This window comes from Lingula anatina, chromosome 2, assembly GCF_051362555.1.
Source record: "Lingula anatina isolate TDL-2025a chromosome 2, LinAna3.0, whole genome shotgun sequence".
In the NCBI taxonomy this organism is placed as follows: Eukaryota; Metazoa; Brachiopoda; class Lingulata; order Lingulida; family Lingulidae; genus Lingula; species Lingula anatina.
The window spans coordinates 17,646,043-17,789,241 of NC_141768.1; the positions used below are offsets into that span (position 1 = coordinate 17,646,043).

Genomic DNA, 143,199 nt, shown 5'->3' on the forward strand with positions numbered 1-143,199 from the left:
TGCAGTCGGATTTATTTCTGTTGGACAATGCGAAGGGTAATTTGTCTACAACTCCATACATACATTTCATTTCTTTTTTTAACCTCTCACTCTTAGGCTATCTTTTATCTTCAATGTAGAAATACCGAGAGATTGCCGAGCTACCGTTATTATTTTATGACTGTAACCTAGCAAGCGTTCTTAGCTTTCGTTATTTTTAAAAGAAATAGGTCTATATAAGCCAGGACTCAATGGATACTGAGTCCTAGATATAAGTAATACATAGTGTTTAATTTACATGACACATACTATATTTTTCCTAAACAAGCCGTCTCTTTTACCTTTTAAAGTAGTAGGACTTAGTTTCTCCATAGAACACTCCTTTAATTTCATGTCGTTATTCTTATCACTAAAGAAATAAAAATTAAAGCTCTGTAGTTATGATATTACGATATTTTTCTCATTCTGTAAATGAGTAGGCCGAGTTTCATAGTCGACGTTGGGACGCTTCTTCAATTTCTAAATTTCCATCGATGCTGACTGTCTGTGAAATTCATTTCAGACACCAAAATACACAGTTTACATTTAAAAAAAAAAACACTCTCATAAATTTTCCGGAAAATGTTGTTTGTCTAAATCTAAACCTGCGGTAAATCTCATCCGTGGTTCATTCCAGTTAACAGTCTATTCAGTCGTGTATTGTTGTTGCATACAGATTGTGGAAAGTCAACAAGCGCCTCTAACACAGTGTGATCAGACAAAGTAGCAGGTAATTATAAAGTGCGAGTCGGCGATCGAGCTTTACGCGAAACAGAGGAGACAACATTGGCGAGCTATATCTGTCTTAAAACTTGCGATCGGAAAATTTTAGGGCACAACGTGTGCAATTCAGCGTATTCATTTGTTCGAGCTACTGTTTTCTGTTCAACCCGTGGAATATTTTTCTTTTTTTGATCTGTGTGTTTGTGCCATTAGTGCATTAAAAAGTCGAAAACTGTTTGAACTATCAATGCAAACGCTCATTGCGCTTAACTGATTATGTTTTATTTTGCAGTATAGGTCCCAAATGTGCCCTCAAGACCATGTACATACCACCAGCATACATGGGGAGAAAGGGGGGGAGGCAAAGATTAAAGCAGACAAAATTAATGAGTTGGTTAACGAACGCTGAGTTGGTTAACTTCCCCGACTTTGAGGCAATCTTTTTTTTTTCGATTGGAAAAAATGCATTGGGCATTGGCTTGGTATATTCGTAATTGGGAAAAGTTAATCCTGGTAAAACGCTGTTCAAAAATCTGTTCAAAAATGTAATGTTCAAACTGTTCAATTGACATCCTGCGCCCGCCCCGCCACCCCTCCCCTCCCTACCCCGTCCCAACCAAAGAGGGTCAAATAAATGAAGGAAGATAAATAAGTGAAAAAAAATAATAGTTAATTTCGTCTACCGATCATGTTTGCAGACAGCTGCCGCTTTTAAAAAAATGTGTCTGGCAGTTTTCACTTGAATAAATCCTGTGACGCTTTGATATACTAGTACCAACATGCTGGTAAGTCCTTTTGTTACCCTCTGCCAGGGTCACAGATTGATTTTCATTTGATATTCACAGATATTTCTCTGGCTAATTCTATGGACTTTTCTATTCAGCGAGAAATTTTATATCAGGGGAGGATCCAGGATTATTTGAGAGGGGGGGGGGGGGGGGGGGGAGCTCCAGTTTTTTTAAGAATGACAGGCCTGGGATGTGAAGTCGACCCTAATTTGCTACCTTGGTGTGGGGTACGGTGTTTTGGAGGGCAAAAGGTGCCATTTGGTGCAGTTTAGGACTATGATTCAGCTCTTCAAAATTCTAATATCTAATATCAAGAAGGGAATAAAGGTGTGATTTTTCCCCAGGATTAGAAGGGGGTTGGAACATAAGCCCCTGACACCCCACCCCACCCCCCAATCCGCCACTGTAGAATAGTTATTGACGTCACAATCATGACTCCTGGACTGGGTTCCCATACCTAGATTGATCTAACAGGATCGATCCATCTCCATGGGGTTTCTTGCTAAATTGCTTCCAGCTTAAGCGGCTTAAGTGTCTGGCACGCCTACTGAAGCTGCTAAACGATAGTTGATTACCCCCTAACAGCTTCAGTAGGCGTGCCAGACATCTAGGCCGCTTTAGTTAATTGCAATTTAGTGAGAATAATACTTGTAGAGATAATAGCTTGAAAAATATGAAAGATTCCAACTTTTATTACTAAGAATTTTACCAAGTTTTATTACTAAAATAATAAGGTGTTACACTTCATGGCTCGAGATGACACCTACTACTGGCCTGACATGACATGTCTCTAGACTTTAGATCGCTTAGTAATTAATAAAAGACCTATTAAACTTAAACACTTTAATTAATTATAGGGCTTGAGCCTGCTTAAAATGTATTTTTCAACATAAATGGTGTTCATACCTCCACATAGTCAATCTGATTTGCGTATTCTTTAAATTATGCACTTCTCGGTGATTTATTTAGAAGGTGTAAGCAGGTCACGTGATTTATCATGGCCGCGCCCTTTAAATTTGCTGCTGGTTTGTTTATCCCTTGAAAAAGTAATATGTAAGGGCCATTTGCTTCTGTTTTTGGAGTGTTCACATGATGAACATGGAGGAAAGAGACTCGGGACACGAAAGTTGTGTTTCCAGTTCTTCCGACGATTCTATGTCAGATGGAGATTATGTGGTAAGAGCTTTGGATAGGTTCCACACGTACATTTTGCTAGAGACTTTAAAAAATAATTATACACAGATATATAGCTTCATATCTGAGAATGAATATAGATTTTCAGATTTTCATCGGAAAAAAAATGGAAAAGAAAAAGACTTGTTTCATAAATTAATTATGGTCATATATTTTTCAGGTTCAGCAGCCAGCAGCAGTCTCACCTGCCCTTTCTGAAGAACAGCCTAAGTTTGACTTTACCAGTTGGAGTCCAGATGCACCAGCAGGTTTGTGAGGAACTCCAACAACATATGAAAACTCAAAACCTAATCTAAAACACTGTTACATCCAAACATCACACCAAAATACTTACCACACTAGACTGAATTTTGTTTCATTATTTGGTCCATAACTTTTTTCATTTGTAATCTTGCCTTAATTGTTAGTTCATTTGCCATGTTTTCATGTTCCAATGGTTATCCTAAGGTCTCCAGTGGTTGAGTTTACTCCCCATGGGTGCAGACTATGGCTCACAAAAAGAACATGTTGGTAGGATCAGGGTATCTGCCACACACAGGAAAGCAAGAATGAAGCGATTTGCTTCAGGGCAGACAGTTGCAAAAAATAAATTAGGTAAGGACATGTCTGAAAATGCTCTTTGTGTTATTGGTGTTTTATCTAAATATTTTGCAGTTAATTGCACAGGAATTTAATGACTACACATATTATTTCTCTATAAAAGCTTAACAATATTATAAGTTTCTTGTTTGATGTAACAATTTTTTCTCTCATTTACTAAGACGTAAATATGTACAGATAATAAATGATAAGTATACAAGTAACTAGGCTGACCTGTATTTTTTTTTTAGATGAGAGAAGGCTTCGAAATGCAGTGAATGATAATGATTATTATGCAGGTAAGAAATGTACTCTGTTCTAGTAAGCCTAAATATTTGTATGTTGCACTCTGATTTTTAAGTGTTTATAAATTTTGTATAAGGCTTGCTCACCTGTACATATATTTGGTCACTGATTAAATTTGAATCCATGGGTTTGTGATTTAAATGTGCATTAATAAGAAATCATGCCTAGTTTTCTCTTTGTAATATGAGCAAACACAAACACTTTTATATTATTGTAGCATTTGCATTGTAGAAGTTTGAATATCTTGATATCTTATGTGCATACTTTGATGTTTGAAGTGCTCTTTACTGTTCCAGCATTTCAGCTTCTTGATGGTGGTGTGGACCCGTGCAATTCCGATGAAAAGAAAAGAAGTCCTCTGCACTTTGCTGCCTGCAAAGGAAATGAACGTATTGGTAAAGACTAAAATGCATTGTCTATTTAAGAAGAAACAGACAGGATTTGATAAGATTAAAGTTGCTGAAAATAGACGTTTCATTTTTTATTCATTGTCCAATTAAAAAAAATTGGGCAAATACAGCTAAAGAATTTACAAGTTCTGAAACTGGTTGATTCTAAAGTTGCCATGGTTTTTGCCTGCCTGTCTGAACCTGAGTTAAACATTTTTCATATGATAGCGTCAACTTTGAAATAGTATTAGTATATGTCACTATTCGTAAATGTTCAAGAAATTCATCTCTTTTTGTATTTTAAGCAAGTTTGTTGTTAGATTATGGTGCTGATCCAAACCAAAGAGATGTACTTGGGAATACTGCTCTGCATTTAGGTAAGGAAGGTCTGCCAGCTGTATCCACACCTCAATATAATATAAAAATACATCATGATAATGTTAGATGGATTTGAGGTCAATGCTGTTACTCATATATCTAATTTGAGAGAAAGAATTGAGCTCTACACTGATAAGCAATATTGTCAACATGTCCCATGTGATCTTTCATGTGAATGGACCTTTCCATTTTTATGATATGTCAGTCTCATTGTCATTAAAATTGTATTTTAGCTGCATGCACAAACAACATCAAGATGGTGACTGTCCTGCTTTCTGCAGGTATGTGGCATTGATATTAAAACAGCAAGCTTGAATTTGACCATTTTCTTAATATACCAGTATAACTGTAACATATATGTACTGTTTTGTAACCTCCGTATGGTTCTGTCTAGTGATTTGTGTAGAAGGCTCAGTTACCATATATTTCAATCTATTCCTTATTAACTGGAGCAGGGATGAGATTTTTTCTATCTGCAGATTTCTGACTTTTTGGGAACCAAAAATATCATTGGTCTAGGCGACTCCTAGATCCCATGCCATGTTTTCCAACCTTTTCACTAAATGGCAGTCTCATCCCTGCTCAAGGGAACTGGTTTTAAACTATTAGTTGAATAGTCATAGTCGTGTCAGGAGTTGGCAGCAGATTAGAGCAGTTATGCTCCTCTTGTCCTGTTTATTACAGAACAGTATGTACATGCGTACATTCTTTCCTTTTAAGGCACTGATGTAGCAGCATTAGATAACTCAGGTAGGACTCCTCTTCACTTAGCTGTATCCAGACTGAGTCTTCTGCAGAGGACCACTTCTTACAGCAGCGAGCAACTCAAGTGTGAGGTCTTTGAGGTAAGGGCTTTTGTCAGTTGGAAGTTATTTAATTAAAAAACTACTTGATCTAATGAAAACGCAGATAAAAAGTTTTGTTTTATCTTATTTAAGTTGTAAATTTGAGGTGTTTGGCACCTAATAGTGTTAAGACTTGACACGATTTTTTTTAAAGTAGGAGTATTTAGTTTTATTTACATTGATTAATTTCTTTCACTGCATATGGAAAATAACTATTTTGTAGGTGATGAATATGATGAAGACCTACTTGAGTCTGAAAGGAAGTGATACACAACGAGTTCAAGAACTTGATGACTTGTGCAGTAGATTAGAACGGACTTCTACCAAAGAGGAAGTAGATGAAGTGAACAGTTTGCTAACAAATTTAACCAACTTAAGCATCCAAAAACAGGAGCAGCCTGGTTGACAGATGACAAGTGACATCTATCATGTTGTCATTTATGTATCAAGCAGGTGGTGTTTGAACGGTCGCCCCAATAGGACTCGAGCTACAAGCTTGACCTCTGATGTGTCACACATTTGTCTCTAGAGACCAATGGTACAGGTGACACATTGAGATTCAAAAGCAGGAACCTGGTTGGACAAGAGAGGAACAGGACAAAGATGTGCTTTATGGGCAAATCAAGGATTCCAATTTTCCCCCATTATAAATATGAAGGAAATGGAAATCTATCTTGATTAATTCTGGCATCTTTTGTCATATTATGTCCTCAATGTAGGTAATATGCAGTAAGAACAAAAAGACGGACCCCAATTCCCATTATATCTGCCCAAGAAACTGTGGTCTGATAGTCCCCATAAATGGAATCAGGCATTGATGCATAATGATGGTTCCAATAAGTTACATTGAGCCGTTTATAGTATGCCTATGTTTTCACCTTATTTAATATCTGTCACGCTTTAAAGGGACTGGTGTGTTAAAGTCATAATAACTCTTCGTTTTGGCCAAAAGTTGGATTTTCCTGGAAAAAATGGCAATTTTCCCGTACTTACCAATGGCCAATGACCCCATTCCTGCATTCAAAGTTAATCCAGGGTTTTTTTCCTAAACGTACGGTATTTTGTTAAAATCTCTTAAGAGATTTTAACTGACGGAGCTCTCTCTGACATTACAAAGTCACTGGTGACCTACTTAAAACCACGGGAAAAGCAGACAACAACAACACTATATAAGATTCATGAGATATGTTCGTCTTTTTGTTAAAAATGCATTTATATCCACAATATGTGCCATTCTGGGCTTTTCGTTATCCGACGCACTGTACAAAAACTCACAACTTATGTCTGAGGGTTTCCCGCCATGTTATTTTGGTCTCGAATGAACGCGAGAATCCGCGTGACACCATTACGTCATTAGCAACGAATGCACTTGTTGACCGGAAAAAAGGGATCGAAAGCCCTATTGACAAGCACAGATTTCAGTTTTCCTACAATAACGGCCGTTTTAGTGGTAAAATACAATAGAATATATTTCCATGCGTTGTTTACTATGTATTTCATGCGGATTTTTGAATCTCAAAGGAAGAGTTATTATTGCTTTGAGTATATTGGTTGATAGTATATGCATGGTTGAATTCAGAGAGCATTTAAAATGGGATTTTTAACTTGTTTGGAGAGTTACAGAATTAATTCTACAACATCAGTGACTTTGAATGCAATTTTGGTACTGGTATTACTTAGAAATGCTTTTGCAGACTAGGTTAATAAAGAAATTAGTGCTGTACTCTTGCCAGTGGTGATAAAATGGGTTGTGTAAGTACAGGAAAGACTATTAAATTTGAATTAAAACATTTGACTGAATATTTACCAGTTAACAGTTGCGACATTAACCACTGGGCCTACGCCATGGCTAGTACAAATTTGTTTGGACCAGTAGAATTTTCAGAATGTGTGAATTTAGTGATCTGACATGACCATTAGATGTTTTTATAACTTTTAAAAAGAGCTTTCAATTTGGTTTAATTTTTCCTGAGATCCTCAATTAAAAAAACATTTGACAAAATCAAGGTCTTTTTTATTACTAATATTAATGCAAAATATCTAGCCTTATTGAAATTTTAATTTGGGCCAGTGAATCTGGATTTTGATCATTAGATTATAGGAAAGGTGTTGGATTGCCCAGTTAGCTGAAAATTGTATGGCACAGACTGAGTTAAGACATAAACTTCAGTACATGCCATTTCAACATACAAAAATACACTTTTATGTACACGGTAATAACCCTACATGTTTAAATCTCCTAGCCTAGCTACATGTATATCTGTCCATGAAGCCAGAATGGGAACCAGAGCAAGGGGGTAAATGAAGACAATAGATATTTTTATCATGTCTGTCAACCTTATTGTAGTAATATCTAGTGATCAAAATTCTGTTTTGTTTTTGAATTTGTATGAATCTCTTTGATAATCAAAAGGAGGACAATGTAGAAAATGGTCCTAATCTTTCTCTTTTTTCAAAGGTATACTACAGTGCTGTTAGAGTATCTGGATAATGAATGTTGTTATCCTTCAAATTTGCTTAATCACTGATAAGGCAGAAATTTGTGTTTCCTTACAACACACTTTATTTGATTATCATTTGAAGTTTATTTTTGAAGAGGTGGTTTATGCGATTCTTAATATCCAGGTATTTGGTCTAAACAGACATACTCTGTGTTAAAATATTCCCACTTTTCAGAATTACTTCTCACAGTGCTCATGCTGGAGGTTGTAACCTTTTTAGTTACAATGCAGGTACATCATTGCTGTACGTTTGTCAGATTAAGTTGGTTTGTTAAGGAGACTTGTAGCAACTCTTCATACATGATGTGCAACAGGCTGAGAGTGAACATAAAATAATATTTCAAAAAGATAAAAAGCAATGAAATATGGGACAAAAATCAATTAATATATATTTTGTGCATTTTTACCTGACCTGCATTGCACATTTTGGGGCTTGGCCATTACTTTGACAGCGCTGCTTTATGGTACTTGTGGTTATGACTTATTCTGTTCAATGGGGAAATTTATCAATTTTTCAGATACCTAATTTTTTGGAATTATCAGAGTTTTTTTGTATCATTTATGGTCACCGTGCTTTTGCTGTATAGAATGAAACTTAATTTAGTTTTAAGGTAGCCTGTTTTGTTGCTACCTTTTAACAGGAATGTTTTATTATTTTAAGAATTAAAATTTTGACTTAAAAATAAAGTATCATTTGATGAAAATCACAACTTTTCACATTTTTGAACGGATTGAGGCATAACTGTAATCTTTAATTTATTTTTGCAAAAATAAATGCTTTTTCTGTAACTAGAATCACTACTTTTATTGATTTATTGTTCAACTTAAATCATGAGTCCTTAGGCTAGCTTACAACAATAAATCTTTGCCATGAGAGTTGAAGGTGAGTTGTCTTCAACATAAATGGGCAACTCCTCACCAACTCACATCATAAGCAAACATATGACTGCAGCAACAACTGAACTAGAAACTTGATAAGTCTGTGCACTTTGGTCCTGCAGAATATAGGTCAAAGAGTTTACAAGTTGCACAGTTGCAAGTTTGCTGCCCTGCAGGTGACATAATTTTGGCTATACTGACTGTCTGAATTTGAAGGTGGGTCAATGGAACACGAAGTATTTTTGAGAGATAACAGCTAATCAATTGATAAAGCTAACAATGAACTCTTGATGCTTTGGAAGATGTATGCAAAATCCTGTGTGACCAATTACAAAATGTGACTAGTACTTGTGGCATATATATATATATATGTGGTACGTGGAGTGAGCATTGAACCATGCCAATTGTCAAGTGAATTAAAAGAAAAGAAGAGCCTGATAACTTTTATCATGACACTGTCAATCCTTCTGTAGCCAACTTGTAACACTGTTTTGTATATTAACGTGTAAATTTCACAGCCCATGCACATGGCAGCCCAATTTAAATTTATGGTTGTGCTCATTTATGAACTTGTGAACCACATCACATGCAGCCCAGTAGCCAACTTAATTCATTTCAAGGGGGTTGGAGGTCTTTTTCTAAAAATGACCTTTAAACCTCCTTAATTACTAGTAATCCATTTTAAGAAATGGCATAGGACCTACTTTGTAGATAAAATTTTGACTTAGAGCTGACCTTTGTCAACCAAAAGAATGCCCTTGATGAACCTTAATTGGAACTCCCCCTGCCTATATGCCTATACTAGTACACAAAAATCATGCAGTTCATTAATTACAGAGCAAATTTGTGGGGAGTCTCAGACCATTTGTTTGTTTCCCCTTGAACAAATATATATATGTGTGTGTGTGTTCAGTATTGAGGTTATCATTTTAGCAGGATTGATCTATCTCAGTGTCTATCACGCCCCCTCATAACTTAAAATGCTTGGATAAAGTCTGGAAAATTTTGTGGTTGAAGATTTTGTTCATGTTGGTTTGCAAGGATGCTTACCAGCTAGACTGTTAAGTTGATTACATCTAAGATCTAACAAACGGTATATTAGATCTTAGATAACATTGACTGCACTTTAACGAGAATCCCCAATGACTTGGTTAATTCATCCTTCTAGAAGGATAACTTCTATTCTGAACATTATAGCCTAACAGTCTATGGGCAAAATTGATGTCAAGAGGAACTCTAAGAACTTGAATATAATGTAGAGAAGAAAATCACCAAAACAATTGATTTTGCTAGGAGCCAAATGTTTAAATAAACAATATCATGTGATTAATAAGATGAATACATGTCTGAATTAAAAAAGGGCATCTTTCCACAGTTAATTGTCATATTTCAGATTTCACTGAAATTTTGTGTCTTTTTTGAATGTCTAGGACTTGGACAAATAGGTCATCAATCGAAACATGTGGATTGCCTCTCTCCCTGAGATCCGTGGTGAATTAATTCAACGCGTCCAAGAGATTCTAGGACATGGTGACAAAAATGAAGCCACTCTGGTGGTGTTAGGAATTTCTACAACAGCTGTGGTGGCACTGACAGCATATTACCTCATAACCAGACCAAAATCACTGGTACCTGCTTGGGCAGACCTCAGTGTTCAGTCAGTAGCTTTAGAGGTAAAGTCTTTATAACCAATTATGTTTTCCTTAGAAAATAAGACACCCGTGTACTTATAACTTTTTTCTATGAATTCCTTTAATTTTTGAAAATCAATATTAACCCTTGGTTGCCATATAAACTTATTAGATTGAAATTGTATAGACATTATAGATGGAGTGTTATCTTAATCAGTGTAAATGTGAGTCCAGACAGGGAGAGCTCGTTCCCCCAAACTAACCAAAATTTACTTACAACACATGTAACTAGGGAGGAAAAAAACAAAAATGGTCTGCATCTTCATTTTTAACACCTGCAACTTGCTTTGCTGATCACCATGTAAAATAAGGGGGCCAAATGCTTTGTAATGTCATAATATAATGTTAATGTTAGTAATGTTAAATATTATGGTCAAATTTGATTGGTGCATTCAGGAAAGGGAAAAGGCATATAGCCTAGATGAGTTAATGTAATTATTAACTCCCAGGCTAACCCACTTACTGTAGTTGATGTTATCATATTTAAGTAATTGATAAAGTACAAGTGTTTATGAATGAGTGCTTTATCTTACCTAAACCACGAAAAAGCAGAAAACAAAAGGCAGTACCATGCTCTGTTCCATGTAATTGTCACATTATTTGTTGTTTTGTTAGGCTACAGGGATAAAAAAATGGCTTGGCCAAATGTTCTCTACTTGAGCCGTGGTTCAAGTCAGATAAATTCCATCAATTTATTGTTCATTTCATGCTTTATTTTGTTTATCTAATACTTGGTTACTTATTGCAGTTTTAGTAAAATGAAGGATTGTATTCAGCTGCATGTATTTCATTTTATCTAATTTATCACTGTGAATTGCACTCAGGTTGGCTCTATCAAGTCATTCATTGGCACTGTCAACTGCCCTTGTTGTCATCGTTGTTGTTGTGACCTATACTGCCTCAGGAATTTAAGTCAAATGATTTAACACGTGACCCATTTTATTTTTGGGGTGCGTATTCTTCATGGACAAAATTAAATGAATGTATAACGTTTTGTCAAACAGGTTTATTTTCTGAGTTATGGAAAAGTTTGGCTCTGTTGAAACCAAAGAGGTATGTTTTTAGGATTAACTGATTTGTAGTGATTACTGTAGGGTTATTGTTTATTTTTTTTAGAAATGATAGTATGTTTAAGGCATTTGAGAACTCTTTTGTATGAATTAAGTGTTGCAATCTTTTTTTATCTGTTTAGTCATGAAAAAGAGCTGTTAATGGTGAGGCTTTTGGTGTAATTTTTGTAAATTAATAAAATTACTATTTAAGCAGTATTTGTAATAAAGATAATTTTGATGGGGTCTTTGGTTGAAAACTAAATATTTATCTACTAAAAGGAATATCAGTTAATTCATAATTTACTGTGGTAACTGTTGTTAGGATAACGAATTCCACTTAGTCAAGTGATTTGCATCCTTATTTTTCCACAAAGGTCAATCTTGGACAAATAATCCTCCAAAGCTCAGCTAAGATTATTAAATGGATTAATTCATGAAATATCTGCAAACTGCATGCAATTGTTAATTTCCTTTTCCATATAGGATGGTGTCAGGGGCTCCCCACTAGCAGAAAATGGGAAGTATATATATTATTTCTTTGAAGATGCAAAAACTCTTCACGAAGGATTTAAAAGAGGGATGAGAGTATCAGGTAAGTAAACAAAGTCACAGTAAACATTTGCACACGTACAACTAGATCAAATGTAATATGTGTCATATACATTGATATATGGTCCCATACCTGTCAGTCAAGGTGCTTCTGGTATTTTATACCTTAGGGGAGGGGAAGATTTAAAGAGATACTGGCTTTGGAACTGCATGTGTTGGTATGCTTAAATGTGTATTTGTTTATGGATTTCATTGTATGGATGAGTGAATGGATACCTGTGCATATGACTGGATGGGCATCAGTAGCCAGGGGGGTTCGGGGGGTTCTAAAGAACCCCCCTTTTGCTGGGAAAAGGTCCCTTCTGGTTAAAATTTTATCTAGGTAAATGAAAGTTTCATGGCAAAAGGTCCACTTTTTCAGAAAAAGAACCCCCCTTTTGAAATTGCTGGTTACGGGCCTGGGCATCCACATGTTTATGATTGTTAGTTTGTTAAAGGCATGGTATATCTGTGTATATCTCTAGTCTGTTTGTATTCCAGAGGATGGACCTTGTCTTGGCACCAGGACTGGCCCTAACAAGACTTATGAGTGGATGAGTTATGGTGAAGTATACGAGAGAGCAAAGAACTTTGGATGTGGACTGATCACCAAGGGGATGAAACCATGCACAGATAGCTTTCTAGGAATATTCTCACATAATATGCCTGAAGTGAGTTTCAGATCTCATAAAGAATAATTGAATAATCTACCGAACGGGTAGATAAGCAGATTTACAGTTTGTGGGTCCTACTGCAGTACTAGTGGCTGCTAATTTTATGTTGGGATTCTTTATTTGTGGCTCAAGTTGTTAATTTGGACATTTGTGCTCACATATTATATATATCTAGTCTTGAGTTTGCAAATGCCTAATCCATTTATGAGTTTGATCAAAACAAAACACTTCTGTGTTGGTACATATATCACTTACTAGAAATTTTATCCAATCAGTGTATTCCGGTGTACACAATCACTGATAACAATAAACACTTCAAAACAAGTAGGACCCATTGCAGATAATGCACCATTTGAAGTTATTACAATGATGTTAGAGATATGTGGATGTATTGTCTGATAAGAGAAAATTATCATCCTCTATCTCTATGTATTTCTTCATATTAAATACCAATGTTAACATATTAAATTTAAGATAAGATACCATGTGGTCTTGTTTTATTTTGCTTCTGGATTTTTCTTGTTAATCTCCTTGCCAATATATCATTATACTACCAGCTAATGTAGCTGGATTGGGTACCACATAACCACTCTGATGCATGCACCATCATTTGTATTCGTATATTATATTATATTACATTATATTATATTGGTTAGTCAGATTTGGGGTCTTCAGTAAAAAAAACTTTCAGCCTTTAAATCATTCTTTTCTGTCATTCTAAAAGTTTACACAAAAATAAATGAAAATAAATTAACTTGTCAGGAAATATCTGTTGGCAGTAAGTGCTCATGTAGAAAGAGGCCTCAACCTCTGATAGTCTCAGAGAAAGTAATCATATATTAATAGAATTTATACGATGAGTATTTCCATTAGTTTGGTGTTGTAAGCAATGTTTTTTTTTATTTTGGATTACAGTGGGTGATAGCAGAGCAGGCATGTAACATGTTCTCAATGGTGGTTGTCCCACTGTATGATACACTTGGACCAGAAGCATGCACATTTATAATCAATCAAAGTAAGGCTCTGTCAAATATTTTATACCAACATTTTTGTATCCTAAATACAATGTACAGATATAAATTCCCAGCTATGCAAAACCCCTGTCCATTTTAGTGTAAGCATGCATCTGCTAGTCCCTTTCTAATACCTTCTTGTTATTATCCATAATCAGTGTAGGGTTGATGTTACTTCTGTGACATACATATATGTACTCTGTCACAAATATTAAGTGTTGAAAATCCATAATCAAATTTTGTTTAACCAGTTTGTTGGCCCTCCAAAACTTCTTGTTTTTGGCAAGGAATGATTGCCTTTTTGATGCTGTTTACTAAATTTGAAACAGGGATAAAGTTTTGAACAATGTTAAGTTACGGTTTGAGAAACAGGCCACCATTACAAGTTGGCAATATCTGTTAGTGGCCAGAGTGTGTACCTGTATTTTGGTTTGTTTGTTCTAGCTCAGATGCCCACAGTTGTGTGTGACAACTCTGAGAGAACCAAAGCACTTCTGGATCAGATTGGAAACACGCCTTCTCTGAAGTGTATTGTCTGTGTCAACTTCAGTGACATTTCACAGGAAATTAAGGACAGTGCTGCTAAAAGCAATATAGAATTGGTTTCATTTACAAGTGTGGAGGTATTGTATTTCATTTTCTCCTTCAGATAATTAAAAGGTTAGTTTTGTGTGAGATGCATACATTAAAAATTCCATTGGTAAAATGAAAAAAAATCCTAGTGTGCAGGTAAAGTATCTTACTTTTTTCCTCAAATGATTTGAAGATTACTTTTGCCTAGGACTTTCTATTTTCGCAAACTTTAATGGGATAAAAAACTGAGCATACTAAAGATAAAAATTAAGATATAAGGACTGACAGAAAAAAGAAATACAAATGCTGTGAGGGTTTCAGTGTATAATAACTCCTGTTTTTAAATCAAATAACTCCTGTTTTTAAATCAAATTCTTAATCTATTTTTAAACTTGACCCTTCCTTTATTTTACAGACCCTAGGTTCTAACAATAAACAAGAAGAAGTGGTAAGATGTATTTTATTTGTATATTTCATTTGTAAGTTAAGTTTTCTGGCTTTCTGCCTTTTGTTTTATGCTTTTAAAACTTATGCATTTATGTAAATTACATTATCTTTTAATTGGAAAAGACCAAGGGTGAGCCTTTAATGTAAAACTGTTTGTAAAATGAAATGTCTTAAAATGTTTTGTAGTGAAAAATTCAGTTACTGCAAAGATTTAAGAGAAATTCAATGTTTTCATTTTAGCCCCCCAGGCCAGCAGACCTTGCCACAATCTGTTATACCAGTGGAACCACAGGTAAATATTGAACTCACAGATCAGGGGGAACTGTGAGTGAAATGAATACTTATGTTTCTTTGTTAGAATCTTAATTGCTTTTGCAAATTATATTGTGGGTATTCTTTGTGTCTGTGAATTGGTGATGCAGGTGTATCTGTAGATTTTGTATTACTGGCAATATAAATTTTCATGTTATGACATCCATAGCAGTCAGTGTTACAAATTCAGTTATACTTTTTCCAGGCAACCCAAAGGGGGTCATGCTTAGTCATGAGAACTTGATGTCCAATGTTGCAGCTGTGCTGAAAACGGTAAGTTATCTTACATTACATCATCTCCAATGTCCTCACAAATAACATATTTTCCGTTGTTATGGAACTGTATATAGAATGTGAAATGGTTAAAATTATTTGAGAGACAACTTGATTCCTAGCTCTCTAATTTGTAGTTACAATGTTTTGATATTCCCTTTGCTCACCTAACACACTGCCACACTTTCAAGTTTTGAGAACTACCTATATACTGTGAATTGAATAAATGTGTATTGTCCATTCCAGGTTGACATAAATGGTGGCCCCAGTGATATTCACATATCTTACCTTCCACTAGCACACATGTTTGAGAGGGGTGTGCAGGTTTGTGGATATTATTTTAAAGAAAAATTTATATATCCAGAACAATTTATTACTTTGCAATTATAGATTTATTCACAACATTTAAGCTTTCAACAGGGTTCAGATATGATTGTGTTAAATAGAGATCATAATGTAGTGTCATAATGGTGCATGGCTCTACAAAAGCACCTTTGAGAGCTTTCTTTGTATGTATAATATTGGTAGTATCTTATTGTTTATTTTTCTTGTTTGAAGATGAGGGAATTCTGCATCATAGATTAAGTAATTCTTAAATAAATCAAAATTTGTGTTGATTTCCACCCCAGGCACTGGCCTTCCAACTGGGTGCAAGGGTTGGTTTCTTCCAAGGAGACGTGAAGCAACTCATGGATGACATGCAGGAACTAAAACCCACATTCTTTCCTGTAGTACCAAGGTTACTCAATAGATTGTATGACAGGGTTAGTAGAAATCTGGGCACAGTTGTCCATTTAATTAAAGCATAGGGCCTGGATAATTAAGTGAAATGAAAAACCAACTTAAGGCAGTGCTGGATATTATGCCATTGAATGTGGTTTCACCAAGAACAAAACAGCTGTGCTCTCTATCTTGGTATAATTGTGTACTAGGTTTTAAGAATGCTCTTCTGTAGAAGTGAAGGTGAATATCATGTTTCAACATTTATTGTGAGGCCTCATCACATCATAACCTAGACAATGAATAGATACATTGACATCATATCAAACAATCATATTGTTAAAAACTGGACTTAAAATGCCTAAAGCAAGATATTCAGTATACTTAAAATGATTTTCTATTCCCAACCTAAGTTGTTTCTGATATGACATGCATAATATTATAAAGTCAGTTTGATTGTTTTTTAGTGTGAAATACCACATTAAGACGGAGGACTTTTTTTTTAGGTGATGGCAGGAGCCAGCACTAGTAGAATCAAGCGGACACTTTTGAACTTAGCAATAAGAAGCAAAACTGCAGAACTGAAAAGGTAAGCAGAGTGTTTGGTCCAAACTGCAAAGAAATAAAAACATTAGTTTTGGTAGCAATGTGATACTGAAACCAACTGACTGTCAATGGATATTTATTTAGTACTTAGATATACTGACTTGTATCATGTTTGACTTATACCGAGTCAGTATATACTTCTCCTTATACTTCTCCATATTTTGTCATTTTAGGGGAATTATTAGGAAGAACAGCTGGTGGGATATACTTGTGTTCAGAAAGATTCAGAATCTGATGGGAGGACAAGTCAGGGTAGTCATCACTGGCTCAGCACCTCTGGCAGACAATGTGCTGGCCTTTTCTAGATGTGCATTTGGATGCCCAGTAAGTGTGGTGTTTTGAATGCAGATGTACAGAAGAAATATGAAAACAATATTATTATTATCTATGTATTTATTTTTTTGCATTAAAATGATTCTAATTACATTGTAGCCCCTCTATAGATGAGTATTATATTGTACTGAACTTGTCCATGAACATGATATTATTTTTTAAAAATGAGCAAATTAACTAACTGCTCTCTAAAGGACATACCTGTAATTTGTGGATGAAAAAGATTGAGAGTATCCGTTGTAATGTTTTTTTATCATGTACTAGGATGAAGAAACATTATAATCCTTAAGGTCAATGATGTTATTTTATTCTAGGTAATGGAAGGCTATGGTCAGACAGTCTGATGATTCATAGTATGCATTTCTTTGTTGTCATTTTTTTGGGGCAGAGAAACATTAGAACACAAAAGGTTTAACAATGTAATTTCATTCTAGGTAATTGAAGGCTATGGCCAGACAGAGTCTTCTGCTGGGATGTCCTGCACACTACCTGGAGATTTTGTAGGAGGTATGATAATTTAAGACTGATGGGCATAATAAAATATCTTTGGTGTTAATTTATACAATTTAGGTGTATTGATTTTAAAACTTCCTATAAGTATCATTTAATTGAAATAGGAAATATGAAACAGGGTTCATCTCTATATGAAATCTGCTCTATGTTTTTATATTATTTAGTTTTAGGATTACAAGTATTAAGTGCTTGCAACTTAAAGATTACAAAAGCACTGCTCTGAATCACAAAAACTGAACCTGGTGCATCATTTCACGATTATTATTATTATTATTATTATTATTATTATTATTATTATTATTATAGTTGTTGTTTTATCATTTTAATCCAGCATATTAAAAATTTAGAATTCACTATTAGTTTTTCACTCTTATTGCCCTTGTCTCCAGGCCAGGTGGGTCCTCCTATACCATGTAACCATATCAAGCTTGTAGATGTTCCAGAAATGGAGTATTATGCCAGAGATGGAAAGGGAGAGGCAAGTAGCTTAAACAGTCAATTTAAACATGATAGTTATATATTGTAAGGTATCATTCATTCTAATTTTTGAAAAAGAAATTTATAAGAAATTGACTATGTAGATCATGACTGTGATGTGAAATCATGACAGTGGGTATAATAATGTGGGATTTGTGTGTTTGGGTTTTTTCTTACTGAAAGGAAAAACATATTTGTTGCATTTTTAATGACTATTATAAAATTAATCTTTTAAGATTTTATCACCCATATTTCTATATGTCACAGGTGTGCTGCCGGGGTGCAAATGTGATGATGGGATATTTCAAAGACCCAGAGAAAACCAAAGAAGCTATAGATGAAGATGGCTGGCTACATACAGGGGACATTGGGGAATGGACACAGGTCAGAGATGTAAAAAGTCTATTGCCTGGTATACCTATCAGGAAAAACAAGAAAAAGTATCATCCCAACCTTTATCCTGTGTCTAGAGTGGACCTTCACCGTTAGTCCTATATCATTTTGCAGGGATAAATATGTCTTTTATTGGTGGTTTATTGACAAATCTTACTTTGTATACAGTTCAGAAACTGGTGAAATATTCATCTTGTGCTGAGTCCATTTGTCAGGTTGCTATATGCTGGTGCTGAGAAGTTGTCCAGGTAAAATTACAAATTGCCAAAAAACTTGTCTCTCTTGATTTTAGAATTGGTCATTAAAGATCATAGACAGAAAAAAGCACATCTTTAAGCTGGCTCAGGGAGAATACATTGCACCAGAGAAGATTGAGAATATTTATGTCCGCAGCCCTCTGGTGGCTCAAATGTTTGTTGATGGAAACAGTCTTCAGGTCTGTTATACCTTGGACATAATAATGAATTGTAATTTTGTCCATGTTATACTTGTTAATTCATAGAAACATTTTAAAGCACTGACAGAACCTTTCAGATTTAATCATTTTAATATTTGAATTAATGCAGGTTGTCTATACATAAGTCAGCTTCAGCTGGCTTGTTAAACATTTATTTGAACAAAATTTCATGTATACTGACTACTGGCTCTCTCAGAATCCACAACAGTGAATATTTAAGACTGTAATGATTGGTCTTGTGATTTACATTTCAGTCTTGTTTGGTTGGGATAGCTGTCCCAGATGTGGAAGTATTAGAAACTTGGACCAAGGAGCAGGGTATCCCAGGGAGCACAATGACTGAATGGTGCAGTAATAAGGTGAATAAAAAGTTCTAACTCTCATGCTCAAATAAAGGGTAAATATACCAGTATTTGAAGGAATCTTTTAAAATTTTCACAATTAGGTTTGCAATTATGAGAAAATATTTGAATACAACCTTGATTTTTCTACAGACCTTGAAAGAAGCCATTTTGAAAGACATTCAGCAATGTGGAAAAGACTCGGGACTGAAATCATTTGAACAGGTAAAAGTGACCAATTTATACCATTTTTAGCATTATTGGAGTGTTAACAAATTTTTTGTCTTGATTAATTTTTTTATGTTCAAAAATAATGTCTAACATGTTGAAATTGAAGATTGTATTTACAGAAACCTGTGAAACTAAATTGTATCAAAATTGTTTCATTTAACTTTTTCTGTCACAGGTCAAGGATATCTACTTGTTCCCTGAGCTGTTTTCACTAGAGAATGGAATGTTGACCCCAACCTTCAAAGCCAAGCGTGCATTCCTTCGCAAGCACTTTGCTCAACAGATAGCAGATATGTACAAAAACCTAAGTTAAATCTAGTCATTTAAGATTGTTTTTTGCACAATGGATAAATTCATTAATCAATTTAATCAAGCACATTGATAAAGTTGATGTATTTAACTGAAAATACATTTGACTTTGTGTTTTCCATATGCAAACAAGTTATTTTTATAAACATACAGAAACGTCAAGGGGAACTAGTAAACTGACCAAGTAGCTTTTCTGCACTGGTAAAGATGTCTCAAATATTTATACACTCATATGGTTAAAAATCAGTTGATTTGGTTTTTAAAGAAAATTACATATTCTCTAATCACTTTAGTTTTACTTAAACCATGTTGTGTTCTTAAAAGTCACTCTTCTTAAGACAAAAATTGTAATATACCTCAGATAGGCAAAAATGATATTATAATGGGTTAAATCTGCACTGGGGGTATAAGTATTTGATATTAGGAGGGTGTATGCAATCATCATAGCAACAGGTATATACTCAAACAAAAGAGTTTTCTGCCATCTATTGAAAAATAATCTTGACTGTACTATCCACATGAGGCATTGTTAGGTTATAAAACTATAACTCAATAAAAGGGGTAAATAATCTGGTCTGATGTGTCATCTATGTAGGCCTATACACAACACTGCATTTTCTGTGCCTTTGAAGCATGTTTTGTCTGAAACATTCACTCAATATTTGTGTTAATTGTGTAGGACACAAATTTTATCATTTGTGTGTCCAGAAATAGGATCTGGCAAATTGGGTCTATCAGTGAAACGGGTTTTGGTAATGTAGGGAAGGTGAATGAATTTTATTTTTGATATTTTTCACAATTTTACTGTTATTAAGGACATTCCATGAGTGTTAGACCTTTAAATAGCAAAGAGAATTATTTCCAGGAAATTTGTATTTTTCCCCTCCTCAACAAGGTGTACCATATCCAGACCATTGACAAAATAATGATCTATAAACCAAACTATGAATTCTAAGTTTCTGATTTCGAGTGACTCTCATAACTGGTGAATTTCACTCATAACAGTAAAAATAGAAATGTAGAATTCAAAAGCAGTTTCATAGATCATAATTTTGTCAGTGGTTTGGATATGGTGTACATTGTTGAAGAGGGGAAAATATTGAAATTTCCAGGAAAATTAATTCCTTGGTCTTGGAGAGGATAAATCTTGGAAGTTGGGTAGTAAGCTGATGTGGTGGAGTTTTCCTGAAAAATAACTTTTTTTGCTATCGAAGGGTCTAATGTGCATTGTATGTCTTCAATTGTAGCCTAGTTTTCCAGTGATGCAAAGAATTAATTATAAAAATAAAATGTCTAAATCATGGTTCACTTTTCCAGAATACAGTTGTCAATGCAGTTTAAGTCCTGGTGTAAACTTGGTGGTTGGGATTGCAGTGTATAACTTGAAAGTTAAATTTGATCATGGCTTTGGATGTTTTACCACTTTTGACTGTTGAATAAAGAATGTTTATTTAAGATGAAAATATTGTTCAACACTTATTTATCCAATGCACTTACTGTACATAGCAGGCATGATTTGAGTGCTGACAATAGAAATATTGACATCTTTTTGTTATTTACTTTTTATGATGAAATTGTGCCACATCTATGTTCAAGAACAAGGCAGCAAAGCTGCCAAATGTACAGACAAAAAGCTGAAAATAACAATGCACAAAATAGGCTACTGTCAATTCTGATACAAAAGTACATTATGCTTAACTGCAAATTCAACATCAAAATTTAATTATGCTCAACAGGTAACACCAATGTAAATAAAATATGAAACAAGCATAAGGCTTCAGGCCCATGAGAGTTCACACTTTGAAAGTGCCAGAATGAGAAAAATGAAAATTTTACACAAAATTGCATAAATTCAATTATAAATGATAACCCAATTGAGCTGGCTTTCTAATTTGAACTGCATGCCAATCCTAAAAATCAAACTTGTAAGTTAAAAATAATAATAATAAGTAACACAGTTTCTCTTCATAATGTTTATTGTAGCAGTGCATTTTTGTCAATTTTGATGTAACATTACATAATAAATTACAGAATAATTATCACCAATTTTTGATTATTGACTATAAATAGCATGGACATGTAGAAAATTTGGTTACCATTCGGCTTTATGTCCATGGGAGCTCTGAGTCCCACAATGAATGGCAACACGATAAATATTAATATTTCACTAAAATGTATTACTACAATAAAAAGAAGCAAATTAGACTGCTTTTCCAACTCGGCTGCAATTTAGTCCTGTGTTTCTTTTTTGAAAGTTTGACAATCATAAGTAACATGGTTTACCCATAATGGTCATCATGGCAGCAGCACCCAAAATTGTGTTTTCTTCTATTTCGATGCAATATTACATAATGCTTAACAGCATAAAGACCATCAGTTTTTTATAATAAAATACACGTATCATGGATTTTCAGAAAATGTGACTAGCATGGGTCTTCAAGCCCGTGGAGGTTCTAAGTCATACCTTGAAAATGCCAATATGTGAAAAATTAAATTTTCACAAAAAACTGTTTAACTGCCAGAAAAATTTACCAAATAGACTGCATTGCCCACTGAAGCTTTATTTAAGTCCCATGTTTCTTTCCCTAAGTTTGAGAACAGTAAGTGACATGGGAGCAGTGTCCAAAATAGGGGTTTCTTCAAATTTTGATGCAACGTTACATAATGTTTAACAGCATAATGACCATCAATTTTTAAAAATAAAATATTAGTATCATGGATATTCAGAAAATGTGACTAGCAAAGGTCTTCAGGACGATGGAACTTCAAAGTCACATCTTGAAAATGCCAAAAAGTAAACAAGATAGCACTGTTCTGAAATGTTTTTTTTCCATTTTTAACAATTTTTTAACATGAAACAAAATTAACAGTTTACTGCCATTTTTATATGATCAACTAAGAAAATTGATGAGATGGGGAAAATATCAATACAACAGTGTTAAATGTCCAATTTCCTCCATTCTGAGATTCTGAACATCGTGAATGATTGAATCTGACAAACTGCAATGATATGAGTTTATTTCCATATTTGAAACTCTATTACACAATAATCGATAGCAAGTTTACCATCATTTTTACACAATCAACTAACAATGTTGTACAGATGCAGGAAATGTGAAACAAACACCTTTATGTATCTTATTAGTTAAATAATGAGACTGTTAACATGCCTAAGAATTGAATCTGAGGAAATGTGAAAAAACAGCATAACTTCTAAAATAATGGCCCGATAATGCTGATTTTCGAACTTGACCTGCGTTTTAGTGAGATTGATTACTCCTGTGAGTTTCATGACAACAGGCCTATCGGTTTTCCTTGAAATGTGTTAACAGTGTTGCATATATGTTAAAAAGTGAAAAAACAGCATAACTTCTACAATAATGGCCTAAACATGCTGATTTTCGAACTTGACCTGCGTTTTATGAATATTTATCAGCTCTGTAAATATAAAGCCAAATAGTAAAACTGTCTTCCACTTATCGTGTTAACGATGAAAGTGCACGGCGACGGCGACGGCGACATCGACGGCGACAGGGACGGCGACGGCGACGACAGACGCAGGTGATGGCAATATGTACAGACACATCTGTGTCTGTACATAAAAAAAGATGACTCATTATACTTCTGCATTAATCTTAGAAAGCCGAATTCTAAGACAATCAAAGATTCATATCCCAAGAATTGATGAAACACTAGATCTCTTCCATGCAGTTTTGTGGTTCGGTCAGTGTGCAAGATCTGAAATCTGCAAATTGGCAAGTAGAAATATAGGAATTTGACTAACCAAAAACAGCATCTACGGTTGGTCCATGAGTTTTTTTATGAATGTTTGCACATGCCGTATGGACATTGCAATGCTCCTTCCCAGCGGGCAAATCAACATTGAATCAATGTTGAATCAACGTTGATGGTCAACGTTGAAACTATGTTGATATGACGTTGACTATGAAAGTTGACTCAACGTTGAACCATCAAGGTTGAATCAACCTTGAGGTCTCAATATTGAATCAACGTTGACAGTCAATGTTGAAACTATGTTGATATGAGGTTGACTATGAAAGTTGACTCAACGTTGAACCATCAAGGTTGAATCAACCTTGAGGTATCAATGTTGAATCAACGTTGACGATCAACGTTGAAACTATGTTGATATGACGTTGACTATGAAAGTTGACTCAACGTTGAACCATCAAGGTTGAATCAACCTTGAGGTCTCAATGTTGAATCAACATTGATGATCAACGTTGAAACTATGTTGATATGACGTTGACTATGAAAGTTGACTCAACGTTGAACCATCAAGGTTGAATCAACCTTGAGGTCTCAATGTTGAATCAACGTTGACGGTCAACGTTGAAACTATGTTGATATGACGTTGACTATGAAAGTTGAATCAACGTTGAACCATCAAGGTTGAATCAACCTTGAGGTATCAATGTTGAATCAACGTTGACAGTCAACATTGAAACTATGTTGATATGACGTTGACTATGAAAGTTGAATCAATGTTGCACCATCAAGGTTGAATCACCCTTGAACCATCAAGGTTGAATCAACGTTGAACCATCAAGGTTGAAACAACCTTGAGGTATCAATGCTGAATCAACATTGATACCTCAATGTTGAATCAATGTTGAAATAAAGTTGAATTTGAAAATTGAATTAACGTTGATATATCAATTAGGCTATCAGGATATTTGATTGAAATTTGCCTGATGGCTGAGTTGTTCTCCAAGATATCAAGCATTTCTTGAAATAAAAAGACTCAGATCTGAAAAGGGGGGGAAATTGGGAAAATTACCTACAAAAAAAGGTAATTTGGGAAGAAAAGGGGGTGGGGTCCAGACCCCGGGACCGGCCCCTGTATCCACCTATGGGTCGTCAGATTCTTTTTAAACTTTCCAGTTTGATGCTCAGTGTTACGGACCAAAACAGCCCGAACATAAAAAAACACAAACAACAACTAACTTAACTATGAATATAATATATTACAAACAATGAACATACACTACATAAACTAACTACATGTAATACTATCATGTTGCATAAACTTTAACATTTGTCAAATACAGTTAAATTGTAACAGATTCGTAGACAGTCAAGTTTTGAAGACGCAATGTCACAGTTTTACGAGTCCTTTTCTGTTAAACGTTCCTCCTGATAATGTGGGGTTTTGAAGACGCAATGTCACCGTTTTCCATGTCCTTATCTGTTGAACGATCCTCCTGATAGTGTGGGGTTTTGAAGACGCAATGTCACCGTTTTCCATGTCCTTATCTGTTGAACGATCCTCCTGATAGTGTGGCCTCACAAAGTACTGTTAATAAAGTACAGTTTTTGTACTGTAAAAGTGTTACACACTGTCCACACTCACGTGTTGCATCAGTTCATGTTATCCGGAGTCTCGCACTTAATAACAGTCCCGCACTTCATTTACATTATACAAGTATGCAGGCACATACGGTAATTACTCATAAAAATTAAACAACAAATTAGCTTTACTAAAATAATTATAACGTCACATCAGGTAGTTAAGATTATTTTAAGAATACAAAAACAAAGGGTCACCAGTCTAATTTTTTTCTCACAGCTAACTTCAATTTCCAGAAAAACAGGCATTTTTGGCTTTTTCAAGCTTTTTCTTCAACCTTGAGTAAAATTTTGTCAATTTGCCATAAAGTAAGGCTGGTGACCCTATGTTTTTTCTTTTTCTTAAAGACCTGTGGAAAGTTAAAAAAAAAAAAACTGACGACCGCTTTTTTCACAAAATTAATTTTAATGAAAAAGGGGTAAAACAAGTGTTTTATGAGGGGTAATTACCCCTATGCATACCTCTCTAGTGAGATAATCATTTAAAACTATTATCAAGGTTATGATTAAGGTAATAAAGTTAAGGTTGGCCCAATGTTGAGATCCAGTTGATATGTCAACATTGACAAAGGGTTTACAAACACAGGTTGATTCAATGTTGAAATCCTGTTGATCTATCAACATTGAAAACTGATTGACAAAGAAAGGTAAAATCAATGTTGAGACCCTGTTGATCTATCAACATTGACAATTGGTTGACAAGAAAAGGTTGATTCAATGTTGAAATCCTGTTGATCTATCAACATTGAAAATTGATTGACAAAGAAAGGTTAAATCAATGTTGAGACCCTGTTGATCTATCAACATTGACAATTGGATGACAAGAAAAGGTTGATTCAATGTTGAGATCTTGTTGATCTATCAATATTGATGGATCAACATCATCTCAACCTATCCTCAATGTTGAATCAACGTTGAGTGCCCGCTGGGTTAACACTTCAAAGGCTGCTTGAAAGTGTAGTGGATTGTTTAATTTATTGAGATGATGTCATTGTTTTCACCAGAAAAATGTTACCGAATTGAAAGATGTGCTGGCACGATTGGGAGTCAAGCCTTATAAATGCTGTCTATTTTAGCATTAGGTTCAATATCATGGCCACATTGTTTCCAAAACAGGCATTCAGACAGATGCATCAAAGATTGAAGTTGTGAATTCATGGCCATGACAAACATTTGTGCAAGATGCTCTCTCTTTCATAGGATTTGTCAGATAATGCTGCTTTCATTGAAAATTTCAATAGAATAGCTCGCCCATTGCATGAATTTGAAAAATCAAGTCAAAAAAGTCTAGAAAGTCTCAACAGAATTTTAATTGGTTGCCTGACCACTAAAAACTAATAGATGCTAAACCACTCATCTTAGCATTTGCAGATTTCTCTAAAACGTTTGCATTGCCAGTTGATGTCAGCAGAATTGGTCTGGGACCAGTACTACAACAGAAGCAGGAGGGTCAAGATAGGGCAATTGCATATGCATGCAGATCGAGGGCTTCAACAAGCAGAAAATAATTATTCAATTCACAAATTAGGATTTTTAGCTTATAAATGGGCAGTTACAGAGAATTAAATCCTGATTACTTATATGGAAATTCTTTTACAATTACAACAATCTTTTACAACAACCCATTAACACATATATATTGACATCTTCAAAGTTGGATTCAGTAGGTCAACATTGGGTTGCAGAGCTGTCAAATTATAATTTCAATATTGTTTATGTTTCAGGCAACTCCAATGTTGAATCAGATTCTCTATATCGCATTAGGTGACAGCAGAAAATTGCATCTGATAGTTGCAATGCTATTTACCTCCGCCAAGGAGGTTATGTTTTCACCCCTGTTTGTTTGTTTGTTTGTTTGTCTGTTTGTCTGTTTGTCTGTCATCAACAAAACTCAAAAAGTTATGGACCAATTTTTCAGGAACTGTCAGAAGTGGGCCAAGGAACAGATGATTAGTTTTTGGTGGTGATCCAGATTAATGATCAATCAATAGTCAATAATTTCTGGTTTGGTCCTAGCTTTGTAACATAATTTCTGATTATGAAGAACAACATGACACAGGGTATATTTCAAAATAACAGATGTGGAGGTGATTTTATACTCTATCTTTTATATGAAGAGACAGTGTATACAATTGAAAACTGAGACATTATCAATATCCAGTAAGTCATACTTAAATTATGGAATAAACACAAAGCAATACAACCAAGTTAATTTTGAAATTCTTCCTCAGTAGGCCCTGTAACTCACTATAGTTTCCTTATGGAACATGCTACTTTCATGTACTGCTTGAGAGACTCTTGGGCATAATGACGAAAGGACGTGAAATGCGGCATCTTCCTTTGAAGCTATGTGCATTCAGGTAAACATTCGCCCATTGTCTCAGATAAGCTGTTTTGATAGCTCCACAGGAGCCTGAACAGCTTAATTATTATCAAGGAAGGGCGCGCTATGCCTCAGTGAATTTATTTTGTTCTATTGCATGGATAACGCAATTTCTCGTGGTCCCTCGTGGTTGCTATGATACAGCATTGCTGCCATCTTGCAGTTTTGAGCACATAGGCTTGCGTCAACATGTGGAAATTTGTTTCGGGTTTTCATGATCTTTTTCCTGTTACCTCATTAAAACGGGTTCTGGCGTTTGTCTTTACTTGTTAGCATTTCAAAGATTGTATTGATCTATGTTGAACTGATATACTGTATACCTGGTTTTAAAGCAATATATCGGCCGATTCATGTGTGGTGTCATTTTCCAATGAGAGCTGATATTGAGAGTAAAGAAATTATCAATTAGCATCCACAAATTCGAGCAGACAATAGCCGGTAAAATGATCATATATATATACGTACAGTTCACAGTAGTGTTGATGTCAACTTTGATAAAAGGATATTGAAAGCATCCCGCGCGCATTTTTGTGTGTCACGAATGCATTTGTTCTGCCATATTGCAACGAGAACCGATATTGAGGGTAAAAAAATACTAATTAGCATCCCCAAATTTGAGAAGACATTAGCTGGTAAAATGAATTTGTATATATAGTTCACAAAAGTGTTGATGTCAACTTTGATAAAGGAATAGTGAAAGGCATTATGGGTGCGTTTTTGTGTGTCACAAATGCATGTGTAGTGCCATATTGCAACGAGAGTAAGAAAATTAATTATCATCCCAAAAATCGCGCATATTTTAGCAAATTTCGACTATAGATATATTTTCCTATCGGATCATAGCTAAAAACAAGTATGCTTCAATGCAATTATACAATTTTGAATGCTCATTTTACGGCAACAAACAAGATTGCCTTTACCACATAGGGCATTTTGAATTCCTCCATGAACAAACATATCAAATTCTCATATAGCTTCCAAATTGATAGAACAAATTGTACTTATACTTTAAGTCTATAAGTTTATTGTCTCATCCACCCGAATGTTTGCCTCACATTACTCTTTGTATTATGCAATTGTTGGTGACATGTTTTGTCAGGCTAAATATACTCTCTCCAGTAATACTGTCCTACATTCCAGGCTGATGTCTCTTCCAACCTGTTTGATGTTAAAGCTGAGATGAATGGTCAAATTTAAATGCTTCACTGCTCATGTGTAATAAACCTGCCCTTCAGAGGTATCAAAATTTAGGTCAACTGAGGGCTGTGGCTTGTGGGACAGCAGTTGTGTTGGTCTTGTGTAGGTTTCATTCCATCACTGCAGTATTTAGGAAGTGGTTTCTTGGTAAAATGGGAGCACAACAATCTCAAAGTTCAGAGCAGAAGTATAGAGTACATGTAGATGGAGAGGAGGGCACTGAGTTCTCTCCCACTAATCAGTCTGTCCAGCTTGAGGTAAGACCTGTTCTGTAATATACAATATATACATGCATATTGTGACCACATAGTAGCCTGACACCTGAAAGATTCACTGTGAGTGTAAATGCCAGTCTCTTTTTTATCTATATGTCACTCTCCTTATACCAAATTATTGAATTCTGACCATTATACATACCCCTCATCCAGTAGCATTAAACTGTACAGTACTTACCATAAATAACTTTGCATGGACAAATTTCCACAATGTAAGTTTTAAGGTCAGAATTTAGAATTTAATTATTGATAAGTATGACATTTTAGCTAAAAAGATCAACATTTCATATCTGACAGTACATCTGTTTCCCTTAATAATTTATTCAGCTTCTTGATTCAGGATGGAATCCGTGGTTCTTATTTGGCAGAGCCTGGGAAATACACAGAATACTTGTATGAAGATGCGAAGACCCTAAATGAGGGCTTTTTGAGGGGAATGAAAGTGTCAGGTAATCCATTTTTTTCATGTTTGGCTTATTGAAACTATATATACTTTCAGGAACTTTACACTGAATTTATATACTATAGCTCTAATTTTTCTTCACTTTTTACCATTGGTGACTTGTGTTGACTTAATGTCTCAAAGTAAGGTAAATAATTTGAATTTTCAAACACCATATACTTATTCTTATCTTGGTCTTCCAAGATTTATCATTTTTAATCATGCATAGAAATAACATTTGATTTTATAAAAGTCTTACTGTTGTGCTTTTGCAAACTTTGTATGCATCACTAATAAAACATTGCTTTTTGGAATTAACTAATTTTGTTCAAAACTTTATAAGCAATCTGTTTTACTGCCTTTGAAGGTACTAGTAACATTTTGAAATGACTCAATTTCCTATTTGTGCAACCACAACATTCTTATGCTAATTGAAATGTATTCTGATTTTCAATTAGAGGGATAATAACTATTCACTGAACTTTCCTGGAGTAAACAACAATTTTCCCATACTTACCAATGGTTAATGAATCCATTTTTACATTCAAAGTTAGTCCCTGTTTTTTTTTTTGTTTTTTTTTAAGTTTGTTTTTTTGTTATAATCTCTTAAGAGACTATAACAGAGTATATAGCCATCAATGGAGGTCACATGGTCTAAAGACAAGCTCAGATATCAGAATAATAGCTGTAACTGCTGTTTTTTTGGTACAACAGAATATATTATACCGGTATTTCTGTGAGTTGTTCACAATTTTTTTTATTGTGAAATATATATCTTGTACTAAGAGTTATTATTCCTTTAAAGGAATAACAACTCTTCATATTAGGTCTATATTTCACTATAAATACATCTAATTATCTAATTATTCAGATAATCTTTCTTTCTCTCTTTCATGTGTTGAATTTAGATTTACAATTGCCTTTAGTTAGTAATTTGGTCTGGATAAAGGAAATCAAAGGTGATCATGAAAGTCCCTTTGAAAAATTGCTCCTGTCATTAAAAACTTTTGTCTTTTATAACCTTAAAACTAGCACTGTGGCATTCTGATCTTTATAATATTTAATTATCCTTGCAGTGCACTTTGATATCTGTATGAAGGTCAATGACAATGCATACATACATATTTAAAGATGCTTATCAAGAAATAGGCCTTGTCATTCTTTGGTCAAATTTTTGCCATGTAACCCGACCCAGTGCTGCCATATAGTTTTAAATAGCTTAACTTTACCACTACCACCACCACATGTTATTTCCCTGATATTTGCATGGGTATTTTCTACTTATCTTGCCTTACATACTGGAGGGAGAATATGTAGGTCAAACTTAGACTGGAAATTGGAAGAAGGCCCAATTTAAATCCTTTTCTGAGAGATTTATTATTATTATTATTATTATTATTATTATTATTATTAATTTGTGTTGTGTGAGAAAGTAGCACTATTTAATTTTAGGTGTTACAGCTAGGCATTTTCCCCCACTTCATGTGCAAAGCTAACAGGATGCTATCATGCAGGCACTCCAAAAGGGACGCTTCAAGGGATTGTTATGACCACAACCTTTTATATATATTTTTCCCAATCTGTTTATTTTCTAGAGAATGGACCTTGTCTTGGCACCAGAACTGGCCCCAACAAGACTTATGAGTGGATGAGCTATGGTGAAGTATATGAGAGAGCAAAGAACTTTGGGTGTGGACTGATCACCAAGGGAATGAAACCATGCACAGAAAGCTTTCTAGGAATATACTCACAGAACATTCCAGAGGTAGACAACTTTTGTGTTACAGAGCAAGAAACATTGCAATTACATTAATTAATGTCAAACTAAAGTTTACTGAATGGTATTATATAACTCTTGCTTATTTAGAGCTTGAATGTTTTCATCGTTGACATGCCCCACTGTTGATGATGGACACGGTTTTTAAACAGCACACTGGAAAATTACATTACTTCAATTAATGCTTAAGAAATTTGATTGGCTAGCTTATGAAGATGTCCCCAGCAAAACAACCAAAAACATGACAATAGCCAGGGACATATCTTGGAACATTGGCTCATTGATATCTCAACATTTTAGTCTTCATTAAAGGACAAGAGCTGGTCTTATTGCCGTAAGTGTCAGCAATGCATCAAGTTTGAATTGTCTGTAATTCAATATTATTGTTGATGTTCCAGTGGGTGATTGCAGAGCAGGCATGTAACATGTTCTCAATGGTGACTGTTCCACTGTACGATACACTTGGAATGGAGGCATGCATTTTTATCATTAACCAAAGTAAGAAATTGTCATAGTTTAACATTAATTTTTCATTGGGATTCAACAAAATAAGAAATGTAAATAAAGACTGGTCCTTAAATCATCTGGACCAATCTGACCTTTATGAGGTCTATGGAAACTGATGAAGCTTACTTTAAGGTTATATAACATGTCAGCCAAAACCAGGCTAAAATGAATTCATATAAAACTACTGATATTATCATATTATATTGTGGACATTATTTGCCTACAGAAAAAGTATAGTAATTAACAATTTTCTGATGATGTCATATTTGGGGATGATTTAGGGGTGAAAGTGTTCTTTTTTGGGGGATGCTCTCTACTGCATGTACCTATTTCAGTAAAAATACCAACATCTACATGTAACAGGAGCTGTGCATTAGTACTATCAGATGGCTATTCCAATTTTCTGATAATGACTCAATTTTATTGAATCTTTGTAAACAAGACTGAATAACATCCACTTTAAACATGTTGTCAAAAATGTATGACACTTGATTGTTTCTCAGACCTTTATCAACAACAACACCAATTTTGGCTTTTTATGTACAGACACAGATGTGTCTGTACATATAGCCATCATCTGCGTCTGTCGTCGCCGTCGCCGTCGTCGCCGTCGCAGTGCACTTTTACCGATAACACGATAAGTGGAAAACTGTTTTTTCTTTTGGCTTGAAACTTACAGAACTGATGAATATTCATAATACGCAGGTCAAGTTCGAAAATCAGCATGATCGGGTCACTAATAGGGAATTTATGCTGTTTTTTTCACTTTTTTCAGCATATATGCAGCACCGATAACACGATAAGTGGAAAACCGTTTTACCTTTTGGCTTGAAACTTACAGAACTGATGAATATTCATAATACGCAGGTCAAGTTCGAAAATCAGCATGATCGGGTCACTAATAGGGAATTTATGCTGTTTTTTCACTTTTTTCAGCATATATGCAGCACCGATAACACGATAAGTGGAAAACCATTTTACCTTTTGGCTTGAAACTTACAGAACTGGTGAATATTCATAATACGCAGGTCAAGTTCGAAAATCAGCATGATCGGGTCATTTTTAGTGAATTTAGGCTATTTTTTCTCTTTTTTCAGCATATGTGCAGCACCAATAACACCATAAATGGAAAACCATTTTACCTTTTGGCTTGAAACTTACAGAACTGATGAATATTCATAATACGCAGGTCAAGTTCAAAAATCAGCATGATCGGGCCATTTTTAGGGAAGTTATGCTGTTTTTTCACTTCTTTCAACATATATGCAACGCTAATAACACAATATAAGTAAAACAGATAGGCCAATTGTCATTATACTCACAGGAGTAGTCAAACTAACTCAAACGCAGGTTGAGTTCCAAAATCAGCATAATCTGGCCATTCTTTTAGAAGTAACAGTTATGCTATTTTTTCGCATTTCCTCAGATTCAATTGTTAGGCATGTTAACAGTCTCATTATTGAACTAATAAGATACGTAAAAGTGTTTGTTTGACATTTCCTGCATCTTAATAACATTGTTAGTTGATTATGTAAAAATGATGGTAAACTTGTTATTGTGTATTATGTTATAAAGTGTCAAAAATGGAAATAAACAAATATCATTGCAGTTTGTCAGATTCAATCATCTACTATATTCATTATCTCAGAATGGAGGAAATTGGACATTTAACACTGTTCTATTGATATTTTCCCCATCTCATCAATTTTCTTAGTTGATCATATACAAATGGTAGAAAACTGTTTATTTTGTTTTATGTTAAAAAAGTGTTTTAAAAATGGAAGTAAACCCATTGCAGAACAGTGCTGTCTTGTTTCAGCATATATGCAGCACCGATAACACGATAAGTGGAAAACCATTTTACCTTTTCCCTTGAAACTTACAAAACTGATGAATATTCATAATACGCAGGTCAAGTTCGAAAATCAGCATGATCGGGTAATTTTTAGGGAAGTTATGCTGTTTTTCACTTTTTCCACCATATATGCAACACTGATAACATGATAAGTGAAAAATCATTTTACCTTTTGGCTTGAAACTTGCAGAACTAATGAATATTCATATTACGCAGGTCAAGTTCGAAAATCAGCATGATCGGGTCATTTTTAGGGTAGTTATGCTGTTTTTCACTTTTTTCAACATATATGCAGCACCGATAACATGATAAGTGGAAAACCATTTTACCTTTTGGTTTCAAACTTACAGAACTAATGAATATTCATAATATGCAGGTCAAGTTTGAAAATCAGTATGATTGGGTCATTTTTAGGGAAGTTATGCTGTTTTTCACTTTTTTCAGCATATATGCAACACTGATAACATGATAAGTGGAAAACCATTTTACCTTTTGGTTTGAAACTTGCAGAACTAATGAATATTCATAATACGCAGGTCAAGTTTGAAAATCAGCATGATCGGGTCATTTTTAGGGAAGTAATGCTGTTTTTTCACTTTTTTCAGCATGTATGCAACACCTTTGTGCTATATGATGGTACTGTATGGATGGCAGTCTATAAAATTGTCCCTTGGGTGATCACTAATTAAATTAAGGTCTATACAGTCACTTGCCTACTCATTAATTTTCAATTGGCCATTAAATGAGATTACATAAAAGACTCCTTGAGATTTCCCTGTAAAGTCCCATAGGTTTAGCTCTCTTAACTGTGTCACAAAATTAGGATTTGGTGATAATTGTGCAGATAAATGGTGTTTAACATTGCAAATAAATTTACAACAAAAAGAATGTGTTATGCCAACATGCTATAGATGAATAACAGTGCTTTATTTTTCTCAAACTTGGTGGGGTTATTAATATCAAGTTAATACAGCTAGATTAAAAGTTTGAATAGCAGCTTTATTGGAATTTTTTTTTACGTTTTATTTAAAAAATTTTTTAAATTATTTTTCAAACACTAGCATCTTCAAGATGTGATTTTTTACTCCCATCCACCAGAAGTGCTGTGCATTTTCTGTATTTTTGTATATAATTGTTATTTCTTCAGATTTAATTCTTAGGCATGTTAACAGTCTCATTATGGAACTAATAAGATATGTAAAAGTGTTGTTTTGACATTTTATGCTTCTTAACAATATTGTTTGTTGATTATATAAAAATGACAGTAAACCTGTTATAATATTGTGCATTGTGTAATAAAGTATCATAAATGGAAAGGAACTCATCATTGCAGTTTGTCAGATTTAATCATTCACTATGTTCAGCATCTGCAAATGGAGCAAATTGGACATTGAAAATTGTTCTATTGATATTTTTCCTATGTCAACAATTTTCCTAGTTGAACATTTAAAAATGACAGTTTATTGATCATTTTGTTTTAAAAAAGGTGTTGAAAATGGAAAGAAAATCATTTCAGTACAGTTATCTCTTGTTTACATTTTGGCATTTTGAAAGTGTGACTCTGAACTTCCATGGCCTTGAAGACCTTCCCAAATCACATTTTCTGAATATTCATGATACTTTTATTTTTTTATAAAAAATTATATGGTCATTATGCTGTTAAGTATTATGTTTTATTGCATGAAAGTTGAAGAAAACCCTATTTTGGACACTGCTGCCAGGAAAGCGATTAAGGGAAAACCATGGTACTTACGATACTGAAACTTACTGAAAAGTTTCATAAGACAGAAGTGCAGCTTGTGTTTGAAAACCAGTGTGATTGTTTTCTGTTTTGGAGGCAATGCAGGTTTATAGAGTGCTATACTGGCATTTTCAAGTTGTGACTTATCACTCCCATCTGCCAGGAGCCCTGTACTCTTACTTTGTAACATTTTCTGTATTTTGTTAAGTTACAAGAATGATTCTTAGGATTGACATACAGCCAAAAAAAAAAAATAAAAATAAATAAATAAATAAATAAATAATAATAATAATAATAATAATAATTGTTATATATATATAGATATATATAGATATATATATATATTTTTTTTTTTTTTGAGTTTAAGCAATTTTTTTTTTTGTGTGTGTGTGTAATTTTCACTGTACCTCATTCTGGCATTTCCAAAGTTTAACTCTTATCAGCCTGACACCTTAGGGACTATTTCCAGGCCCTATCACGCTAACTGTGGATTGATCTATCTCCATGGGAATTCTCGCTAAATTGCAATCAATGTAAGTGGCTTAGTTGTCTGTCACGCCTACTGAAACTGGCATGCCAGAATCCTAAGACTCTCAAACTGAAAGCAATTTAGTGAGAAACCCCTTGGAGTTGGATTGATCCTGTAAGATTGATCTAGGTATGGGAACTTAGTCTAATGCTTGATACACATTTTACTTTCATCCTAATCCAATGTTATGCAGAATAAGAATTTGATGTTGGCTATGCAGTTACAGTAAGCATAATACATTAGTTCATCAGAATTGACAGTATCCTATTTCCTGCGTTTTTATTTTCTGGTTTTTGTCTGTACATTTGACAGCTTTGCTGCCTTGTTTTATAAAGTTTTCCTCTGAAACGAACGCTATCTACACCCAATTAAGATACTTGAGTTATAGTCCAAAAATGCTTCCATGTACTTTTACAGGTGTCCTTGGCACCTAAACTAACACAGTCATACCTGTTATCATCATGTTGATCAGCATTTATGCCTTGGTATATGTTGATGTGACAGATTGATAAAGAAGAACATATAAGAAAAATAATCAAATTAGGTGATATAAAATTACATTTTAGATTTTAGGCTATATGATCTTAACTGTAATTGTTCTAGAATAACGGGTCCGGAGTTATTTGACACCACAGGTTGCATACTGTACCATGTGAATATCTAAATCAGTGCTATTTGTTCATGCACAATGTGATGTCTCTTTAATTTTTGTCTCATTTTAATTCCAGCTGAGATGACTACTGTTGTATGTGATAAAGTGGAGAAAGTGACCTCTCTGCTGGAACATGCTGAACAAATACCAACATTACGCCACATTGTCTATGTTTCTGATGTGACAGAAGATTTGACAGCACAAGCAGCTAAATACAGCATAGAGCTGATTGCTTTTAAAGAACTAGAGGTATAATTTATTTTATGAATAATCAGATTTCTATGTAAAATCTGTCTTGAGTCAATGATGCATAATCCTCAATAAATTCTGTTTTGAGTAAGTGTATTGTTCTGTTATTTTATTATGAATAGATACTGAATTTTTTCAATTCACTCTTAATTTTTGCTAATTGACATGATTTGTGTGTTTTTTCAGGTTCTTGGGCTAAATAATTTACAAGATCCTGTGGTAAGAATAATAGCATCTTAACTTAGATCGCATTCACAACGAGTTGAGCCAGGCTTTACAAATCATGGAACTAAATATGGCGGACGTACATGAAAGAAAAACCGCCTAATCTTTTAATAGTCTCTCCTGCTTTCACACGCCTCCCCACACGTCGTCCCTGCGGGGTACAGTCATTAAATCTCGGCTCCGTTTGCCATGCGGAAGCTACCTGAGAAATATTAAGTGCGCATGCTCATTGGTCTTGGGTCAGCTGATCAGCTGGGTAGGCCTTTCTCCATGAATATCTCTGGTGACATTATCTCCATAGATAGCAGATTCATTGCTGCTCTACGGGCCAATTAATTTCTTTTTCGTCTCTGTTTTGAAAGATAATAGAACAGAAGAGCTTTTTTCCTTCGATCGCCTCCAGCCGCCATGCTTTCTTCACCTCGAGTTTAATTGATGAGCATGCGCACTTAATATTTCTCAGGTAGCTTCCGCATGGTGAACGGAGCCGAGATTTAATGACTGTACCCCGCAGGGATGATGTATGGGGAGGCATGTGAGAGGCGGAGAGACTATTAAAAGATAAGGCGGTTTTTCTTTCATGTATGTCCGCCATATTTAGTTCCAGGATTTGTAAAGCCTGGCTCAACTTGTTGTGAATGCGATCTTATTAATGCTGCAGTTGACTACAGTTGAAAGTTGTTTTGAGAGAGTCAATAATTAATTCAGTAAAAGAAGCAACTTCCTAAAAATACACAATCATTATGTTAAATATATATACTGAAACAAAATAGAAATGCATAAAGAAAAAAAAAGGTTTATTCTTATGTAATTTTCTATAATGTATGATCAACAAAAACAGCATATATTCCTTAACAACTAAGCTTTAAAATTGTGGGCTTTACAGTCAATTTGAAATCAATAATCCCAGAGCAATGGCATCAATAGCACAGAGGGGGGTCAATGGTCTGAGTTTACAAAGGTCAGTAAACCAAGTGTGCCCTACCGGGTGGAAATGCCCAAACTGGGTGTATACTCACTGGGAATGACCAAATGAACCTGAACCAGTTGATTCAAACAAAGTAAACCAATCCAATCACAAAAAAATAATAAGACATAAATTTGAGCACATTTCTTGAAAGTTGGTATATTTTCATTCAAAATTTGGATTCATGCATTTATATTTTGGTTCAGTATACATTTAATAACAAAATAGATATAAACTGCATATTTGCATTTATGATTTTGTAGCCTCCAAGCCCATCTGATCTAGCAACAATCTGTTTCACAAGTGGCACAACAGGTTTGATATATTTTGCATTGCATGAACATATGGCAAGTGTGTGCATGTGAGTGTGTGCAATTATGATCTTTGGCAGAGATGTTTTCGAAAATTTTTAGTATGAAATTCTCTTTCCCTCTTTTACTTTCTCTAATATTTTCACTGCAATAAATACTTTATATTTATTTCTAAGATCTCATGTTTTCAGGAACCCCCAAAGGCGTCATGTTGAGTCATGGAAATATTATTGCAAATGTTGCAGCTGTGTGTAAGGCGGTGAGTTTAATTGGTGTAAATATATTGTAAATATAACTGACCAGCACATTCTTTAAAAAAAGTCCACCCTCCCCCATCTCAGCTAAATGTCTGAATATAAAAAAATACTGTTTTTCACTTTTCTCCATTTTTCTAGCTCCATTTCAATTAAAACTTGCATGTTTTGCCTTTTTTCTTTTGAAGTCAAGTTTGAATATGTATTAATGTATTCATATTTATTATATAGGCTGAGTTGGTTGCCAGTCCAGCAGATAGTCATATTTCTTATCTTCCTCTGGCCCACATGTTTGAAAGAAACATGCAGGTAAATTATATTACCTTTGTTGAAGTATAGTTTAATTCCCTATGTTAATAAAGGACCGGAAAATTTGTTAAGCAAAGAGAAATAACCTTGATGTAGAATCAAGTTGTTTAAAATAGATCAGTATCAGAACTTAATTAAAACTGGTCTCCCTTCTAGGCTCTATCTTTTCAATCAGGAGTGCGGGTAGGTTTTTACCAGGGTGATGTGAAGTTGCTTATGGATGACATGCAAGCTCTCCAACCCACATTATTTCCAGTTGTTCCTCGTTTGCTGAACAGGCTGTATGACAAGGTATATCTTACTAGTAATTTTTACCTTTACACAAAAAACAAAACAAAAAAATTTATGAGTAATATTGGATTTTGCTATCAAAAAAAAGGTAAATTTTGTGTCTATGAATCTTATTTAGTGAGCAGAAAAGCAGCCTTAAGGATATTGTCACCCTTCACCCAAAACTCCTTATTTACTGCCTTACATACATTCTTTTGGGTAATAAATAAATCTTCAGTCTTTGGTGACTAAACATTTACACATATGTAATCTTACAGGCGACATCATAATTGTGATTTGGGGGTAAAAACTGAAAAATCGGTTCCTCAAATTTTTCTTTTACCTCAGCACCCATGACCACCATTTTAATGCTGATTTAACATAGATGAAATTGTCTGTAAAGCTCAGCAATGACTTTACTTTCTACAGCGATTGAGGTCATTCTATGTTAACCAAGAACTGCTGGCAAAATTATAGCGGGCACTGATTGAGAGTGTACTAACACAATCTTTCACCATCTGGTACGGTAGTGCTACAGCAGAGGACAAGAATCGCTTCAATCGTGTAGTAAAAACTGCCAGGCACATTGTAGGTAGGGACTTGCCATCAATTGAATGTTTGTATACGAGATGGGTGCTCAAGGAATTGAAGTCAATCATGGGTAACCCTGGTCACCCAGGGAATAGCCTACTTATGCAAAAGTTATCGAGCCGACTACGGTCATTAAAAGCAACCTCCACGCACACTAAAATAGTTTTTATCCATTAGCAGTACATATTTTTAATGAACAAAATGTATTTTAATTATTCCCATTGTATTACATTTTATCAACAGATCATACCAATTTTCATTTTATACTTGTATAAATATGACAATAAATTATTATTATTATTATTATTATTATTTAATGAAACCATTTAGTGTGCCAAAACCCTCCCAGCAATTTTTCTTGAAAGTCTTAGTTCAGATTTTATTGATAAGCAAAATAATACCTTTGTTTAATGAAAATCTGTAATTAGAGGGGTATAACTCCATAACAAAAACATTTATACCAAAATGACAGCATGGGATTGTAGCCTATACACTACTGGTCAACTCTCAATTTTCGTAATTAAATCTCGGAATGAAGTTATGTCCCACACCTATTGCTATCTCACCTTAAAATAGAATAGTGTTAAATTGACGTTTAAAGCTTTGAATTGCCTATGCTTTTACATTGCAATGAAAAAATGTAAATGCTGATATTTTATATTTTTGAGGGGTTTTTTTCATTGTTTTAAATCAGCATAAAGATAGATGCATTATTGAATAATTAGATGTAGAAAAAAACTCATTTTCGGTACCTGGATGAAAATAAAGGGTAACAATATCCTTAAGTATCTAAGAATCTGCATCAATTGCGAAATTATATTAAGATATCTCAAATCAAACCATACTTTGCCTAGTGGGCCCATCCTTAAACATTGAGGTTTTGCCTGAAATCAAAGTTGGCCTTGGATTTTTTCTCAAGAAATAGATGAAGGATTATGTTTTCAAAGATCAAAATTTCAACTTTCACAATTAGATTTTCTGTGATAAGACATTAAGGGTGGATTGTTGTACTTTAGGTCTAGTTATAGTAGAGTGACTTCTCGATCCTTTATCAGATTTTAGCTGGAGCATCAGAAAGCTGGATTAAACAATACTTGGTGTCTAAGGCTTTGGAAAGTAAGAGCGCAGAAGTAAAAAGGTAAATATCAGGTACCAAAACAATCGCACCAGGTAACAACATCTCAACCCACCAAGGTAGAAAAATTTGTTTCGTATCTCTGTAAGTTGAAAGTTGCACCAATTACATGTAATATATTAGTGCATTCAGAATAAGTTGATCCCCAGATTAACAGAACTCCGACTAAATAGATTATATATGGCCCAGTCACTTAAAAGCCATGCTGCTAATTCCCTGATGGTCTCCCCGCCTCCACACGTGCCATATTAAATGGATTGAATATTGGCTCCAAGGTTGAATTGCTAGGTCCCTGCAAGGATGGCAGGTGTAGAGACGGGGAGACCATCAGGAAATGAGGGGCACTGCTTTTAAGTGGAGCCGGACATATTTAGTTGGTGGATCAGTTAATTCACGGATCATTTGTTTTAAATGCACTGTATGATTGACTAGGATCATTTACCTGCTACTGGTTCAAATAAAAACTGTGATGGCTGATGGCAAGGAACAAACAGACACCACCATATAATCAACTGTCACTGTTCTTTGTCTTTGTTATCATGATTGTTATCAATGAAAAATAATTGGAACATATATTTTCATAATCTGGTTTATATTTAGTACTACCTGTATGACATTTTTCGTCCTCAGTTTATATACTTATCAAATCCTTATCTATTTTTTCACATTTCAGGGGCATTATTAGAAAGGATAGCATATGGGATACACTAGTTTTCAGAAAGGTTCAAGATTTGCTGGGTGGTAATGTCCGTTTTGTAGTAACTGGGTCAGCTCCGCTTGCACAGAATGTTATCAACTTTGCTCGATGTGCTTTTGGATGTCCAGTGAGTTCAGCTTGAGTTCATTGTGTAACTTCCTTGGAGTTAGCCGTTATCACTGTAATATTTTAATTATATATCGCAGTTGATTTTTTGTGCCTGTTGACTTCTCTCCTAGCAAACTTGAGAAATAAACATGTCATTTGGATTGGTTTTATTATATTATGGAAAGTGATAATTTTTACTTGAACCATACTGAGTACCCTTAAAACTGAAAACCATTTCCACGGCAATGAATATATTGTATTCTGCTTTGTATTGCCTCTATTTTAATGTTTCCTGTCAGTTATATGAGGCTTATGGTCAGACTGAAGCTACAGCTGGAGTTACAGTGACTATTCCAAGAGCTCCAGTTTTAGGCAAGTACATTTATTCCTTCTTTCTTATTATAATTGTTATGGAATTCTACTTGTACTCTCTCATATGGAAATCTGAGTAAATTGGAGATGTGTGAGAGTGAGACAGATGGCAGCTTACAAAAGATTGCTGAAATCAGTTGGGTAAGTGGTATTATAAAGTTCTTTGTAAAAAATTCTGGTTTGTTTGTGGTTTTTACAGATAAGGACAGTTGTATAATAAGGGCTATATGCCATTTTTCTGAAGATATAGGTATTGATCATCAATAATGTAAATTATGAGATGTAAATTAAAACTGTTATTGTATTTCTGAAAATACAGCACATAAAGTTTTCAATTGAAAACTGCAGAAAGTTGTAATGTTGAGCATTATGGTCAGCATCTGGTCATCTATCTCCAGGTATTAATGTGGGGCCACCAATTCCCTGTAACATTGTCAAGTTGATAGATGTGCCAGATATGGGATACTTTTCCAAAGATGGAAAAGGAGAGGTACTTGTAGACTTAATAACAGTATACATTTATTAAGCTTGCTGAAATAGTTTTTTATGTACAGACACAGATGTATCTGTACATATAGCCATCATCTTTATCTGTATGACAAAAGATAAAGATGATGGCTATATGTACAGATACATCCGTGTAAGTTGTTTTGTGTGTGTGTGTGTGTGTGTGTGTGTGTTGTCTTCAGATTCAATTCTTAGGCATGTTAACAGTCTCAATATTGAATATTTAGCTTTGTTAAGTGTTCATTTAACATTATCTGCATCTAAGCAATTATGTTAGTTAATTATTTATAATAAAATGATAGTAAATCTGTTACTGCATATTGTATTATATTGTCTGAGATGTTTAAAAGGATTTGTTAAACTGATAAAGATTTTAGTATTGTTTTCAGACAATTTCCATGGTATTCAAGTTTATTTGCCACATATTAAGGATTACCTGTTGACGATAAATACTTTAAATATAAGACTCCTCCTTATGATTCTGTATTTGTGCACAATCTGTTAGACATTAACATTCCTACTTAAGAAGGGTAATTACACTGTCAAACCAAATTTTTTAGATTAAGTATGTGTGTTTTCTCTTAATTGATCATTAAACTATTTTCATATTGTACAAAATCCCTTCATATTTCAGGTATGTGTGAAGGGATCTAACCTGATGATGGGATATTTCAAGGAGCCAGAAAAGACCAAAGAAGCTATTGATGAAGATGGCTGGTTACATACAGGGGACATTGGGGAATGGACACTAGTAGGATGTTTTTTATGTGTCATATATTTATCACATTAGAGTATTATGGAAAATGCAAATGTTACATTTAACTTTTCTGTATAAAGAGCTGTGTACTTTACCATATATGTTCACATATATGTAGTATTTCTCAGTTATTATATAAGCATTGATTGAATACATTCAATGACTTGTTTTTAGAATAACACATTTAATGTAAATTTAATTTTTGATTGACATATTTTCTTTCTAGAATGGAGCTTTAAGGATCATAGACAGAAAGAAACACATCTTTAAGCTGGCTCAGGGAGAATACATTGCACCAGAGAAGATTGAGAATATTTATGTCCGCAGCCCTCTGGTGGCACAAATGTTTGTTGATGGAAACAGTCTTCAGGTGAGTATTTAGAGGTTTTACTCTGCCCTCTTCAGTGACTGTGTACAGATGTGAAATATAAAACCATATGAATTTACTTTGCAAGATTCAAGTTGAATGATTAGCCTTCCAGACTGTTGAATATATGCTCTGCTGTAAAATGTATTTTGTAAAAGTAATCAATATTTTTCCAGTCCTGTATAGTTGGCATAGCTGTTCCAGATCCAGAGGTCTTGCCTGCTTGGATCAAGAAACAAAATATCACAGGGTCCACAATGGAGGAATGGTGCAAGAATGATGTGAGCATTTATTGAAAAAGTTAATATTGATAAAGTCTGTTGCACATGGGTGCTTAATTTTGGCTTACTAAAATATTCTTATGTGGCAATTGCTTTAAGGAGAAAGCCATTGTGTGCAGATGATTGATTTTTGTCTTTTTAAGCACTTCATGGGTTATGTATGATATTTTTGCAGTGCATAGAGAAAGCTTTCCCATGTGTGCTAAGAGAAAACTTTTTCCAAGAAGAGCATAAATAACAATATGAAATGCATAGTCAGCAGCACTTCAAAGGGTAAAAATCATTTATGAGTCACACCACACTTCAGAGCTTTCTCCTTCATGAAAGTGCAATTCAACTGACTTTTTGGTGTGCAGCAGGCTTAAGTTTGTAAGCTCATGCATGAAGTCCATTGTGTAGAAAAGAATATATGGATGTATGGGTGCTCTTCTCTCTATGCCCCATCCTCCTTTAAGGACAGTTAAATATTATTGGCTGTCAAGTATTCCATATGAAACTAATGTTATCTATCCTACACAGCTAGTACCAGTATTATTATTCCCTGTAAAGAGATTATTTATTAGCATTCAAATGTAACACTTTTTAAAATAAAAATGCAATTTGACATTATATGATTACTGACATAATTGTTTTTAAGGTCCTGAAAGATGCCATTTTGAATGACATTTTGGAATGTGGAAAGAAGGCAGGTCTTCACTCCTTTGAACAGGTATTTATTTCCTCCCACAATTTTTATCTGCTCATAATATTGAACTGGGGCATTTTATCAAATTTCTTTTGCTCCATTTTGATATACTACACTACACATAATTGGCAAGGAATTCATGTTTTAATGTCAATATTAAGTTAACGGTAATGTCCTTTAAGTTAACGGTAACTGTTCATGAAATAGAACTTTTATTACTTGAAGTTTATCAAAACTAATTTGATTCCTTACAATTATGACAAATGACCATCACTTTGATGTACAGACATCAAAATGCCGGATTATATTGTTAAACATTGGTTGAGGGGGTTAAGTAAAATAACTAGTGCAATTATTTTCTCAGAATGACAGAAGTTCGTGTATTTGTTCATTTTGCTGAAGACTTTGTTGATTTATGATTTGAATTTTTTTTCAGGTGAAGGATATCTTCCTTTATCCTGAGTTGTTTTCAGTGGAGAATGATCTGCTAACACCCACATTCAAAGCCAAGAGGCCACTACTCCGCAAACATTTTGCTAAACAAATTGAAGAAATGTATGAAAAATTGTCTTAAGGTGTAATTGACATACAATTTAATTTTTGCTTTTCAAATGGGAATCATATGCGGTAGCCCAAACTCTCCTGACTTGGCATAAAATCAAGAGGGATTGCTTGGATATAGTCTCAGATACCGATATAGTCTTGTATGCAAATACACAGCACTGAAAGTCTCACTTATGGCTGTCTCTGATGATCCCCATTCTAACATACCTCTTCCATCCCTATTGCTCTTCAAAAACTTTGTACCATGGCCTGGAGTTTTAGATACTTAGATGAACTTGATAACTACATTGATTCAGAAGGGAAATTTCATCTACTTGGGCCTCACACCTGTTCATAAACTAAATGCACAAGAGCAGAAAGACTGCCCTCTTGTTTGCAGTGTGTTTTCAACTAGTCATCTATGTTTGCAAAGATCAACACTTGTGGTTAATTCATGTGGCCCAATTTCTGAAGATTTCAGTAAAAATCTATGCATTTTTGACTGACTGGTTGTTAGATTCATTTTTCAAATTCCTTGTAAACTAGCAGATATATGCAGTATACATGTAATGGTAACCTTTTGTGCGTTATCTTATATACTTTTGGATTGTGTACTTTATTACATAACAAGATAGATTATAGATTCATTTTTATGCCAAAGCATTATTTTATGTACAACATTATTAAGTTTTGATATAGTAATATTAGATCTATGTTTCTTAGAATTTATATGTAAAGTTTCAGAAACATTCCTTAAATCTGACTTGTCAGAACTTTTGATAGCCTTTTTTTGGTTATTGATAACACAACATTATATAGGGAAAGATGGTTATTTATTTAGTGCAGGGGTGTTTTAATGTACCATTAACAATTGCCATAGTAGTTGCGTTTTCATGAAATATTGTACCATGGTCAAATAAACGTTCATAATTATGCATATTAATGTAAAGCAGGTAATGCAATTAAATTTATCAAGATGTGGGAGATGCAGTTTCCTTTAACAAATTTACCTTATAATTAATGAAAATAATCATATGTAATTTGGAAGTAAAAGTTAGATAATGCATGTTCTATAAAAGAGTGCTTTAAGTAATTGAAACATTATAATAATATCTACTGAGTACATAAAAATATTGGTATCTAAGATATGAGATCGATACTTTAGGGCTACTTGAACTTGCTGGTTTATTCATTAAAATGTATGGGTGCTTAAAGGACAAAGTCGATCTTTGCATATCTAAGAGGGTCCCATTGGGTATTTTCATTACCCATGAAAGCTACTTTCTTTAGCATGATTTGTGAAACGCCCCATTCCCATGACTCTTGCATGCAGCTTTTTACTCTCCAACCTTTGTGAAACAAAGTCATTATACCCAGTGATCCATGATTTTCAGGATTTTTGAAACACATTATCAGTGAAATATGAATTAAGTATTATTTACTGTGATTTATGAATTGATGATCTTATTTCCTGGGAATTGTAATTTCTACTCCCCCCAAAGGGACCCTCGTCTAACAGTCCAGCTTGGTTTTGGAACATAATTTCTGACTGTGCCTTAGAGTATTCAAGTGTTAATAAAATACATCCAGTTAAAACTTTTCTGTACTGTACTACATAGTATTTAATTTTTCTTCCCTTTGCACCTCAAAGTTTAAAACTAACCTCTACCAGAGAGGCAGATATTATAGGCAGATTTTCCAGAAGTCACCCTGTAACTTTTGGCCAGATGGAAGCAATTAAATCTGCATGGGCAGATGGCATTATACCGTTCTGTAGGGAGCTACTACAGGATATTCCTCAGTTAACTTCAATCTGAAGTAACAAGCTATTCAGAAGGGGCTATTTTTATCTGTCATAAAAGAGCAAGTGATTAAAATTGGGGCAATTAACTGTTTTGATTGCTGTCAAGGGGACTTGGCTTGGGCCTGTTGTGGCAGTGCCTGAGCAGTTATGCAAACATTTAACAACCATGTAATCATCCTTGGGATTTCATTACAGGGTGACAGAGAACCAAATGACCATCTATTTATCTAAAGACATATATCTGTGACTATCTTGTGAAAAATCTATCTGTTGCCCTGGTAGAGGCTAGTTTAAAACCATACATATATGTAGTTTATATTTGATATTTTGAATAAAAGATAATATATCATTTTCTTTTATCATTACTTGTGTTTTCATAAAGAGTGTAAATTCTATCAACATTTTTGTGAATTCTATCAAATGTTGAAGTTATTATATAGTATACAAAATGCCATGCCTAGTCCACCACTAACACTTTTATTATGAGAGGACACTGGAACCCCTCCCCCCTCCCTCTATGCTCAGCATTCCTCCACCATTTGCAGATATTAAGTCGAGGAGACATTAATGGTTTCTACAATCCAATGTTCATTGAAACTCTGGGTGGCCATTGATTGCTTTCCATTTAGCTGCCTAAAACATCTGGTTGACCCTATTCTTTTAAAGCCCCCTATTTTAGACATGATTTGAAGTAAATGTGAAGGTGTTACAATTTTACTTGATTAATTTTATGCTAAGCCTACTAGAATGTGCCATATTTATAAGCAATAGCAAATAGACTTCTTATGCCATCTCTAGGGAATAAGGTTAAAATGTTAATTCATCTCATACCCGAGGTGTGCAAACCCCCTTGATATCTCTAAGTGCGAAAAAAAAGAAAGAAAGAAAGAAAAAGAAAATACATCATTGGCATTGAGAAGTATAGGGACTATTCAAAATCAATTTTTGCCCTAAATCAGCATCTGAATTTTTTAATGAAGACAATTTTAATTCTGTAAAATTAATGCTAGGAATCAAATTATTTTATCTACAAACAATTTGACTCTGTGTAACATAAATTATATATGTTATTTCCTTATGCAACATTTATTGGTGAAAGTATTCTGTTGAAATAAAATAATTGAGGTAATATTCTTTTTCATTATTAATGAAAAAGAATATAACCTCAATTATTTTAAAAATGAAACAATTAAGCTGATTGTAACATATGTAACGTTACGTTTTATGAACATATTTTGTGCATTAACGGTGATTAACTTATTTATTGTTACGTGTTATTATCATAAGTAGACCTATGATTATTATTAATCTGTTTATTATATTTTAAGGGTGGTAGGGTGTGACTGTTTTAAAATTACCAACTCTACTGCTCACTGTGAGCGCACCACAGAAAAAAACGCAATCAAGAAGTGACGACAGGATGTGCCACTGCATTGCGTCGTCTCAACCAGCGGCAGAGTCGCCATCTTGGAATTTGTGCCCCTCGCGTGGTCATTTGTCTGTTTTAATTTCGTATTTTATATCTATTTTACTTCGTATATAACCACATACAAACGATGGGAAGAAAGAAGAAGAAGCAGACGAAGCCATGGTGTTGGTATCCTTTTATGAAAAGTCACAATTAACTTGATAAAGGTTGAAAGTTTGTACGGGCATTGTCTTGGTTGCGACGAGGCACATTGTTTTCATTTATGATAACACAAATATATTGAAAGTGTGGGAAATGCAGCCAACAGAACGGTTGCTTTTTGTCACGGTGAGTACTTTTGGGTCAGAGTTTTGTATAATTTACCACCGATCGACGTCATAAATATTCACTTCCGCACAGTCTCAAAAGTAGTTACATCCACGCTCGGCTGTCACCTTGATTGGATAGTAAACGATTGTCGTAAAATCGCTAAATGATATTAAAACCGGGTGCATAAACTTGAAAACCACCTACAACAACCTTGGACTACCACATTAATCCAATACAATGCAAACATAAACTATAACAAGTGGTTAAAGCCTTCAAACCGAATGTCGTAAAGTCCCCATATACCTCCATAGAGACAATAAAATAGAAGAAGCTTGTGAAACAAGAAAAATCCAGTTCCAACATAATAATCGAAATAAAATACTGCCGGGCATCGGAGCGGCCTAAAACTTGGCACGCTTACCGCTAATACTGCAGGCTACATCATCCCGTCGCTCGTTTGTAAATTCCGTGCATGGCATACGCACAATCAAACCGTAAAAAACAAATTCTCGGGGTGTCGTTGGCTAGGTCCACTCAATAATCCAATTCAGGATATGACGTAACCGCAGAGGTCGCATTGTCCAATGGCATGGCTTCTTTTTCGTAATGGTAGGTTAGAGTGGACCTGGCCAACGACACCCTGAGAATTTGTTTTTTACGGTTTGATTGTGCGTATGCCATGCACGGAATTTACAAACGAGCGACGGGATGATGTAGCCTGCAGTATTAGCGGTAAGCGTGCCAAGTTTTAGGCCGCTCCGATGCCCGGCAGTATTTTATTTCGATTATTATGTTGGAACTGGATTTTTCTTGTTTCACAAGCTTCTTCTATTTTATTGTCTCTATGGAGGTATATGGGGACTTTACGACATTCGGTTTGAAGGCTTTAACCACTTGTTATAGTTTATGTTTGCATTGTATTGGATTAATGTGGTAGTCCAAGGTTGTTGTAGGTGGTTTTCAAGTTTATGCACCCGGTTTTAATATCATTTAGCGATTTTACGACAATCGTTTACTATCCAATCAAGGTGACAGCCGAGCGTGGTTACATCCTGTTGTTGCGACAGTACGACGAGTGAAGCTTATTATACGTTTAAAACCTCCCCCGTCTCTTTATATTTTCTGAAGAGATCATTTGATAATGCCCATACCAGCAAAATAGTTTACTTGTTAATCATTGTAATATTTATCAGATAACTCTTACTCGCTGCCTCATCCTCAATTGGACTACTGCCAACAACTGGACACCGAAAATAATAAGACAAGTGACTTCACATTAAAAAGAAATAATTAACTTGAAGACTTAGATGTGGACACTGATGACAATATTTACGGGATGTATACAGTTGTTTTTTTATCGATAATACAACAAATTGCAGTCAATCTGTTCAACCATCAGTAACTTTCTGTTATTTACAAATGTACCTGGCCCCCATTTCACAAAGAATCCATAGTTGACTAGCTCAAGCTGAGTAACCTAGCTAGGTTGACTGCGCTGCAGTCGACTAGTCACTGGAGTGTAGTGTATAGAATATTGCAGTACATGTTTATGATCCTTAATACCCACCTCAGGTATTGTAATAGGGAGTTTGATGATGAGAAAATCCTGATACAGCACCAAAAAGCAAAGCACTTCAAATGTCATATATGTCACAAAAAGCTATATACAGGCCCTGGGCTATCTATACACTGTATGCAGGTAGGAACCTTTTCTTTTTTAAAACAAGTCGTGCTGTTTTAGTTTCAGCCAAGCAAATATATTTCATGAAATCATTGACAGTATGTCAAATTGGAGAAAAATAGTCACAGCTGTTTCAACCCATAGGATTCTTAACCAAAGTAGAACATCTGAACATGTTTTTGAGAAGTTGCATACTATCTTGAACCATGTATCTTGTCCTAAAGCTGTTCATGCAAAGAAATTAAAATGTTCACCTCTGCAGTTATTTAATATTCAGCATTTCTCCTTTTTCCCTTCTAGGTACATAAGGAAAAAGTAGACAAGGTTCCTAATGCCCTACCTCATCGAAGCAATATAGACATAGAGATATATGGTATGGAAGGTATACCTCCACAAGACTTAGAGGAACATGAGAAGCAGAGAGCTGGGAAATCAGGTATCATCTCTAAAGATCTAATTTGCAAGATTAGTTCATGAAAATATATAGTCATCTTAAATGTTTCAAATTGACCAAAGTAAAAATTAAGTAGAAAGTTATTTTGACCAAATTAAGAAATGTAAAGATATGTTAACTTGACTGTTTGATACTGCCTGAAGTTATTTTATCGCCTTTCAGACGAACCTCCAAGTAAGAGAGCACGTTCTGATGATGAAGATTCACAAGATGCCACCAGTAATAATCAAATGAACCCTAATGGACCTATGCCCCCTATGATGCCAGGTATGCCAGGCCCTGGCATGCCCCCCATGGGACCTATGGGAGGGCCAATGGGACCAGGGATGCCGCCCATGGGACCAATGGGCCCTGGGTTTATGCCAGGTTTTATGGGTCCTATGGGAGGACCTGGTATGCCTCCAATGCCTCCCATGGGTCCTATGGGGCCCATGATGGGTGGACCTCGAGGACCTATGCCTCCGATGCATGGCATGCCTCCACAACAGAGACCCCAGCAACCTCCCCCAACTTCTACATCAACCTTACAGAGTTTGCCTTCCAAGCCATTGTTTCCTGCTGCTGCAGCAGTTACACAGGTAAATCAAAGGGTAACCATAGTATCCAAATTCCAAGTGTCAGTTCAAATGTAGGCAATCTTAAACTGGAAACTATCAGCCAGTGTGTTTTATGAATTAGTGTTTGACATATTGTGTGCATTTCTGTAATCTGCATGTCTGATGACACAATGACACAAATTGGAATGGTTTCGGTTCTAAAGAAGTCCTTGTCTAAGTGGTGTAGATAGTCTCTCTCACATTGATAACACTGATTTAAATGGGTTCATTTTGTTGGTTGATAATATTTAGTTACCTGAAATCTTCTAAATTTTAAAATTCGGGTATCTGCACAATACTCCCCATTATATATGTTTACATGCAATTAATTTTGACTATGATGCTAAATACTTAAGGTGTTAAGTAGCTGACTGAACTGACACTATTACTGTCTCTCCTTGACAGGGGTAAGTGATTGAAATGGACTAATCAAAGACATCCTGTAATATTGGGTTATATGTAATAATGCAAAACTTTCAACTTCACTCATCTGCGCAACTGCATTAAATGAATAAAAGAATGTCAGATTCCATTTCTTGATAGCAGTCAGAGAGCTGATTATGATCATGCATTAAATGGCTACATATGACAAAATTTCAGTCACAGCCTAGACCGTCAGCACCTGTTGGCCCCGATTTCAAGCCTAAGATGTCAAACATGCCGACCTCCTCTCAGCAGTCTGGACCTGTGAAGCCCACGTTTCCAGCTTACTCCAGCTCTGCCACCCTGTCAGCACCCCCCACGGCACCCAGTGCCACAATCAGTGCAGCACCCACTGTCAAGAAACCAGAGTCGAGTTCAGGCATGACAACAAAGTTGGTCCACCCTGAGGAGGATATATCTCTGGTGAGGTGTAATATATATATATATATATATGTTTATTGAAACAAGCATTGCAGCAAGTGCATGTGTAAAAAGGATATTGAAGGACACCTCCTTATTGAGATTGGTGTTGTGTTATTTTGTATGTGCTGCAGAACTGCCATTAGTACATACCTGTCTGATAGTGCTGAGTGTTTGAATTGATTCACCTTTAGGCCAATAAAATCTCTCGGGCTACATAAAATAGAAGTTTTTTTAAGTTGGCCAACTTTTGCAAGATCATGGTGTCAGCAAAATGAAGTTACTGGTTTTGTTTTACATCAGTGGATAAGTGTACTTCAGTATAGTCCTTGCTAAAAAAGTTACATTAAAAAATTCACATAAATGTAAATGTGATAAGGGCATATCAGTACAGTTATCTTTTCTAAAGAAGCTACATTAAAAATACACATAAATGTAAATGTGAAGATTCATTACTGGAACTTCTTGTGTATTTTAGGAAGAAAAACGAGCTAGCTTACCAAGGTATCAGAATCGTCAAATGGCGCCTCAAACTACAATATCAGCACCACCCATGATGAACATGCCACGGATGCCACAAGGTAGAGCAAAGTGAAATGCAGTTTGAAGTATCCCAAGATATAACAGTGAACTGTTATACTGTGTATATGGACTGTTGTCATATTCCCTTATATGCCACAGAAAACAGATAAAGTGATCACATATCTTTTTTCTCCAAAAATGAGAAGACTAGAGAGCAATTAAGTTCAAATTATGTTATCCCATTTACATACAGAACAAGCAACATCAAAAAGCCATTGACATGAAAGGTAATCTTTATCATATTGTGGGATAGATAAATAGAATGAGGGTAGACAGTTATTTTTACCCAAATCTTTTTGTTCCAGGTGGTCAGATGCAGCCTCCTATGTCCCAGATGAACAACGGTGGGTCTAGACCTCCAGGTCCCCCAGGGCCTATGGGGTATGGCATGATGCGTCCCCCAATGATGGGAGCACAAGGGAGATATTGACAGCATGGAGCTAAGTGGGATACTGGGGAACTTTGAGTTACCTGTACTAGCATGTTCTACATCCACTGCTTTAGTGTTATTTCTTGTCTCCAATATGCTATTATCATTATGATTTTAAAAGTTTGTAACTGTGCTGTGTTTTTTGTACACACATGCCTGCTGCAACCTGAGCTACGGCGGTAAGTAGCTGGCTGGACTGACACTACTGTCTCTGCCTGACAGGGGTAAGTGATTGAAATGGACTAAGAAAAGACATTGTGTAATATTGGATTATATGTGATAACCGAAACCTTTCATCTTCACTCATCTGTGCAGCAGTAACGTCAGCAAAAGGTTTGTTAAAAGTTGGTTGATCTTGTATACTTTGAATGTAGAGAAAGAATATTATGTCAAAAAATACTTCACTAAAAGACATGCATCTGGAGTCACTTAATGTGACTGTATCAAATAAGTGATTAAAGTTGTATTACTTTCCTTTGTAACACCAAAATGAAATCTTGTATATATTGTAATTATGAGAAAGTTATCTGAAATTATATGAAATCTGTGCGCAGTTGTTCAAACATTGTCATTTTTGAGCTTATTTTCCAAAGCAAAACTTAATAAAGGGAATGTAATCTGGTTACTATATTTTAACATAAGTTATATCTTAATAAAATTTGTAGAAAGAGGGTTTTTGTTTTTGTCCAGTTATAAGGTTTGTATGATAACGCATGTTCTTAGTAATATACATAAACATGTAGTTTGAAATAGCAATCAATCTTGCTTACAATTAACATGGTGAAAAACTGCCAGTTCCATAACAAGGTACTGTGCCATGGATATCTTTGCTGTGAGATTCGTACTTATGTGTCACAACAAGTATCAGGAGGTGCTTGTTGTTGGGCTTAGGCCCCCAACTATGTTGGCGACATTTTAGTGCAAAATGACTATTTAAATAGTGATGTTGATATGCTCCACAATTATTGCTGGGCAGCAGCAGAAACTGGAGGCAAGTTTTTTTAATCTAAATCGACAAAAACATAAAAGTTCTCATAAAGGCAATCAGCAAATCTAACGTTTAATCCTTTGAAAACACAGGAGAAGCAGAGACGAGAGGCAAGTTTTGAAGTCACAACAGAAATGTTGTTGGGCCACAAGGTCCCCAACCTTTTTGGTTGGTGATGGATTTTTATCCCTTTTGATGTCCTGGAATCAAGCACCGTTACGATATTTAGTCACAACAGATTTAATTCTGTTGTTGGGCATCAGCCCCCAACACATGTTGGTGACAAAAAGAGAAAGAATTATGGCGCTTCACACACATTTTTGCTTGCTTATTTCAAAATTCACTAAGACAGTAAGTTTTCTGTGCTAATCCTAATTCACACAAGAAACATAAATAGACATGAGCTTGCAGTCAGTGCAAGCTTCTAGAACTGCTAGTAACACACTTCTCTCTCCTTTGTTGTACAGTGTTGAAGATGAGAGGGAGAGGTGAGCATCTGCTGCTGTGACACATGGGACACTGTGACAGGCAAGTGCCTTAGTCCGTCACAGCAAGACAGTCTTGCTGTTGGGCTAACAATGGCCCCCAACATATGTTGGTGACATCGTTTTAATTTGTAAATTAGTACATATTTATTCCACGTTTTCCTACTGTGTGTGCAAACAGCTTCTTTTAACAGATAGGTTTAATTCCATAATGAAATTACTGAGTTAGGTCACTCAAGGAAGGGAGGTGATGGGGTACAGGGTACATTTTTAGTCTTCTGGCTTCTCCAGAAACTTGTCAATTTTTCTTTAAAAAACTTTTCAATATGAAGTGGATTGTTTGATGACCTCTGATAAGCTTGGACCAATTTCGTGACTGATGTCACTCTAAGAGTTTTTTTGGGAAGGGCAAGGCAAATGCTCCAATTTGGGATTACTGGAATTCTTTCCATTCCTGTTTTCTTGAAAACCCCTTCAACAGGTTCAAGCACTAGGGCATTTATTTTCTCACCTCAAAATTCCATTTTTAAATATGCCTTTCTTTGGGAAAGAAATTGCAAACAAGAACAACTGCTTGGCAGTTGTATTTTTCATGCAGTTTTATTTCAGTTGCACCAGCAAAGGATCATTTCAGTCAGTACGTGGAGATAAGAAGTTAATATGAAGGTGGAGTATTTTGAATTATTCTGAAAGGAACATTGAATGCTAAACTGCTTCACACACTTTTACCGTCCATATCATACTTCTCAGTTGTTGTGTAATGATGATTGCTAATTCTGTTGTGAATCAAATCAATTTTTAAAAAATACTTACTTGATATGTTAAATGTTTTGAGAGAACTGGAAGCATTTGCATGTAATCGTAATAAAGTTGATTTTGATAACCAATATCAGTTATAACTAAAAGTTGAGTTGGTTGCTGTAATTTTTTTGAGTCATTAAAAATATTGTTAAAAGTTTTTAAAAATTCTCAGTAAGAAACAAAATAGAAGAGGTACGCGTTGAGTGGTTTTTATTCTAGTCAAGAGTAGAATGTCTATTTCTAATTACTCGGTATATTTTTTCACATACAGTAGCTAGAAAGTAGAATGACATTGCAGTATTTAGGAAAGTGTCAGACAGCTCTTTCTATGTTTAAGATTAATTGTTTTAGAAATATGTCAATTGTAAAAATGGAGGATGTTTAATAATGATAGATGATGAGATGGCACTTGGGTTTTGTATCTGGATGTAGTCAGTGTAGTGGAGACTACAAAAAAGTTGTCTGAAAATAAACTATAAAGACATTTTTTTAGACAAGGCATTGCCCTGCACTGATTGGTCATATCTGGTTGTTGTCAGATATTTAGGCATTATCAGATGTCAAAGGACAGTTACCCGAACGCATGCAAGTCATTACTAAAGACGGACAAGAAATATTGAATCAGTTTGACTGTGGCCATGATAAACTATGAACTGTTAATTGGAGGAACATCTGAATTGATTAATTTTCAAAAAGAAGAGATGTCATTCCAAGGAATGTAATCTTTATTTGATTTACTCACATTTATAGAAAGGTTTATTTTAAAGAACAATGAAGAGTAATAAAGTCTATTCAAATTATATATTTTAAAAATTTTATTGTGTTATCTTCTGACATATGAAAGATGTGTAATAAGTTAAATCAAAAAATTTTCTTGCAAGATCTTTTACAGAACTTGTACCTACTTATGCTTATGTTGGTCACCCATAAAGTGGGCAAGCATTATATTATATAATTTGACATATTCAAGTATAATAAAAGTGTAAATATTGCTGACAAAATAAATAGTCCAAATAAAAAATTTAATTAGACATCCCTGCTGCTAATTTTCAGAAGAAAAGTCATAATACAATTTTCCTCAGCCAAGTAGTTCACTAGTTTAAATCAAATTGTTAGCATTGTAAAAAATATTCCTCAAGATCAATATGTGATATGTTATTATCGACAAAGTAACATGAATGCTGTGAAGCTGAACTGCAGGCGGAAGCGATATGAGTAAAGAAGCACATTAAGCTGGTATTTATGTCAAACTATTGCCACTAAACTCAATTAAATACCTCCAGAGTGTTTCAAATAATATAGGTGAAAGAAATTCCACAAATTTTTAGTTACATTCTTTTTCGAAAACGGATATTAATTTCTGTCCTTTAGGGACTGGAGGAAAAATTTACCACAATTTGAAGACCATGCAGGTTAAAAGCCTTTTTTCTACTGCCCAAGAGATTTTGTTTTTGGCATGTGGATTTTACTTATGCAAAGAATCTGGTACTGATATCTCTATGTTGGAGTGCAGATTCTCTCGTTTATGTATCTTTAAGAAATTATCTCCATTATTTCTTTGCCATTTTTGCTTTATGCAAATCACTAAAATGTCCAGACTGGAGAGAGGTCTCCTTAACAGCATATTTTGCTTCCTCCATTATCATCTGGCATTTCTCACTGACATCTTAAAAAGGAATGTGGAAAATATTGTTTTATGATGTCACCATGTCCAACATCATCAGTGCCGCCTCCCCTGCATCTGCAGGTACCTGAAGAATTAAAAGAAAGAAAAGGGTCATCTTGGGTTTTTGGACACTTAATCTTATAAAATCTGTAGAAAAAGAAACCTTTTCCATTATTAAGCTAGCAAAAATTGATGCCTTACATCCGTCTCTTCAGCACTTGCCATGTGAGCCAAACAACTTAATGACAATAAGGGAAATCCTAAAATGCGCTTTACAATTAACATTACTACAAGCCTGTGTAAATATCTTGCACATTAGACAAGAATTTGAGATGAGTGTGACCTTTCAATGAATGTTATATTGATGCCATCTCCAGAAAATGGAAACCTTAAATTTACCATGTGTCCAGCATCAAGAATCCAATAGAAACCCAGATTCTTGTACTGCTTGACAAATGCAATGGGATTTTTCTTCAAGGGATCCAGCAGAGGTTTCCTTTTAGCTGTATTGAACTGATGTAAGTATGGCCAGGTAAGTTTTTGAACCCATGCCTCAGTGCCTAAATAAAGAAATTAATTTCAAAGCTTATTCCTGAACTTGGTACTTATCAAGTATTGAAAAAGATGAAGCAAGACATTTTTATTAGTTGCCTTAAAATTACTGGGGGTTTTCTTTGGAGATGCCCTGTTTTCATCACAGCGACTTTACATCCTTTGCTGGTAAAACCTTGTCTTCCTGTGGAAATGTGTGTAATGTTCATTTAGCTTCAGCCATGCAAAAGAAAAAACCTAAAAGTTGAATTTGTAGCATATTTGATTACCACATCATAACTGAGAGAAAGTGGACTTTGTTACTCGTATTCTTAATGCACCAAAGGCATGTTTCTTTTAATTTCTGTACTTTCATTATCTAAATCAAACTGCCTGGCACACCTGCCCTTACAAGCATGCAATATTTACCCAAAGTGTCAACTATTAGGTCCAACTGCCCAGTATAAATGTTTACTGAAAGATTTGACATTCTAAGAAGCTCATCAACTGGAATATAAAGAAAATAAAAGTTCACTTTCTATGCTAGAAATTTGTACAAAACTATATTTTGTGTCAATATAAGAATTATAAATCTGGTCTCTTAAAAAAACTTGGTAAAATATCCAAATTCCCTTTGTAGGTTAAAGCCTGTAGCCAGCATTATTAAGGGGAGGATACCTTTTTTAAGTGGACCTTTTATGTCCTTGCTTGACCCAACTTGAGGAATCTCACAGAATAAGATTTTGACTCAGAGTGGACCTTTCCAGCCAAAAGGGACGTTCTTTCAAATACATCTTCCTGCCTTTTTACAGACCAGAAGTTTTGATAACAATGTACAAAAAATTAGTCAATTTTCAGCAGCACACAAATATTCAAAATCAAACCTGATGCTCACCAACATTTACTACAGGTTTCATGAAGTCCTCTTTTAGGTGCTCAAACACCTTATCAGACTGACCTGAGAAGGAACATAAATAGAAAACTTTTGAATATCCTGAACAACATATTTTTTAATTCATGTTTATAGAGACAGTTTAGTAGAATTATTAAATTTATTTTTTCTTCAAAACCTTTTTTTTTTAAATCAACATAAAAAAGTACACCCAAAACTGCAACATCACAATAAAAAATACACAGAATTTACATATTTCATAATAAATGGAACATTTTCCCCAATTCTAATTGTGATTCAGTATAATTCAGCTCAATTTTACTAACCTCCCCAAGTAACATTACGTGGGATGATCCCCAATTTTTTTCTAATTGGTCCATTCATCAACTGATCCAGGGAATCACTGCTTAAATGTGCCAAGTTTCTATGGACAAGCCTTTCTAAAAGAAGGAAGTAAAACATCTGTAGATTTTTTCTAGTTAAAATTAAGAAGGGGATAAAATATGGAATATCAAAGGTTGCAAAATTAATTTTTTAGATGTGTACAATCATGATAAAGATATCTTATTACTCGTAGGATGGCTACAGACCTGTATAATTGTTTTCATCCACTAGAGCATAGAGTATCTGTTCTATCAGATCTCTTCTAAAATCCTATCGGCTCAGGTAGACCATAATTTTATATTTACCAAATATAGATTGCTCTTTGTACTTCTTGTAACTGTGTTTGGTATCTTCCTGGCTGTTCCACTGTAGGATGTTGTAGAAGTTCACTCCACCAGTAAGACTTTCCAATATTTCTTGTGTCTTCCCCCATTCATCAGTCGCTAACCCATACTTCCCATTGTCGTAAGCTTTTCTGGCCACCACAACACTACCATTAATAAGCTGTAGTCCATGTTCATCAATAAGAGACTGAAAGTGCAAAAACGCATTAAGATCATAACATAGATTGTGTTAATCTCTTGCACCAGACAAATTTTTAATTAATCTTCAAAAAATGAAAAAGGACAAGAATAATTTGCAGTCTCCTGGTAATATTTTACCTTTCACTGGTAACACCACTTCTAAAAGTTTATAGTTCTAAAAATACTCTTCCTATTTTACATAAGCATCTGTACTACCTTACCGTAGCCTTCAAGTAAGGTCCCCATGTAAATGTGGAGTCCCAGGGTGAGATCCAGGAGTCACCCAGAGCAAAACCCTTGAAATTGCAATCAATTTGCCTGGCTATAATGGCCTGAAATGATAATATGAGAACAAAGAATAAAAAAGTAAAGAAACCAATAAAACAAACTGTTCTCAAAAAATGGCCTTTCTGTAGTAACAGAACAGTTTTAGTATCCTTTAAAAATGTCAACATGGACTCTTACGCAGTAGTTTATGTTGTGCCAACTTTAAAATCTACTATTCTCAAATTCTATAATATGTAAAGCATTCCAAACTACCTTCTGCAGAGCCAAACTAAAGCCAGCTGTCATTTTGCCTCCATAGGATTCACAAAAGATAAAGAAGGGTATGGTCTAAAAATAAACAAACACCTGAAAATTAAACATAAGCATGGTTTCGACATTATCTTCCATTCCCTTTTCTGTAGTGTATGTGGTTTATTATTCATTTCATACTGTAGTATAAATATTCCTCTTGTTGGACATCTAGCTATAGTATAAACCTCTTTACATATCAAACTGAGCAGCTAGTGAAGCGCAATGGTGTCTATACTGTTACAGTTGCAACAGGCCAAAGTCTCTAAACTATGACAACCACAAATCTTGTGCGTAACACTGGTTTTCAGGCCAGGCTTCACATGTGCATGTAGATACCAGGTAATGATAGCTACCCTGAAGTCTGGTAATTCCTTCAAAAAGGCCATAAGCACTGTAAGTAGATCTGCAGCAATCATGTCATTGTTGGTAGTGTATGCCGAGTCATCAGTGACATAACTGAAGCCAGCTCCCACAGGATTGTCTATAAATAACAGGCTCACCTTGGACAGCTGCAAGCCAAATTAAAGTTACGTGACAGTGATACGGTTAACCAAAGATTTGAAATACAATTAAGTATATAATTTATATTAAACATACACAAACAAAGTTAATATCCTGAAGTTTATATTTGTTCTGTACTTTATTGTCTCATCCATTTCACTGTTTATTATAGATATTTCTTTGTGTGTGTGTGTGTGTGTGTGTGTGTGTTTGTGAGTGAAAGAGAGAGAAAGGGAGAGAGATTGAGTGTATATTTAATTTTAAATCATACCTTTTCAAATTGTACTTTAGTGAACTTTTGCAATAAAAAAGTGAAGATCCTATATCAAAATTTTAAAAATGAAAACAATTTTTACGTATCCTATAAAATGAGGAAATTTTTGAAATTCAAATTCTGTAAATTCAAAACATTAACTGAACATTACATATTAGAAGACTAAATGTAAATACTCACAAACATTCTAGCATAATTTTAACATTATGTGTGAAATTCCATGTCTGAATTTACAAATTGAAATACATCTGAAATTTACCCAAGTTGTACGCCTGGGATTTTGATTGACATCTAAAGGCCCTATTTCTCCAAAATTGCCAAAACCTGTTGAAGAACCTCCAGGTCCACCCTTGAAAATATGAAAAAAAAAATCAGGTCAATTGAATGCCCAAGCATGCCAAATCACGTCATTAATTATTCAATTGATTGACAATCCTGTTTACTACAAAACTATATTAAATATTTTTCAAAATAATGGATAATATACCCGTGTTCTACGTGTACGTGTATGAAGCCATGGAAGAAATTACTATCATAAACCGAGGCCAGCAAATAAGTTAAAATTTATCTCTGTAAATAAAAATGTTAACTGAACATTTTGTATTAGAATACTACAATCCCAACAGAATAATGTTGGATTGTAATACATTCAGGGAACTAATTATATAATGAAGCAGTGCCTGTACTCTGAAGTGCAAGAATTAAAAGTGTCAGATGATATGTGGAGGAGAATGAATCAAATCTAAACTTGACAAAGAATGTTTATGATATAAGCCACATCATTAAAAATGCTTATAAAATAAACCCTATATAACAAAGAAATTTTTTAAGTGAGTAACCTATATAATAAACATTTTTTGTCGTTTTTACTCCTTCAATGTCATATACATGTAGCATCCACCCTTCACTATGCATGTACTTCACTATGGGAGACTACTTCACAGGCCCGTAGTCAGGGGGGTTCTGGGGGGTTCAAAAGAACCCCCCTTTTTGGCCAGGAAACAGTACCCTCTGGGTAAAATTTTATCTAGGTATGTGAAGGTTTCAAGGTAAAAAGTTCACTTTTTCAGAAAAAGAGCCCCCCTTTTAAAATTCCTGGCTATGGACCTGCTTCATTAGTTTCCTGAATGTATTGTTTTCCAAAGTTTTGTTGGGAACTTCGGAATATAATATTCCTCTCAAAGAGAGCATGGATATTCTTGGCAACTAATTTGCAGGTCTCAGTGTATGACAGTGATTGTTTCCCCAGCTTCATACTTGTAAATCAGAGATATATCATACATCTTTTTTAAAAATAATTTTAATATATCTAGTTGTTTGAGGTTTGGATAATACTGATCGATTCTTCCTCAGTTATTTACATGTACATCATCTATAGTCTCCTTGTACTAATTTTTGCTTTATCCAATCAGTGGCCAGTTGGAAAAGAAAGAAAATTTTCATTTTCTGCATTAGCTAAATTCAATTTTATCTGAAACATAGGTTATATAAGTATATGTGACATGAGCTAAGATCGATATATTTCATTTAACATTACCTGTAGCCACAATACCAGAGGCTTGGACTGGTAGTTGGTGCTTGCTGTTGTGTAGTAAAGCCACCAAAACATGTGAGCATTCTGTCGCACTTGGACATAATTCCATCGTTGTTTAGCTTCCTGGTATGTGTGTTTCAGCTGTTTGTCTACATAAAAATTGAAATTGAAAAAAAAAAGATCATTCATTCAAGGAAATTCAAATGCATTTAAAGCTATAACAGTATAGCAGTTCCTTTTGCTTCCCAAGCATAGAGGAGAAGGTGCATACGACCTTTCTGGTGTATTCTGAGGCAACATACGATCCCAGCATGATTGCACATCTTGTCACGAGATCAGTCAGTACCAAAGTGCAGATGAATAGGTAAAAATATAATTGAAAAGAATGTCTTTTTCAAAATGCTTTAGGTTTTCCATAACTTTGATGGTCACAAAATAACGCTTTATGCTTTTTTCAGCACTCATGACATAACTCACAGCTCTGGGTTCCATGAATGACTCCTAGCACGATAAACAAGGAAATCAAATGGCTTCTGCTACCCGCCATGTTGGGATTATCACAATGTACGCTGACGCTAAACTTGAACATGCCTGTACAATAAACACTATCTCACCGTTGTAATTTATGCATCCAAATGTAAAAAAGACAAAATTTTGAGGTTAGTCACTACAACACTTATACAAAAACGCTCGCCCACAAAAAGACCACGTAAACATAATCTTCATTTCATGATTTTATCATAAACGTCTACATGAAGACGTTACCCTTCCAGGAAGTGACCCTGCAGAATGGGGTCGAGTACATCATAAAATTCTTGGTGGAGGGAAGTGCTGGGCGATGAGTAGATTCAGCAGAGACAGAAGTCGATCAGAAAAATACAGTGGTGCTGCATCCGATGTTAGCGAAAGGGTGATCCTCAAAGGAAAAGTACACGTTTTGAATATTGAGAAACATAGCAAGCAGGTGAGTCTAAACTTAGTTCACTTCAGCGTCAGCTTATTACTATATTGCTTTTCCAGCTGTATGTCTGCGTCTAGTAGTCAGGGAGAAGTAAAAGTGGTATAAAGTGTTCAGCAATAGTACTGTCTAACCCTTCGTTTACCTATTGCTCCCCTTAAAGCCTGATTTTTAAAGTAAATTCATATATGTGTGTGCCTTTCATTTTTGTTTAGATAAACAGATTTTGGAGGGAAGGCGGGGGGGAGGGGGGGGACAAAAGCTGGCCAGTGCTGTCTGTTGTTTGATCAGTTTGACAAGATCTTTTTTCAATGGGGGATATTCTTTAAACAGTTTTTAATTCACTTTGATTTTATATAAATAAATGATGAATTGTTTCGTGGTTCAGCACAATTGCTTTTAACAGAGCTATTATAATCAAGTTCAATAAAACAGGTCTTTGATTTTTATCTCTGTGGTCATTATATAGAACTAGGATCATATGAAAAGTAGAATTATTTATTTATTTATCTTCTAGTATTTATTAGTATTTATATGTTTTTGGCGATAAATAACCCTTGGTAATGTTTGTGTTAGCTTGTAAAATTGCATGCATTTTTCAATGATTAGTAACAGAGCTATTGTTAAATTAACTGAAGAGGCCAACATCATTTCAAGCAGCTAGCTTTGATTACCTTTTAAAACTATGCATAGTTTTTTAAGGTAATATGTGTTTATATGTTTGCAAAATCACAGTGTATCTAGTTTGGCTTCTACACATTCACAGACTGAGGTAAGAATTTAATTGTATAAGCGTATTCATGTATTGGTTATACCTGGATTACACAAGTATTAATTTCAAACCTGTCTTTGTTACAAAGAAAGCCATATGTTGGAGGAAAACTAAAACATTGTTCATTTTATTGATTTTTCTTTTTACCTTTATCTGCACAGCAGCTGTTATGAGATCTGCTGTGTTAACAAGTCATGTAAAGCATTGTTAACATTAGTGCATATACACAGAATTTAAATTTAAAATTGATATGTATTTTTCCAACTGCTTTGCCTTGTTTTCATTGCTGTCAATTAACCTTTTAAAAGGCAATTTGAATGTGGTTTGACACCACAGAGAGGGATGTGTATTTTCAGAAAGAAATGAACGTAAGAATCAATATGTGATTAAGCCATCAAATGAAACAGAAATTTCTGTGTCAGTTTCATTTGAAGGCTCAATTACATGAAACTAAATTTTAGATTTGCTATTTGAATTTATATTTTCAACATGATTTTAGTAGTAATAAAGGAATATGATTTAAGAATAGTAATTTGAATTAAAATAGAAAAAATAAATAAATAGGTTCTTGACCCAGGGTTATGTTTGAAGATATTTGATGTCATATGTTAACATCATCACATACAGGTTACTCACCATTGGCAATTTCAACATTATGGATTAATAGTTTTTTTAAAGACATTTTGTTTGGTAAGCAGACATTTTCAACTATAGATCTGTAGTGTATTCACACTTAATAAGTTCTATATAATTCACTTTTTACATGATGAACTTGCACAAGACTTTCCAGCCACACATAAACTGTATGATGCACAAATTATACACATACAAGTTTTACCACATACCTTCGTCCAGTATGGATTTTCTTTGCATAAGTTAATGTAAAGGTTCTAAGAAAAATGGGATTATTGATTTAATTACCCCCATCTACACATCAGTTGATGGAACACAGGTGAGGTAAACAATTAAAGCAGGTATCATAGTCACAGGTGGTATCCACCTGTCAGAAAGAACTGTTTTATATATAAAGTAAAGTGTGTGTGTGTGTTTTACTTCCCTAAGCAGTGAATTCTACACTTTGAACCTTTGTATATGTATGTAATAATGAGCTAATTAAGCCTCATAAAAATCGAAGACTGCTTAGTTGTGGCTTATGATGATCAATTAGTATGTCACAAAAAAAACAGCCAGGCTTTAAACAATATAAAAGCGCATAATTGCAACTAAGCCTAGGCAGTTTCAGTAGTATTGAAACAGTTGCCTCAACTTGTCTGTTTGCCTGTTGAGCCTAGAGCAAATTTACTTATGTGTGATTTGCATTATCATATACCCCTCAGTATGGCTGTTTCTTAATTAGAAGATATGGCACGTCATCTAGGTAAAGAAAATGATAAATCACATGTAATTAAGACCTAGTGTTATACATATGGTCAGGTATTTATTTCAGAACTATATTGCCATTTCAGGTTGTGTGTAATGTTTTTCTGTTGCTAGAAACTTGGTCATTGCTATCTGAAATCATTGGTCCATATTTACTTGAGACTTTATGTTTAATCAGCAGGATGGCCCTAGCCATCTTTCATACTGTAAAATGTTAATATTATAGTAGCTAGCACTTTGTTGACAGTTGCAATCACTTATGGTTATTAGTTGATTTCTGGCTTGATTGCACTCAATTTGATAGCTCAAATGCAAACAGAGTTTCCATTACTTTCTAATCATGCTTTTAGAAATTCTATTAGTCATAGTTTTGATATCACTGACTGATTTCATAGTGGGCGAATAATGTCACCCATTGGCAATAATCTAAAGAGCAGTATGTTTCCAGAGCATTGTCTGATGATGTGATCAATAGTAATTGCATAGAGATAATAGAAAATGTTGTGCACTGGCCAACGTGCACTAACTCAATGGCAGTCAGTGGTGTTATGGTGACCAGATACAGTTTCCAGTTAATTAGTTTGGTTGACATATGGAACCAACAAAGACAAATTTTTTTTTGTTCTTTTCTTTTTTTCAAACAATGAGTAATACGTGCTAACAGCAGCGTCCACTACAGTGCCCATAGAATATTGCTAGACCACAAATTGCTGAAAATATTATCGTCCATGTAAAAGGATGACTACCTCTCTGCAAATGTGTCTGAACACAGATACAGTATCTCTCCTAAAAATTGTTCCCTGAAAATAAATCAGTCTTTAGACTGTTGCCGTCAGCTCAGATTACAGAAGGCCATTAATAAGTCACTCAGTGTTAGATAGATTAATGGTGGCTGGCCTAACTTACTGTTAATTCATCTCCCTTGATCCATATCTGATTGTATCAGTTCACTCTGAATCAATCTAGAATCATGTTTTAGTAAGTGGTTACCATATGGCACATGCAAAATTCTTGATCATGTAACAATGTTATATCATATCACATCACATCACATCATATTGTACAAAATCATATAATGTATGCACCAGTACAGGAGTACATTGAATCAAATGAAATAACAGTAATGCAATTATTTGTCATATGGCAAGAATGGAAAATTCTGTATTTATATTTACCTGGACATAATACTAGTAATTCATTTTCAAATGTAATCTTTTTGTTTGTTCATTTATTGATTGTTTCATTTAAATTTTTTCCATTTAAATTTTTTTTTTTTGTAATAGCTTGATTTATCATTGTTTTTTTTTTTTTGTTGTTGTTGTTGTTGAATGGTTAACCCCCCCCCCCCCCCCCAAACACTCACAATTGTACAGAAAGATTATATTAATGGGAGAGCATGGATGCAGTTCAATTAAGGTACTCGGGGACTAATGCATCTGAGGAATTTAATCAAAGCCATTAAGCCCGAAGCTGTAGTCTGGGGAATGTTTCATTATTTATTAATGCTGTGTGGAGTGCTGCTTCTACATTATTCAATAAAGCCTGATGTTCATGTTATGTATTGAATAGTAGGGGATTCTAGAAGCTTTCAGTTTGTTTTACTGAATGTAGGTCTTTGTCTTTGGAAAATCTGTTATATTCTGTGCAAATTCATATTATTTCATCACATAGTTGCAGCAGGCCCTGGTTCATTAGCAGTGTGCATGTGGGCCTAACTATGTTAAAATCCTCATAATTACTGTTTTAAGGTTGCCAACAGTGACTAGAATGATACATTTATTCTGGAAAAAAAACTTGTTAGCTTTACCATTGGAAAGTGTATATTTACCAGTTTTATTGATTGATTTTCATTTATATTTTTAAATTGTCTTCAATGAAAATACACGCATATATATATATATAAGAAAGCATGTCCTTATTGGATAGGGAAACATAATTAGACATTATTGTAGTCCATCTTTTATACTGTACCCCACCTTGGCACTTGTGATTCTACATGTTGAATCTCCTTTGCTCAGTTTTAACTTATTTCATACCATGCTGGGAAACTGCTTTTAACTCATATGTAAAAACAGACTTCTATTCTTGTTTCCTTCAGGCCAAACATGGAAGTTCAAACAAAAAGGAATACAATGTATTTCAACAAAATAAAACCTCTGATGTACTGAATGTACATTGTGTGTTTGAGTGTGCAGTGTTTAAAGTGGTTATTTATACAAATTCTATGACACTTCAGGTGGTGGGGGGGGGGGGAGCTTAATCCATGTATTTGAGGTTTTTGTGTTTAATTAAACAAAAATAGAATAAACTGTTGCATAAAATCTTCAAATTTTGAATCAAACAGTCCATGTAATAGGGAGTAATTTGATATGAAAGAAACTAAATGAAAAGAAGTCATTAAAGAGAATTTTGTGATATGTATTTGGTAATGCTTTTGTGTTTTTTTTGTTTTTTTTTTTTTTTTTTTTGTTTTTTTTTATGAGAACTGTTGTATTATGATTTTTTAACTCCCCCTCTCCTCCCCTTAAACCAGTATTACATACATCCAATTGCTCCTATGCCCAAGTAATTTATTTTCACTAAATGAATCATACTTTCTGAACACTCACTATTTAATGCAGGCCCATAGCCAGCAATTTCAAAAGGGGGGTTCTTTTTCTGAAAAAGTGGACCTTTTCCCATAAAAACTTCATGTACCTAGATCAAATTTTACCCAGAGTGGGCCTTTTCCCAGCAAAAGGGCCGGTTCTTTCAAACCCCCTGAACCTCCCCTGGCTACGGGCCTGTAATGCATTGATAAACATAACAATTCTATTCTGATTTCATTTTTTTTCTTTCAGAGATATGTGGTTTTTGGTGCTTACATGAGATCCAATGATGAAACGACTAAAGGTAAATACTCAGTGTAGATTTACCATTTCATTGTATATATTCCATAACTATAGTTTAGATTTAACATTTTCAGTGTAAACTTCACAACTGTAGTGTAGATTTAGCATATAAGTATTACCTAGTATATCCTTGTTTCCCGGACCTAAAAGAAACTACCCTGTGGTTTGTGATGAGGAAATACATATAATATAATAATATAATATGTTTTGAATCTGCATAAAGATTGAAATCTTTATTACAAGGTAATTGTGGGAGGAGGATTTTCTGAACCAAATATGAATTGCAGTATTTATAAGGTCAAACAGTGTACAGTATATATTTTTCAAAGTATGACACAGTTTTAGCATGAATATTTTACAGATCTGAGATGGATAAAATTATGGCAGAAGAGTAACTTAGACATCCATTATGCTTCATGCAAAATTGATAACCAGATTTACCAATATGTTATTACTTGCTAGTGAAGTGTCCCCTTGGGATAAAGCTAATTTGCTTTATCTAATGCGAAATTTGATGTCCTCTTCAGTCTTGCTTCTATAGCTAACTGCTTCCAACAAGGTTCAGCATCATAATCAACATTGGTGGTTGTCACAAAGAAATAGTTAGCAATAAATTCATTATTGTGAACTTAAGATACTATATTATGTTATGTCTGTTAAAAAGTTTTTATTATGATGGCTGCTAAGAGTGTGTGGTAAAGGTATATTTTGAAGAATATAGATTATGTTACGTCTGACTGATTCATTTCATAAAAGTGAGTTGTTCCTCCTAGCAGTTCACTTTATTCTGATGATAGGTGTCTCAAGTGAGAGAAAGGTTTGTTTTTTATTTATTTTTATCAAACTGTTAATTGCTTATAAATCCTTCTCAACATCTAGACCTCCACTAATTGTTTATTGACAGAAGTGACATGTAACAAATGGTTAAAAAATATTATCTAAAGACTTTATCTCTAATAAATAGGCCATACCTATGTTAACAAGATCAACCCTTCGTAAATATCTTGGTAAGCGTATTGGCCCTCTATAGTAACCAGCAACTGTTGTTGAAATGGTCATCAAAACTGCTAGTATTACTCTTCTGTTTGAGATTGGAGTAGAAAGAAAACAAATAGATTGATAATTTGGCCTTAAAAAGCTGTTCTTTATTAATAATGGGATATAAGGACATTTACATGATAAAAAATATAAATGGTAAAAATGATTAGGAAAAAAAAACAACTGTTGTTAGCTTTTATTTAACTGTCATACTGATATAGTGCTGCAGCATGATAATCTACCTATGTCTGCCGTGCAATGCCAAATCCCCATGATAAGACTGAATTATCTTGCCAAATCCAATTATAGGTATTTCTATCAACTGCAAATTGAATTATCTAGGATAGATGTTTTCATGCTGCTTAACCGTTTTGAAATAGAACATGTTAGCAGAAGTTTGATTTTTAAACCTGAAACCTTATACTTATATACAAAGTGCTAATATTTCTTGCGACATGCCTCATACTAATATAAATGTGCAAAGGATTATTTTTTCTTCTATGTCTCAGTGTACAGAAGGCCACTGCACTAGCTAACAGCTGACTAAGGCAAAATCTCCATTATCAGTGGTTCATTACCACAAAGTAAAAAGGAAATAGATAATCAGTGGTCAGGATGGTAGTTTGAAAGGACTATCACATCTGCTCAAATTCATGTTCTAATGAAAATAATGGAAACCATACAGCTATCTTGTTTTAGGAACAAAATTGAAAAGAAAACCCTCATATGCTCAATCTCAAGAAATTGAACACTTTCAAGGCACAACTTCTTTCATATTCTTAGATCTAAATTGTAGGAACCAATACTCTTTATCAGCAGGCCTTCGATGGTAATATTTCATTTATATAAATATGATTTATTTAACATGAATATGTCAGTATGGACATTAATTTTAAAATGTGTCCTAAGGAGCACTAACATTAAAAGTCAGTCATTTCCAGTTGAGCTGATATTTTTGTGATTCCTCTATGTTGATAAAATGAAGATTTTTCAAGAAAGCTATTTTGGACATACCCAGTATGATCTCTTTCCTGGATCTCTAAATGGTACTCAATTATTTAAAACCGTATCCCATTAAAAAATCTTTTGTTAGTGGAATGTTCATATGTGTGTGTGTGTGTGTGTGTGTGTGTGTGTGTGTGTGTGTGTGTGTGTGTGTGTGTGTGTGTACACCCTGCACCTTGAAAGTGGTATGATTGCAATATGAATATATAAATGTATTTTCCTCATATACTTTCAGAGCATTATTTTCTCAAGTTGTTCAAGGATGAAAAGGAAGTCATCTGTAAGGGAATTTATGAATTTACCGCTGACCAATTCTGTGGAACAGAGTTGGGGAGTTTAGAGACGCAAAAATCTTTTGTAACCGTCATGTTTTCTAAACACAAGGATGCCTACTTAGCTCTGTTTCTAGAGGATGATACTGTGATTTTTAAAGTTCGTGAGAGTGACCAACAAGCCAAGAAACTGCTGGATGACTGGAAAACAAGAATCGAAAATGAATTCAAATTAAGTGAGTTATTGCATTTTTTCCCACCTACGTGCATTTCTTATTTGTTTTACTTCATAATGGTAGATATTAGTATTAACACATAGCACACATTAAAATTGAATGGGATTTTGCTGTATTTGTTTTCCTTTCTGTGTTCTTCTGACCTTCATTGTCTGTATCAGTATATAATCTCGTCAAACCTTTATAATGTGATATTGATTAAGAACAGGATGGTCCTTATGATTTGTTACTTTAATTAGTTGTCTTTTTTATCTGTTATAAGTTCATTGGTGTTTGTTGTATTGATTTTCATTTGTAAAATCATGAATTATTTTACAAATATTTTTTAAATTATTATTTTTCTTTTGATTAATTGCCATTTATCATGATAAATTACCAGCACACCTTTTAAAATAAGTATAATTTAAGAATACAGGAATGTGTGTAGCATGATTTTTAATAAAAAGAATGAGCTTTGTTTGATTAAAGGGATAATAACTCTTCATTTTGGCCAAAAAATGAATTTTCCTGGAGTAAACAACAATTTTCCCATAATTACCAATGGTTAATCCATTTTTACATTCAAAGTTAGTCCCTGGTTTTTTTCTCAAAAGTTTGGTTTTTTGTTAAAATCTCTTAAGAGATTATAACAGAGTATAGCCATCAATGGGGTCATGTGGTCTAAAGACAAGCTCAGATATCAGAATAATAGCTATAACTGCCATTTTTGTGGTAAAACAGAATATATTATATTTCTATGAGTTACTCACAATGTTTTTATTGTGAAAGATAGATCTCATACGAAGAGTTATTATCCCTTTAAATTCAAATTATTAAAAGAAAAGTGCACAAGAATTTGTGTCAAAAATCAAAAATTTGTGACAGATACATTGTTTCTCTTGAATAATAAGGCCACATTCGTATCGTGTTGAGCCATGGCTCTACAAAGCCACGACCTAAATATGGCGGACGTTCATGAAAAGAAAAACGCCTAATCATGTCAGCCGCATTTGTTGTAAAAAAAAAGACGAAATACAACATCAGTTACAGGATGGCAACAGTAAGAGAAAAACTGAAAAATTCATATACAATCATGTTTATGGTGTCAGACAGCAGTCCCATGTAATATAATTTTGATTGCTTGGAAACAGTATATGTGACATTTCATTTCTAGCAAAAATATATAATTATGTATGTACATATATTTTTTTTAATTTTCAAGCACAGGGTTATCACCAAATAGGATGTGGTATGGCTTTGAGATGCACTAGTAATGAAAGCCAGTTTAATATGGGAAATTAAAAACCATGTATATCCCCAAAACAATCATTTAAGGTTATGTCATTGGTAAGATTCGGCCCATTTTCGATCAGAAATACCTACAGTAATTAATCTTTTTGTTTCAGAGGAGCACTGGATCATAACTGCTCTGGAGGGCAATGGTTTGCCACATGATAAGGTCACTCTACACATCACAGAGCGTTCCGTCAGCATAACTCTGATCAACCCGCCTCATTGTCTTCGTCGCTGGGACCTTAACAAATGTATTAATGTGAGCCACCATAAAGACATCCTAGAAATAGAAGTCAGTGACCCACTTGCAGAGAAGGATGTCAATAGACCAGGCAAGTTTCTTATGTATTTTTATGTGATTGTTGATATAGTGAAGTGTTACAGATACCATTGTGAAAGTTTCTAAGGCACTTTTTTTATTTGCAGGTGTTTACAAATTTAGAACAAAAAGATCTCACCTGATTGCCCCTAAGATAGAATCCTCTAGAATTCTCTACACAAAGAGACTTCGTTCAAGGTCTGTACATGTATCAAGTAGAGCCCCGCCTTCTTTTCCCCAACACAAGGGTGCTAGCTCGCCATCAGCTTCCAGCCACTCTTCCTGTAGCCCTACTATTACACCTGAGAAGAAAAGACCTCTACCGCCAGTCCCACCTTTGGTAGAGGAAGAAGAAGCCGCCACTACCTATATACCTTTACCTTTACATGCAGTCCCCCCTGTTAGTGGTGGGGTAGCAAGATCAGCATCAGTGGGTGACCTGGTACAGGAACGTGGTCTTAGTGCAATGAAAAACAAAGCTGGATTGAATCGTTGTGGAAGTTTTAATGACTTGGCAGAATTGGCTACTATGTATAGAGCATTCCATTTGGGCAGTAGACATCCTTTAAAAAGTATGAACGACCTTGGTCAGTCACTGAAATCTGAAAGCTCAGTGACAACTATGGGAAGGAAAAGATTAATGGCAAAATTGTGGAGTATACTTCGTCACATCCAGGAAGAAGATATCTATTGGTGCATGAAGCACAGGTGAGATAGGACATGCTTTAGAGGTGATTAGTGAACACAAATGAACAATGTAATATATAAATATATATTTAGGTTTTTAATTAGCTTTGTTGCTTTAATGAAAAACCAGTAACAATGTGATGTACTGTTAACTACACTAAACCTATTATCCCCAGTATGGGGGTTTACTCTTGATATTTTCACCAAACAGCAGATATATGATTGAACCTTGTTTATGAATTAGTCTTTTAAATCCCTGTTGTTCATTTAACTTTTTTTAATGATTCTAGAAATATGCAGAGGCCATGCTATGATGCTGACTACCTGAATACAGATGTAAGTAAGATGTAAAGGCCTTTAATTGTACTGCCAGAGCTGTTGTGGCCAAAAACTACCACAGCTACAACCCCATCAGCCCCACTGTTACAGCCAAGATGGAATCTTCTTATAACTATACTGAACAAAAATATAAACACACGAAACTAAAAGGGTCAGATGAAATGGATAATCATGAAATATGCCCAAGTTTATGGTTTATTTGTGAATTGATGGATTTGTTTTGATCAAGTATAGTGGTCTGGTTTCACTTGGCCGCTCCCCGTGAGTATACTCAAAGGTTCAGTTTTTACACCCATAAGACTAATGGAGCATGACAGAGTGGAGGTCAATCTGCATGACCTATACAAAGACACTCCTTACAGTCTAGGCAATAAAAGGGCACACCAAAATGTGCATTTCTGTCACTTGTCAACATGCCACAGATGTCTGAAATCATGAGGGATAGTGCCATCGGCATGCTCAATGCTGGCTTGTCGGTAACAGAAGTTGCAGCATGCCAGAATGTGCATCATTCCACTGTCAGCCATCTGAGAACACGCTTCAGAGACACCGTCAACCACTTGTTACCACACCCGATTTGTTGCCCATCGAACACATGTGGCATGTTCTGGATCAGCGTTTTTGCCATCATGGTCCAGCTCCCGAGAATATGTTTTCCAACTGCGAGTGGCACTTCAGGAGGAATGGGATAATGTCCCTCAGGCCACTATTGTCAACTTAGTGATGCCCATGTTCTGCTGGTGTAGTGCTTTGCACGAAGCTTATGGTGGCCTATTGTAGTGTCTGTGAACTCAGGATGTTGACCTTCATGGTGTATTTGATACCCTAACTCTTGGACTATGCATTTAAACTTCCCATAATGCTCTCAAAGTGATGTCTGTTTGTTGAGGAAAATATGCTGTTATTGTTGGCTAAATACTCTAGTTCTATACATGAAAATAAATCAAGATATTCTTTCGTGCGTTTATATTTTTGTTCAGTATACTTCTTCCAAATCAATTATCAGTGTTGTCAGTCCTCTTTAGGATGTCCATTACCCCCCCCCCCTCCTTTTTTTTTTTTCATCCGGTACTATTGAAAAGCTTGACATCAGGTGTATGGCTAAACCATAAAGTTAATGTATTTTCAACAGATAATTATTGAACTTTGCTTATCAACTCAAGCTGCATTTGATTTCTGGTAAAAGAATTAATGTAAATTTTGATGTAATATTGTCATACAAGGACATATATTCATTCAAGGACAGCGATTTGGAACATGATTTGGCTTAATGCCAAATTTCAATAATTTAATGATGTTTTTAAACTGCTATTTTTATTTCTTCACCTCAAACAAGTTGATATGATTTTCTCAACCTTTTTTTCTAAAATTTTTTTTTAAATTTCCATATAAATTTATATTTTGGTTTCTTACCTATCAGATAAGCTACACATTAATGTGTGCTCTCCGAGGCAGCAAACCAAGAAAGAACATCTTGGGTCTATCAAGAGCCACTAGGGACAGACTGGTCTGCAAGCTACATGTGAAGGAAGGCTGGGAGATCCTTGCTGAGCACATAGGTAGGTAAAGCAAGACCACACTATATTTGTGGGACATGCACCTGAACTGTTTGTTCTTTTAAGATTTATTGAACATCTCAATGCCTTAAAAAGTCTAAGACCGCATTCTCAATGAATTGAGCCAGGCTTTACAAATCCTGGGGACTAAATATGGTGGACGTACATGAAAGAAAAAACGCCTAATCGTTTAAGTCTCTCCACCTCTCACACGCCTCCCCATGTGTAGTCCCAATGGAGCAGAGATATAATGACTGTACCCCCGCAGGGATGACGCGTGGGGAGGCGTGTGAGAGGCGGAGAGACTTAAACGATTAGGCGGTTTTTCTTTCATGTACGTCCGCCATCTTTAGTCCCCAGGATTTGTAAAGCCTGGCTCAATTCGTTGTGAATGCGGTCTAAATTTCACGTGAGAACCTTGAGGTTCGGATCTGATGCATACCAGGTTCTTCATTTTCAAACTCATTACATAGGGGCACTTCCTAAAAAAGGGAAGCAACTGATCTGAAATTCAAGATACATACGTTGGAAGAGAAAGGTCAATTAAAAATCTTCTTAAGAATAATCTTGTTGATATTTTACTTTGTCCTTTTAACAGGAATGTCATATGAAGAGATGAATTTGGTAGAAGTTGTGTGCCGCTTCTACAATGTTGTAGTCGGAGATGTGATTCTTCAACACTGGCAACTCCTGTCAGACAAATCCAAAGACTTTGAACCAAGCTGTACCAAGAAAAATCTAGTCAAATTTGTCAAAGACAAAATGCCAGAGAGGCAAGACATACTGACAATCTTAGAAAATGACAAATCATTTCAGGAGACAGATTTCAGTTGACCTTGAAGGTTGACTTAGTAAGTTAGTAATATGACTGGTGCCCTATATGAGACCTGTTATCAGTTCAGCCGGCCTCAGACATCCCTGTATTAAGGTCTTTTGATTTTAGTATAACTGTTATTTGTCCATTTTATTGCCAAAAATGTTTTTTTTTTCAAGTATTTAAGATAATAAATCTACAGCAAATGTAAATGTGTATGTACCAGCATATATGTTTTGTCTGTTTTTTAACTTCCAGATGCACATGGCAGTCTGTTATTTACTACTGGTATTCATTTAGATATATTCAGGTTGACATAGCATAATGAAAAAAAAATGTTTTGTACCAATATTGGTCCTGTGAAAATGGTGTCAAAACAATACTGAAAGTCAAATATTTTTGCATAACAGTCTGTGCTAACCCTTAGTGCTGATTTTCATACATCAGTGACTTAAAATGTCTAGAGCAGAAAGCCCAACTTTGGGCGGGGTGGATTGAGGGCAGAGGGACATTTGCCCCCTCTCTCTTTCATTCTCCCCTACCCCCTCCAGGTTTTTGGATTAATAGTGTCCTACTGTAGTCCTACAGTCCTACCTGCTGTTGGATTTCCAACAGCTGCCTCCCAAGCATCTGCTTTAAAGGGATAACTGTTCATTTTGGCCTAAAATTGAATTTTCCTGGGGTAAAGGACAATTTTCCCATACATACAAATGGTATATGAATCCGTTCCCACATTAGTCCTTGGTTTTTTTCTAAAAAGTTGTTTTTTGTAATAATCTCTTAAGAGATCTCAAGAGATTATTACAGAGTGTAGCCATCTATGGAGGTCACGTGATGTGATGTCAAGTACAAATTCCAAAATAATTGTGTTAACTGCCATTTTGGGGGTAAAATAGAATTTTATGTATTTTGAAGAATTAATACAATGTATTTATTGTGAAATAAGGATATCATACGAATGGTTGTTATCCCCTTAAGCTAATTTAAATTTGAAACAGAAAAGAAACCAGTAAAATATTTTGAATTAAATTGTTCATGATTCTACTTATATAATTTAATTTAAGCAGATTTTTTAACAAAGTTGCATGAGGACAAAAGCCAATTTTTAAGCAACTATAATACTGCCGTCCATTCTGGAAGTTGAATCTATACCGTTTTTTGTTCTGCTTTCTCATTTTTCTTCAAAGTGAATACTTTGCCATGTACATTTCTTTACAAAAGAGTTTTGTGCTTAATGTTCAGGTGTTTTACATGTTTGGTGCATAATGAGTTAATCTAATTGTTGCTTTTGATAAATTAATGTCTTTGAAAATCCCATTAAAAAAAGGCAGCTATCTGTGTAAAATTGGTAATTATTTTTCCATTTTTGACCTCTGTCACCGTCTTTGCATACATACGGGTTAAAAGGGAGATCCCTGAAATCATTTTCTCAAATTCACAGCTGCAAGAGTAATCAAATAATATATGTCATTTATATGTCTTATGTTTTTTAAATTGTAGTAGTGATGTTTTATTATTTTGAAAGTCCCATAGTATTTGTGAGATCACTTGAGCACATGACTTCACAAAGTCCCACTTTTTTGTTAAAAGTAATAGAAGGTGCAGGGCTTTAAAAAAGTCACATTTGCATGTTAGTTATTTTCATGTTAAGAGTTGAATGACTGTTTAACCAGATAAGAAGAGTTATAGCAACTTTTCAAGTTTAATAGAGTAAGTATATATTTACTGATGTTTAAGGTATAGTAATCACTTTCTTTGGAACAAAATATTAGTGAAATAGCTATTACAAGAGTGAAATGAACTGTTTTACTAAAAATTTGTTCCAAAGAAAGTGATTACTATCACTAAAACATAATACAATTTCTTGGAACCATAAACAATCTTTCTGATTACTTAGTATGTAGTAATATGTGAGGAATTCAAATCTTGCCTTAGCCTCAAATACACGTATCAATTAAAGTGTGGATTTTCGAATATTTTATTGCATGTTTTGTGCTACTTTTATTCACGTTATCCTGTTCTCTGAACCATGTTATTTTACTTACTTTGTCCAGTGTTTCACATGAAACTGTATTTGAATAAATGTGCATATTAAATTATAAGTACTAACATTTTCTTTCATTAAATTGTTATGCCCTAAAAAAAAGTTTTAACATAAACACCGAAACAGTATATAAATTCTGGTTTAAAAAACAAGTACAATTTATTGTCTCAAACAATGTTAGCAAATTTTGACAAAATTATAGTTAAAATTGCTAACAGAATTGAAATTACAAATGCCTAAGGTGTCAATAGTGGAAAAAATGAATCTTCGTCATACAATAATTAAAAATGACTTCGGTCTTGATATCAGCCTTTTATCCACACCATGTGCAATTCCACTCTAAATTAATATCTTGTTGAAAGCTTTCAGAATTTTGTCACCTGTTTAATTAAAAACAAGGCAAGCAACAGGAGCTAGCACGAAGCAAATTGCCTTTTATTTCTGCGTTCACATGAGGAACTTGAAAAGAGCGAGGTGGATAGATTAACAATTTTTTTTCTCGTTATTGTTCTTATAACAATGAGTGCACCACAACATCATAGGTCTCCTTGTGATGCATCCTCCTACTCAATAAATTTATACTCAAGAATAATATCAGGGGCAGACCAGGCCAGTCTTCTACTAGGCTGTCAGAATTTTTCAAGTTTACATCTAATCTTTTCTAATTTCTTTTGTCAGAAGATGGTCCAAAAAGAGAGATTAATAAACCTGGGGTAATTTGGAAGACAGAAAACAGTGGCAGATCCAGGATTATTTGAAAGGGGGGGGGGGGGGGGGGGTCCAGAACGACAGGCCTCGGATGAGAAGCCGACCATCGCCCCCCTTGGTGTGAGGTTCAGGGCCTGCTCAAGGGCCCCAAATGTTTGTTGGTGTTTTGGAGAGCAAACAGTGCCCTTTGGTACGGTTTAGAACTATCATTTAGCTAGTCAAAATTCTAATTTCAAGAGGGGAATGTTGGTGTGATATATTTTTCAGAAACCAAAGGGGAGAGGGGCAGGAACCCCCTCACCCCCCTTTAAATTGGCCACTGAGAAAATATCTCTGGATCAGCCCCTAAATATCTCTTCCTCATATTTTCTTTTAAAGCACTTCCCTGTCTGTTACTGAATAAAAATGTCTCTATAAAGTTCAGTTACAATTTGCTAGCCAAGTAGAAACAGTTATCATTGTAGTAAATTGATGCATGCAAACAAGCTAGGTTGACAGGTTTTATGCAGTTCCTCTTTCAGAGACTTTTTAAATCAGTTTCTTCAACTGCTTGGTGTGGTAGCTGTGCATAAACACAACTAATACAATAACAAGTGCTAAGTGTAAGTAGGACTTTTTGACTGCAATGTTAAGGATGTTGTCACCCTTCGCCCAAGACTCCTTATTTACTGCCTTACATGCATTCTTTTGGGTAATAAATAAATCTTCAGTCTTCAGTGACTAAATTAATTAATATTTACATATATGTCATCTTACAGGTGACGTCATTATGCGATTTTGTGGTTAAAACAGAAAAAATCAGTTTCTCAAATTTCTCTTTTACCTGAGCACCCACGATCACCATTTTAACGCCGACTTCATGACACCATTTAGTGTTCCAATACCCTGCACGCGATTTTTCTTAAAAGTCTTAGTTCAGATTTTATCATTGATAAAGCAAAATAATCCCTTTGTTTGATGACATTCCATTATTAGGGGCTCATGATTCCATAACAAAAACATTAAACCAAAATGACGATATGGGATTGTAGCCTATACAACCCTGGTCAACTCTGCAAATTTTTGTGATAAGATCTTGTTCAGGGATGAAGTTAGGCCCCATACGGATTGCTATCTCACCTCAAAGTATAAAGGTGTTAAATTGGCAATTCAAGTTTTGAGTTGAATATGCTTATACATTGTAACAAAATATATAAAGGCCAATATTTTATGTTTTCGATGTTTTTTTTTTATTGTTTTAAATCAGCACAAAGATAGATGCATATAAATAAATAATTAGATGCAGGAAAAAAACTAATTTTCGGTATCTGGATGAAAATAAAGGGTTACAACAACCTTAAAAGTTTGAAAACTTTGTTTGCTGCATGAAGAAAGGCATTTTTGCAGTATTCCCCCACCCTACAGCTCTTCAATTTCTAATGGTTATCAAAATTATATTATGTGGTGACTTTGATCAATGTCCCTGCTATTCAAATAAATTAGTTTAGAAATTATAATTAACTAAACTGATATCTTTTTTCAGTAATTTTTTTAGTTCTTTGATCACTGAGATGTTATAGCGAGTATGTGATTTCATCTTACTCTGTCCCTGCATGAAACGTTACAACAGGGTAGTTTTAAAACTTGTTTGTCAAATGCAGCGCATCGCCCCCTCAAATTCCTAGACTATACGATTCTCTATCAGTCAATGGACATCCCTTAACGTCATAATTGCTCATGAGTGCCGTGCATGCAACAAGGAAGTAGATTTTTATAAAGAGTCACAGTGTATTAGGTCACCTCTTTCTTCTTGTCTTGGGTACCTAATGCATTGCTCTGACCTCTATCGGATTATAAGATGAGAAACCTGCTAGACGCAAGGTCTCTCGATTAGGAATTGAAACTGAGGTGACTATGATAGTTGTACAGTGCCAAAAACAGAATGATAGATAAGCATAACTGTGGCACGGATCGAAAATGCCTCGAGTAAAAGAGATTAAAACCGGAAAGTTGGATCACATGAAGAGACAGAACTACTTTAAACCGGTAAGACTTGCGGAAGTTCGAATTGAACTTTAACTCGAAGCAGATATCTGTATAAAAGAAATTCAGTTTGTTACAAAGTATAATTTAAATGAAATATACATTATGCGCATGATGTTGTTAAAGAGGGTCCCATTGAAAGCCGCTTTTCTTAACCGAGATGCTTGAAACGAGCACATTATTACATCTTGAAAACCATGAGGACTCAATATCTGTAGGCTACTTTTAGGTATGTCAGAAAAAATTCATACTGATCAGAAAAAATAATATTCATATCTTGTGAAAGGTAATGCAAAACAGATTGCAATTCTTTTGGAATTTTTAAAATATTCCTACAAGTAACAAAGATATTTATTTTTTTATTTAGTACTATATCACACCCAAAGTGTCCTCACTTTTCAGCCCAGGTGACCACTGACTGACATTGGACAGCACATCAAATTAACTATACTTCACATCGTTCAATTTTCATGTTTTTTTCCCATTAGATTGCAAATTTCCTGTACTTTTAAATGGTATAACTTACATGTGCTAAAAAAGAGATTTGAAAGGGATGTTATACAGGACCTGTCAGCAGGCCAGTCACAGATTTGCCCTGCACTGCTGCTGGACAGTGTCTACAGTACTGTGGCACCCCTGGCAGATTGTGATATACCTGTTTGTTCTTGTGGATGCTTGTAGACACTTGTGGACGCAACGTACCATATTCTCTCTGTTATCGTTTCATAGGTCTACATATTAGCTACGGCACTATACTTAAAATTCCTTCTTGTGCTATATATATATGTGATTTCCCAACCATTTTATGCTTGTGGACATTTGTGGTCATTAATTAGACAGACCTCACCAGTAATATAAAGAAATTCAATTTGTCACTTGGCATTTTCAGCATGCTTACCTATGTATGAAAATGGGAGTCTGCTGTTTTTCCATTGGTGGATGTGGTCAGGGGGTTCCAAAACATTGGCCCTCAAATCCAGCTAACTGTACTTTGGAGGGGAATCCTTTAAAACCTATTGCTGGGGTAGCACTAACACTTACCAATTTAGCCAAATGCTAAAACTGACTTAAATTGGCTAAACAAAAAGGGGTTGATTTGACTAATTTAAGTCAAATTAAAACCATTTGGATAACAAATTGACAAAAGAGTGGTGATTTGGCTAAGCAAAAAAAAAAAAATTGTTGCCACTACCCCAGTATCGAGGGTCCTTATTGATTCTTAAGGTCAAGTTCAGATATCCAGTCCACTTGGATTATTTAATGTTTCTCTTTTTTTTTTTTTTTTTTTTTTCAATTTTTACAAATTGGCACTTTCCTGATGTCTTAAAATTCCCACAGGTTAAAATCTCTGTGTCACTACATTTTGTGAATATCCACAAGGTGCGTGATTTAATGGTGGCGATTACACTGTTAGGTGTGTAATATTGCATCAAGATTCAAATTTTCCAAACAATATTTTATGAGCTATCTTTCATATCATAAGCAAAATTTTAAAAAAGCCTTGTAACTTTATATATATAGATTGCTAATAGGTGTGGGATGAAGACCATTTCTTTTTGTAAAGTTCATGTTTTTTGCCTTAATGTAAAAAAAAAACCCTGAAATTTTAATATAAATATGTAGTTGGAAAACCCATTGACATTTTTTTTTCTAATTTTATATTTTTTGTTATCGATGTTATCTCATCAATTGCATGAACTGATATTAGATCATGACTTCTTCCAATTTGTATCATAATTAAATCACATTTTGTTTGTGTTACTGGGCGTAAACCTTTGCAGTCTTGTAGTTTATTTGTCTCTTATAAGCAATGAGCATTTCTTCTTGTGGTTTATTTATTTTTTTTTTCAGAGACAAGTTCAGTTTTGTAAGGTGATTGAAGGACTAGATACAGGTATAGCAATTTCTTTTCCACATTTTGTATGAGGTCACTTAAAGTCTAAATAAATCTAAATACTTATATAGTTGAATGAAGCAGTATTTTTTTTTTTTTTTTTTTTTTTTGACAGACAGTGTGTTTGGACTAGAGCAATCAACTGCATCTATTTCAATGAACTGTTGGCATTTCTGTCATAGAGCACTTTCCTGGAATTTTTACTTGTAACACAATCAGAGGAAAAGTTTAATTGTTATTTTTAAACAAATAGGAACAATCCATAGTATTAAGTAACAGGAGTCCTGCGAGAATTTGTGCATAGAATTGACATGGACACAATTTGCATCTGTGCCTCTGACAACCAGAGCACCACCCTGATGATACTGCTACTTTTGTTTTGCAGAGTACTACCTCATCAAACTCTTCAGACATGATGATAAGCTTCACCGCAGGGTGCCGAAAGGTTCTATTCAGTTCAACAAAGCTGATGTCTGTGCAGTTCACATGTGGGAGGCAAAGGAAGAGAAAAAGAAATTGCTTCGGTCTCAAGTTATTTTGAAAAATCATGTTATTTTGTTTTTACCTGAACCAGTCGTTTTTCTTGAGAAGAGTAGTGATGAGTCTCTTGAAGCACTAGAGTTGTTGGAGTGGTACAACTGCTTTGTGAAAGAATTCAAGCACAGTAAGTTTTGGTCACCAAAACCATCATTTTGTAAGATGACATTCATTTTACACTGGTTTCTTTACACTGATAAGTTCTTTGCTCTCCCATAGTTAATTTAGTTAATTATCCCTATAAACAAACAAACAAAAAAATATTGTTTTTTTGCATTCAGTTAATCATAGATTCTGTAGTGAGACTGACATCCACATTACAGGGCACCACTGGGAAGTAGAAGTGCCAGAGAAGGACTACTATAAACCTGGTCAGTATTGGTTACACCTTATGGAACAGTCATTGTGCTTAGTGTCCAGGTCCAACTTGTATGGTCCATGTGACCCAGTCTTTGCATGCTATGACCACTACTCTTTAGAGGATGTGGAGGTGTCATGGTCTCCTGGAATTCTAGACTTGAATGTCTATGATAGTGAGTACAAAGGTTCTAGCCATATTTTTATAATGGAATGTACATAACAATTTATTATAGTGGTTAAGTCCATAACAAAGATGTCTACAGGGGGTATATTCTTTTGAAAATACTACTGATTCTTTTTGACTGTAACTTGAAATTTGTTAGAAATATTTGGAAATTCAAGTTGCTTAATTAGCTGCTATTATCATTAGAGTTATGTCCTGCACAGTGTAAAGGTTATCCTGATATTTTTTAAAGTTGACCAACTTTACATCTTTTGATTTAATGAAAATTAAGATCTGAATCCTTAAACTTTTATTTACATGTTGCTTTTGGATCAAAAACTTATACTATATGTAGCCATATAATGAAAAAATATTTTTCTTGGTTTCTAAACAGTATGATAAAACAGAGATTTTATGACCCAAACAGGGACAAATATCTTTAAGTGAATATTTAATGTGACCTTGAATTAGACATTTGACCTGCTTTTCCACAAAAAAAAAAAAAAAAAAAAAAAAAAAAAAAAAAAAAACTACACATATTTGCTATTTCTCCACAACTAAAACAAAGACCCATTGCTACTCTAACTTAAATGAGCATAATCTACTTAAAATTGGTGTTGATTTTCATGTTACTTAAGCATCATGTAAGATTGCATCAAAATTGACAAAATAACCTATTTTGTGAATTATTTGCTTTCATGTCTGTATATTTTACAGTTTTGCTGCTTGTATATAATTGTAATGAGATGAAAATATGGCAGTTTGCATTACATTTATGATATTATTCCTGTTTCGTATTGACCCCATAAATATTGTTGGAGCTGCTTGTGACTCAAATGGCTTCTTTTACTTTGTCAAATAGTACAAAAAAGGAGTTCTTTTTTAGAATTAATTTTCCAAAACCAAATTATGAACTTATGTTTAGAATTTCAGGTTACTGCCTTTATCAGTGATGTAAGCAAGAATATGAAGTAATGTCACTTATTATTAATTTACTATTTCGTATATATGACTAAATTAATAGGGGTGTACCAACTGCACCTTAATACCTGCAATACTTCTTGTGAGTGTTTTTTTTTTCTACAGAACAACAGATTAAACTCAAGACACCATTTGCAAAGGACATTTATAATGTTATTAGTGAGAAGACAGCAGAGTTATCAGCCCATAAGCAATCTGATGTTGTTAAGCCTGTTTCTCCGACAACACCTTTCCCCCCTCAGAGACCAGATGGCGCAGCGGTGTCAGTGAAAGTAGAGCCACCTGACTGCCCTCCCACCCCTCCCCTAAGGAAGGATGTAGAGTCTCCGCTTGTGAATCCAGATATAAATGCTTCCATTGTCCCACCAAGGCCACCCAGAAGTCCTTTACATACAAGAAAGGATGCAAATCTTGACAAAGATATGTCACTGGACAGTTCCGAGGAGGATTTTAAAAACTTATCGACTGAAAATGTTCATCGTCCTTTGCAGATGTCTGCCAGCATTCCTTATTCTGTAGAAGCTATACGTCCCCCCTTACCTCCCTTGAGAAGTAACAGTGATCAAAGTGGCTTAGTGTCCAATTTCCAAACCATGCCACCACCTCTTCCGCCAAGGACACCCTGTAAAAAAAGCGACCAGCAGAAAAGTAAACCATCAGACCTTTCAAGTAGTTATCATGATGTTAAAGCAGGAAAAAAGTGGCAGAATGTAATGGTCTCTACAGAAGAAGAGCAAGGGAAGACGAATGAAATGATTTTAAACATTCCAGTACAAAGTTTTGATCAAAATGTCACCATTCCTTGCAGTCCCAAGACGCCTAGCCCAACTCTGACTGTAAATCCTAAGGGCTCCAAAAAGGATGATTATAAAAATGTGAGAAGACCTCTTCCTGCTCCTCGGACGAAAAATAATTCAACTGGAGGAACATCAGCATTAGACTCAACAGATCAAACTTTTATAAAATTTGAAGATTTACAATCATTCAACAATGGTACAGTTCAGTCATTGAATTTAGAAAGTGACCATGCAGATCAAATGCTTCAGTTCCATGATATCTCTGCTCATCAACCTTTGACAGACAGTGACTATGATACAGTGGCATGTGTGCAATCAAAAGCTTTATTTCCTTCAGGGCGAAGCCGTTCTTATTCACTTGAACGTTTATCAATCCACAGTGACTCGTCCGACTTGCCTGTTGAGACAATTTATGGAAGTGCGGAAGATTTGTATGACATTCATAAATTGGAAGAATTTAGAGAAAAAGTGTTGAGAGGGGATTTCAGTACACTGTACAGTGGAATCAATCGAGACCAACTTAGTAAAGGGCGTGGCAGTGGCAGAAAACACTGGATGAGAAGTGCACTTGTTCAAAGTGAATGCATGTATGTAAATGATGACCTTCAAAGTAAAGAGCCGGCCCCACAACTGCCACCACGAGATTACCCCCAAGCACGGTACATAAACAAATGAGATAACAGTTTTATATCCTCTTGCACTACTATCAAAAAAATTACTACTCTGATACAGCACTAATTTAATCGATTAAGTTTTGTTCACATACAATGGGATAGAGAAAGATGAATGTCAATAAACTGGTTAAACTAACATAACTCTTCTCAGACAAGATAATTAAGATACTGGAAATTTTAAAACCCTCAGATACCATTTGCATGAATTTAAAAAAATTGTGTAAAATTATTTTAGGCCAGGCTATGCAACTTTGCCTAATTTGAGACGCAGAGAAGATAGGAATACGATTCTGGATATGGATTACTGGGCTTCAGAGGTATGAGATGTTTCTGTTTATTTTTGATACAGCAGAAAAAAATTTTTAATGTATTCAAGTGGACAGTTTTTTTTCCAATATATGATCTATTTAGAAAAAAAATTGATAAAATTAGTGTTGATTCACTGATTATATTTTTTTGGATTCTTTTGTTGATAATTTTATTCAATCATTTATTTATTTGTTTTATTTATTAGTATATTTTTTAATTATATGTTGTAACAAGAATAGGATAACTGAGTGCTCAGGCAATTTGGCCCCCAAATGTCTTTTTTAACTCCAGAGCATATGGAATTTTAGTTTAGAAAACTGCAAGATAGTTATTTTTCTTTTTCTCAGAACTGTCTCCACGTTTTCATCAAATTTACCATTGCAGATGTTTTGAAAAAAATGTGAAGCAAATCAGAACTTCAAATCTTGAACTCTTGATTTTCCCTCAGTTTTTTAGTTTTGTTGAATTATTAAATTTGCAGATCAGTCAAACTCTCCAACTAATATTAGAAAAGACCAATCCTGTGCCAGATACCCTTCTGATATCTTCACTGGTAAAGGAAAGAATTTGCTTTAAACTTTCTTACATTCCTGCTTCAACTGACTGGCATAATTTTGCGGAGGAGATAGGTAGGTGTATAAGCTACGTACAGTGTGTTCTAGAAATATGTTATTAGCAAAAGATAGCATAACAATATGAATCAAGACTTATTCTGTTATGATGATTGGCATGTACATTGGGTACCTGCAGTTTTTTCTGCACTTAACATTTCTTCATTATAATCAGTCCTGTTTGATCGAAATACTACTTTATTGAATTTATATAACTAGTATTTAATATTTTTTTATTATTAAATATTGTTAAACGCTTTTCTGGTAGGTCTTCATGCAGATGACATTGGTATCATAGAAAACTTTGCCAGATTCCACAACGTTTGCCCAGCCAAGATAGTGCTAAACCACTGGCAGGTGCTAGAAAATAATGGTGTGATTGCCAGTGATTCCACAAGTATCAAACACTGTACCAAGCAGTCTCTGTTGGACATATTGGAAAAATTGGAGAGATTAGATTTAGTAGAACTTATTAAGAACCGGGATAGAAAACAGTAGGAAAATGGTCAGTCGTTTCTATATGCAAGGTGCATTTTTTTTTTTTTTTTTTTTTTTTTTGCAAAACTGTGTAAATATCATTCAGTATTTTAGTCAAAGATTGTTCATGTTTCACAATGTTAAATTGTGTATGATATGCTCACTGCCGCACATTTTATAAGAGCTTAAACTTACCAATGTTTTAGCACCAATTACTGGAACTGAGGCAAAATTTTCTGAGAAAATAAAATTGTCTTATGATGATAACCAGAAGACTATTATGTACAAAATTATTGAAAAGTGAGAAACTTGCATCTTAATTGTGTATTTTTTTATGAATTTAATGTGAAATGCAGTTCTGTTTAAATATGTAAGTATATATGTGGTTTTATAGATATATATATTGGAAATTTTAACATTGGTGCTTGGGGAAGAAATTTTAAGTTCCTGCAACATTTCCTCCTAGCACCAGTTATAAGATGTGTGATTTAAAAGATTCAAATCAATAACTTAAAGTATAAATGGTTACAAGCAGCTCACCAGGAGACACCAATATCAATGTATTTTCTGATTTATAGACTTATCTTGTACTTTTAAGGTGTAGAAATAAATTGTATAATTCAGCTTGCACACTGACACAGTAGTATATATATACTACTTATTTAGTTAATGCTTTATGTGGTGAGATTTAATCTTTTTTCCTGAAACATCAGAGGGATTGATCAATGTGTTCTGTTAATTTACTGGCAGCTGGTCTGTTTATGCCTGTTTTGGTTTAGATTTTCAATTTCAAAAAGGCTCTCCATTTGCAGCTTTTAGCTGATGAGAATTCTACATTTTCAAAGTATGGAATACTTTGTTTTGTAAGCCTATTGCACACATTACATGATTGTTACAAAAGACTGACATGTTACATAGGCACTTTTATATGACACATATTGTGTATACTTTGTTGTAGACAATTGCAAGTTGGTGTTTGGTGTCAGGTGATATGTAGTAAAAAATATTTTAAATAAATTGTCATTTGCTTTGATGTAGTGCAATTCTCTTGTGGCAGATGGAATCTCACTGCAAAGGATAACACGTTTTTCTCTAATTGTCAGCTCAGCAAATATGATATGTGTCTTTATTATTATTGTTATTATTATTATTATTCAGGCCCATAGTCAGCAATTTCAAAAGGGGGTTCTTTTTCTGAAAAGTGGACCTTTTTCCATAAAAACTTCATGAACCTAGATCAAATTTTACCCAGAGTGGACCTTTTCCCACCAAAAGGGGCGGTTCTTTCAAACCCCCGAACCCCCCTAGCTACAGGCCTGTTATTATTATTAATATTATTATTATTAGTAGTAGTAGTATTTAAAGCTTTTAGCACAAAGATATCTGTAAAAACATTTTATCTTTGTCTGTCTTTTGTGTATGATGTGCCATATAGTACAAATTTTATGCTCAACTTTAGTTCATTGTAACAGCCATCAATGGACTTTCCAAATGTAAATGTAAATCATGGAATTTGTAGGGCAAACAGAAAGAGTTGGGTAATTTGAATTATTATAAATAATTTGCATAGAATGCAATCAAGTATTTGGGAAGTCAAGGTCTGATAGAACTCAATAATGACCTTTGTCATATCACCAAACGTAATATTGACCAGTGACATGTAGCTTTTTACCAATCGTGAGAGAAAAGACACGTCTCCAATAAAACGTTACTCATTTCAAAGTTCAATAACTATACTAGAAGCTTTTCAACAGAAATGTTGCACAGATTTTTGATACACATAATCGGACAACCATGAAATTTCTAGTATTATAGTGAAACAATTCTGATATTATCATCAAATCAAAAACACATTGACAAGCATGTCAATTTTTGACTTAAAATTTTCATTTTTTGGTGTGCCTAAACTAAGAAAGGTAGAATATGAAATTTTTAGCAATTCCTCAAAACATCATTTTCCTGATATATATATATATATATATATATATATATATATATATATATATATATATATATATTCAAAATTGTTGAAGTAATTGAACTTTAAAATTAGTCATTTTTTTAGCCAGCTGATATGTGTGTATGTATAGTCAGTCAGATAACAACAGTGTTGAATATGGTAGCAATGTTGCAATTAAGATAGTGACATTTAAATATTAAATTAATTTCATAATAAAACCATTGACCTTTGCTTTCAGTCAGTATGTTGTTTTGATAATTATTAATTAACCTGGGCCAAAGATGATGGTTATAAAAAAATAATGGGTTACTATACTATGGAGGGTATACTACGTCATTTTAATGCCTGAGCTTGCAAGAGTTTTAATAGAGTCATGACCAGTCATTAAGAAGTTATCAGAATGATGCATCTATGATAACTTATTTATTTCTTAGGGATCATTCCCAGACCCTGTTGTGCTAACTGTGGATCAATCTTTCTCCTAGGAGATTCTCGCTAAATTGCAATCAACTTAAGTGGCTTTGATGTCTGTCACGCCTACTGAAGCTAACAGGGGGTAATTGATTACTGTTAGCAGCTTCAGTAGGCATACCAGACATATAAGCCACTTAATTAAGCTGAAAGCAATTTAGAGAGAAACCCCTTGGAAGTGGATCGATCCTATAAGATTGATCTAGGTATAGGAATCCAGTCTTAAAGATCCATATGCATACATGTCAACTCCCCCAGATAATATGGACTCTCTCGGATACAGAACGAATCTCCCAGTCTCCCATATGGGTAACTTAATCTCCCATATAAAAGCGATAATTTGCATAGGTATTACACACAAAACTATTAAAAACTGATGTCTTAAGAATAGTTGTGTGATCTTTTGAAAACTTCAAAAGTGTTCACTTCCCCATCCCCCCCTCCCACAATGAGCACAACAGCAGTGACCACTCTGCAAATCCCCCACAACACCCCACCCCAAACCCATACTGAGCAAAATTTTAGAATCTCCAGATTTTACAATTTCAGAGGTTAGCATTTCTGCATACGGTGATTTGATATGCAAAGTGATATCCAATCATTAAAAGGTTCACACCTGACTATCATAACCTAGCTAATAATAAGGTCCCAGCACTTACGCCATAAGTTATGGTAAAATTGTGTTACATACACCATGTATACCTTATACATGTAGTATACCCCAGTAGATTGTGATGTGCATGCATTGTTTTTTTTTTTTTTTTCTTTTTTTTTTCTTTTTTTTTTTTTTTTTTTTGAATTAACATGTATTACTTCATGAGAAGGCGTAATTACTGGCAGCGCCGAGAATTAATTACAGCTTTGGAAGTAACTGCTCGCGCTGCCCGTAATTACACCATGGGGTATTCAGGGCACAGACTGTGATCACAAGATACTGCAAATAGATTTTTAGATTTTTGGAAAATAGATTTTCCATGTGAATGCAGCCTAATATATTCTGTTGTACCACAAAAACGGCAGTTATAGCTATTATTCTGATATCTGAGCTTGTCTTTAGACCACGTGACCTCCATTGATGGCTATATACTCTGTTATAATCTCTTAAGTGATTATAACAAAAAAAAAAAAAACTTTTTAGAAAAAAAAGGGACTGACTTTGAATGTAAAAATGGATTCATTAACTATTGGTAACTAAGGGAAAATTGTTGTTTACTCAAGAAAAATTCATTTTTTTGGACAAAGCGAAGAGTTATTATGCCTTTAATTAATTCCCCTGGTAAAATGTGACAATTTTTAAATTGTTAAAAACCAATATTGATATAGATCTACCGTAAAAAAATAATTTTAATGGACTTGCTTGGGTTCTTTCCCTCTTTTTCCCTCTTTTTCCTGTCCCCTTCCCCTCGAACTAAGAAGTCCTCATGTTTGAACTGAATATACGGTAAAGAAAGAGAAAAAAAAGCCGTGTGCGAAAAATTGTCGAAATCACTAGTAACGCGCGTGTATATGGCATTATTATGGCATTAGACTCCATACGTCTTTCTACCAGTATTTCTATGGATGTGTTTTATATTTATAATAGTAGGTTATTATTTTAACATTTACTTCTAAAAATATCAAAACAATATCGAACATTTTCTGAATTTCTGAATCGTAAATGCCCAAACAGTAAAATGTTGAGTGAACTTTTGTATTGTAGATATTGAATGTCCGAAAATGGCGGGTCGAGCAAATTTTAAACAGGTTTGTACGCTCAGATTCCAAAGTCGAAAATCATATATCATAACCGTAGCCAGTCGTATGCGTGTCACCCAGAAACTTATCTGTATATAAACTCTAAGAGGTGACGGTATTCAGACAGAATGACATATCCCCTGAAGCTGTGTTTTGATTATTTTCTTGTAAAAATGAACGAATTTGGAGCGTGGCTTATTTGACGTGTGCCTGTTGGCGTCTCAACTTACTCAGTTATTACCAGTTGGCAGGACATTTATTATCAGTGTCTACATGCTTTTCAAATAAATTAGTTTGGCAATTGAAGACCTTCAGGACTCTGAGATAGAGAGATCAGAAGATTTTCAGATTTTTGTTTAAAAAACCTAGGAATTGGTCAAAATGGCGTTTTGAGACTTTTTACCTTGTCTTGTGTTACAAGCACTCTTACATGTACTAGTATTATAACACACTAGTAACTGCTGTAATAAAAGAATAGAAATTAAATTTGATAAATTGCCAAATGTACTTTATGTACGTTGACAACACGTGATATACAAATACTAGTACGGCCAATTTGGGGTAAACATTAAAAATGAAATGGAAGCAAACCAAGTCCATCAATCAGCACTTCCAAGGCTACATTGACCTAATCTGACCTCTCAAAATGAGTCAGATTTATCCATCAAAACCTGAAAAACGCAAGAACCACAGAACCTATTAATTACTCCTACCAATTGGTATTTCAACCAATATTTCAGGTAGTATCAGTAGCTCTGTTTTTGTGGTTATCTGCATTCTGATTCTTTCTCCAGAGTGGCACAGGTACAAGTACATGTAATGCCCACCTCCACATCAACCAGCTCCTTGTGTACAATCTGAATCCTCATGATCAGTGAATGCTGCCATTATTAGTACAGTTTCATCCATGCATTTGTTTCACATTATCATTATAATGACTTTTACTCCATCTCTAGCACACCCAAAAATTTTTAATTTAGGGGGAAAATAGATGAGCTAAAGACAGGAAACATGGAGCTAAGTTCCTTTAGCTAGTGCTGCTTTGATTTGGTGTTGTTTATATCACAGCTCATATTATTAGTAAGTGCTCTTTTATCTTCTTTCTTCATGTTCTTATTCTACAGGAAACTATTCTGAAGCTGTTACAGATGCAATTTAAAGATGAGAAAACAAGAGGTAAATTTAGATTTAATGATTAAGGCCACACCATAGCCATTTGAGCAGGAACTGTTTTAGGACTTGCCCAAGAATGAAGACTGTTTGATTGCAGTTTCACACCCTTTTACTTTTTAAGGCTATTTAGAACTATATTATCTCAATACCAAAGTGAAAAGATTTGGTAAAAAAAATTTTTTTATTATCATTAATAGAAAAAGTTATACTGATTTTGACAATTCAATAGAGGAATGGTGATAGGGACTTAAGGACAGTCATGCCAGAAATACATGTACATGTACAGTATATTTTTTAATTTAAGTCGGTTTCAAAATCCTACAAACCCTTCCATGGACAATTTTGAAGAAATGGCATTACTTTTTTTATAGATTGAATAAGGGCTGCCTAATTTTTTCTCTTGTTTCGTTACAGTTAGTGGTGATGCTCAGAAAGTGATGACAACTTTGATGCAGATCTATGTTTCAGGTAAGAAAGTATCAGTAGTGTACATGGTTTAATGGGAATATTTAATTTTTTTTCCCAATGAAAAAATATTTAGGTAGGCTTTGATTTGAGAACAAAATGTTTTGCTTATCATTTCAGAAGCTGCAGCAAGAGCAGCAAAGCAGGCAAAGGTGAGGTGCAACTAAAGTGGGGGTGAACATTGTAATGTCATAATTTAACTGAGAGCATCTCATGGGACATGTTATAGTAAACATTAATGAAACCTTCAATTTATAAGATAAGACTTAAATATCTGTACATTGAGTGAGTACATATGGAACATTGCTAAATGTCATTTAAGAAAATTTATAGAAGCAGTTTTATAATTCATTCCTAGCAGAGTTGCCAACATTTCAATCCCTAAAGTTATTATGTTCTTAATGATAGAAAAGCACCTAAAAACATTTTGGATCTCAGTAGTCAAAGCGTGTAGATAACATGTATGAAATTAGTTCTAGCAGCTCTATGACAGTGTCCCTTTAGCAAAAGCTAAAGCAAAAACGTTACCCAATGCATTGACATCAAAACAAAGTTTATTTTAAAAGCTGTTACATTTATTCTATAAAACACCCATTTTCACGCTTCTGTAATTATAGAATGAAGGAACAACAGTTGTCGGAGTGGACCATTTTGAGAAGATTTTACCACAATTGGTAAGATGAAGAAATGTGAAAACCTAAAACAAAACAGATTTTTTTTTATTATTAATCTTATGTAGTTATTTTGTTACTTTGTTAAGGGGTTTGCAAAATGTTTAAGAAATTGTTAACATAAATTATTTCATTTGAAAAGCATGATAAATTACGCATTACTAAGATGGTTTTTGAATTCCAGATGCTTGATTTTTGAATGAGAGCAAAGTGATGACAGCTGAGTATCTGGACAAGGCATCACCAGGCAGTGTAATCACTTTAAGGATTTTCTCCTGAAGCTGTGATTTGTTCGGAAATATTTCAGATTACGTGATCAAAAATTACGTCCATGCAGAGAACCCACCATGAATCATATTTCAAGGACTGGAGGATATTTCATACAAGGTGTTAAGCTGGGACATAATTAAACATGCCAGGGAGGCAGTCTTTTTAACAATTAAGTTGGAGACAGTTTTGGCACAGAAGACTGACTGGATAGTCGAGTAGCCAGAACGCTAACCCTGCAGTGTTTTTTCCTGTAAACTTTTTTAGCTGAAATGCATTCTTTAGGTCGAGAGAAGCAAAATTAGCTTGGTTGCTATTTCCGAGACCTTGAGCATTTTTCAATATGGCCGTCAATTTATGAGAAAAAATAGAAAAACGAGCAGAAGTCGCCGGGAAAACTTTATTGACAGCTTTTTTGAACGTGTATCCTATCAGGAGAGCACAACAGTACTAGTGAATACACTTAAGCCTGTTACATATAGCTAAAAAAGCCAAAATGGCCGTCAAAACATATGACAGAAAGTAAAAACAGCTGCAAAATAAGTTCGTTTTTTTGCAAATTAAGTCTTATTAAAAACATTTCCGCCTTTTCTATTTATGTCCATTATGATAATTTGTTAGTCATGATCCTAAACTCTCAGAAACTGCTTATTTGACATTAATCAGATGGTGGCAGACGGTGCCATCTCCTGACAGTCCATTTGCCACTCCGACGAGCCCCATAGTCAAAGCTTGCTATGTTATATTTTGCAAGCTTTTTTAAAAGAAATTGTTTCATCTGGGTTACAAAACTAAGAGAAGCTTATATTACGAGATATTTACAATTTTTTTCAAAATTCAAGATGGCCGTCAATTTGTTATGTGAATAGCGAGAGCCATACATTCAAATAAAAAATTAATGCTTCACTCCATTGTTCATCATTGCATATTTATATTTATATCTATGCAAAGTGCGATCATTTATTTCATTTTGTTATTTCAAGTAATTTTAATAAAAATGGCCTCCAAAATATAATGGAAGGGCAAAGAAACAACTGTAAAACTACAAAGCTTTTAACTAAAATAGACTTTAACTGGAACAAATATAAATACATATATAAAGTGAAAAACGATATACCTGCGTTCAAGACACAGCACACAATAAAACGTATTTTTAAGTTAGATTATTCTTATCCTTTTTTTTTGTAAACTTTTTAAATATTTTAACAGCTATGGGTAAAGGCATTTTTGTTGTTTAATAATGAATTTTATTATAAATAACCGAGATCCAAGCAGGGGTGTACAAACCCAGAGGTTAGGGTCCATGAGGTCAGATATTCTGGACAACGTGACATAGTAAAGGGATATGCGAGGGCTAGCCATCGACATCATGTATTCGAAATGTTGTTTTTGCCAATATATACTTACACATAATGGAAGCTTTGAGATAGTAATGTATGCATTTTTTTACTTGTCGGGTAGATGTATTTATTCATTGTGCATTTATTGATGACTTAGTGCTCGGGTAGTTAAGATAATGATAAGTTGTCATGTTGCCATGGTTCATTGCACATGGGTAAACTTTTTTTTTTGCAAAAATGGACCATATACACATTGAACAATACTCAGTAGGCATCTGCACATTTTGATGATTGGTTTTGGAGGCCTATAAAGGCCCAAAAAAGGCCACCCGGCCACCCATGTTGTTAGTCCAGTGAACGGAATTATGCCATGTCTATCATGTGAACAACGCACATCTCTTGGCACTGGGTGTGAGGGGAGTCTGATTTAAGCTATAATGTATGGGCTGTTCCCAACCAACAATCAGGAATCTGGTTAAATGCCACAACATGCCTGGCTCTGTTAGCGATATACCGCAGCCAGGGCGAGACAGTGTCAACTCCAGACCAGGATCGCTACAACAGGTTGCATCAGCTACGGGGCCAGTTTCGCCATGCCAGTCTTACAGCACAAGAGGCACCCGGTTGGAACAACAACCGGAGCAGCAGCCCCACTGTGCGTCGACACTTGCTGGCGGTCAACCGATGGTGGTCGTTGATGGCAACATACCAGTAACTGCTCGTCACAACATAGATCAGATCCTGCAACCTCACATAACCTCGTTCATGCAGCAGAAAACTGATATCACCTTTTCCCAACAGGACATGACCCGTTCACATTCGGCACAAATGATCCAAGTGTATCTGGAGTTCCAAAGGTGGATGACCTACCCCGGCCTGTCTATTTTCCGGATGTGAATCCGATTGAACACATCTGGTACTACATATATCTTGGCCGTCCGTTGGCCAAGGCAGCAGCTGATCGAGGCACTACGACAAGGCTGGAATAGGATTCCACACGACACCACCCCATCCACATTTATTGCCCGAGCATGCGCCAACAGATCGCCGCCTGCATCGAAGCAAGCGGAGATCATACCGGCTATTGACCGTTGTGACTTTGTGTTGGGCTGGTGCCATTTTTGTTTTGAAACTGATGATTTGTATGAAAATAATCCAGTTTAGAGCTTCAAAGTAACAATTATTTTGAAAAATATGGCCGAAAAGATTTTAATGGCTGTCAGTATACATGTATAACCACAAGATTTGTAAGATGTTTTGCTTATTGACTCTTTAAAATGTAAAGTGAAAAATTGCAGTAATAAGAAAAACTAGAAATGCTGCTATATACTGATGAAATATTCTTACACGTGCCAATCTCAATAAAAAGAATGGGAAGTTTTAAAGCTAAACTTTATGTACATATTGAAATAGTTATGATAAAGATATAAAATTAAAACATTAAGGTATGATCAATATAAAAACAAAAACGAAAAAAATAATAAGGTTAATATTTTGACAAAAGTTAAATTAAATTACACTCACCCCCTCCCACCCCCCGTCCCCACCAACGGACTTGGTTGGACTCCATGTAAATATAAGAGTCCCGATTGCAGATTAACATTTTGGACTCCCTGTGCCCAAATTCCTGCAGAACCCCTTGTTGCCCCTTGATAAATTTTCTGCATTAAAAATAGAACTTACGTAATGGTCAGTCCAACAATGATCCTCTTTCATAGCATCTTAGTATAACTGTACCGTACAAGTACACTTTGTCAATAAATAACAGGGTTGGATATATTTTATTATACGCCGAATTATCAGTTTAAAATGTAATTCAACAGCTTTTTTTAACCTTTTTTTTTGGGCATGTTTTAGCGGTCATTTGAAATGCGGAATACCATGCACTTTAAACCCGACTCTTTACTATGTTACATACAGGTAATTATTTATTTATAATATAATGAAATTATAATATTTTTTTATATTATTGACGGCCATCTTGAATTTTGAAAATTGATCAATGTTCCATATCTAGCCACTGCCAAGAAAGCCAAATTAAATTGGCTTTTATACTCCCAAAGTGTTAAATTCTTTTAAAAAATTCAGGGAATAACATTTTAAGTATTTGACTATGGGACCCGGAGAAGTAGCAAACAGACTCTTGGGGGGTTATTGAACTGTCAGATAAGCTTATTCCAAGAGTTTCGGGTCATGACTAACAAAATGTTATAATAAACATAAATATAAAAAGGGGATATGGTTTTAATAAAAATAAATATGCAAAAAACAAACTGATTCTGCAGCTTTTATCATTTTCTGCCTTATGTTTTGACGGCCATTTTGGTTTTTTGCTATATGTAACGGGCTTAAGCGTATTCACTAGTACTGTTGTGCTCTTCTGATAGGATACACGTTCAAAAAAGCTGTCAATAAAGTTTACCCGGCGACTTCTGGTCGTTTTTCTATTTTTCCTCATAAATTGACGGCCATATTGAAAAATGCTCAAGGTCTCGGAAATAGCAACCAAGCTAATTTTGCTTCTCTCGGCCTGAAGAATGCATTTCAGCAAAAAAAAGTTTACAGGAAAGAACATTGCAGGGTTCGACTATTGGGTCTATGGGAGTGGCGACTCGACTAGGACCATGGGTGGGGGAAAAACTGTTGAACATATTCGACATCTTTAAGATGCATTTTATCATGAAATGTTGGCCTTTTAGTCAGCAGAAAATATTTTTATTATATTGGTAGATGAATATTAAGAAGTAACATAAATATGTGACAATTTTAAATTTCATCAGTAGCTATGTCACATAATTTGTACCAGTACCTTATTAATTGTGTTAAGGTATGGATGAGAAGCATCCACACCATTGACCACATCAAAGTGCTGTTACAGTGTGGATTCAGGTTAGTTGCTTTCACAGGTTGGGGATTTTCTCATTTCACAGCACTCTCAAGATTCTTTCATTATTTATTGCACCACTGTCCCTAACCACGTAGAACAATGACTAAGCAAAATGTGGAACAGTGAGACAAACAACCTGCTGATTATTATCACACTCGTGTTGTTGGGGAAAGAGCCGTCACTGTCGCAGCTAACGCACTGTGGCCTTTGATTTTAGTCGAGCTGCAAGCTGGACGATCGGTGAACGGTGATATATTCCACCATTTAAAACTCAAACGTCTGTGTGAGTGAACCATTATATGTTACCAGTGAGTGAGCGTGAACGCATGTCATTATTTGGACTCGGTGAGGCACGAGCACGTTTTAACGTTGTGAATTCTATCCTTCCATTTGCATTCGTAGAACTGCAGCCGAACAAATGTCGCTTGCCTCATAAAATACACTAGCGATTTGTCTCTGTTAAACATGTTGTAAAGTGCCAATAAATGCTTCTTTATTTATTTGCCAGATTGTTTTCTTTTTATTAGTTATTATTGTTATTTTTTTTTTAATTTACCCCGCATGGTCTAATACATGTTATGTAAATTTAGTGTAGCTAAGCGGCCCTGTAAACCAAAACAAAGCAACGTGAGCCATGTAAATAGACCGACGTCTTCTCCTATGTTCAAAAGCAAGTATGGCAACCGCAGGAAAGGAAGTCGCGAGAGTCGCTCTGAGATGCCAGGCTGCAAAGGAAGAGAATAGACTAGGCAAGTATCGATATACGTTAATGATGTGTCCACAATGAATATAGCAGGATCATTTTTTTTTCTTCTTGCAATAAATATTTGTGATACATGTACGTATTATAAGCCCAGGTAGATGTGGCTTCCTACTGTACTACCTGTCCTACCTAGGTGTATTCACTTGCCATGAAAACCCTGAAAATGCAATTTAAAGCGATATCGGTGGATGCATGTCTATCCCTGCAAGGATACATCACATTCAGAATGTACACGTTTTCCTTTGCATTTAAAGTTGTCCTTGGCACTTTTTTTATCAAGTAAATTAAGAAATAAAATAATGCACACAGCAGGTTCAATATAATAAGATGCTGATACATTGTAATGTCTACAATTTAGAACAAGTCAAATATGTACCGCACAGGTATATCCAAGATGGCAATAAGTGGGGAAGGGCAGACAAAAATTTATCTTCCATGCAGATTTTGCCCTTATCCAATTGCATGATTGAAGGTACATGTATTTTTCAACATGGTTCTGCATGTAGGCATAAAAATGTGTTTTCAGAAGATGGAGCACTAGGGGTGTATAGATGTGGAAAATAAATGCTGTGAAGTTGTTAAAAGGTTGAGGGGGCTCCCACCTGGATAAGATGTGTGATGTGTACAAAATATTAAAGAAATCTCAATATACACACGTACGTACATACCCCTGTAGTAGTGAGTCTTGCTGTGCATTGAATACTGACCCACAGTCAGAGGTAATTACCACTGGAATGACTGGATCACTCCTCTCCTGAGATCAGCTTGATCAGTGTTAAAAAATGATCTGAGAGATTTTTAGATGAGTTTTTCATCTGCCGCAAAAAGGAGCTCTATACCGCTAGACACCATGTACTGCATATTATATATTTTTCTTGTTGACCTCTTTTATCTTTACAATTATTTTACCATTTACGTGAAAGCCAATAAAGAGAGGAGAACTTTCCATGTAAGAAATAATGTTATATCAGAGAGGATATGTAGCATTGCATTTATTTCAGATTTATGTATTCTACATGTAAATGTATGCAAAGAGAACACCAAGGACTGGACAGTGGTCACTAAGATTATTCACTTATGGCAATCTGATATTTCAATTTACAGTTTTTCACAGAAATGAAAAGATAAATGAAGTAAAATAAGAATCACAAATGATGTGTTGGATGTAGTCTTGCTAAAACTAAATGTGCACATGCATGCTGTGCAGTATATATACTTTTGCTAATTTTGGTGCCTCTTGTTTTTTATTAATTTTTAGTTTGATAGGTAAAGTTGCACTTTTTATGATATATAACAAAGTAAAAACAGTCACCTTACAATGTCAAAATTCCATTTTAAGTTTGAAATGAAACCATATTTTGGAGGCCACTCCAACTCTTGATCAACTTAATATGCTTATGATGCTCATCTGCCTTGTATAAAATTTGAATAAACAGAAGCATGTATTAAGTGTAAGCAGCACAATTTACAGGGAACTTGCATAAGAACTAATTAAACTGTTTCCTCACCCATCAGTAGCTCAGTTTCTCTATGCATAGAAAAGAAGAGATAAAAGCAGCTTATTTTTCTATGTTCACAGGGGGTGGAGGCCTCTTCACATACCAGGTTTTTATTCTGAATAAACATTTTAGTAGTTAAGAATACTATTTAGAAAGCAAAGGGAAAAGAATGTCACAAGCATCATATGTGCAGTAGATTTTAAAGTACACCATGGAAGAATGTGTGTAAGTGAGGTTATATGTGATGGAATAAGCCTAAATTGTATCCAACAGCACTGGAGTGGCGATTGATTTTTTTTTTTTTTTTTTAGTTAAAATGTAGAACTGCCACATGGACAAGGGAGCACTTTGGGATTTTACTTGTATAGTAGGCATGCTGAAAATTTTACTTTTTGGTATGTGTTATTTCTGTTTATAAATTTACTTTGGAGTAGAAGAAGAAACTACTTTCTTTAGTGTATAGCTGTAAGATGTAATTCTAGAGCTCTCATAATTAATGCATTGTATTTCTCAAAAAATATTTTCTCTAAAAAATTGCCAGGGTCATTTTCAGAAATCAGTTAAGTTCTTCAAAGAAAAACTGTCTTGAGCACAATTAGGATGATATGTCGGCTGCATGTTTTCCTTTCATCCTTTAAGGTGTCAAATTACCTGCATATGTTTTGACCAAATAAGGTGCAAACTTGATATGCCCTGCATGCTAAATCCCAACAGCAGATGTGTGCCCACATTGTTCACCTGTTTACACTGTGTAACATATGGAATTGGCATGTGAAAATTGGAACTGTGTGTAACTGATTTTAGGTAAAGGGACCATGTCAAGTTAAGCATCTTTGTTTAAGCAGTTGTACTTTTATGTGGTTACAAATGCAGGTTGCATTCCTGTATAAACATCAACAATATTATCATTGTATAGATACTGTGCAGTTATTGTATTAACAATTTTTACATACATGGCGAGTTAATTTTTTTTCTTTTTTTTCAGCTAATCTGTTTAATAATTCTAATCAAACTAATTGTAGACAACAGAAAATAAAATTAAATGTGTAAAAATTCTGACTCAGATGGAATTATATTAGTTCCTTGACCACCACTGAAGACTTTTTTCAGTTAAAGCAATAATAACTCTTCGTTTCGGCCAAAAAATGAATTTTCCTGGAGTAAACATCAATTTTCCCATGCTTACCAATAGTTAATGAATCCATTTTTACATTCAAAGTTAGTCCCTGGTTTTTTTCTAAAAAGTTGGGTTTTTTGTTAAAATCTCTTAAGAGATTTTAACAGAGTATAGACATCAATGGAGGTCACGTGGTCTAAAGACAAGTTCAAATATCAGAATAAAAGCTATAACTGCTGTTTTTGTGGTAAAACAGAATATATTATATTTCTATGAGTTATTCACAAGGTTTTTATTGTGAAATATAGGTCTCATACAAAGAGTTATTATGCCTTTAACAAAATGTAAGTTTTTGTGATTAATCTTAGATTAAGATAATATTTATCACAAGTTCATTTTGAGTCAACATCTCTGGAGAAAATATGAAATATAAGAAAATGCATAATAAATGTGTTTGTGATTTGTGACCCTTTCTTACGGTATCATCATTTTGTTTCAGATCTTTCCCAGTGTTCTTTAATGATGGTGCCAGAGGCTGTGTTTTTCCTCATGAAGCATATCCAACTTGAGAGCTGTGATTTGTCTGCCAATGTGCTGAAGAGAATTCCATCCAAACTTGGTATTAAGTTCAATCATTTAACAGGTAATTCATATGTATTCCATTGACATATATATATGTTTGTTGTTTACAGTGTTGTTTTTATGCCTTCTAAAGAGGAATGAATATTAGATTAACAAGTGATGAAATCATTCATGACAAAGTGAATATAAACAGATCTTCACTGTGTGCATAATTTTTATGAAATCGATCATGTTTTGCATGAATCCTTCCACCAAACAACATTTTATGTGATCTATAATATTTTAGAAGAATTAGTCTTATAGAGACAACAGAGCAGAAAACAAATTGATGAAATTTATTTTAAAATAAGAAAAAAAACCAAACTGGTGGATTTTATGTGCAGGATGCCTAAAAATACTTGGAAGGGGTTCCATATTGTGTAAGGAGTTGAAAATGGTTCTTGGCCAACAGCTGGCAAACAGCAAATGTCAGTCTAAATATGCTACAAAAACAGGCACAGCAGTGGGTCCATCTCAAATAAACTTCATTTCTCATTTTCACTAAAAGATTATCAGTTCATCTGTATACCTGACTACCTGGCAACTGCCATTTCCTTTGGTATTGAAATTTTGGCATGTGCCCCTGAAACAGCAAGAACAGATCACCTTGAGCAGGAAGAAATACCTGTGTTGCCATAGCAACTAATTGAAATATGTTCTAGGTCAGCTGCTGTTTTTGGGGAGATAAATTGCTTCCAGCTATCTCTGGGTTAATAGGGATCTTGAAAACAGTATAACTATTACAGTGTACTCTATACTTCTTTAATATGCATCTTTTAATTTTCAGCATGCCCCCCTTATTTTTTTTTTGTTGTGCATTGTTTGCTTATTTTAGACATATAACTAAAAAGTTTACCAAGTTAATGATGGATTTGTTTAAAATGAGGCAATAAAATGTTATAGTTTTCTTATTTTTTTTATTTATCAATAATCTGGATTTTATGTCTTTGTTTCTTACTATATCATTATGTATACAGACCCTCTTGCTTCTGTACTTATAATTTCCATTTTAGTTCAGGACAGGTGTATGTGGCAGTGGGGGGGAGAGGTTTGAAGGGAAAGAGGTCCCCTTTCTCAATGAGAAAAAACTTAAAATGACTGGCAAAAGGCCAGTGTGTGTGTGTGTGTGAGAGTGTCTGTTTGTGAGCTACAGGGAGAGAAGACAGAGAGAGAAATTAATGAATCATATGTTCTGTTAATGAGGTATGCCAATCACATATTTTTGTATTTTGCAGAACTTAATCTGTGCAGTAACCGCCTGGTGGATCTTCCAGCAGAGATGAAGGAAATGACAGAACTGAAGACACTGGATATCTCTCACAACAACTTCCCTACTCTTCCCAAAGTCATCTACAAGCTCAACTCTCTCTCCACCATCAATGCTGAGAAAAACATCATCACAGGTATAAAATAGAATCTTTGGGGGACATAAAGAAAAGCAGAGTATCATTTTTCAGAATTTGTCAAACCTTATTATCCTATTGAACCATAAACTCCAAAATACTGTAGGTATCTTTTAAAGACCAAAATTAATGGTTGAATAACTAAACCTAGCTAGGATAACTTCATGATAAAGAACAAGCTTTAGGACAAAAAAACAAAAAAAAAATGATGAAAATGACTCACTAGGGGTGTTTTGCCAATGGATATGTTAATTACAGTGATCAAATAATGGAAGAATGTCTTTAATAGGTAATGTTCCAGTATTTCTAAAATCTTCTATGCATCAAAATAGACGTACCGTATGCAATCAAACCTGTATTATGCAATATCTTTCATCACATATTATACCCATTAAAGATTTAGTGCATAGAGCAGCCTATTTAATTTGATTTGATACCTCACTTCAAACATAAAAAGTTTAGAACTGTTGAATTGATGTCTAAGGGCTCATTCCCACTGAAACTACAGGTCTAGGTAGATCGATCCAACTTCGCAAGGACTCTCAATGAATATTGCATTCAGTTTACTTAACAGATAAACACGCTCTTTTTGTTTCCAATATACTTGTATAATCACCAGCATCTCTGTTTTCTACTCAACACCTGTTAAACTGATTGATAGGCGTTAGTCCCCACAGAGTTGAATAGATCGATCAATCTACATAAACTGATAGTTTCAATGGGAATGAGCCCGAGCTTAATTGTAAAAGTACACATTTCCTTTGCGGTGTATTTCAGATGTGGAAGTTAACAAGCTGAACACAATGACATCACTGCATGAAGTCAACCTTCTGGAGAATCCTCTTCCCAGCAGTCTTTGTGAGGCGCTTAAATCCATCCAGCTGTTTACTGTACATTTCACAGAGCCAGAGGAAACCTTTGATAAAGTGGATTAAATATTGCAAAAACAGTCAGTTGTACTCTGTACTTCATCACATTCTTATTAACACACAGTAAACATTCTGATTTGATAAGAAAATTCATTGAAATAGTAGTTTAAAGGGATAATAACTCTTCATTTTGGCCAAAAAATGAATTTTCCTGGAGTAAATAACAATTTTCCCATACTTACCAATGGTTAATGAGTCCATTTTTACATTCAAAGTTAGTCCCTGGTTTTTTTTCTAAAAAGCTTGGTTTTTTTGTTAAAATCTCTTAAGAGATTTTAACAGAGTATAGCCATCAATGGAGGTCACGTGGTCTAAAGACAAGCTCAGATATCAGAATAATAGCTATAACTGAGGTAAAGCAGAATATATTATATTTCTATGAGTTATCCACAATGTTTTTATTGTGAAATATAGATCTCATACGAAGAGTTATTATCCCTTTAAGGAATAATGTAGATTACATGCAATCAGATTAGCAGATTAACATGCCTCCTATTGTTTCCAATATACTCGTATAATTACCAGCTTTTCTGTATTCTACTCAACAGGAAGAGGAGCCTTGTTAATCTGTTAAACTGATAACATTTAGTGATAGTCCCTTCAGAGTTGTATTGATCTATGTAGACAGATATTTTTAATGGGAATTCTTACAGGTGTCTCATGTAAAACATTTTGAAATTCATTGTTGATGCATTGTCACATCTAACACATTGTTTTATTAAAGAACGTTAAAACAAAATAGATACTACACTGTCACAGACAGGTATTAGAATGTCACATACTGTATATGCTCACATTGCATAAATTAAAATCCTTGTTATAGTTAGATATTTTCTGGAAAGCTCATTAATTGCATAATCAGTCTTCCACTAGAGTTGGTGTGTTGTCAATATTATTTTTAAAAAGTTATAACAATTTAATTTTTAATGCAATGCCTTATATGAATATTTGGAATTATGGTGATTTGTCTTCCAGTGATGAAAGGTATTGGTTTTGTTTTCCAGTTTCTATGCAAGATTGAATTTTAGTAGCTGCATGATTAAAAAGGTCAAGCAGATTTTAAACGAATAAGTAACGGGGCCATTTATTTTGTTCTGGAAGTACTTTCTGTGCTTATTGTAACTTTACAAATTAGATAAAAGAATTGGAAGAATTTGTTAGATTGTTTTGACAAATGAATCGATGGTTCATTCATGGACACATTTGCAAGAGGATATAGCCTTACAGTGCAGTAGAATGTATGGACTACAAATGCTTTCTTTTTCAAAATGTGCCAAATATTTGTTTTGTTTAAGAAATTACTAAGTAGGTGCATATAAGATTTTAAAGTACAGTTTCTGTTATTGCATTTTAAATTGTCCAGATAGTTATGAGGAATAAAAATAATTTATTAATTGTTATATTTGCAAAATGAAAATTATACAAAATACTTTGTTTTCAGTTTTGGTGAATTATAAAAATGCAGCTGTGTAACTGCAGCAAAATGTTCTTGGGAGACTTGTACAGGCATTGAAGCTGAAGTTAAAAACTTTTTCAAAATGAAATATCAGAGCGAAAATCTATAAATAGTTAGGTAGTGTTGTAATATTTATAAATATTTGTAGAGATTACCTATTACGCAATAATGTATTCCTATATTTATTGAAGGATTCTGTTGATGTGAGCAAGAGACATACCAGTGCAATAACATATATTAGCAATATTTATGATGCAATCTTTTTTAAATTGAAATTGTATCTGTCAGAGGATTTGATTTGATCAAGTCACGAGTGTAATACTGTCAGAAAGTGCTTAATATACGTGTAAGGTTATTTGTGATTTATAGTTTCAAAAAGACTAATTATCAAAATACTCATTTCATATACTGGCGTGTTGTCAGCTTGTTCATTCCTTTCACATAGACAAGGGTTATTTGCGTTGCATATAATTTTTCGTTCTCGGATAAAGTTGGTTTCTATATTCCATGTTTTTATGTTACGATATACATGTATATTGTTTTAAAGTTATTATTCACTAGGTATATTTATGTGTGTTTAATTAATATATGCAGTAAATACGCTTTTGATTACGCTTTTGATTATGCTTTCATTTCCTTCGCATTAGTGTGTATATTAGATGAGTGATGACGGTTTTAATAATGCTTTTGATAATTGACAAAAAAGGCGAAGTACCAAGAATTTAGTCTTGGTGTTCTCGATCAAACGTAGAAGTATGGACCAAAGTTACTTGTTGACACTAAGGGATATCTACTGTTTGTTCTGTTTAAAAACGATTTTCCTGTAGTAAACGTCTATTTCCCCATACTAACAAATGGTTAATGAATCCAGTCCGACATTCAAAATTTTTCCTTGGGGTTTTTTTCTAAAAAGTTTTTTTTTTTTTTTTTTTTTTTTTTTGTAATAATCTCTTTAGATTTGTTCCTAATATTTTCGTTCCAAAGTCCACGTCTCGGGTAATACACGTGACCTATTATTTATTTGATTTGCTTATAAATTAAAAACAAAATCACATATTAAAACGATGGAGCGTTTATTGCATCATAACCTTTCTCGGGCGTCACATTCAACGGCAGATAATATTTGTTCGATTTCTTTTTAAATGTTAAACAAATTTACTTTTCAAACGATGGAGCGTTTATTGCATCGCAACCTTCCTCGGACGTCACATTCGACAGTGGATGATGTTTGTTCGATTTGCTATAAAATTTAGAACAAAATCAAATATTTAAACGATGGAGCGTTTATTGCATCGTAACCTGCCTCGGACGTCACATTCAACAGCGTGTGGGTATATGGTTTCAACAAGCATTTGAAACGTCAAGTATACTGCTGTGGTAAAGAAACGGTTACAAAAATTATCTAAATTGGCAGCGCCACTAATATCACATAACACAAAGTTTGTGAACCTTTCAAGCATAATAAATATAGAACCAAATTATATCTGATCTCCGACTTAATAGCTATGACTGACCACGCCCAAGATAACATATACACAGGGTTTAAAAACTCATATTGCACGTTCCCGCCCGTGTTTATTAGGAAAAGGATTATATAAATTTAAAAATGTTCATAGAAATGGATCACATTGGCCTTTATTAATTTTGCTTAAATGTTTTGGCATTACTTTCTCAATGACTTTTAACTCTAATTGTCTACAAAACATTCCAAACTTTAAAATGTAATACCACGTGCTGTAAAATTCGTCTAAAATATGTCTCCTTTTAGCACACAAACCCCCTACGGAAGCACTATCATACTTATGATTTATACCATAGGCAAAGATAGAGATAAATGTGAAAGCCCCTAAAAGTTATGTTACACAAAACTATCAGCTTCGTAAATTCATCTCCAGGACATCACATAATAGGGAGGTTCTGAGCGCCATCTTTGGGAGTACTGGGGAGAATGGGTTTGAAAGCGCATGATGATGATATCAGAGCTCCGGACATGTACAGCAGTTTCAACTTCTTCAACGCCAGATGCTGCCCCGCCGTAATGTTGCCACGTCTTCATCTTCTCAGCTTGCACGCTCGAGTTTGTCGCCTCAGTGAAGTCTTTAGAAGTCTGACACGGCGTCCACTCCACCGTCGTCGCTGACAACGTGTGTTAAAGTTTGGAAAGATCTTGATTGTTTGACGTCCATGGTTGTCTGTTTGCCTGGTTCTTCGTGAACCATCCTGTACACGGCTGATTGGGTGTAGTCAGGCTCGTGAGATGCACTGCCAGCAACTCTGCAAAGAGACAAAAAGTTCTTCAGTTTTGTACTTCATTGTTTTCTGATAACAAGAGGCGTGATAAGGTATTGTATTGTATTGTATTGTATTGTATTGGTTCGCACCGCAGCGTGGTGCACCATAGTTTGCTGTGCAGTCTGTGACGAATGAACTGCCACGTTGAGATGTTGTAGTTTGGGGAAGCTTCCAAAAACAAACCCTTGGATTAATCTCAGTAATAATAGCTACATTCCAAACAAAGGTGCCTTCCTGGGACGCCTCATACTTATATAAGAACACGGGTATAAGTAGGAACTGTATTCTTTGGAACCGTTTTCAAAAGAAAAAAGAACATGCTAGCTCTTGGGGGATGTTTTGCCACGTATTTGTAATATTGGGGTCACTATATATATATAGAGTAATCGAATGGACGGAATAAAATAACCACCGACAACTAGAAAAGCACTCAGAGAGCGCAGACCTCCGCCAAGGCAGCTCAGTTCCCCCTATCATACTATCTCGAACGTCTTTATTTGTTAGAGGAGACAATAATACTTCTCAGCAACAATACTTCTCTTTAAAGCATTTTATTTCGTTTCTTCAAATCATAATGAAATCAGTAATCATAACGAAAAATAGACTATATATAAAGAATCCTTTAAAAAATCTTGGATCCAGACGGTGATCCAGATCACCACCAAAAACTAATCACTTCTAAGTTAACCCATTTCTGACCTACCCTGAAAATTCCATCGAAATTCATCCATAACTTTTTGAGTTATGTTGATGACAAACAGAAAGACAGACAGACAAACAAACAAACAGGGGTGAAAACATAACCTCCTTGGCGGAGTTAATGATGCTACTTACTGCATGGTTCCCTCGGCTCCAGTGCCCCGAAGCTGTCCTTCCATTGATTGCCTAACATTGTCAGTCGAGTAGAGTTTCATAGGTGAGTTGAACTGCAAGTGCGCTGCTGTGGGACCTTGCTTATGGCCTTGTACTGTCTCTACTCTGGTGCCTGACGCTCCACCTGCGGGCGGGCCGGCGTGGTGACCAGGGGAGAACGGCTGACTGACGGCCGGCTGGGATGGAGAGAAAGACACAGCCTTGTACTGAGGAGCACCTGGCGAGGCATGAGCAGCGCCACCTGCTGGTTGTTTCACTTCCCATGGCCTACCCACACTAGCGCCCGACTTCAGGGTTCCCCGCCATGCTGGTGCATAGGAACCCTCCTCGTATTCCTCTGCCGCAGGGGCCGGTGCTGGTGCGTGGTGTTGGGGCTTGGCAGGCACAGGAGGAGGTGGTGGCTTTCGGTTGACAGGTGGTTCGTATTGGTAAGCTGGCTCGTACTGGCGCCTGGGGGACGGTTTGTTGGCATCGTGTCCTGGAGACCAACCAGTGAAGTCAGAAGCAGACTTATCGGTGCGGATGACAGGTCGTCTACCAGTACGTCTAGGCTGGGCTGGAGAGGGAAATGGAGAATTATTGAATTGTTCAAAGTGAAATGCAGTTGTTTATTTCATGTAACACAATGAAACATTATGAAAAATATACTAATAAAAATTATGCATATATTGACATACTCCAAATGATATCGAAACTATTTAAGAACCTTTTGAAGATTTTCAGGCCATTTGCAAGGAATGCTTGTTAATGCCATATGGTTAATCGTTTTAACGTTTTTATCATAACGAACTAGAATGACGGGCGTAAAGTGAAGTGCTATGAATTTAACTTCGTTGTATGTGAATGGCAAAGAATATTGAAGTCCATTGGGACTACTTGAAGCATGAACACGTTTAAGTATTCCAGTATAATTTCCAACAGTGCATTCATTCTTCATACAGAATAATACTTTTTAATCTGTGCAACAAGCATGCGGAACAGTAACTTGCAAAGCAGGATCAGAAAGATCTGAAAAGAGAAATATAAAATTGCATTAGACACGTGCATCGTGTTGTAATGTGCTTATTCCCCCTTTCTGTTCGCCAAAATGCACACGTGAGGAGGGAGGCATTCTGTTCTGTTTTACTCGCACAAACCACATCTCAATATTGTGGAACTGGGAAGATGGGCCATTGAATTGCTATTTGTGATAAGCTGTGAAAAACTTCCCATAAGAAGGAGAGGAGGAAGAGGAAAAAGTAGGACTTAAGACACGATACTATATACTTCAAAACAAGATACTGGACCGGAGATACTTATAAACAGATATGTGGCACGCAGACCTAGAAAAGTCCTGTGTAGGCCTTTGGGGAGCTGGGTGAGGTCTCTCTTGAGGCTACGGATACATGGGCATATATTTGATAGAACTGGAGACACCAAAGAGCAAATTTCCTAAAGGTCAAGGCGAAAGACACCCCAATCAAAGAGTCGTAAGAGGTTGTGCAAAACGTATTCATGAGGATAAACGATTCGAAGGGAAATGCCATGATTCAGTAGCCAAGCACAGAGAAATTGGACACAACATACTCAGCCAGTCCTGATACCCTTTGGCTCTGTTTTTGACACTGTCATAGACATACGGCTTATCTGGTGGCGGCGTCCCGACCTCTGGGAGACAAAATTCAAGAGACCATTATCATGGAGATTTGTACAGATTATCATTTTAAAAATTAAGATATATATATAAGTATCTCCCTACTCATCATGGGATTGTTCATCTCGTTACAATACATGCTCGAATACTCACAAAAGAGGAAGAGGGTTTTCACTATTACTGCATTTCAGTATTCGCTGTTCTAAAATAGTTGCTCTCAAAAATGCATATTTGATTCAGCCTGTTATGAATGTGTCGAGACTTACGAGGGGGTTTGGGTATATGTGGATCTATTAAGTGGTGTTGCATCCGCCACTCTTGTTTAAACCAGTCGTAGTAGGCATCTCCTATATCGTACCATCCGTCCCGCCAGTGTTCTGCAGGCACAAGCGTAGATCATGCCCATACATTAGTTGAATATTGTTACAAAGCGCGCAGAAACGAAAAGACTTATTGGATTGTTTTACTTTAGTGACAATTAAGGAAAATCAAATTTTATGTTACAAATTTTCTTAAAAGGGGATCTAAAAGCTATTGAGCACAAGGGAAGAACCATACATCCACAAGATGCACTCTGAATACAATATGAGACAAGTGTGAAGAATAGACCCAAATAGAAAAGAAGAAAGGAAAAAGAATGCAGAAGTTGGATGGTTGTAAGACAAAAACAATATACAGAGCAATACGTTTACTAGTAATAAAAAGGCAAGGGAGATAAGAAAGGAAGAACCACAATCCGGTAGTTCAGACTGAGCGGAAAATTAAGGAAGGCGACAAAAGATTTACGAACGAATGAAAGATGAAAGGGGTCAGTGGCCTTTCTGAATGATTGAAAGAAGTGATGTCCGATAGATTGGCAAAATACGATATTGCAAGACGGAAGGTTCTCAAGACTACAAATAGGGTAACCTAAAGGTTAAACTTCACTAACTACTGTAACATTACCATTTTTGGTATCCTCCTCGAAAACCCCTGAAAACATACACAACGATATATGACTGCCATGTAAATTCAGCAGAACAAATATGCACAGCTAATATAACCGATAGATACCCGTGTTTTGATAGACATTGGTTTTAAAACGGACTGGAGGAAGGAACGTGGTTGGTGGAGGCAAAAGGATAAGTACACTGCACCATACTCTAATGGTCCAAGAGAATATTGGTATTATGACTTTGGTGGTTGCACAGGAACCATGCCTCTTGCATCTCATGACCTGACTGAAGAGTAAGACTGGCAAACGGAATGGGAACTCTAGTGAAAGTTGGTTGGTTGGGAGGGGTTAAGTGGATTGATTTGAAAAAGGCAAAGTGGAAAATTACATAGAAGTGTGGGCTGAGCAAAAATGCTTTTTTTTTTCAAAGTAACAAAAGGATAAAATATATAAGAACCAAGAATAGAATGAGTGGAATGGCAGTGGGCGATGCGCATCCCCGTCCTTTGTCACCACACTGCTCCAATATGTAGTCTGTATCATTTAGCTTTATGCAAACCCATACTGGCAGCTCCAGCAATCGCATACAAACCAAAATGAGCTATATACCAAATACATGCAGAAGCTTCTACAAAAACGTGGCCTAAAGTGCATAGCGACATACTACTAGCTTTAGCAGGTATGTTCACAGCCTAAGTCCAAGGTTAACTGCATCCCCGAAAACAACCCCAGATAAACTCCACACGGTCATCTGAAAGTCGTTCTTGTACTAGGCTTGCCCTACGATCCGTATGGAAAATATTGAAGCGCGGGAAGTATTCCTGGTTAAGGTCCGATGCATGTAGGGGTGGCTTCTATTTGCCTGCATGTACTCAGTTAAAACCACCTCCCCAAAACTATCCCCAAAATCTCTAAACCCTTTTTAAGATCCTATCCTGCTAGCTCTATACACCGCTACTCTAGGCAAAGCCCATGCCCACTTACTGCTACGTGGCGACTCTTTCATAAATGCTTTTTTTCGCAACGCCACCGGTTTTTCCATAAATGAGTAGTCCACGTCATCATTGTAGCCTTGGTATGGGTCTAGGAAGGGGGAAATGAAGATATGGTATACATGTGCACTTTAATTTGACTTCAGATTGATCTTTATTTTGTTTTTTTGGGATATTTACTTTTAAATATTCAAACCACGAAAATAGGCTGTTGCGGTTTTTATATGTCAGGAAGCCAACCAACAATGTTAGGTTAACATTCATTTCTGCGATTCAGATAAATCATCTGCCACTTCGTAAGACAACGTGGTGCTTTCTAATGTTGTTCTGGAGATAAGACCGCAACGTTCCTGTCTGCATTTAAATTTTAAAATGATTTACGACATTTTAGAATATGGTAAGGGTGAACACCAAGCAAGAAAAAGAAGCACTTTCAAGGTAAAGTAGAGAATGGTGAAAGGCAGCCAAATAACGTATTTATACTACTAAGAGGTTAACAAAAAAGATGAAATACAAAAAAAATTTAAAACACTGCATTACCAACAATGTAAGCATTACAATAACTTTCAGATGACATTTAATCTCCTGCTGAATGATTAAAGGTGCCTTAATCGTGCTTAATCAAGATGCCAAAAGAACTGCAAAACTTTAACTTACGTGCAGCTTGTTCCTTATGCATGAACGCCTGCTTCCTCGCGGAAACCGGCATTTGCATAAAGCTATAGTCAATTTCATCTTCGGGTGGTGGTCCGCCGGCGAATGGAGGCGGTGCGTGATGTTCCGGGGCTGACACATGCATACTTTCAAACTGTGGCTGCATCTGTTGAAGAGATCGTTGTTGTTGTTGCGGATGATGCTGTTGCGGTTGAGGAGGATAGTAGACAGCAGGGTTGATGAAAGGAGGTGGAGAGACCGGAGCGGCGGGTGCCGGTCTGAATTTGTGGTACCTTGGTTGCGGCATTGGTGCTGGTGGAGGGCTGTAGAGACTCTAGAGAAGGGAAAATGTCAAGATCACTTACACCCGCGAACATGCCTGACGTCAGACATAATGATTTACATCATACCTAAGGAGGATAACGTCATGCATGATGCCATTGTCGTCTAGAGCAGAACATCGTGACGTCAGCTAGATATTTACATTATGCATGACATCACTGCCTACTCGAAGATAACATCATGTTTGGCGTCAGAACGAGGCTCACATCATGCATGACGTCATTTTCAGCTCAAGGATAACATGCCTAATATTATCATCTGTTTAAGGAGAAAAAATCATGCTTGTCCTATCCAGTCTTACCGATATATTTTATCATTTAACATTTAAATTCTTATTTGATGCATTTAAAATCAAGCCAAATGCTCGAATGGCAATGAAAGCGTGTCATAACGATAACAGTTTCAATACTACATGAAGGCCTACGCCTGTTTATGGCAGAAAAGTACTTTTGCATGCCTGCAACATGAATTGGTGGCCTAACTTGGGTAAACTGTACAACTCGTTCTAAACATGTCACGCATGCGCTGGATTGACACTGGTGGTCTGTAAAATTAGCAACTTTAATATATAAGTTAACTCAACACGAAATATTGTTAGCAAAGGAAACACCACAATTGAACACGATGTAGAAATTCTAGGACCTGGAACGAACAAATCTGTTGTTAGTTATAAATAGGAATTATGTTCAAGTTTCTGGAACTAATAGACTTTATGATATATGAACATGATATGAATATCTATCATATATCAGGAATTTAAGCAGTAGGGTGAGACATGTAACCAATAGGTTGCTTTTATGAGTAAACAGGGAACGTGCCAGGGTGTCTACGATTTTTAGGCTTTTGGATTATCCAGAAACTTTGAAGTCCAAATAAAAATTTAATACTTGAAAAAAGGGTAAATGAGAGCATCTTTGACAGTTAGAAAATGCAGGTGTTACAAATCCACCAACTTTCGAACCAAATAATAATCATGCAAAAATCAACAGCATGTGACGTCACAAAAAGGTTTAGATATACGTGTTTTGCACTCTACACTGCGTTAGTGCCTATTTCAAGTTGTTGGATCTACTCAGTACAGTGCTCAAAAGCAAAAGGACTTTGGTCATAGTAAAGGAGGAAAGGTTGAGTCATCCACAGCCACCATATGTCTTTAATTATGAGGCATTTATGCGTACTGTTTGTGACGTCAATACTGATGGTAACGCGGTGAAGAAAAAGTGGTTCTCGCGAAGCATGCCTTGTCCAGCGATTCTGCCACTCGTTGCATCATGACACCAGGGGCATCCCGAAGGCTGCTCGGGCCCTTGAAATCCGTGCCCATTTGTGGTGCACGTGGCGACGTTTTGAAGGTTGGAATTCGTACAGCAAACATGCCCGCCTCGGGGGTTGGCGGAGTGGGTGCTGGAATGCCTTGCATTGTACCCTATGAGACAACATAAACAACCTCAGTGGCGTCAGTGTCACAACAAACTTCTGAAGGGATTGGGAAACTTACAGAGGGGTGGTCTCCAGTTATTATAGACATTGCAATACATTTTATTAATTGATGTAGGCTTTTTCGTTCGTGTCGAAATATGTAGCAAAAAGAAAATTTATACAACAATATGGCAGTTATTTTACAGTTCTCTCTTGTAGAGAATACCCCTCTATACAACAAGTATGGATGAAGGGGGCAGAAAGGCTGTTTCAAGCATGCCAGATTATACAGGTAGATATCTACAAGGAAGCTCTTTTTGCATGCTTCCGTGTTATGTATGTTAAAGCTTTTTCTTTCTCTGGTCAAAGATGTTATGTGCTATCTACGTAAAACTAGTATATGTATAGTCATATTATCACGTGCATACAGTATATCCAGTAAATGTTGGCGATATCAGCGAAAGGTATTTATTTTGCATATTTAGCCACTCTTCTATTGCACCAAGATGCAGCATGAACCTGAATGGAGAACACCACACGTCATCAACACGTCCTTAATACGTCATCATTTCGTCATAAAAATCATTCAGTCTACGTTACTGATACGTTGTCACTTTGTTTGATAATTGAAATCCAATTTACATGCAATTCTGTCACAAAACAAACATTATCTAATACTACAAAACCCCTGCCAATACAAATAATTTGAACAGTTTTTAATATCCCGTGAGTAGTAACTCATGAACTTCTGTTACGAACTAAAATGCATTTTGAAATTATTAACTGTATATAAATAGGCGGCAGTTTGACAAAAGTGAATGAAGAAGTGAGGGCCACGAAAGAATTCTGTTGACCAATCGTGATGGTAAATTTCTCCATTCATAGCTCACTTTTAGTGCATATCAAAATTTGTCTCTGAGATTTACGTGTGCTACTTACGGGCGGTAATGGCTTATGAGCCCGTCTGGCATAAAAAGACTGGGAAGCGGGTTTTGATGACCAATTTTATATATATAAGCCAATATAAAATGTGCATGCGTGTACTTACCGGATGCGTCGGAGAGACTGGGGTGTGGCTAGGAGCTCTTGGCTGTTGAAATAGGATGTTTGGCTGCTTGATTGGAGATTGTGGAGGAGTCCGTCCCGATTCGCCTCTGAGATAATAAATAATATAAGAAGATATTTTTAAGAAATATTTTGACCAAGATGCAGTCCAGTTAAATTTTTTGAAGGGAGGTTCCAAGAGACAAACACGGTCATTAAACAGCTCATTTTTTTACTTATGTATATTTCTTTATTTATCATTGTGGTTATTTGGCTATTTACCTTCGTGAATATCAAATGTCAATCATTTCCTGACATGTCATAAGCTTTATTTCAGCATTAAATGCAGCCTTGTAATATGGAAAACCTGATATATAAATAATTGGTGAGTAGCGTCATTTACCTCTGTACGGTTATCGAAAGTGTTCCGCCACTGCGTTTAATCAGGTCCTGGGCTTGCTTGTGAACTAGGTTGCTAGTGTCATAACCGTCTATGGCCACTATCAGGTCTCCCCTCTGAAGCTCTCCTTCGGCCGGGCTGCCAGTAAATACCTAGACCAGATGAATAGTCAGTATGTTAGCGCTTATCTATAGGGTCTACATATTATTAAAAATTCCCACCGCTGTTGATATGTTGCCGTTATTGAATAACGTGTTGCTTTTGTTTGTAAATAAAGATCGCCAGTGATTGATTACAGAAGACGATGGACGGCCATCGCTTTAATGGAACAAGGTCAAAAATATCAACATATATCACTAACAGGTGAATGGTAGGTAAAGGATGGTTCATGGTTGATATTGCATAGTTTATAGCCATTTACAAACATGAACATTGGTCATAAAGATTGTTATTGTATTATGCAGCATCTTGTCCTCCATATTTACACAAACTATAATAATTGACAGCGAATACATTAGGCAGTGAAAAAAAACATGCCTGCGTCTTGTTTGCATTCCACACGCATTGCATAATGTGGTTTGCCATTTTTCGACCTGGTTTTATTCCACATACTACAAATGGCTTAGACTTCATTAGGTCACAGATTTGTTAGAACACAAATTTTTTGTGACAACTTGACCGGTACAATGTAAGAGCACTATAATGGACAAGAACGGTACTGAAAACACGGTGAAAGCCATGGTTCTTATCGATTGAAGGAAAAGGGCACTTGTGGCTAATAATAAACATTATATTACTTAAATGCAAGCAAGGATTCTGCTCCTGTATGCTACATGTTACACCTGTCTGTGATCATCCACATTTGGAAAACAGTAGAACATTGCAGGATTGAATGGAAGACTCATAGCAGCAAGTCTTGCAGAGGGTTAAGGAGGAATATGGTTGAGCGGAAACCGCGTCTGACTTTATGAACACCTCTTGCTTTTGCAAAGGAAGACCACAGCCTCTTATCTTCCTAAATGCAACTCCATGCAATGATTTATACAGTCGTTCTTCCTGTCAGCCCCAGGTGAAACATTCTTAGCAAAAGTAACATATTTTCACGCATTTGTTGTTTATGAGAGGTTAAAAAACTTTTTGTGTTTAAATTGGTAACTCGCCGTAGTTTCGTTTTGTAATCGTTTTGTAATTAGTGTTATTTATGTCATTATCAACGCCGCCACCATCATCATCGTCAACAAAAATAACAACAACAAAACTCAACATATTTAGTAGAACACTGAGAAGCAGAATTGCAAGGTGTGTTCCAGATTAACTGAATTATTATCGCCCTCAGATTTATGTTCCTCCTTGTTTTTTATGTCTAGTAAAGCATATTAGAAACGACATAAGAATTTGAAAGTTTTAGGAGGTTCGTTCAGGTGTGCATACTATCCAGTCTATATAAAGTAATGATTGATGCATTCAGCTTAATTTTAACTTGGAATTCTTTTGGATACGTAAAAAGATTCCAGACAGTCTATAATGATATCTGCACATAGAACTTGCAATTAGAGTGTTGCAGCTCCATCTACGGTTAACTGTGTAAGCCAAATTGAATTCACCAACAGCAGTTAGAAAGAACTTGGCACAGGTGTAGTTCTGAAGTCTTATCTGTTTAAATCCCGTAAATCACGCCTACATAAGGGAAAGAAAAACATTTCTCTAGTCTACGCATCTTCCTTCCCGTCTTCCTGCCATACACTCGTCTTCATCTATCTATATGTATATCTATCTATCAATCTATCTACCTATCTATCTATTTTTGACAGTATGTCACCCTATTGATATTTTGTTGTAAAAGCGTAATGTTGCTTTGGATCTAATATTCCATAATTAATCGCTCAGCGAAAAGGTAGCACTTTGAAAAGCCAAAACATTTGCCGTCCACTCCCTGCTGTGACCCGACAGATGCAAAGCAGTCGAATTGGTGTTCTGACACCTTGATGCACGCCATGTCAACACATCTTACACTTTCAATAAACAAACATCAAGTGCTATCTGAGAGTGCCAAGCGCTAATAAAAAGAGAAATTTACCTTCGAGAGTTCGGTTTACTTATAAAGACGCTGCTCTTGGTCTCGAAAATGGAGGTCGGTAACGTTTCCTCCAGCCGGCACAGGTAAAAACAGGGTAACTATTTCTGCTCAACCCACAGAGAATTTGCATATTCACCTCTGACCGCGATTAGGGAACTTTGGGGAACAGGTGATATCTTGCAAAGAACATCCAAAAACTAGGTATGTTGATCTGTCTGTCTGTAAACAATATGCCAATGTTTTGACAAAAAACCTTCTTACGCAGCATGTCTGCACAATCCGCGGTCTTGCAGCTTTAATTCATTGTATAAATTCATACGGTATTGAGAGATTTTACCTATTTTTGAGAGCTGCGCACCTTGCGTTGCCCCACCTGGAAATCAGATAACTCTAAATATATATCCCCCGCACTCTACCTCCCGTTTACCCTTAAATAGTACGCGTCCGTCAGAGCGCGGTAAAGGTATCTGCACATTTCTCCGTAGCACTCGGCTCATATTTCACCGATATTTTGAGAAATTCTGCAGCCGTTCGTTTTTACCTGGTCTTTCGCAAACGGCGCAATACTGATATTTCAAGAACAAGAAGCAAAGAAAACTCAAGGGCAAAGAGGCTTATCTGTCATGCCGTCCAGCGAAACGTGATTCCAGACATAAATAATGAACTATCCGCTGCCAGATAACTCTGAATGAATAAAATGGCAAACTTCGTACCATGTTTCCGTGCACTTATTGCCGCACATTATCTGCACTAAAAGAACGCATTTAATCATTTCATAAATCAGTAGAGATTCGAGGTAATGACTGACATATCAGTGCTCAACCTGTGCACCTTTACGAAATACATTGGCTGCTTTCGACGTGTTCAGGAATAACAGGTTTATGCCGACTGTGATAAAGATAAAAGTAGATATGAAAAATATGCAAAAAAAATTATTTCGAAGTTTAACGCTAGTTTCTCGCTACTTCATGCGTAGAGTTACTATAACCGAATGACAATTAAATTTTGTTACTATCAGTAGAGGCTACAGTCGCCCTTTCGCTTACCCTTTGTATAGTGAGAGGCTTCCCAAAGTCTTTGCCTCCCTGCAAACGAAAGCCCCAGGCGGTATTGAGGCTGTCGCGATGTAACGTGACTTGGAACATAGCGAAGGGTCCTACAGTGGTGGTCATACGGGTACCAATTAGGCCATCATCCTCCACAGCACCGTCAAGTTTTTCTCATCCGCCTCACAGAACCACTCTCAGCCAGAGACGAGGCTCCTTAGGCTGGCGGGCTTAAGCTCGTGACGTTACAGCGCGCGCGGTAGGGCGTCTTCCTCGAAGGTGTTTCTAAATCTACGTATCTGGATAGAGTTACCAAACTATTTAAAAACCAATTGGTTGGCCGGGGTCAAAGATAATGAACACATTTACCTTTGGGGTATAAAAAGTGCACATATGACATACATTTATATATAAGAGCAGGTGCCATTCATAAAAGTATTACAGTTAAACCATTCTATAGTAGATATCTTAAGCTGCCAGAAAATCTACAATGACACGGACGTGGTGCGCCGTCTGATTTCCATTCAAACTGAAACGCGGCAACCAAAATATCTTTAGAAGATTTGTTGGTGCTGCCACCAAATGTGCCAAACTATTCATGACTATTGGCTGAACTCTACTGCTAATGCGCCATTAATGAAGGTGGAATTCATGGCCATGTACCTGATTATGAAAGTGGCTTGTTTATTTCTGTTCGTTTTTCATTTTGAAAAAAAAAATTAAATGGGTGTGCGTATACCGTATGTAAATTGACGTTATGGAAACATGCACCGGAGCGAAGAGAGAGAGAGAGAACAGCCTTACCTTGCAATCTGTCTGTCTGGCTCTATCTGTCTGTTTGTCAGAATGCTTCTTTGGAGGACATGTCTGTGTCTAATTATTGTGACAGATGTGCAGACTTTTATCGCTGTTATGATATCCCCTTAACGCCATTTCACAGGATACCTCACGTTTGCGCCGTACATTAAGACACATAGACATGGGGTAGGCAGCAGACAATGGTAGTTAAGATTTTCAGATCTGCATGAAATATGTGCAATACAGTGTGTCATTCTGGTATAATTACATTGGAATCGTAATTGATTTCGAGCGCTATAAGTTAGTTTTGAGAAAAAAGAACTAGTCTATTGGTAGACGTCTTAATGGATCTGGCACATCCGTGTGAGGTCTTCGCTACCAGCAGGGGTGGCGCCGGAGCATAGAAAATTTTGAAGGTAAGTTAATATGAGAGTACATGAATAGGTCAGAAATCAATCATACCTTGTTAATGGTTAAATGGCGATTTTCCAGGGTATAAATCTCCCGCCCAAGAACTGATATTGTAAATAATTTTCCAGAATGTTGGAAGGGGGGATTACGAGGTGCTGTCATAGTTTTAATTCAATGTGGTATTTAAGTGGAATAATAATTTGAGACATTTCGATGTTTTTTTAGAAGGAAACTTTGTAACCGATGTGCTTACCTTGTAACCATCAGCATAATAAGGGAAGATGAATGATCATCTGAAACTCTTCCCCATTTTTCCATTATAACAGTTTTCTACAATTTTAACACTTTAAAGTATAAAGAAAGAACATTATTTTTCACAGCAACTCATCTTGAAATACAGATCTATGGAGTTTGATGTTTGAATATATTTTACAGCAAAGAAAGAAAACATGCATTAGTAGTGCTCATTAATAAACTGCAAGACATAGGTCTTAAATGTTGCAGTGTGGAAGAAATGAAAATCGCTCGGCACTTAACGAATCCATTGAAGAAGACAAATGTCTAGGTCCGGTTCTGCCTACGAAATTCACAGATAGTGGGCATATTTAACTTGAAAAACGTGCTTCTCAAAAATCAAATAAGTCATTGTTATCCAATTGAAAGTCATCCACAGCTCTCGTTAATTACCATGTATTACGATTACATGTATGGCAACTCTTATCCCTCTCCTTGCTAGAAGAATTTGTTAGTTCGAAGTCAACCCCAAACTCCAACGTTGTAGACCTATTGTGTTTGGGGTGGTTTCTATAGGCTGCAGTTGAGAGAGATATAGAAATTCAATTACTGTGAATTTAAAAAATGGTTCATTTATCAAATCGTCAAGCGTTCTGGAGTAAGAGGGCCTGGAAAAGAGCGGAGAGGAACTCACGTCGTGAGACAGATACATATACATATTCAACACTGTAAATGAACAGAAATAGCATGAACTGTCATCAGAGGGCAGCATGGACACCTGACATGGACACCAGAGTTCATCTGGCATGGACACCAGAGTTCATCTGGCATGGATACCAGAGTTCACCTGGCATGGACACCAGAGTTCACCTGGCATGGACACCGGAGGACACTTGACATGGGCATCAGAGGACACCTGGCATGGAAACCAGAGGACACCAAAGGCAACCTTATCTGGACATCGGAGGACACTTGACATGGGCATCAGAGGACACCTGGCATGGGAACCAGAGGACACCGAAGGCAACATTACCAGGACATCGGAGGACATCTGACATGGACACCGGAGGACACTTGACATGGACACCAGAGGACACCTGGCATGGCCACCAGAGGACACCAAAGACAACCTTATCTGGAGATCGGAGGACACTTGATATGGGCATCAGAGGGCACCTGACGTGGACTGGCAGGGCACCTGCCATAGACACCCGAGGTCACCCTCGCAACGTGTCTTCAGCGGGACATTGCCAATGAATGTCGGACCGTTTTTATATGTGTCAGCGATGTGGTACTCAACTGGTTTTATTAGCTTAGCCATTATCCAATTTCATGATCGGTCTTAGTTTTTGTCGTTCTTAGCTAGAAAACCTGCAGAAAAATCCACTACACGCTGCATACCATCTCTTAAGATAAAGAACAACAACAACAGTTCTATCAGATTTGCTAGACTCTTTTAAAGTGTTAAAATACTGACCGGTTGATAGCAACCGTTAACCTCTTAGCCTTGCCTGTTGTGACTGGGTGGGAAATTGGTCTATGATATTCAACAGACGTAATAATTAGTCTTATACGAAATAATTGTTCAACTAATTTATTATCATAATCAAGTTCAAACCGCTAGGAACTTGCACTTATTTTCTTAAACCCCGTGATGCGTTTTAACACGTGTTTCACACCTTTGAGATCATAAAAAGGAGATGGATCACTATAATGACATATATAAGTATTACGCCACACGCTAAGAAATAAATGCATGATGGCTAACTTTTTGCTCAGTAGAGTTTGACTGTAGGGCTGGAGGCAGTGCAAATGCTCAACCCCCGTGCTGATTCTAATATATTTCCCACAGAATTAACAAGGTACGTGGAAAGTTACTCAGTGGTCTCAATTAATAGTTTGAGAGAGAGAGAGAGAGAGAGAGAGAGGTGTTTTCTACGTCACTGCTATTGTTTGTCAGCAAAGCCTAAATTTCTTTGGAGACGTAAGTATCAAGTAAATTTAATCTGCAGTTCATTAAAACTACTTGACCCTGGCTGCTTCATGTTATAAAATGATATAAAATGACAGTTAATTTTTATTTGCATTATCTGTCATACATGCATGCAAACCCTCTTAAACTTTGATTTAAGTATTTTAATAACATCTCGCTTTTTTACTGCTGAACGCTTTTATGTGTAGACATACAGCATAATTAGAACAAAATTTTATGCATAGACATAAATTATTTGTGTACAAAATTTGCCAGAAAATATTGCAAACTATATTAGATTTAACACTAAAAGAACGCTTCATACAAAAAATCAAGTATAACACAAATCATAACTTTCCTTAAGTAATACAACTCGGCCATGAGAAAACATTCATCAACACAGGCCAATATAGGGTGGTCTGAAATATTTAAGTCTTCTCTTAAAGATGTACAGTACTATTGACAACAAAATAATCTGGCTCGGCAATTTTCCACCTGAGCTTATTTCCGTCATTTTGTTCTGATGATCAAAACTCTTGAAAATGCAAAAATACACGTGTTACGGCATCTCCGAGGAGGTAAAATCGTTCTAGTCCCAAACCCGTGTTATCATTTTGGTTATTATTATTATAGGGGGATATTTTATTCTGCTTTGTGGGTATTTTCATTTTGCAGATTTTGATATATTTTTGACAATAAGCAGAATTCTGTTAAATGATTAGCTTTTTCATGAAAGTTGAAATAAAATATATTACTTTTTAGGGCTAAGTCCTGTATTAAACACCATCGTGTAAGAACATTTCACATTAATGCAAACATTTTGAAAATTCTGCAACCACTATTTGCCTTTATACCGAAGTGGCCTTGATGCATAATCAATATCAAACGTGCAATAATTAATGTCACAAACAACATCAGCAAAGTAATTATGAAAAGTACAATTCTACAATACCATTTACTGGGATTATTAAATAAACACAGGAAAGAAACCAGCCGCACAAGCAACGACCAAGTTCAGCATGTCGCACGAACTCACAGGTGGCGCTAACTGTGGCACGAGCGCAGATACTTAAAAGATTGGACAGGTGAGCGTACAGCTGACCCCTGCTGTAACAAAGCTTATGGAGTATATTAATAGGACCGTTAAGATTCTGCAAGCTTTCCCCGGTCATTGAGGTTGGCAGAGGCTTTGTGGGCAGCACTATAATACGCACGGTAAGATATAGGGTGATGTTCAAAGCCCGAATCCCTCATATTCCCATTTTGAATCCCCTCCCCCATCACCTACCTATTTTCCCATTTCATCCCGTTATTGTTTTCCTAAGAAATATTTTCACATCACACACGCTTCTAACTTAAAATGACTGACTAATCTGTACTACATGTAGTACATAGCACACTTGTTGCTAGCCTTTATAAATGAAGTTTTTTGCTAGTCACAATTAGGAGAAGAACGTAGCGTATATTTTAGAGCTCACTTTTTACCCTCCAGGTGATGTTATTAATCAATCTAAATAACGAAAAAAAAAACAGTTACATTTAACACTTGAGGTTTTCTTTCCTGCATATATAAACTCTTTAGGAGAAAAGAAACCTGAAAAACGAGATGTAGAAAATTACACGAAAACCACCGCTGGCTGTATGTTATATTTTCTTCCGTTATGACACGTTGCAGAATGAAGAATACGACCGCAATGAGGCTCTCTCATAGAGTTTGGAATTTCCCCTACCTCCTTCCCCTAAAACCACAAACGGAACCAATTTCTCTGAAAGTTTAGATGAACATCTGAGCATCGGCAGCGGCAACCATTTGCACCTATACCTCTTGTTTATTTTCAGAAGAAGAATTTTTCGACGTTGGCATCAGGCATCAATTTAGCCCACTCGAGATCCGCGCGTGACGTAACGACTCCCTGTCGGCTGGTTCATCTCTCTCTACCGTCCCGAAGTACCCTAGTTTCTAGGGGATGGAAACTGTCTGGTTACAAAGACCTACTTCGGATGTGCCCTGGGGGTTCCGCTTACAAGGAGGGGCAGACTTTTTTCAACCTTTAACAGTTCAAAGGGTAAGTTTTGATCGTTCTAGTTGATTGTCATGTCATCATATGCTGCTCGTCTCTCGGGTCTGTGTTTGTGTCGGCGTTCCACGCGGGAAAACGATTAGTGGTTTCGGCTTGTAAGAATACCTGGAAGAGTGTAAAGGGCAATAAAGGTGCAATAATCGTTTTGGACGGTGTTACATTACCAGATGATCAGTTGAATAAGACGTACGTATATCTGAGTAATAAATCAGACGTTCAGTGAGAAGACCCAGTGCTTGGCTAAGAAATCTGATACGCCGCTTGCTTCTCATTGTTTTCTGCCCGGAGGTTGTTTAGTCAAGTTTATTTTAAACACGTTCAACAAACGTTAGGGGCACTTCAGAATGACAGCTAGTTAAGCACTGCAGTCTAGCCGAGAGAGAGAGAAAGAAAAAAGTGTTCACTTGTTTATCATTTATCGGTTCACAAAAATGCCATTAAACTGCTTAAAACATGTACGTGTTCACTGCACTTGGAGCTTATAATAGTTAATATATTTTGAAAAAAATAGGTGTACTATGCACCAACTATGCACCATATCAATCGAAAGGCTGGTGGCCATAAACAGTTTAGTAGACCTACTGTTTTAAGAATGCGCCTCTCACAAGATTCTTTTTGATTGTTAATGAGATGCTCTGAACCAGAATTATTTTCGTCTTTTATTTACATGAAATGCTCGGGTTGAATGGAATGCTCTATAGCTGCAATCACCAGTTATTCCAGGAGATAACTCGTTTCCATAGCAACTCACTCGTCGACCAATCAAATCTGTTCAGCAGAAGCGCTGCAGATACACAGACACCACATTTTCAATATTTTAGAGTAAACAGTTTGGTATTCAGAGACTATATATCGAGCGTATATTAAAGGTTTGGATCTGTTTGCTGTTTAGAATAATTCAATATTTTGATAACCAAACTATCAACATTAACCTTTCTCATACATTCTTGTAAAGGCTAAACCAGTCGGCGCGTCGGTGGTAGCATCCAACCTTTTTTTTTTTTTTTTTTTTTGCATAAAAGTAGTCAGGACGGTGAGTGGGATTTGGAGAAAAAAAGTCCATTTAGCACATGCTGGCCTCTAGAAAAATCTCTTAGGTTGTGTCTGTGTCTCAAAGTTTACTTAAAATAACAAAAAAAAAAAAAAAAAAAAAAAAAACTCCACCACATCCAATTTCAATTGGCCTCTAGAAAACTTTCAAGGAAACGAAGATGGTTGTACTATACGCCGTGATGCAAACAGCAATTCTAAGTAAAAATGATATTGTTTATGGATTTATCGGGTTGAAATGCCGTGTTTGTTGAAGCACATGTTTCATAAACGAAGTGCATAAAAAAGCCAATGATGGGTTGTTTTATGGGATATTTTTCATGAGTTGGATTCAAGGCCCCGATGCCGTTCTCAAATCTTTATAAAAAAAATTCAATTACAGTTTGGTAGAGACCAAGGTTATATTTTATGTTTGAAAGTCACGCGAGGTATCGGCGTATTTTAGAATAGTGTTATTAGGGAATAATATTTTATTCTAATGATGGGGGCAACCAGATTTAGAAAAAAAACATCCTTTTGGTATTATTATCATGCAGCATGTTTATAGATTCAGGGAACAGTCTTAAGAAAACACGGAAATTAAGCTTTTTCTCATTTCCACGTCCAAATCTTGTTTCAGTGATCATCTTTAATAAGAAATCACCTTCTGTTGAGTCTCTCAATTCTAGACGTTCTTTTTTAGAACAATACACGCAGACTGTGTGAAAAATTGTTGTTATTCAAATTCCACTAAGTAAGTTAAAACAAGAAAAAGAAGTCTTGCAAAATGATTTGATAGCAGAAGTTATTTGTCAAGAGCATGGGTATAGTGTCAAGGTCTGTGTTTCTTGATAGAGAAGTTGAAGATGCCTTTTCCATTCTGTTATCTATTATATATAGGGGAAATCCAATTGGAATGGTTAAGCGAAAGTACACAATACTCTTCTGATGAAAAAGGTTGTTAGACCTTCAACTTCATGTGTTTTTGTGTATAAATTATCACATCACCACTGCATATCGTTTCAAATAATGCTTTTATTCCAAATACCATGTCTAAGATGAATTATAGTACAGAAAAACACAATACTGGTGTAGATATCCACAATTTTTAATAATTTATTTTAACATAGAAAATGCACCCCTCATCTGATGTTCCACATTGATTTCCATAAATATCTGTCCATAGAATTAAAAAGACAACGTCAAATGTCATCAAAATTATACACAATTTGCACTAGAGTGTGCTCTTGAAAGGTCGCATGTCTAATAGCATGTTTGTCTACCCCGTACTGCAATTATCTCTTGTACGAGGCGCGGCATGCTTTCAATAAAGGTCACAAGTCTGTATTTTGGGATATTGCCCCATTCGTTCTGAAGAGCTTGACGCAGTAGTTCCAGATTACTCAAGTCTTCTGCCATAGAAGACCTATTATACAAGATGGGGTTGGTGGGGTGGGGCTGCATGCATTGTTTTTTAACCGCACCATTCCACAGACAAAACGAAGGTGTTGTTTGAATTTTTTAGGCCCGATTTTATATATTTTCTTCGTCAAAGTGAAACCCTGCCACCCTTGATAACGATTGAAGGACTTTCGGTTTTATCCTGTTCGACATCGTCCAGCCGAGACTCAGATGATGTATGAATTGGAGCGCTTTTGACCTTTTTGATCAATCACCTGTCAGATATACTGTGCTTAGATAAGCATTCTTTTTCGCGGCAGGGAGTCAAGGGCTCCTAGATATAACTACATTTTCATAGCCTGTTGTGTTGCGAAATGTGAGGGGAACTTTATTGGTCTTAATTTTCAAGCGCACTTATTATTTTTAGTACCAAACTTCAAAGTATTTTTTATGTATATCCCCACTGTCTCCTCGGATTTTTGAGCTAAGTGGCAATGCATATTTATGTCAGGTACATAGAAAAGGGTGAAATGTCGGAGGCATACAGGTAGAACAACTCCTGTTTCTAAGATGGAACCACTTCTTAAAAATGCAGAGACCCGGTCACCTGTGATACATTATTAATCTGCAAAACGGGCATTTCGAGTGTTTAGACCCACGACCGAATGCTATATGGTACAGGGGAGCCCTTGAGGCGCATAACGCCTACGCCGGTATAAAATGCAACGGTAAATAGGTGTTTCTGGGAGTTTTATGTATATATTACCAGGTAATAACCTTTCTTCGTACCTTGTAAGTTCCAGGAGGCCTCGAGAGTAATATTGCTCTCCACACCTGGGATATCTAGAACGGTATGTATGAAAGAAAAAAACGGCTTAAGAACCGGCAGAATGGTTCATTGAATTGTTTAATGTTAAAATCAGTTTACTTTCTGTTGCTTCGAAATGCGGTGGTATCACCTGAAAAAAGGGCAGACGACCAGCGTTTGCGTGCAGGTGTAACGTTAAGGCAGCCATGATGCCGCCATCTTAGTTTCTGATCCAAGATCTTCTGGAAGCCCAAGAGGATTTCTGTTCAAAATCTGTATTACGCAGCATTAATTCTTTCCACCTGTAGTGTGAAGAGGGCCTGATAGCACCTGAATCTATTAGGTTATTTTGCTGTTACACCATCGATGCATTTCTTGAAATATAGGCTATATTGTGGTTTAGTTTAAAAGGGTGGGGTACGTACATTTACCTGTTAAAATAGTGTGAAAATTCCGGCTGAAGTGGAATCGAAGATCAGTTAAGAATATGTCTGGATGCCCGTATTTTGCAATTCCTTAATCATATTGTAGGCTGTGTGCACTTGGTTTTTTGTTCCAGATCCAATTCAGTTCAGAAGGTTATGCACAGGGCAACAGGGCGGCCGGTCTTTGAGCGAGTTCAATCTCGCTTAAATTATAACCAACGTTCCGAGTATTTTAGGCTGTCATGTTGTATCTATCCCGCATCCAGCTTTCAATAAAACGACATTTCGCTTAGAAATAGACCAGCACACTCAAATTCGATTTGAAACTTAATTGGCATCTATTTTGTTGTTTTTAAACGTGGGGTCTATACTAGCTGACCTAGCAAATATAAAGACAATGCAATGGAGCAATCGAAAAGGTTTGGACGATATAAATATCTTAGGTATCGTTGCACTATTTGTGGACCAATTCCACCTGTCAGAAGAAAAACAAAAGAGTTCAAACGTAAGCTATTACTATTGTTCCAGTAATTGAGCAGTGTTGTTTCATTCATTTTTTAAGAACGAAGTTTTTTCCCTTCAACATGAATTTAGCCTACCTTTATAATACAGGCTGGAAGTGAGTCCATTTGACCTCGGTTGTAAACAATATATGATTATTGTCGTCTGACAGGAGAATAAAGTTAAAACAATCTTATTTTGCTCAAAATAAGAGTCATCAGATTGACTGTAAGAATAAAAATGGGATAAAATGTAATCGTCTGATCGACCTAAAATGTTTGCAATCTGTAATCGCCTGTAAAGCCTAGAATGGGGACTCACGTAAACAAACTACGAGTGGGTGGAAACAAGATGCACCTGTAAAACAACTGTTTGCCATGCAGCCTTTCATTGCTCGTTGAATAGCTTATCCCAACTTTCTCCGCATATGTGAAGCAACTGTGATCAACAAGGAACCGATGCGGCTTGTCGATGTGAAAACCATCTGCTCGTCTGTTACTGCGTAAAAGCTCATCGTGTTTCTGGTGCTGGAAAATGGTTTAACTATGTATCTCACTAATGCTTAATCCTTACCAAAACCTATATTCTATTCATAAAAAATAAATGATATTTAATAGATATCACTTATCTTCAACTTGAAATGTTGGAAGAAATGTGAGGAACAGGTTGCAAGCTAGCCTGTTTCGTAAAATATGGACATCCCATCTGGATATAGAAATATATATAAAGGTGAAGTCATACAATCACCAATTATTTATCCTGAATTTTCTGTATATCTGTTGAAATATCAGGTGATAGGAGGCATGTGCACGGCAGTTAATAGTATTTCAGCCAGATCGTAGGTTAAGTCGTTCCATGCAAATAACCTTAGACTCCTGCATAATTATGAAAAAAAATCTGACCAAGGAAAACACATTACCAATATGCTGTCTGTAGGTAAGATAAATCTGATCTTTTTTTGGCTTATCTCTATTGTGTCATTCACGTATTTTGTAAGAACCAGAATAAGAAGCAGTCAAATTTCAGAAGAATATTATACTGCTCAAGCAATATGGCGGAGTCAACCCAGCCTAGTAAACCACACACAGGTATTTAGCAAAGGTAGACCAATCTTGTTACTCAGACTTATTCCGGGATGTGAAGATAATAAAAACGAGAGTTCCCGTTGCTCAATAGTGACACCAGGTAGAAAAGCTGCAATACTAACTTACTGTCAATTATATATTTTTAGGTTTCCGGGGGCAGTATAGCAGCTACTGGATTAGAAAAGGGAGATACCATATTAAAAATTGGTAGCCAGCCAACGGAATTTCTAACACACGCAGAAGCACAGGGACTTATCAAAGATAGCGGGAACCTTATTCAGTTAACAGTGCACAAGTACGTAAACAAAATGCCTCAGATGAGATCCCATTAAACACAATAACGTGAGTGATATAAAACTGTTCGCCATCCTTTAGGCCATTGTGCCATTCTGTGGAGTAAGTTTGATGCATCTTAAATCACCCTAAATAGGGGAGACCGGGGCTAGTTGGCCCAGCTAGACACTTTTGGCCTTGTAGAGCCAACTAGGAGTGGGTTAGAGTAACAAAACCGGTTTCAAAGTAAGCCCCATGAACTAAGCTACGTATGCAACAATCATTATTTTTCAAATATAATGCCAGGTGGCTCACAATTTGACAAAAAACGCAGTTGACGTTAGGGGGGGCAAGTTAGCCCCAGGGTCGGGGCAAGTTGGCCCCCCTATACGAAAATGAAGTATATATCCCATGTAAACGCCTTGAAATACATTTTTATAAATTTTTTATTTATTTAATTGATTTTTGAGAGTCTTTGATGAATAAACAGTTCAAATGAGGCACATTTATTGAGGTTTCCGTACGTCACGTTGTTGGGGGGGGGGGGGGGGGTATGTGTTGCAAGAACCAAAATATCTATCAATAAAAAGTGTTTTGTTTTAATTAAGAATAAATAAATAATGGTATAAAGAAGGTTTTTAATGAATGAAAACGAATAATAAATTTTCTTTTTAAAAGAAAGTAACAAATTCAGTTTTAAACCATTGAGTTTGTTTCAACAATGGTCTCTAGCTAGGGAGGGGTGGAAAAATAGGGCCACATATAACACTATAAATACAAAGGGAATTCCCTTACTTACAAAGAATTAAGGCAAAAAAAATGTTTTTCTACGGAAAGTCCAATGGGTTTGCTTTTTAATACTTACAATCAACAGAATATTTCTAATATAAATTCTCAAAAAGACACCAGAGAGAAAATTTTTAAAAAATCAATCAGACGGTAATAGACACCGGCAAGCTTTGTCAATTTCACCAACTTGTTTATTTCAAACAGCGTTGCGCGCAAAGGTTTGTGGGTAATATGAGGGTCCAACTTGCCCCGAGTCAAGGGGGCCAACTAGCCCCGGGTGTACATTATTTATTTTAAAGGATGGTAGCCATTTATGGTGCTAGAATGTGGAACGATGATACATCTCTGTGAAACTTGAAACAATGAGCTTCAGTTTGATGCCCTATACATATCTTATATTCGATCAAAAGCCTATGATAATAGATTTTTAAATCTCTTAAACAAAATTACTTTTAGGTGCAAAAATTGTTTATTTCGACTCACCGCTTAAGTAAAACTTTTTAACGTCCGACACTTCCTTAGCATTGTAGGCTACGGTCACTTTGCAAGAGTATGTGGCCAATTTTTTTTACCTCGTAGTTACTTTTTCATAAATTGACGGGGGGGCCAACTTACCCCGGGGTCCAACTAGCCCCGGTCTCCCCTACTTGTATCTACGCACTTCACAAATTATGGAATGATAAAAGTCGACATGAATGAACATATTAAGGTTAGAATAGAGAATATGTCATCAGGTGCTTGTCGAATTTAACCAAGGTACTTCGATTTTCCTTTCAGGGGAGGAGGATTACTGCCTCAGAGGTTAACGCCAACTTTCAAAGACAGAAGAATTCATGACATTAACAATATATACTCAATAAACGGGCCTAGGTCAGATTACTATGGAAACAAGGTGATAGAAAATACGTCGAATCATCACAGAGACTCGGATTTCGTGGATTATTCCGATTCAACTAATCACCTTTCTCCACAAATACCACAAACTTTTGCTCAACGAAATCTCCAAAGGGTGAATTTCCCTCCGGAGCCTCCTGACAGCATGACGTCTGCCATTCCTCCACCACCCCCACCACCCCCTCCTCCCCCGCCGGGACCCATTGTGCCAGGGGCATGGCGGAAGGTAGGTCAACTGTTAGTCCATAAGGCCTAGCCGGAAAGTAGGCTTAGAAATGAACATGCATTTCCATTTTTGCGAGTGTTAAATATATGGAATATTATAAACCCCAAATGTCCGAAAGTAATTACTTTTTTGTCCGCTAACTTTATATCCCTTGCCATATGCCATGATTTGAAGACTTAGGCTGGTATTTCTTTTCCTATCTATGTGGTGAGTTGGCCAGACAGTAGGAACAGTCAAGTTGACGCCTACCTTCTTGTAATCTTGACCGTAACTATCATTTGAAAACTAGGAGAGCGCTAGCGAGTACTGCTCTGAAGTCAAGCCAGTCCCTTCAGGAGCGTCAAGGTCAAATTAACCTTATTGTCGCAATATAGGCCCTCCTATTAGTTAGATTATATAAATTGTTCTTAGAAGACAAAGAGTTATGCTTTTAAATGCCTGAAATATGCGTATGATGGCATTATTTTTATTATTTTTTTAAATTCGTATCTGACTCAAAAATATTTTTACAGATTATGATTTTCCACTAATTGACCTTTTTACCTGTTTACGTTATATAATTGGTCTGGTGCTGTTAAAGTAACACAATTTTTCTTAATAAGAATACTGTACAAACGCTGCTGAACAATCTCTTTTTTGAAAGAACAGTGCGTATTTCTAATACTAGTCTACATTTTTTCGTCCCACATGGTAGATGAAGCTACACTACCCCGTGTCTGAACCAACGTAGCAAGTACAAGATTGAAACTGCAATCCTCTGATATCAAGGGCCCTGAAATAGTATACAAAATATCAGTGTCGCTTTTAACATTTTTGTAACAGACTATTATCCTGTGGTCAGAGAGTAACTTTAACTGCCACGCTGGAATACGGCCCAGCCTTTATATCATCTAAGAACTGTTTTTTAGTTAAAAACAAAAAATTCCCCAGAAACCCTTTTACATGGTGTTTTATCGTCTGCTTATTCTATGTAAAATGTGAAATAATTTATAGGCTTTGCGGAAAAATGCAGATTTGTATGTTTTTTTTATTGAAAAGGCCACTTTTCTGTCTGTTACCAAAAAGAGTTATCTAAATGCGATATTTTTCACCTTTCGCATCAATAATCAATTTTATCATCCAGCGCTCTTTTTAATTTTTTCCAGCAATATCAAGAACAAAATGCATTACAGAATAACCATTCGTCGTCTGACAACTGGGGCAGCTCGTCTTTCTCTGACGGGGACACTACAGGAGAATACGTGCCTGACAAACTACAGACTGCCATGACCAGGAAAGATGGCAAGACGCCATTTACTTACACACCAGGAGCAAAATTAGACCTTAACGAGAGCGAAGTTTTACAAAGGAAAAAGTGCGTGAACTTTCTTTCCATAATACACTACACATCACTAATTGTATGCCCATGTCACTAAAAATAGACTATGCCATTACATTAAAAAATAGACCTGCACTCTAAAAACAAATCGATCATTGACCCTACCGATAAAATCGGTTGCCCCTACCTTTAAACAACGGTTTATTCGGTTATTGAACAACCAGTCGATTGGTCAACATGGTGACCGTGTGGAACGGTTATTGAATCACTGATCTGAGGACATTTGACAGGAATATCGAAAGACTGTAAAGTAATTCCACAAACTTGATGAATCTTGTTTATTTATAATTGTTATCATAATTGTAATTATAACTATTATAATTATAATTATAATTACAATGTACCTACCGATCATTAATCAGTTACATCAACCGGATTACAAGTTGGACATATTTTGAACGGTTGAATCGGTTGGTTTCAACCATTTTTTCAGTTATTTTAAACCGGAGTGTTTTTAGAGTACATGCTACCTCATGATACTAAATACGTGCATTTCTAGTGCAAATGTTGTTTGTAATAATTCTTAAGTGCAGTATTCACAATTTTTTTCGTAAATGATACAGTGCGTTACTATTAGGCCTAAGAAATGGGGAAGTAATCAAAATCTCTCCAACGCATCTCTTCAGATTAAGAGAACAGATGAAGCACGGCGAAGCTACCTCTCCACCGCCGACTTCAACAAAGGCCTCGGCGTCACAGAAAATTCTAATGCAGGCTCTTGAAAAAGGCCAGGTTTTGCCCGTCGCGCCTCCAACAGCCACCCCCGGGCAGGGAAAACCCAAAGGCGGCATATCGCTTGCTGCCTGCGAGTGAGTACTTGTAATGATATAATGGGGTCTATTTAATGTTCAGTTCGCCACAATTAAGAAACAACTTTTCAAGTAGTGTGCTGAAATTTAAAGGCTTTAAAGATGCTAGAAGATTGCTTATCCTTTTTATAAGGGGCGACAGTTAGTGAAAGACATTAAAATGAAATAAAGCATGCACGTATTTAACTTTAAACTGAATTTAGTTTTTATCGCGTGATTTGAACTGTACCCGAGTTTGTGTTTCTTAATATGTCTCTTATATTTATTTTAGAGCACCACCGAAAGCTACAGACGAAAGGGACTACACACAGTCTGACGTATATAAAATGATCCATAATCAAATCCCACAGAAGAAACAAATGATTCATCATAAAGTCCCTGAGAAGAAACCTGCACCACAAAATCAGATCCCTGAAAGGACACCAGCGCCACCAGTCCCTGAGAACAGACAACCACCGGTGCAGAACCAAGTCTCACAGCAGAGGCAAGTGATGCAGCGACAGGACCCAGCTCCGGAGCAGAGACGGACCCCGACCCTCCATGTGATCCACAGGCCACAGAAGCCTCGCTCGCCGTCTCCCGAGGCAGTGGAGTCGCCGAGGCTGAGCGGGGGATCACCAAGCTCCAAACATGGTCTCTCTTTCAAGGTGCTGCAAGTTTTGACAGGAACAGACGATGACGAGGGTGTCGAGCCTCCTCCAACTTCAGGTACATAGTCTCTCTCACCCCTTTCAGTATGTGTGTATTTGAAAATGATTGGCCTTTGAACTTTGAAAATCGATTAATAAAGTGAAGAAGTAGAGTAAACGAGATAAAAGAAACATTTATCAAATAAGCTTTCAGGTTATTGCTCACTGTTTTTTTTACTATCCTGTCTTTTGCAAATTAAAATAATTCTTTTATTTTTCTTATAGACGGAAAGGGTAAGAGTCGCTTCAACTCACAGGACGATGAAATGACATTTAGCGGTATTAACAAGCGCGAAGAGGTCCCTTCGCACACGTTCAAACGTCTGATGCGTATGACAAGTAAAGACGAGCTTGAGACACAGGGTTTACAACGCCCTGCTCCCACCGCTGCTAATATCAAAGTAAGAGCGCCGGTAAAGGAACAACCACAGCCAACACACATCAACCCAGCTGCCCAAGTATACACTCCCCAAGAGCCGGTGAATGTACCTCCCCCAGTACCGCAACACGTGGTCTACAACGCACCTGCTCCTGCCTCGCCAGTAATGTACAGTCCGCCACAACAGAATTCAGGTATGGTCAGTCCGCCGGTCACGGTGAAGACGATGACCCCAGGACGCGTGGGGACTCCGCCAGGGCGGCGCCCCGGCTCTCCTACCACTCAGAGCTATGCGATTTCTCCCCTGGCTGCGGCAAGCCCCCCGTCCCCAACACAGCAGTACTATAACATAGCTCCGATGCCAGTCAGTGTACCGGTATCAGTACCCATACAACACTACGAGGATGATGATGCTTATGGTAAGATTTATACCGCTTTAGAATGCTTCATGCTTGGACAGGCACTGGCAGTGATTGAAATGTAATTATGGGAGTAACTTCGTTGATATTTGAAATGAATAGTTATTTCTTTATATGCTTTATTTTCGAAATCAGAGTGAATGAAGGCTAAAATTCTATATATGACTATGAAATTAATCTTTCGTATTTCGAGTAAGTCATAAATGCTCATGTACTAGGTTTTTCATTGTACATACAATTTTGTAAGAGAAGAAGATTTTAAAGGTACATACAAACCGAGCATCTTATATGACTCAAATAAATTCGACATGCCAAGGGATTAACTGAATAGATCACTCGATCAGCCATAAAAAACCTTTAGACTGCTACTTTCTTTAAATTTTTGGTTGTAAATTTAACCTACTTCCGTGACTTACTTTCCTGCCCCATTGACATACAGCTTAGAATGCCAGCAGAAAAATCTGTTCAAACATCATTTTCGGGTAAAATTAAACAGTGCCTTTTGGTAATTCTCTTAGTTATACTACTTGAAACTACATGCTGGCATTTGGTTGGTTTTTGTGACAAAAAATTGACTTTGTATGCATCTTTAAAATGTTATTGTTATGATAGATATGTATTTTCCAGAAGGTCCGATTGGCAAATATGATGAGACGTCCATCAGGTACAAGGGCAGAAATATTCCATCCAAATCTTTTAAACTGCTACAACAGATGACTGGCGGCCCCGACACTGTCTTTTTAGGTAGTCTTTGTTGAGAACCGTTTCAAACACTAAAAAATGTTTAGTTTTGTGACAGTTGTATGTTTTCATCCATTTTAGACACTACATTCTGTTTAATTGGAAATATTTTTTACATACCGTGGTTTTGCTTAAAACCCCTTTTGTTGATGTTGTTCGTAAATAAAATGTTACCTATATGATTCGCAAATGATAAAAATTGTGTGTAAAATGTCGTTTTCAGTAAAGATAACAGAAAGCTGATAACAGCTATTAGTTTACAATAAAGGACTACATGTATGTCCACAGAGTGTTTTTCCATTGCCTATGGCACGTCTACCATCTTTATCTTACTTATTTCGTCTGGATGTTCTTCCCCACTCAGACCCAGCTCCTAGCCAGCAACAAACCCGAAGACGGGCCAGAGGGTCCCCTGAAGCCGGTACAAGAAATATCCAAATCATGCACATCTCTTCCAATCAACCGCCACCACCCCAGCTCGCTCCCCAGCAGTTCTCCATACAAATCCAAAGAGGCACCCCATCCCAGTCTCCTGGCACGCCCCCTGGCGGGCGACAGAGACCAAAGTGTATGTATCAATAGCTTCTTTGTTGTTGATAACGTTGTTTTTACCTTCTTGTTCCTTTTCTCGAAATGCTTTTGATAAGATAAATGTTTGTTTGCCTCGTGTCAAACTTTCTCTTCAATCTCCTTAATACTTTCACTTTGTTGTTGTTGTTAATATAGTTGGTGCATCTGTTTCGTCTCACTTGTTTTGTTCTTTGACTAAAATCAGACTACTATGGCCAGGAGAAAAAAAAAGAAAGAAATGATAGTTAATGATAACAGTTAATTACTCTCTTTTGAAATGTTTCTGTTTTCTAGTTTAGTTTTTAAAAATGCATAAACCAATTCATGAAAGACCATCCTAATACATGTACTAGTATACGGCATGGCTGCGCGTTTTTTAAATCTGTCATTAAACTTACTGAGGTACTCGATATATTTCCGGAGCGATATTTCGGGAAAATATTGAAAAAGCTGCTTAGTTGTTATTTGAATAATTTTTCTTTAATATCATGTTAAATGAACATGTTTGTTTGTATACAGACTGTAGGCAAATGTAAAAAGTAAAGGTGGCGATTAATTGGCGGAAACAAATCCTTGTATTGAATTTATCCGTTTTCGAAACTTTGTTTTTCTATGCATTCAGACTTGGTAACAAAACACCTTCTGTAGCAGCTAATGATGATAAATTTCATGTGCACTTCGTTTTGAGTGCGACAGTACGCACATGAAAGTTAATTACTCTCTAGCTGCTTAAAGAGGGGTGTCATTCAGTTAATCTAATTGCATTCAGCGAGAGTCACCGCAGAGTTAGATCGATCTACGGGAATGCGCCCTGTAACTCACTTGCAATTTTTACTTTATCTTGATCCACCCTCCCTCCAGAAATCGCCTCCTTTGCCTCCATTTCCAACTGTCAACCCTTTGGATTCTATTATAAACATGTCTGCGGCAAAGCCATATAACTTATCTCATCAAATATAAACCTGTCTTATAGCAATGGAAAGAAAGGGTTGACAAGTTTGAAATGATTTTATTATGTCATTCATTTCTTTCTTCACGTTTTATTGACCTTTTGCATGAGCTAATTTCACATTTTCGTGCCTTCCAAGCTTGCTGTTTTCCATTTTACCATGCACGGGGCGAAAGCAGTTCAACAACAGCAGATATCTTTGAAACAGCCGTAGCTTAGAAATTTTACAGAGGCGATTTTGGTTTTCAGTATCCAAGCTTCCTGAAAGCATCAAACGGGCGTCCTTCGACGAGGACCTGCCTCCTAGTTCTCCCCCGCCACACGGCTGGGAGAGCCGCGCCATGAGAATCCTGCAGCTGGCAGAGAGAAAGAAGGCGACGGCGTTTGATGGCTCATCTGACCTGTAATATGACTTTTTCTAGATAATTGGCGCTGTAAAACGCCAACTTGTATTTTGAAATCCTTCAAAAGCATCTTGCCCTTATTGTACGTGTTACAGATCGAATCCAACAAGCACCCGCCTCAGACTTTTGAAGAATGGGGAATTAGAGAAAGAAGAAGACATTGGCTGTCAAAGAAAATGGTAATACTCTGTTTTCTGGCCACTAAATGGTGATTTAATTTCTGTCGGACAATCGTCCATTAACAATTCATGACGTTATCATCGAATCCCAACCAATGACGTCACTGTCGAATCCCAGTTCATGGCACCAGTTCGTGTCTTTGATGTTGTAGATCTTTACTAGCACCGATACGTATGTGCATTTGCCTAAAATATAAGTATGCGCATTGACAAAACTCCAGCAAAAAAGATTTTAGTAGAAACGAAATGACTGTTGCTATATTCCGCAAATATTATGGATATAAAGTGTTACTGAACAGAGGGAAAACCAAATTCAGATGCGCATTTGTGTCAACGTTCGGTATGTAAATTATAGCGTATATACAGTATGCTTTTTAATGTGGAAGGAAAACGTTACAGCCAGACAGTCAAAGGAGATGTTTTGAAGATGTACTGAGGAGGATGAAGTAAGATGAAGAACACTTACAAACCGTGAGGTGATTGTATTATGATATAATGTATTGTTCCGTAAGTTTGCCATGAACTACTCAATATTTACCGTGTGGAAATACAATACCTTAAGGAATGATTATATCATTTGGAGAGTGTTATGTATAAAGGAGATAGGTCCGTGTTTTATGTGTTTCTTGTCGACTGTGTACTGCTAATACCATAAATACTTAAGTTTGGGTAATGCATGATATAAAAGACCATGGAATTTATTGAACTAAAGATTATGGCACTTATAATGTATTGCTCTTCGAGGTGTGTATGGCCTTTATCGAGGAATCAAACCTAACGTATTTCAGCGGATTTTATGGCGTATTTGTGCTACTGTCTTGCTTATGTCTAAGAAAAGTCACTGCTCAGTCATGTACGTGATAATGAACCTTACGTCACTATTCTTAGACGGTGATGTATGCACGCTCAAGGCCAATCTTTTGTGGATTATTTGAACTGCTAGTACAGCTACCTTGGGCTTAAAACTCGTCAACAGTATTAGTAAGTTTATAAATCAGGTGATAGCATGCGCAGGTTAGCGTTCATTTCTTATTTATTTGTTCTTATTTGGAGAGTGACTAATAGCCAACTCTATGCCGACTTCAGTTCTATATATATGATTCACTTCTACTTTGGTGTTCATTCTTCAAACATTTTCAAGCAGTGATTGGTTTTAGATTTTGGTCATTGGATAATTTAAAATAGATCGAGAGCATTGATTGTCAGCGCTGTTTTCAGTTATGTCTATTTGTTCAACGTAAAACCAGAAGCATCCTGCATTTAGTTCTTAAATCCTGATATCACTCGTGACGGGTACTGGTTTGGGGAGTAGGGGTGAGGGGGGGGGCATTGCCCACGTATCCCACGATAACGAAAGGGTTGCCGTCTTTGTTTAGACTCATCAAGCAATACGTCTTTTGTCCTCATTGTAAACTAAAAATATCATATATGTAACCTAAGTTCTTAAATAACGCCTTTTATTTATTGTTCGATTTTTTTTCGTATGTTTGACATACCGTACTTGTAGCCTCACTTTGCGGTTTGATCTAATTAATAAATACTTCAATGCAATTGTCGTAAGACTAGTTTTTCTTTCTGTTCCCGGGGCAGTAAACGTAAACTGTGCAGCGTTTACACATAAAAAGAACGCATTAACATGAAATGAAACATTTATTATCCTTTACTTACATACCTCAGGTTCAGTTGACAATTTCCAAAATGTATTGTTCATCAAAATGGCAATACAGGGATTTGTACAGATTCACATTCATCCTCATATGACTATTTCACCAGAAAGTATCATAAATATCCACACTATTCACTTTTCTTCAAATTGGAGAAATGAAAAAGCTTATTGAAAGCGGCTGCTTTACTGGGTACAGTGTAGCATTCCCTATTGGTAGCAACGTCTACCGCAAATGAAACTCAGCATAACACTGTGATATCTTCAGAACTCGCACAAACTATACGAGTGGATCCATAGAGCCGTCTCACCGAAATGCTGACGTGTCAACAATGATTTACTTACACCACCAAAAGTTCACGTTTAACTATACGTTTACAAAATGAAAGTACAATAATTCCGTTGGCTGCTTCAAGCCAACATCTCACCGGGTACCTCTTTTTACAATATACATTTAGTGCTGTCACAAAGTCTGGAAAGTTGAAAATGGTGGACGTACATGTATTGCTACTGGGTTTACATAAAAACCACTGCTTTGGCATAGGATACAACATATAGCCCATCGTGTTGTGTATCCATTTTTCACAGATCAACAATCGACTGCAAGTAAATTAAACCGATTTGTATAATGATTATTCGATGTATTCATATTTCAAGCGGTGTCTATTGCACTTCAGGTAGGCATGTGTGTGCCTTGCAGTACGTGCCAAACCTAAGAAACAACCCGTGCGTTGTCATCATACTCAGCACTGGCAGGTTAGCCCGTGGAAAGAAACTTAGGATCCCTGTAACAGTCAGTCCACCCTCCATTACGGGGGGGGGGTGGGGGGTGGGGGGGTGGGGGTTGAACTCTCAAGACGGGAGTATATCGAGTTCATTGATGACCTGACTTTTTTGTCTCTTTCACACAAAGTACACTTTAAAATAATATGTGAACCGAGTAACTAAGTGTGCCCATGAACTGTAACTATAACATGGCACCGGTATATTTGTCTAAAAACTCTGCATTTTGCACCTAAAATCCATTCCAAAATAAGAACTTACTTTAAAATTACCTACTGACCTATCCTCAAACTTGACTACAATGGATAAAATCATTACAAGTGAATTTTGACAGATGAATGATACCAGTCACTTCAGTCAGAATAATGCACACATGTAACCTCTGAATAATGTAGAACTTTTGCAAAACTTGAAGGGAAAAATACATTTGATTCTCATGTTACAATTTTCTAACTTTGAGGTAGAAGTTCCTCCTTTGGGTGCAGTTCACAAACAATAACCAAATGGAATAAATATAACATAGTTAATAACTATAACATGTTATAACTTAGATACAATAAACAAGCTTTAAACCCATATGTTTATCTTCCAAGAGTACTGATATTAAAATACGAAGTGGGCAGTTTATTACTGTATGACATGGAAGGAGTAATTTAAGTGGCCAAGTAAAAAAGCAATGCAGGAAATATATTAAAGTTTGAGGTGGCTTTCAACAGATGAATGAAAATAAGACCCAAATGGCACCATGATAACAGAGATCAGGATTTTTCTATTGGTAATTGTTCCTATACTGCATTTACTGATCTACTTGAGAATCAAAAATATGCGGCAACCAAAATGGCTCCAACAACATACACTATGTGCCAAGTCAAATTCTCTTCTTTGCAATTCTCAAATTACCTTGAAATTCCTCAAAAAAGGCTAATCAGAATTTTGGTCCACTTCTAGGTTGGTCCAAGACCACTTCAATTTAAGCATGTAAATACAATATGAAATGCAGTAGCACTGCTAATAAATGCTGCAGTTTCCCATCACCGCAATGCTGTCATCACAACCATTTCTTTACTGTAAAGAGGAGGTCCACATGACTGACAGAAAAACCAAGGCCTTCATTGATAGCTCAACATAAACAGAACAACTTAAATTGATTAGCTGTAATTGCTCTAAACAAGGGAATATACTTTTTTGTGGTAAAAAATTAATTAACAAGAAGCAAAATTTGTCTAGGCCAACTGAAGTTTCACTATATACAAAAATATTGATCATCATGTAATAAAATATGCTGGTTGACAGCACTGATAAATACTTGACTTTTTATGTTAAATATTAGAACATTTTAAAAATGTTATCCTTTAAAATTTTCTGTCAGAGATTTTGCCTTACTCCATGCAAAACATCACTTAGCAATTGTATGAAAATAACTTTAATCCAGATCAAAGTATTTTGTCCGTTTTGAATCAGGTTCTTGCTCTACATCTTCTTCAT

At 35.7% G+C, this 143,199-nt stretch overlaps 12 protein-coding genes across 23 annotated transcripts in view; 9 read left to right on the plus strand and 3 right to left on the minus strand.

Annotated features, from left to right (window-relative positions):
- The first annotated feature begins 2,494 nt into the window (after positions 1-2,494).
- LOC106162693 (ankyrin repeat domain-containing protein 54) lies at positions 2,495-8,516 on the plus strand. Its single transcript, XM_013540055.2, has 9 exons — positions 2,495-2,705; positions 2,884-2,971; positions 3,171-3,317; positions 3,554-3,601; positions 3,905-4,003; positions 4,303-4,374; positions 4,609-4,656; positions 5,096-5,220; positions 5,444-8,516. Exons 1-9 carry the CDS (start codon positions 2,619-2,621, stop codon positions 5,624-5,626), a joined length of 897 nt encoding a protein of 298 aa, XP_013395509.2. The 5' UTR covers positions 2,495-2,618; the 3' UTR covers positions 5,627-8,516.
- A 146-nt stretch (positions 8,517-8,662) lies between these two features.
- On the plus strand, positions 8,663-21,066 carry LOC106162692 (long-chain-fatty-acid--CoA ligase 1). 3 transcript variants are annotated; one of them, XM_087003510.1, is made up of 20 exons: positions 8,663-8,816; positions 10,031-10,273; positions 11,827-11,935; positions 12,433-12,602; positions 13,521-13,620; positions 14,063-14,241; positions 14,607-14,639; positions 14,879-14,930; positions 15,156-15,223; positions 15,470-15,547; positions 15,853-15,987; positions 16,450-16,532; positions 16,723-16,873; positions 17,317-17,389; positions 17,785-17,873; positions 18,140-18,256; positions 18,558-18,701; positions 18,977-19,081; positions 19,217-19,288; positions 19,470-21,066. In XM_087003510.1, exons 2-20 carry the CDS (start codon positions 10,061-10,063, stop codon positions 19,605-19,607), a joined length of 2,109 nt encoding a protein of 702 aa, XP_086859636.1. In that variant the 5' UTR covers positions 8,663-8,816; positions 10,031-10,060; the 3' UTR covers positions 19,608-21,066. The 3 variants fall into 3 exon arrangements, with proteins under 3 accessions (XP_086859636.1, XP_086859637.1, XP_013395508.2); XM_087003511.1 differs by lacking the exon at positions 10,031-10,273 and having other exon boundaries at positions 8,669-8,816; XM_013540054.2 differs by lacking the exons at positions 8,663-8,816; positions 10,031-10,273 and adding an exon at positions 10,647-11,344.
- Positions 21,067-28,547: 7,481 nt separating this feature from the next.
- On the plus strand, positions 28,548-47,117 carry LOC106162691 (long-chain-fatty-acid--CoA ligase 5). Its single transcript, XM_013540052.3, has 19 exons — positions 28,548-28,810; positions 29,169-29,277; positions 30,866-31,035; positions 31,446-31,545; positions 36,408-36,580; positions 36,767-36,799; positions 38,036-38,087; positions 38,275-38,342; positions 38,569-38,646; positions 38,803-38,937; positions 40,563-40,645; positions 41,316-41,466; positions 41,747-41,819; positions 42,218-42,309; positions 42,961-43,077; positions 43,310-43,453; positions 43,627-43,731; positions 44,369-44,440; positions 44,853-47,117. Exons 1-19 carry the CDS (start codon positions 28,568-28,570, stop codon positions 44,988-44,990), a joined length of 2,136 nt encoding a protein of 711 aa, XP_013395506.1. The 5' UTR covers positions 28,548-28,567; the 3' UTR covers positions 44,991-47,117.
- A 1,058-nt stretch (positions 47,118-48,175) lies between these two features.
- Positions 48,176-53,758, plus strand: LOC106162709 (BUB3-interacting and GLEBS motif-containing protein ZNF207). Its single transcript, XM_013540084.3, has 7 exons — positions 48,176-48,360; positions 50,074-50,200; positions 50,483-50,618; positions 50,799-51,214; positions 51,833-52,078; positions 52,554-52,656; positions 52,963-53,758. Exons 1-7 carry the CDS (start codon positions 48,320-48,322, stop codon positions 53,085-53,087), a joined length of 1,194 nt encoding a protein of 397 aa, XP_013395538.1. The 5' UTR covers positions 48,176-48,319; the 3' UTR covers positions 53,088-53,758.
- A 2,400-nt stretch (positions 53,759-56,158) lies between these two features.
- LOC106162708 (retinoid-inducible serine carboxypeptidase) lies at positions 56,159-62,917 on the minus strand. Its single transcript, XM_013540083.2, has 12 exons — positions 62,724-62,917; positions 62,250-62,395; positions 60,972-61,061; positions 60,291-60,446; positions 59,899-59,973; positions 59,580-59,690; positions 59,140-59,365; positions 58,777-58,890; positions 58,454-58,516; positions 57,988-58,065; positions 57,427-57,587; positions 56,159-57,112 (listed from the first exon to the last, which is right to left on the minus strand). Exons 1-12 carry the CDS (start codon positions 62,833-62,835, stop codon positions 57,056-57,058), a joined length of 1,389 nt encoding a protein of 462 aa, XP_013395537.1. The 5' UTR covers positions 62,836-62,917; the 3' UTR covers positions 56,159-57,055.
- Positions 62,918-63,019: 102 nt separating this feature from the next.
- Positions 63,020-77,887, plus strand: LOC106162706 (uncharacterized). Its single transcript, XM_013540081.2, has 8 exons — positions 63,020-63,210; positions 68,197-68,248; positions 70,526-70,798; positions 72,184-72,402; positions 72,497-73,097; positions 73,367-73,412; positions 74,836-74,974; positions 75,570-77,887. The coding sequence occupies exons 1-8, from the start codon at positions 63,085-63,087 to the stop codon at positions 75,803-75,805; spliced, it is 1,692 nt and encodes a 563-aa protein (XP_013395535.1). The 5' UTR covers positions 63,020-63,084; the 3' UTR covers positions 75,806-77,887.
- Positions 77,888-80,287: 2,400 nt separating this feature from the next.
- On the plus strand, positions 80,288-88,505 carry LOC106162724 (uncharacterized). 4 transcript variants are annotated; one of them, XM_087005565.1, is made up of 8 exons: positions 80,288-80,562; positions 82,411-82,453; positions 82,839-83,117; positions 83,314-83,361; positions 84,600-85,962; positions 86,201-86,282; positions 86,756-86,903; positions 87,154-88,505. In XM_087005565.1, exons 1-8 carry the CDS (start codon positions 80,494-80,496, stop codon positions 87,381-87,383), a joined length of 2,262 nt encoding a protein of 753 aa, XP_086861691.1. In that variant the 5' UTR covers positions 80,288-80,493; the 3' UTR covers positions 87,384-88,505. The 4 variants fall into 4 exon arrangements, with proteins under 4 accessions (XP_086861691.1, XP_086861689.1, XP_086861690.1 ...); XM_087005563.1 differs by having other exon boundaries at positions 80,296-80,562; positions 83,314-83,523; XM_087005564.1 differs by having other exon boundaries at positions 80,298-80,562; positions 83,314-83,523; positions 84,600-85,950.
- Positions 88,506-91,429: 2,924 nt separating this feature from the next.
- LOC106162660 (centromere protein X-like) lies at positions 91,430-94,309 on the plus strand. Its single transcript, XM_013540010.2, has 6 exons — positions 91,430-91,536; positions 92,652-92,703; positions 93,115-93,168; positions 93,286-93,317; positions 93,783-93,839; positions 94,021-94,309. Exons 1-6 carry the CDS (start codon positions 91,510-91,512, stop codon positions 94,033-94,035), a joined length of 237 nt encoding a protein of 78 aa, XP_013395464.1. The 5' UTR covers positions 91,430-91,509; the 3' UTR covers positions 94,036-94,309.
- A 4,591-nt stretch (positions 94,310-98,900) lies between these two features.
- Positions 98,901-106,730, plus strand: LOC106160280 (leucine-rich repeat-containing protein 40). Its single transcript, XM_087006607.1, has 4 exons — positions 98,901-99,079; positions 102,209-102,352; positions 103,566-103,733; positions 104,511-106,730. The coding sequence occupies exons 1-4, from the start codon at positions 99,007-99,009 to the stop codon at positions 104,666-104,668; spliced, it is 543 nt and encodes a 180-aa protein (XP_086862733.1). The 5' UTR covers positions 98,901-99,006; the 3' UTR covers positions 104,669-106,730.
- Positions 106,731-107,174: 444 nt separating this feature from the next.
- On the minus strand, positions 107,175-120,089 carry LOC106160278 (uncharacterized). Of its 5 annotated transcripts, none has more exons than XM_013536826.2 (8): positions 119,825-120,089; positions 116,705-116,853; positions 116,306-116,411; positions 115,079-115,264; positions 113,500-113,830; positions 112,835-112,933; positions 109,245-109,839; positions 107,175-108,392 (listed from the first exon to the last, which is right to left on the minus strand). In XM_013536826.2, the coding sequence occupies exons 1-8, from the start codon at positions 119,948-119,950 to the stop codon at positions 108,218-108,220; spliced, it is 1,767 nt and encodes a 588-aa protein (XP_013392280.1). In that variant the 5' UTR covers positions 119,951-120,089; the 3' UTR covers positions 107,175-108,217. The 5 variants fall into 5 exon arrangements, with proteins under 5 accessions (XP_013392280.1, XP_086862728.1, XP_086862729.1 ...); XM_087006602.1 differs by lacking the exon at positions 112,835-112,933 and adding an exon at positions 111,862-111,888 and having other exon boundaries at positions 119,825-120,088; XM_087006603.1 differs by lacking the exon at positions 119,825-120,089 and adding an exon at positions 118,779-118,963.
- A 4,971-nt stretch (positions 120,090-125,060) lies between these two features.
- Positions 125,061-140,819, plus strand: LOC106153219 (uncharacterized). 3 transcript variants are annotated; one of them, XM_013527070.2, is made up of 10 exons: positions 125,061-125,305; positions 130,716-130,864; positions 132,409-132,751; positions 133,897-134,105; positions 134,756-134,938; positions 135,210-135,646; positions 135,853-136,425; positions 137,053-137,169; positions 137,531-137,734; positions 138,935-140,819. In XM_013527070.2, the coding sequence occupies exons 1-10, from the start codon at positions 125,207-125,209 to the stop codon at positions 139,090-139,092; spliced, it is 2,472 nt and encodes an 823-aa protein (XP_013382524.2). In that variant the 5' UTR covers positions 125,061-125,206; the 3' UTR covers positions 139,093-140,819. The 3 variants fall into 3 exon arrangements, with proteins under 3 accessions (XP_013382524.2, XP_086862726.1, XP_086862727.1); XM_087006600.1 differs by having other exon boundaries at positions 125,079-125,305; positions 137,056-137,169; XM_087006601.1 differs by having other exon boundaries at positions 125,085-125,305; positions 139,185-140,819.
- An 86-nt stretch (positions 140,820-140,905) lies between these two features.
- LOC106153187 (5-phosphohydroxy-L-lysine phospho-lyase) overlaps positions 140,906-143,199 on the minus strand; it is a 9,880-nt gene continuing 7,586 nt past the window's right edge. The window contains exon 12 of the mRNA XM_013527030.2: positions 140,906-143,199. This exon is cut by the window's right edge and continues 218 nt beyond it. Coding sequence (XP_013382484.1) covers positions 143,138-143,199 — 62 coding nt within the window. The 3' untranslated portion in view covers positions 140,906-143,137.

Coding starts and splice junctions, on each gene's coding strand:
- LOC106160280 (XM_087006607.1), top strand. CDS start 99,007: ATGGCAACCGCAGGAAAGGAAGTCGCGAGAGTCGCTCTGAGATGCCAG. Junction 102,353..103,565: donor TAAGTTCAATCATTTAACAG/GTAATTCATATG, acceptor TGTATTTTGCAG/AACTTAATCTGTGCAGTAAC. Junction 103,734..104,510: donor TGAGAAAAACATCATCACAG/GTATAAAATAGA, acceptor GGTGTATTTCAG/ATGTGGAAGTTAACAAGCTG.
- LOC106162691 (XM_013540052.3), top strand. CDS start 28,568: ATGTGTAATAAACCTGCCCTTCAGAGGTATCAAAATTTAGGTCAACTG. Junction 36,800..38,035: donor ATAATTTACAAGATCCTGTG/GTAAGAATAATA, acceptor ATGATTTTGTAG/CCTCCAAGCCCATCTGATCT. Junction 43,454..43,626: donor TTGATGGAAACAGTCTTCAG/GTGAGTATTTAG, acceptor ATATTTTTCCAG/TCCTGTATAGTTGGCATAGC.
- LOC106153219 (XM_013527070.2), top strand. CDS start 125,207: ATGGAAACTGTCTGGTTACAAAGACCTACTTCGGATGTGCCCTGGGGG. Junction 125,306..130,715: donor AACCTTTAACAGTTCAAAGG/GTAAGTTTTGAT, acceptor ATATATTTTTAG/GTTTCCGGGGGCAGTATAGC. Junction 134,939..135,209: donor ATATCGCTTGCTGCCTGCGA/GTGAGTACTTGT, acceptor TATTTATTTTAG/AGCACCACCGAAAGCTACAG.
- LOC106162709 (XM_013540084.3), top strand. CDS start 48,320: ATGGGAAGAAAGAAGAAGAAGCAGACGAAGCCATGGTGTTG. Junction 48,361..50,073: donor CAGACGAAGCCATGGTGTTG/GTATCCTTTTAT, acceptor TACCCACCTCAG/GTATTGTAATAGGGAGTTTG. Junction 50,201..50,482: donor TATCTATACACTGTATGCAG/GTAGGAACCTTT, acceptor TTTCCCTTCTAG/GTACATAAGGAAAAAGTAGA.
- LOC106162706 (XM_013540081.2), top strand. CDS start 63,085: ATGAGTAGATTCAGCAGAGACAGAAGTCGATCAGAAAAATACAGTGGT. Junction 68,249..70,525: donor CAATGATGAAACGACTAAAG/GTAAATACTCAG, acceptor ATATACTTTCAG/AGCATTATTTTCTCAAGTTG. Junction 73,098..73,366: donor TATTGGTGCATGAAGCACAG/GTGAGATAGGAC, acceptor TAATGATTCTAG/AAATATGCAGAGGCCATGCT.
- LOC106162660 (XM_013540010.2), top strand. CDS start 91,510: ATGGCGGGTCGAGCAAATTTTAAACAG. Junction 92,704..93,114: donor TAAAGATGAGAAAACAAGAG/GTAAATTTAGAT, acceptor GTTTCGTTACAG/TTAGTGGTGATGCTCAGAAA. Junction 93,318..93,782: donor GAGCAGCAAAGCAGGCAAAG/GTGAGGTGCAAC, acceptor CTGTAATTATAG/AATGAAGGAACAACAGTTGT.
- LOC106162693 (XM_013540055.2), top strand. CDS start 2,619: ATGATGAACATGGAGGAAAGAGACTCGGGACACGAAAGTTGTGTTTCC. Junction 4,004..4,302: donor CAAAGGAAATGAACGTATTG/GTAAAGACTAAA, acceptor TTGTATTTTAAG/CAAGTTTGTTGTTAGATTAT. Junction 4,375..4,608: donor GAATACTGCTCTGCATTTAG/GTAAGGAAGGTC, acceptor ATTGTATTTTAG/CTGCATGCACAAACAACATC.
- LOC106160278 (XM_013536826.2), bottom strand. CDS start 119,950: ATGACCACCACTGTAGGACCCTTCGCTATGTTCCAAGTCACGTTACAT. Junction 115,265..116,305: donor CAGTCTCTCCGACGCATCCG/GTAAGTACACGC, acceptor GTTGTCTCATAG/GGTACAATGCAAGGCATTCC. Junction 109,840..112,834: donor GAAAGAGTCGCCACGTAGCA/GTAAGTGGGCAT, acceptor TTCCCTCTCCAG/CCCAGCCTAGACGTACTGGT.
- LOC106162692 (XM_087003510.1), top strand. CDS start 10,061: ATGTGGATTGCCTCTCTCCCTGAGATCCGTGGTGAATTAATTCAACGC. Junction 14,640..14,878: donor ACAATAAACAAGAAGAAGTG/GTAAGATGTATT, acceptor TTTTCATTTTAG/CCCCCCAGGCCAGCAGACCT. Junction 17,874..18,139: donor CCAGAGATGGAAAGGGAGAG/GCAAGTAGCTTA, acceptor TATATGTCACAG/GTGTGCTGCCGGGGTGCAAA.
- LOC106162724 (XM_087005563.1), top strand. CDS start 80,494: ATGCCTCGAGTAAAAGAGATTAAAACCGGAAAGTTGGATCACATGAAG. Junction 80,563..82,410: donor GACAGAACTACTTTAAACCG/GTAAGACTTGCG, acceptor TTTTTTTTTCAG/AGACAAGTTCAGTTTTGTAA. Junction 82,454..82,838: donor GATTGAAGGACTAGATACAG/GTATAGCAATTT, acceptor TTTGTTTTGCAG/AGTACTACCTCATCAAACTC.
- LOC106162708 (XM_013540083.2), bottom strand. CDS start 62,835: ATGTTCAAGTTTAGCGTCAGCGTACATTGTGATAATCCCAACATGGCG. Junction 62,396..62,723: donor CATTCATGGAACCCAGAGCT/GTGAGTTATGTC, acceptor ATTTTTATGTAG/ACAAACAGCTGAAACACACA. Junction 60,447..60,971: donor ATCCCAGGCGTACAACTTGG/GTAAATTTCAGA, acceptor TTTGGCTTGCAG/CTGTCCAAGGTGAGCCTGTT.